General features: G+C 48.5%; 13 protein-coding genes across 16 annotated transcripts; 6 read left to right on the forward strand and 7 right to left on the reverse strand.

Moving 5' to 3' along the window:
- Window positions 1–829: 829 nt before the first annotated feature.
- LOC134044806 (acyl-CoA (8-3)-desaturase-like) lies at window positions 830–8,098 on the reverse strand. The gene is made up of 12 exons (XM_062494225.1): window positions 7,901–8,098; window positions 5,893–6,003; window positions 5,419–5,616; window positions 4,549–4,650; window positions 4,289–4,417; window positions 3,085–3,145; window positions 2,898–2,974; window positions 2,328–2,425; window positions 1,912–2,008; window positions 1,616–1,695; window positions 1,101–1,226; window positions 830–901 (listed from the first exon to the last, which is right to left on the reverse strand). Exons 1-12 carry the CDS (start codon window positions 8,096–8,098, stop codon window positions 850–852), a joined length of 1,329 nt encoding a protein of 442 aa, XP_062350209.1. The 3' UTR covers window positions 830–849.
- A 7,449-nt stretch (window positions 8,099–15,547) lies between these two features.
- On the forward strand, window positions 15,548–27,002 carry LOC134044988 (acyl-CoA 6-desaturase-like). Its single transcript, XM_062494542.1, has 12 exons — window positions 15,548–15,754; window positions 19,204–19,314; window positions 20,307–20,504; window positions 20,618–20,719; window positions 21,212–21,337; window positions 22,555–22,615; window positions 22,947–23,023; window positions 23,190–23,287; window positions 23,832–23,928; window positions 24,844–24,923; window positions 25,964–26,089; window positions 26,951–27,002. Exons 1-12 carry the CDS (start codon window positions 15,548–15,550, stop codon window positions 27,000–27,002), a joined length of 1,335 nt encoding a protein of 444 aa, XP_062350526.1.
- Window positions 23,794–49,434, reverse strand: RAB3IL1 (RAB3A interacting protein like 1). Of its 4 annotated transcripts, XM_062494537.1 has the most exons (12): window positions 49,197–49,434; window positions 46,293–48,960; window positions 46,011–46,106; window positions 44,498–44,575; window positions 43,730–43,945; window positions 41,885–42,013; window positions 41,685–41,797; window positions 41,357–41,380; window positions 39,943–40,042; window positions 39,295–39,361; window positions 31,863–38,943; window positions 23,794–23,896 (listed from the first exon to the last, which is right to left on the reverse strand). In XM_062494537.1, the coding sequence occupies exons 2-11, from the start codon at window positions 46,773–46,775 to the stop codon at window positions 38,861–38,863; spliced, it is 1,389 nt and encodes a 462-aa protein (XP_062350521.1). In that variant the 5' UTR covers window positions 46,776–48,960; window positions 49,197–49,434; the 3' UTR covers window positions 23,794–23,896; window positions 31,863–38,860. The 4 variants fall into 4 exon arrangements, with proteins under 4 accessions (XP_062350521.1, XP_062350523.1, XP_062350522.1 ...); XM_062494539.1 differs by lacking the exon at window positions 43,730–43,945; XM_062494538.1 differs by lacking the exon at window positions 41,357–41,380.
- A 6,569-nt stretch (window positions 49,435–56,003) lies between these two features.
- On the forward strand, window positions 56,004–62,872 carry BEST1 (bestrophin 1). The gene is made up of 9 exons (XM_062494760.1): window positions 56,004–56,155; window positions 56,298–56,392; window positions 56,898–57,131; window positions 57,705–57,859; window positions 58,556–58,633; window positions 60,026–60,178; window positions 60,583–60,663; window positions 61,256–61,407; window positions 61,693–62,872. Exons 1-9 carry the CDS (start codon window positions 56,004–56,006, stop codon window positions 62,870–62,872), a joined length of 2,280 nt encoding a protein of 759 aa, XP_062350744.1.
- Window positions 62,873–63,702: 830 nt separating this feature from the next.
- FTH1 (ferritin heavy chain 1) lies at window positions 63,703–67,125 on the reverse strand. Its single transcript, XM_062494552.1, has 4 exons — window positions 66,867–67,125; window positions 65,361–65,507; window positions 64,779–64,904; window positions 63,703–64,031 (listed from the first exon to the last, which is right to left on the reverse strand). Exons 1-4 carry the CDS (start codon window positions 66,975–66,977, stop codon window positions 63,873–63,875), a joined length of 543 nt encoding a protein of 180 aa, XP_062350536.1. The 5' UTR covers window positions 66,978–67,125; the 3' UTR covers window positions 63,703–63,872.
- A 12,591-nt stretch (window positions 67,126–79,716) lies between these two features.
- Window positions 79,717–80,697, reverse strand: LOC134044989 (olfactory receptor 5AR1-like). The gene has a single exon (XM_062494543.1). The coding sequence runs from the start codon at window positions 80,695–80,697 to the stop codon at window positions 79,717–79,719; it is 981 nt and encodes a 326-aa protein (XP_062350527.1).
- Window positions 80,698–85,341: 4,644 nt separating this feature from the next.
- On the reverse strand, window positions 85,342–86,612 carry LOC134044918 (olfactory receptor 4Q2-like). The gene has a single exon (XM_062494434.1). The coding sequence runs from the start codon at window positions 86,589–86,591 to the stop codon at window positions 85,665–85,667; it is 927 nt and encodes a 308-aa protein (XP_062350418.1). The 5' UTR covers window positions 86,592–86,612; the 3' UTR covers window positions 85,342–85,664.
- A 3,072-nt stretch (window positions 86,613–89,684) lies between these two features.
- LOC134044919 (olfactory receptor 4S2-like) lies at window positions 89,685–90,948 on the reverse strand. The gene has a single exon (XM_062494435.1). It carries the CDS (start codon window positions 90,621–90,623, stop codon window positions 89,685–89,687), a length of 939 nt encoding a protein of 312 aa, XP_062350419.1. The 5' UTR covers window positions 90,624–90,948.
- Window positions 90,949–97,198: 6,250 nt separating this feature from the next.
- Window positions 97,199–98,155, forward strand: LOC134045658 (proto-oncogene Mas-like). Its single transcript, XM_062495510.1, has one exon. The coding sequence runs from the start codon at window positions 97,199–97,201 to the stop codon at window positions 98,153–98,155; it is 957 nt and encodes a 318-aa protein (XP_062351494.1).
- Window positions 98,156–100,449: 2,294 nt separating this feature from the next.
- On the reverse strand, window positions 100,450–101,439 carry LOC134044992 (mas-related G-protein coupled receptor member H-like). Its single transcript, XM_062494547.1, has one exon. It carries the CDS (start codon window positions 101,437–101,439, stop codon window positions 100,450–100,452), a length of 990 nt encoding a protein of 329 aa, XP_062350531.1.
- A 2,039-nt stretch (window positions 101,440–103,478) lies between these two features.
- Window positions 103,479–104,468, forward strand: LOC134044993 (mas-related G-protein coupled receptor member H-like). Its single transcript, XM_062494548.1, has one exon. The coding sequence runs from the start codon at window positions 103,479–103,481 to the stop codon at window positions 104,466–104,468; it is 990 nt and encodes a 329-aa protein (XP_062350532.1).
- A 3,958-nt stretch (window positions 104,469–108,426) lies between these two features.
- LOC134045514 (mas-related G-protein coupled receptor member H-like) lies at window positions 108,427–109,347 on the forward strand. Its single transcript, XM_062495319.1, is given in 1 exon segment — window positions 108,427–109,347. A coding segment is annotated over 1 exon segment (921 nt).
- A 9,515-nt stretch (window positions 109,348–118,862) lies between these two features.
- LOC134045649 (mas-related G-protein coupled receptor member H-like) lies at window positions 118,863–119,783 on the forward strand. Its single transcript, XM_062495493.1, has one exon. The coding sequence runs from the start codon at window positions 118,863–118,865 to the stop codon at window positions 119,781–119,783; it is 921 nt and encodes a 306-aa protein (XP_062351477.1).
- The last annotated feature ends 5,440 nt before the right edge of the window (window positions 119,784–125,223 follow it).

Below are 125,223 nucleotides of genomic sequence, written 5' to 3' on the forward strand. Positions count from 1 at the left end.
CCAACCTAGCCTGGAATGCTTTTGCTTCCTTAGTCACTCCTGTAGGGATCCCGGGTATGGATGGGACAGGTTTCTCTCTTCTGACTCTCAGTAATGGCTTTGTAGTACTCCAAAGTCTGGCATGGTGGAAACCCCCTGCACATCCCCCATGGAATGTCACCAAATAACCCAGAGGCTTCCAGAGGAGACATGGAGGGCAGCATTCCCACAGAATATGGCACATAGAAAACTTCCACTTCCCTGTTTCCCTACCTCAGTTAGGGCTCTAACTACATCCCATTCCTAGAGAACTGCTGCCTGCACCTCCTCACCCTACCCACATATGTACAGGCTGGTCTGGGAGCTCCCTATTACAAATGGGGACTTGAAAATACTGAACCTACCCCATTCCCTAGAGCTTCCACATTTCCCTAATTCCCACATTTCCTCGATTTCATACTGTCCCAACTTTCTTGCTACACTCACAACGAGAGCCACCCCAAAAAGCCTATGTTAGATAAGAAGCTTCCCTCCTATATACTCAGCAAATGAAGGATCAGCAGATGGAAAGGAATCTGTTCCCAGACCCAAAGCTGCACCCAACTCGATGGGACACAACCTCCTCCACCCAGCTTTTCCCCAGAACTCAACACCAGAAAGGAGGAATGAAAGAAGCACAAGAAAAAAAGTGAGAGAACATATTAAAAAAGAAAAAGGGCAAAATCATATCAATTACATTCACCCACGGAATTAAGCAGCACCACCTCCCCACCTCTGGCTTAGCCAGCTCTCCTCAGTGCAGGATCTTCAGGGTGACCACCACAGGAGACAGCAAGGCTGGGGAATTCCTCTGCAGGGATCCACTGCTGCTTATTTATGTAGATAAGCATCGAGCCACAGCTCTCCTGAATCTTTCAAAGAGCTGCCAGGAGAGAAACAAAGGAATGAACCCCCTGTTCCATCCAGAACCTCCTGGGGAGGAGAATTCTCACCTACAGATGAAGCACATGAGATGATGAAGCGATTTGGGTCAGAAGGGACCTTTAGAGGCTGCCCCTCCCCTTTTCACTCCACAGCACTGGACACCCCTTGACTTGGGAACACAGCAGGTCAATACTCACTGCACGATGTCTGCAAAGGCTGTGAGCAGAGGCTTGCACTGGTACTCAATGCCATGCTTGGCACACAGGGACTTCACCAGAGGGGCCACCTTCCAGTAGTTGTGGCGTGGCATTGTAGGGAAAAGGCTGTGGGAAAAGGAGCTGGTGATTCAATGGCATCCATCACCACCACACGGAATCCCAGCCCCTCTGCTGCTCCTAATTCTGCAAGTGCCCCGAGCTCCCCTTGAGCCACATTGCTGCTCTGCAATGGTCCCTCTCGTGCCCCTGCAGTGTCTGTGCTGGGAATTCTGCCCCCTGTGCCATGCAACTTAGAGCTGAAGTGGTGCTGGTGCTCACTGGTGCTCCAGAGATTTTCTTTTCGCTGCTCCTGTCCCACCCCCACACAAAGAGCACAGAATTAACCCATATTATCTTAGGTTCTTGTCTCAGCTGATAGAGGGATGGTGGAGGCTCTTCAGCCCTGGTGTAGCTAGCACTCCTTGGAGCTATTCCCAAGCCCTGTTTCCACTCACTGGTGCTCGATCTGGAAGTTCAGGTGGCCACTGAACCAGTCATTGAACAAGGACTGATGAACGTTGCAGGTTGCCTGGAGCTGAGAGGAAAAAAAAAAAAAAAAGTCCTGTTTTAAGTATTATTTTATTACTTTAGCAGTGCCCCTTCTCAAACACAGCTTTCTCATCCCCACAGGAATTCTGGCTGACACAACAGCTCTTTGAGTTATTTCCAGCCAACATGAGGTGGCCAGGCTGTGATAGATGGATTTTACACGCCCAGAAACTGTCACAGATCTCCATAAATAAGGTCTCACCTGGGTAGAGAACCAGTCCACATTCTTATCATAATCAATGTGCATGGGGATGTGATTCATTTGTGTGACCCAGACAAACCAGTTGCTTTCTATAAACCTGTGCAAACACAGAAAACCATCACTGATCACACACCCATGATGTGACAAGTCAGTACAGAACACTTGTGCACACACCAGCTGGTTTTTGCCCGACAAAATGAACACCAGGAACCCCAGACATCTGCTCAGATCAGACCTACACACACCTTCCACCTCCTGCAGCCTGACAGAAAACCACCCCTGTCCCACTGAAAGGATTAGGAGAGAGAAAAACAGAGAGTGATGAGAAAAATAACCAGGGGGCTGGAGAAAAGCTGACACAAAGGATTGATACAGACTGGGCAGAGAAAATGTTGGGATTGAAAGTTGGATGATACCTGACTAACAGGTGGAGCCCCAGGGTACCCTTCACCCCCAGGAAGGGGAAGTAGGTGAGGAAGAATCGGATGTAGAAGGACAGCATCCAGGCCAGGTCCTGTAGTACAGGGGACAGGGAAAACTTCATTAAAAGGAAGAATTTCTGGCTTCTGAATTTACCATCACTCCCTTTAAAACCTCCCATAACATCTACTGATCGATTTTTCCTCCTCAGCCTCATCACAAAGCAACCTGACACCAGCCATCCCCTGTGCTCAGGAATTATCCTGGTTCCATGAGCCCAGCAGAGGGCAAACACCGGACAGGACACAGTCTAAAGCACCATCACGTTTTCCTCTGGATCTAAAGAGGAACCAGGCAGTGAGAAAACAGAACCCAGAACACCAGCAAACATCTTTTGTTACCTAGTGGATGTTTCACAGAGAAAGGCTGTGGAAGATCCCCCTTTGGCAAACATCACTCCCAAATCTATACCCACATCCTTTGCTGCAGACACACACAACTCCCAGTAGATCTGGCACTGGAATTCATCCCTAAACCCAGGAGAAGCCCCTGTGGAGCTGACTCACCACCCACTGCTTCCGCTGCACGGCGAAGTAGAAGATGTACCACTGGAAGTAAAGGGGCACCAGTGCAGGGGGACCAACTGGAGGGACAAACAGAGCCATGAATTATCCCAACAGGACGGGATGGAACAGGAAAACAAGGGGCAGAGTGACTGCTGGCCATGGAACTGCACAGGGGGAGGTTACTCACTGATGAAGAAGTACTTGTGCTGGTGGTTGTAAGGCATGAATTTCTTCTTTTGCACACCGAGCTGTTAAAATACACAAATTACTCAGGCCACGAAGACACCTGTGCACACACTCCTAAACTTCCAGGAGGTGTCCTATCCAACCAAGCCAGCATCCACCATCCCCTGGAAGCTCAGCATGGAGGAGTTTGCACCCTGCCCTGGGTGCACAAGGGGCTGGGCAGTGCCTTGCACCCAGTGACCTGCAGAGGAAGCTCCGCTCCTACAGAGGGCACAAACTGCCTGGAAATGCTGAAATAGAAACCCACACAAACAGTTTGCTGACAAAGCAGAGCTTCAGAATTTAAAAAAATCCCCAAGCTATGGCACTGTTATGATACTGTTGATGAAGACGGCAGTGTGTGGAACTCCCACCTCCTTGCAATTGGTCTGGAAATATGAGAAATGAGCATCTAGGCATGAAACTGTGTCCACAGGAATGAGGGTGAACAGATTATCTTCCCTTTGAGGCTGCTCATTTTTCAATGTTTGCTGTACAAACATAACAGATCAAGCCACTGGCTTCTTTGAGGAATGCCATGATATCCCTGTACATATTCAAACTAATTCCCAATAGCCCATTCCTTAATTTCTATGCAAAGCAGAGTATTTAAAGTGACACTATGAATTTACACAGCTTTTTTTTTTTTTTTTAAAGCACAGAAAACGCTAAAGCCACACAATTAACTGCAGAGCTGTGCCAGAAATAGAGTTGGACTCCAGATGGGAACCACTGTGGCACCCACTGCCAGGCTGAGACCACTAAAATAGATCCTTTGATCAGGAATTGCAAAAGTTTCAGAGAGCCCTGGCTTGTCATCTGCTGCTTCCATCCCCAGATCACTACAAACAGTCACACTGATCTCGGTAAAAGAGAACGACTTGTAATTCTGATCTTCATAAAACTGAAAGTCTCTCATCAAGGGAAACAGGAATTTGTAATTGTGGCAAATTTTTCATTCTTATCTTCCAACACTACGAAAATAACCTTGAGTTAAGTTTCAAGGACATAAAGATCTCAGAATTACTGGAATATTACTGAGGCATATTAGGGACTAGTGGAAGGCAAAGCAGCACTATATAATTAGTGTCCAGCCTCCAAGCTCTCTGCAGCTTCCCAAATTTGAATCCTACTGCTGCTACCACCCAGCTCCCCTCAGGTCTCACCTCCACAGAGAGGGTTTTCCCCAAAGCAAAAAACAAGGGGTGCATGTTGACATCGGGATCCTTGCGGAAGCAGTTGGGCTTGGCGTGGTGCTGGAAGTGGAGGTGATTCCACCAGCTGGCAGGGGCACCCTGTGGGAATGGGTGAGAACAAAGTGCCCTGAAGAAGGTGCACCTTGTGCCTTTAGTTCTGTCCTTATCCTGGGACTGGTTGTGGCTGCAGAGCAGGGCTCTGGCAACCCCTCCCCACACCTGGCGCTCACCTTGAGGTGGCCGATGACAAACTTGTGCACCCAGTGGTTCCACCTGGACTTGCTGAAGACTGACAGGTGTCCAAAATCATGTTGGAGCCAGCCAGCCTGGGCCTGGAATTAAGAAAACAACAGTTCTGCTGGGGGAAAAGAGCTGTCAGGAGGGTCTGTGTCTGAAAAGGGCTTTATTTTCCCACTCCCACGCTCCTCATAGGGTATCCCTGGATAGCAAAAGCACTTCCACTGCCAGGGCCCTGCCCCAACTCTCCTTTTTCACTACACACCAGTGCGCTCCAGACTCTGCCTAATGACTTTTAGTCCTGGACAGTTGTTTCCATGAGGAAGGGAAAAAAAGTCATGGGAAAAAAACCAGGCACAGAGCTGAGAACCAGCATTTATTCCCTCACAAAACTGCTCTGAAATCAGCAACAAAGTCTCCTTTAAGGAGCAGCTTGCTGCTGCCTCCTCCAAGTACTTGTAATTCCAAGGGAATCAGCTGGCCACGGGAGGAATAGCTGGGGCTTTGAGAGCTGCTCTGCCCTCTCCTCTAACTCCCTGCGAGTTCCCATGGGAACACAGTGGCTTGGCCCCTGCACACTGCCTTGGAGTTCTGGCACCGAGGAGCTCAGGAGCAGGGCATGGCTTTTATGGTGAGGGGAAGGCTGGAATAAGGAAGGCTTTGATGGAGTAAAGGGAGGAAAAAGCGAGGCAAAGCCTGCTCCACCACATCAGCGTGTGTAGTTTTGCCCTTTTGGTGGAATCCAGGGAGAAGCAGGATCTGGGGAAGCCCATGATGCGATAAAATTTGTCCCCTGCTTATGGCAACAAGCACCTAAGTCCCAAATTTGGCTTTTTGGGGGCTTATTTGGTGTGGCTGCTCACCTGGACAGTGCCCAGAAGCACCGCAGAGAAGAGGAAAGGCACCAAGGATGCTCCAAAATACCAGATGATGAGCCAGGCTGCAACATCCAGCACCAAGATGTGGCAGAGACAGAGGAGGAAAAAGGCATGGTTGGGCTGGAGAAGCCCCATCTTCTCCACGGTGGCACGGAGCTCACGGAAATCTTCCACCAGCTTTTTCTGTGGGGAGACCCAAAAGTATCCGCTGGTCAGAAAACACCTCAGGAACATGAATAGGAGCATAGTTTTCCCTCTCATAGATGAAAAGGGGGGAAAGCTGAGGGTCACCTGGAGATAAATCTTTGCTAAAACTACAAATAACGATGCGAAACGAAGCTTCAGCCAACAGTGATTCCAGGAGATCCTATGATCTTATGTACAGGGAGTTCTGCCTGCCAGTCAGAGAACTTGAACAGGACAATTTCAACCCCCAAAAAAAGTTCTTGTGACACTCACGTTCTTGCTGGGCTCAAAGCTGGGCTGATCTGGTGCCAGTTCCCCAATCAGGAGAGGGCTCATGTATTTCCTTACCAGTGTCTTGTCAAGGTGAAAAGCAGTGAAAGGATCCTGAAATGCAGGGAGAGGAACAGGACAAAGAAAAAAAAAAAACCATCATTCAGGTGGCAGCAAAAGAAACCTATTCCATGACATGCTGGACTATTCAAAAGATCGCTGTTGGGGAAACCACTTACTTTTATTATTTAAATGTGGTGTCAATCTCCATGGCAACCAGGTGGAAAAACCCACTAGTGGCTGTTATCACTACAGATTCTGTCCCTATATTTAAATTACAAATCCAGTAGGCACACATGGCACCTTGACATCTAATTCCTGATCTCCCATTTACCTCCTTTTTGACATTTCTCTCCTGATGCTCAAATTAGCATATTTTTACAATCTCCCTCAACCTAAGGATGTGGGGATTTTTAATTTTCTGGGACAATATTTGCTTGCTGGGCATCAGTCTGTAAGATTTCTGCACCACGCACTGTTTATCACTAGAATCACTAGCCATCATTGTGTGCTTTTAAAATAAAATGTGCTTTTAAAAGATTTCTAGTCAGGAAAGGGGTTAAAAAAACCGGCTGGTGTTGCCATCTCTGGGTCAGCTGTAGCATCCTCCCTGCTCGGGGTCACTGAATAAAGGAGGGAAAAAGAGAGGGGAACCAGCATTTGCATTTTCTCATTGGAAAAGGGGGGAAAATGAGGAGGAGTATGTGGGCAGAGCAGGGGAGGATGGTACCACACATTTAGACCAATCCTTTCCATGGAGGCTGCAAAACCTGGAGTGTAATCCCAGCTGGGGGTTAGGGGATAGCTGATTGCACCTTCTAGAAATCAGAACTGTGAACCAGAGTTCTTCCTTTACTTCCCTTTTTTTTTTTTTTTTTTCCTGGTTTTATGGAGTCTCTCTCTGTTGATCCCCAGGGGACAAAACCACTGGAAAATAAAACTTGGCAGGGGTTTCTGAGCGGTCAGCAGTTCAGCTGCACCCGGCAGTGGCACTGATATCATCACCTAAAGAATGCAGCTGGCTGCAATCCCACCATCCAGCCCCGCTCACTCCACCGGCTGACCCTTTTCTGGTCACAGGAACACAGGATTTGGGGTGGGAAAGGCCCTTCAAAGCTCATCTCATCTCCTCTGCCACGGACACCTTCCAGGTTGCTCCAAGCTCCACCCAACCGGACCTGGAACACTTCCAGGGATGGGGCTCCACCACTCCTCCAGGTAACCTGTGCCAGTGGTAGGGCTTTGAAAACGCACGTGTGCACCCTGCCATGACGAAATGTTGCAAATTTGCTTATTGTTTCTGGCTCTAAATGATATTCCTACGATAGGATCTTCACGTGGGGATGCCAGGGCCAGGTTCCATCCAACACCATCCTACAGGTACATTCCCAGCCCGTATCCACCCTTGGGTCTGAACACAGATATTTGGAGAAATTAATGGGAAAGGCACAAGCAGACAAAGGAAGGAAACAAACACCGCAGGCAAAGCCAACCCACACGCAACTCCAGCAGCATTTACTCCGCTCTGCAACGAATTACTCATGCCTTTGTCGGGACTGACATACGACTTTTAGTGATATTCTGCTCTGGTGCCATCTCTTGGGTCCGGGAATTTCGAGGGAGCGAAGGCAAACAACAACAACAGCTCTGTCACGGCGTGTGCCACACGGGCGGCAGCATCCCATTCTCCTACGCGTGCAAAAATTACTGAGGGGATTTGGGGATGGTTTGGTGTTTGTTTCGTTTTTTGGTTTTGTTTTTTTTTTCTTTTTTGCCCGCCTGCGGTTTTCAGCCATTCCTTCAGCAAGGCTTCCTCGTAACAACAATCCCAAATATTCCCTCGCACGCAGGTCCCGGCGCCCAACAGCCCAGCGTCCATCCCGACGCGATTTCCCGCATCCCCAGGGATCCTGCTCCGCGCTCCATCCCTCCTCCATCCCTGCCCGCTCACCGTGGCGTCCTGCCCGGCGTAGTGGCTGATGACCCGGGAGCCCCCCGGGTGTCTCCGGCAGAAGTGGCTGATGTCGTACACCTTCCTGTCGATCACCAGCCAGCGCTCCTGCCCCGCCGCCCCCCGCCCGCTCCGCTGCCCGATCTCCTCCCAGGTGAAGCGCCGCATCCCTCCCCGGCCGGGCTCCGAGCCCTCCATGGCCCGGCTCGGCTCGGCTCGGCTCGGCTCGGCTCCTCCCCGGGGCTGTGCTCGCCGTGCTCCCGCCCCCGGGGCCGCAGAGAGGGGGCCGGGATGCTGGGGCGGTCCAGGGGGATGGGCAGCACGGCACGGAAGGAAGCTGGGGTTGTGCGGGCTGGGATGGCTCCCGGGATCATTTGGTTGAGAAAAGCCCTCTGAGGGCGGCGGTTCCCCCAGCGGTCACGGAATCGCGGGATCTCTGGAGATCCTGCAGTCCAACCCGCTGCCAAGCCGGGGTCACCTGGAGCAGGTGACACAGGGGCGTGTCCAGGTGGGTTGGAGAGGGAGACTCCGCATCCTCCCTGCGGTCCCTGCGCAGCCTGTCCCAGTGCCCTGCCATCCTCAGCGTACAGCCGCTCTTCCTCTCGTTGAGGTGAAACTTCTGGAGTTTTAGTTCGCAGCCTTTGCTCCTCGACCTGTTGCTGGAAAAGCGTCTCCAAAGGCCACATACACGCGGCTTTTAAACCCCACCGCTGCCCCGGACAGTCTGTTCCCGAGCTTGCCAACCCTTGAGAACGATTTTCCCTCATATCCAACTTAAACCTCTCCTGGCACAACTTTTGAGGCCGTTTCTTCTTGCCCTGTCACTTGTTACCTGAGGGAGAGACCGATCCCAGCCTGTCTCCCCTGTACTTCCAGGGAGTTTCCCTTCCTCACGCTCAAGTTCTTCCTTTTGAACTACTTTTACAACTTGCTTCTCCTTATTTCTGGTCACGATCAGTGACTTATCTTCCCTGCCCTTGATTTTGCTTCCTCTTTTCCAGCAGATCCCTCCCCCACTTCCATCTGCTCTGCCTCTCCCTTCCAGCTGTCTCAGCCTTTCCTGTTCCTAAGGCTCCTTTTGGCTGCTCATGCCTGGAAATGCAGCCAGAGGGAGGGAAGGTGTTGCCACAGGTAAATCACATCAAAACCCTGCAGAGGATTCTTCAGACAGCAGAATAACGCTGGAAGAGTGAATGATGCTAAAACACACCGATCCCTCTGTGTGAGACTTCATCCACATGAGTTGCAAATTAAAATTCCTCTCCCACACTCATCTCCCCTTTCCACAGCAGCACCAGCCTTCTCCCTGAACTCTCCTTATTGATCCCGGATTTCTTTGTTTCCATTCACACCTTCCAATCTGACCTACTTACAGCAATTCCAGTTGAAGGTAACCATAGAAACAACCAGGCTGCATCCCCTCGTTCTGAGCATCACCTGATGGCTACATCACATCTTGGAACTCTGTGCCTGCAAAACACCGGATCAAACGTTTTTTTTATTACCTTCCCTTCAGCAATTCATATTAATAAACATTCGTAAAGATGTTGAGCATCTTTTTAAAGGTGACAATTATATTCAGAACGGTGCAGTAATTATTTAAAATTCCGTTTTCCCCCATCATCAATTGCACAAGAGAATATTTATCCGAAATTTAGTTGATGTTTATGACCTTTTATCATGAATGTGGGGGACATGCAGAGATCAGAGCTCTTTTTCCGATATTTGCTAAAAGCAAAAAAAATTCCATCTTCCTACATGAGTTAAACCTTTGGATACTTGCTTTGAGGGATCTTAACAGGCAGAAAGCACCACTAAACTTGATAAAATCCACTCTTGTTCCCTTCATGTGCTTCCTGGGTGTCAGCAGCTGTAAGGGCTGTTAATGGCTTATAAACACATTTTCCCAGAGAAATTATACAAAGGCCCTTGGAATTCTCTTCCAAGCTCCTCCTGGGGTGAAATCCCTGGCTGTGATTGTTTTCCCCTCGGCGGATGATTCACGATGAGCCGTGGAGGCTCCTGGAATCACCCAGCCCTTAGCAGTGAGGGTTTCTGTGCCCTGCCAGTTGCCAGCAGTGCTTGTTCCCCTTGCCCCACTCGGGATCTCAATGGGTGTCTCAGAGACAAGAATGGGACCTTTGTCATAAAAACTGCCAGGGGAAAAAAAAAAACAAAACAGCTGCTGTCATAGACTCCAGCATCCTGCATCCACAGCTGGGATTCCTGGCATCAATCCCTGCTGGAACACAATAAACCAGGTAAAATGAGTCCTTCAGTGCCCTGACTCCTTGTTTTATCTTCACTGCTTCCACCTCCATATCTGATGTCCCCATCATGCTGTGACCCAGCTCCCCAGACTGCCAGGAACCACCAAAAATCCAAGGGGAGGGAAGAGATGCTCTTTGGTTCACTCCTCTGGTCTGCCTGCAAATCTGGTGACTGGGGATCACCAGAATTTGGAGAAAATGTATTAAAATTCCTTATTCCCCTACACTCATTTGGCTAGAACATGCTTTAAAATACTCAAGTGACCTGGGTGGTGAGGGATCACTGAATATCTGGGCATCTGGTGACCAAACCAGAAAGAGATGGGTTGAAAGGATTGCAGCCTTTCTTTTCTCCATTTAGAGAAAATGAGTTACAATAATGGATGGTGAGGTCTGAAACCACACCAAAAGAAAAAAAAATAAAGAAAATAAAAAAGGAAAACTAACAGATGCTGAAAAACAGTTTAAAACGGTAGAGTCTAAAAGAAGACTCAATTCTTGGCTTTGGTTCAGCTTAAGAAAAGCTGAAGATTTCAGGCACAGGGGAATTGTGGTGGTGTGATTTACAAGCTTCTGTCATCAGTGCAATTAAAACAGCCACGGTGATGAGGCAAAATGCAGCAGGAAACCACTAATTTAGTCATTGTGTTACTACCAGGGAAGAGCCTGAAGCTCCTGACAGCTCCCTGTAACACCATTCCTACACCGGGCTTAGGATCCACTGCAAGGATCTGTGTAACACCAGCAGAAGGAGGATAAACTGCAAATATTCCCTTTATTTTTGTCATATGATTGGGAATGAACTGGAGTACTGGAGCAACTTGGCCTAAATGAGTTAGTGTTGTACCCAGAACTCTTTGTCTGGGTTGCTAACACTTCATACCCACAATAAAGTATTGATTTTCCATATGAAGAGTGTGACTTCATGGAATATTTGCTCAGGCTCTGCTCTAATAACTCGACTGACTTAAAATTTAGATGAAAAAGAAAAAAAAAAAAAGACTGAGATTTGGGAGGATTTTGCATCTTGGCAGGAAAAGCACCCAGGAATTACTCTGTGCAAGGGGAGAGATAAAATAAGCTTATCTTTTGTCTTCCAGGAGTCATAAATTCAGGCTAGCAACTGAGGGAGCGAGGTGGTGATAGTTTAGAGTTTTACACTTCTGAAAGCAAAACCCGACTAAAGAAAAAGAGGAAAGGATCTGATGGTAGCATGGGAACAGCAGTAGGATTTTCACTGGAAATCATTACAAAGCGGCACCAGAACAGAGCTTTTCTTTCCTTATTCCTGCCCTGCTGCAGTGTCTGCAGCTTTCTGAGTGTGACTCCCTCCTCTGCTCCCCTGGCACTTTGTGCCCTGACCCTGATAATCCCACGGGCAGCCCAAGATCCACTGCAGAATGTGGAATCCCTGCCAGCCATGGCCGCACAATGGGGATTTCTGTTCCCTTGTTGCTTGTTTCCCTCCTAAAGTTCCTCAGCTCTCAGCCACTCTCACAGGATTAGGGAAAAAAAAAGTGGAATATGTCAGAGTAGAAAAATATCCAGAGTAAAAAAATACCAAGGAAATGTCTGTTAACAGTTTCTTTCAAATACATGGCATTCCCACCTAATTCAAATTCTCACCTATTCAAATACAGCATTCCCACCTAATCCCTGGGTTCCCTCACCTCAGGCTCCAGGCTCCAGTCCCCCCATTCCCAGCCCAGCTGTTTCCCACTACGTTTGAATTTATTATCCAACTTATTATTTATTTTCATGTTCAGAGCTCCTCCACGTTTCCCTCTTGTGAAAGACAGGAAAACCCAGGATCCCTTCACCCCTTACATTTCATTTTCTTTGGCAGAAAGGAAAAAGGTATCAAAAAGACTATTTAAAGTATCCAAAAGTTGAAAGGTGCAGCTAAATCTGATTTTCACTCTATTTTTCTCCCCAAATTCTCAGTTCCTGCTTTTTTCCTCTTCAGAAAGCTGCTCCATGTTTTTCCCTTGCTCGCTGCTCTTTCGTCCTTTTCCCACAGCGTGCCTTGGAGCCATTACCAAGTGATGGATCTCATACTATAAACTGGGGGAAAAGGAGGATTTTCCCTGCATCCATGAGGATTGCAGCACAGCTGCAGGGCATTTCCATGTGCTGGTGCCAGCAGTGCGTGCTGCTGTCAAAGTCTAATCCCGTCTAAAAACCAAATTAAAACAAATTTATCAGACCTTGACTCCTAGATAAAACTCAACAAAGGGATGAGACAACAAGCACAAAAAATGTTGGGGGTTTTGCTACATTTTAAAAGTCCTTTCCTCAGAGAAAAGGAACTTCTTGGACATTAAACCAATGCATGATACAGTGTAGAGATACCTGAACTACCAATTTTCCCTGCTTTTCCACCATTCCAGTCTATTCCAGTCAGATGAAGAGCAGACATGCCACTTCTGCATGTGCTCCTTGCAAAAACTCTTCCACTTCTACATCCCCCCTGCCCATGCTTTGTTCCCTTTCATGTTCCTCACCTTTTTCTGCCCAAATCTCGTGACTCTTTGGTTAAACTCGGGGCTTTTATGTCCCTCACACAAGCTCTTTGTGCTGCTAAATCTACACTGGGCAGCCTTTCACCCACTTGGCCATAGAGCAGAGCCTGTTCTCCTCTCTTTGCTAGGGCTGGTTTGTGTCCCAGGAGCCAAAGAAAACTCGGAACAAGCACTGCCTGAAGCCTGACAGCCTGGCCGGCTGTGCTGCTGGAGGCTGAGAGCAGCAGGGATTATTTTAGAGGCATCTTTCAATGGCTTGTCATTAAGTTATGGTGCAATTTTTTCCATGGGAAATATCCAGGTGGGGAGTTCTTGGTGCTGGTTTTGCTTCTTTGTCCATCTACAGGTAAATTCCACAATGGACCAACCTCCTTCTCAGCTCATTTCACGAAATCAACATAGAATCCAGGAATGGTTTGGGTTAGGAGGGATCCTTAAAGCTCATCCCATTCCAACCCCCTGCCAAGGCAGGGACACTTTCCACTATCCCAGGTTGCTTCAAGCCCTATCTGACCTGGCCTGGAAACATCCAGGGATCCAGGGACAGCCACAGCTTCTCTGGGAAACCTGTGCCAGGGCCTCAGCACCCTCACAGGGAAGGATTTCTTCCTGAGTTGTACATATCTAGGCACACCTAGAGGATTAAAATCCCCACATTCAGAGAACTCAGCAAACTTTTCCCTCATCACAAGCAAAAAGCTTCAGGTCCACCTTAATGTGGTGTCTGGCTGTAATTTAGTCTGATCCTTGTCACAGGGCTATTTTGAACCAAACTAAATAAAACTAGCAAGTCTCTTAGCAAAACATTCCTGTCATTTCTGACTTTCCTCACCCCACACCACAGGCAAAGATTGTTTAACAGGCTGAAGCCATCCTGCAGCATTAACACCAGGCAGAAACAGAGGAAAGCTCTAGCATGGCTTGGCACAAAGCTAAAGAGGAGAGATTCAGATGGGATATTGTGAAGAAATCCTTCCCTTTGAGGGTGCTGATGCCCTGGCACAGGTTTCCCAGGGAAGCTGTGGCTGTCCCTGAATCCCTGGAAGTGTCCAAGGCCAGGCTGGATGGGGCTTGGAGTAATTTGAGATAGTGGAAAATTTCCCCGTCCACAACAAGGGATTGGAACTGGATGATTTTAAGGTCCTTTCCCACCCAAATCTTTCTGTGATTCTATGGGTAACCCTGTGGGTTCCTTCCCTTGCTTAGCTCAGCCTCTGCCACTACAGAAAGGATTAATCATCCTCCCACTAATTCATGCAAAATAATCACAGGAAAGATTCCTATTGCCAGGAAAGCTGGGGATCACACCTGGAAAGTGGCCACAGGTGCTGTCAGAGGGGGGAAGTGGTGATGTTTGTGTTGTTTTTGTCCTTGCAACACCACACCTTACGTAACCTAGTGCCAGTTGTGTACAAAAAAAAGTGCCCCACGTCAAGGAAAAGATGGCAAAGATGGCATTATCCCACCTGTTAATAAAAACATGGCCTCGGGCAGGACAGCTCAACCAGCTCTGCTTGAGCCACAGGAAAACTGGGAAGTCTGGCAGCCACCAGCGGCAGCCTGGCAAAAAATAGAGCAAAACAATGCAGATTTTGGGCAGAACAGCAACAGCTCCTTTCTGAGCTCAGCACTGAGAAGTGGGGTGAGAAGGCTGGGAGGAAAAAAGGCAGGAAAAGGGGATGGGAAAGCAGGGAAAAAAAGTATGAGAAAGAGGGAAAAAGGAAAGAAATTTAAAAAGAGTAAAAATAGCTTTAAAAAGAGTTGAAATGGTAAAAGAGTAAAAGGAGAGGAGAAGGAGGATAAAGGGGCGGAAAGAGGAGAAGCAGGAGGAAGGGTGAAAGAAAAAAAGAGGGGAAAGGAGTGGAAGGGGAAAAGGCAGGAAGGGGAGAAGGAGGGAAGAGGAGAAGGGAGGAAAAATGGGAAAGAGGGGAGAAAAGGGGAAAGGAGGGAAAGGGGGAAAGAGAGGAAAAGTGGGAAAACAAGGATAGAGGGGAAAAGAGGAAAAGTGGGAAAAAGAGGAAAAGTGAGAAAGAGGAGAAGGAAATAAAGGGGGATAAAGGGAGGAAAACTAGGGGAAAGGAGGGAAAGTGGAAAAGGTGGGGAAGGGGAGAAAAGGAAAAAAAAGAAAAAAGACAGAAAATAGGGAAAAGGAAGGGGGGAAAAGAAGGGGGATGGAAAGAAAAATAACGCGGGAAAAAGAAGAAAAAAAAAGACACGGGAGCCAAAAAATCTCGAGGACACGAAGCTCGGAGCGGGAGGAGGAGGAGGGGGAGGAGGAGGAGAGGGGCTCCCATCCTCCCGCCCCCCGGCGGTCCCGCTTCGAAAGATCGGGACGGGCCAATGGTCGGGAGTGGGAGGGCAGCGGGACAGCCGGGATTGGCGCTGGAGCTCGGCTGATCCCGCCGGGAGAGCCCCGGGCACCGAGCGGAGCAAGGCGGGGCGGGATGCAGGGGAAAAGGGGGGAGACGCCCGCGGGGAGGAGGATGCTGGTTTTGGGGGCGGGAGGGAGGAGAACGACTGGGGGAAAGGATGATGCCGGGAGAGGGAGGGGAATGCGGGTGGAAGGGGCCGAGCTTCCCTCCAAAGACAGGGCTATGTGCGAGGATAAAGTGCATCCATCAGTGCGGGGACAGCCAGCCTAGGGGGCACTTCCGAGCAGGCGGAGAGAAGGCAGAAACAAAGAAGGGAAGGACATGAGCGAAGGCGAAGGGAGGGAGCAGGGGATCAGCTGAGTTCAATCCCGCCAGCAAAGCTCTTCCCCTCCTGAGAACGGCAGGGAAAGGTTGTTTTGTTTTTTCTCCCCGCTCCCTCCTCTCCCTCTTTGGTCAAGAAGACAAAGAAAAGCGAGTGTCCCCATGGGGAAAGGGGGTGAGCAAGGGGGGGATTCGGGGGAGCCGGCGGCGCAAATCCGCTTCTACACCTGGGAGGAGATCCAGAAGCACAACCTGAGGACGGACAAGTGGCTGGTGATAGAGAGAAAGGTTTATAATGTCACCAAGTGGGCAAACAGGCACCCGGGGGGCCAGCGAGTCATCAGCCACTGGGCCGGCGAAGATGCCACGGTAAGGACCGACCCCCGCGGCAATCCCGGCTCCAGCAGCATCCTCTGACAGCTCCTTCCCTCCCTGAAGGGAGCCAGCTGCCTGCTGTCCCCTGTCCCCATCACCCCAACACCTGCTGGACACCCGGCTCTGCCCTTGCGCTGCTCCCAGCTCGGTCCAAAGCGGATGCAGGTCCCCCTAGCCCTTGGTGGTGTCTGGAAGATGGGTTGGTAGGGATTGCTCGGCTTAAATCCTGCTGGTTTGCCTTTGTCTCCTGCTTGTGCCGTGCCTCGAGCCCTGAATTCAGGAGCGAAGTGTCCCAAATGTCCCCTTTTCCAATGTGGAGTTTGTGACATGCAGAGTCACGCAGCCAGGCGCAGGAAGGGTTAAACAGGCTGTGTCTCAAAGTTGCTTCTGTGAGGAGGCTTTAAAACAAGGAGCTTTTTAGTTTGTTTTTTTTTTTTTTCCCAGGAGAAAATTCTCTGGATAATTTGGTTACAGGTTGCTGCAGAAAAGAAGGGGGGGAAAAAAAAAGGAAAAAGCAGCAGCAAACCATTTGCTGCTGCTCCTTCACTGGGTTCAGCCACCTCTCAGGTTTCAGCACTGTAAAAGATAAGAAACCAAACAACAACAGAAAAACCCCCAAACCTTGAAACAGGAACAAATTAAAAATAAATTGTTTGTTGTCTGGAGTTTCCCTCAAAACCACCTTCCTCAGAAGTGCATCCAGAGAGCTTGTTCTCCCCTCAGGGTGTGTTAAAGCTGCCTCAGAGCTCTTCCCAAAAGGTGCTGGGACCGAGCAGGAGCAGGAACTGCTGCTCTCCCAGGGCTCCTGACTCCCTTGCAAGGAGGCTCCACGAGTGACAAAATTACTTGGCAGAACCTTCCCTTCCCACTTCCCTGCATCTTGAGCTTATTTTCCATTAGTTTCCTTGAAGCACTGAGCTGCATTTTGGCCCTTCTGTCCCTTTTCAGTAAATCCCCTGAATGAATAGCTGTCTCCCTCAAAAAGGTGGGCCAGGTTTGGCTTTCAACTGCTTAAACACGGAGCTGCTGCAACAGGAGGAGTTTGACTCCCATCCCTAAGAATTTAACTCAAATATCTCCATTAGCAACCAAAAAAGCATCTGCTACTGCAGTTGTCTGGAATCCCTGAAAGGGAGGCTGAAACACGGGGTTGGTGGTTCCAGGATTGCTGGTTTTCCTCCCACCTGCCCACCCTACACTGAATCCCACACCGTGAAGGCACAGCCTTAAAAATGCTCTGGAATTGTTAAATCACCACTCCAAGCACTAAACCAGGATTGGCATCAGTTCTGCAGCTCCCCTGTGGTGAACAACCATTTACAGCCAGAAAACTCTCTCAGTCAGGGGGAGAAAGGCTTGGCCTCGACCCTGTTTGGTGTGGATTGGATTTTAGGAGAAATCCTTCCCCCTGAGGGTGGTGAGGCCCTGGTACAGGGTGCCCAGAGAAACTTTGGCTGCCCCATCCCTGGAAGTGTCCAAGGCCAGGCTGGATGGAGCTTGGAGTAATCTGGTCTAGGGAAGGTGTCCTTGCCCATGGCAGGGGAGTGGAATGAGATGATTTTTGAAGTCCCTTCCGACCCAAACCATTCCATGGGTCTCTGATTTTTTTCAAACACAACATCTGAGTCTGGACCAACCCGTTCAGGTGTCGCCTCATGCACAGAACAAAAAGGCAGGGACACTTTGCTGTGTCTCTGTCCCAGAAGTGTTCAGGGATGTAAAAAAAAATAAAAAAGAAATCCTTGTGCTGACTATTCTAAGCACCCCCACTGCTCAAGTACAGCTCGTATCTCAATTATACAAAGCTTTTTTTTTTTTCTCACCAAAAGCAGCTGGAATAATTCCCATATCCCATAAAACACTTCAGTTTATTTGGTCAGTAGATCACAAAGCTGGGAGGTCAAGTGCCAATATCACACAACATTTCACAGGGATTACATTTTCCCTTAAGCTTTTTATCTCCTGCAGTACAGAACTGAAAACAATTCCAAAATTCAGGTGCTAGCTTATATTTGAGACCTATTAGTACAGGAGCTTCATGAGATGTACTTAACAAAAATCCAATCCTTCCATCATTTGCAGGATCTCCAGGCAGTGAACACCCAATCAAACCTCCAAAGACTTTTTTTATTCCCAGCGGTTGAAAATAATACTGAATCAACTTTTTTTAACGCTTCATATATGTCACCCTCTCTCTCCTTCCCTTTCTTCCCCAACCCCCCCTTTTTTTTTTTCACCCAAAACTGCAGAGCCTTGCAGTAGGCACAATCAGTTATTCACTTCCCCACTCATTCTTCTTTTCCTTCCTTCTTTCACATCTTCTGCAAATCATTCCAGGGAGAAAGACCAAGGAACCAGAGTCAATGTTTTGGTGACACATTTCTGGGTCCAAGTTTCTACTGATTTTGGTGGACTTTGGGCCAGAGGTCATTGCCTGGCATTTTTGAACTCCAGACTTTTGATGGAGGGCAGCTCCCAGAGGGTCAGCTGGACACAGGGAGCACTTTCCAGCCTGCTCTTTCTCTTTAGAGCCAGGAGGGAGATAGTTGTTCCCTACAACTGTTAGGCAATGGGACAAAGGTGGAGCATGGTTCTCCTGACTCCTGTTTTTGACAATTTTTTTCCCCCATACTCTCCTAGCACTTAATGGAACCAATCTTTCCTGTTCTCCCAGATGAATTGCAAGAGCTGACTCCACTTCTGTGCAGTGAGGAAAGGGCAAGGGCAGAGTGAGGGTTTCTGACCTGGGTCAGTCCCTGCAGCTGTCCTTGGGGTTAAAATTCCAACTGTGCCATGTGAAAGGATCTGGCCAAGATCTCACTACGGGCATCAGGCACCTGTGGGATACAGGTAGACAAAAATATATGTGGAAAGGGATAGAGAAAAAGAAGAGCCAGATAAACTCGTGAATGCTGGGATCAAAATGACTCCACAAACAAGGCATTATTCTTCTGAGAAATCACCACATTTTCCTCAGCTGCTCTACTGCTGGGATCTCCAGGCCTGGCCAAAACACCCGGGAATATTTTTTGTGTTTGCAGTCACATCCAGCTTCAGTCACCACAGTCACCCCCTCTCTTGACTTGCCTCCAGGAGCAGACTTTCCAAGGGTATTTATATCTTACAAGGGATTTGCACAAATTCCCCTCTGCCTACCTTCTAAGGGAATTAACAGGATTTAAGTATTTAGTTGCTTAGAAAGAATTTCTTGAGGTGCCTTTCACCATATGGCTGGATGCCATCCCAGGTCTCGCTGTTCCCAGGACAGCAAACTCATCAGGCTTTAGTGGAATTAATGTTCCAAAAAGTGATCACAGAGCTTGAGGTCACCTGGCCCCCCTCTTCCACAGCTTCCACAACTGCTGGAGGTGGGTAGGAATGACACAGTGAGTAGGAGGCACATCTTACTCCTACTTACACAGTTCTTCCTGTTTCCACTCCAGGATGCATTCCAGGCCTTCCATATCAATCCCACCTTGGTGCAGAAGTTTCTCAAGCCACTGCTTATTGGAGAACTTGCTCCAGGGGAGCCTAGCCAGGACCGAGACAAAAATGTGAGTATTTATTCCTCAGCTGGGGTTCAGGCTGGCTATTCCCACCATTTTTTGCCTCTTGGGATGCTCTCCAAAGAGGAAGAGGAGTTCTCAGTGACCGAGCATCTCCATGTAGCCCTATTTTCATCCTGTCATGGATTCAAATATGTGTGGAAAGGGAGTGACACTTCTGGCTGTACAAACCTCTTTCCCACACAGCCACCAGCAGCACACTTCTGGCAGCCCATTCCAGGCACCCAGCCTGGACTGAGCCCATCCTGAAGGGAAATGGGAACAGAGATGTGGAATGGGAAATGTGCACCAGCCTCTGGTGACTGTGATCCCTTCTTTGGTCTGCTCCTTTGCTGGTGACCAAGCTCCAGAACACAGGTCCCCAGATGTCTCATTTTGGTGGCCTCACTAAGGAGCAGCAGCCAGTGCCCATCCACAGGGCAGCTCTGTATTCCTGCTCATCCATTATTCAGGCCCAGAGCGTGGCACAACTGGCTCTGACCAGGAAACTCAATCCTGCCCCGTTGTTTGTGGCTGGCCATGATTGTGATAGATCTGTGTCACTCACAAAGGAGGGGACATCACTGGCCCCCAGTGACCCAGAAATGCTCCTCATGGATGGCTGCACAGGAGCTGGCCCATGGATTGAACGGATGATGGGTGATAGTGGGTGCTCATTATCAGAGCTCTGGAATTAGGCACAATAGCACTGAATTCCCTCTTGCTCCAGCTTCTCCTTAGTGCTTAGGAAGCTCATTCAGACAACAGCCATCAGGTGATGTGACACTCAGCAGAGCTTGGATTACTCTCCTGGCTCCAGGACCAAAAGGTCAGGATGTGGGTTCGCACCAACCAGGATGTTTATTCATAGGAATACAGGGCAAAAAGCTGGAATATGGAGCCAGGGTTGTTAGCATGGAGCTCATCCTTCCTCCATCCACCCCACAGCTCGGTCAGGCTCACTTCCAAGCCTCACCCTGCTCTTGCTTGTCCTGTTGCAGTCCCAGCTGGTGGAGGATTTCCGGACCCTGCGGAAGACGGCAGAGGACATGAACCTGTTCCAAGCCAGTCCCTTGTTCTTCTCCATTTACCTGGGCCACATCATTGCCATGGAAGTTTTGGCTTGGTTCATGGTTTCCTACTTAGGGACCGGCTGGATCACAACCCTCATCCTTGCCTGCATCCTTACAACTTCCCAGGTGACAAAGAGAGATCTTCCTCCCACTCCCAACATGCCCTCCATCTCCATTTCTTCCCTGCTTAGCTCTGATTCCCAATAGCTTCCTAACTGTTTTATTTCCCCTCATCCCAGGCCCAGGCAGGGTGGCTGCAACATGATTTTGGACACCTCTCTGTCTTCAAGAAGTCTTCCTGGAACCACATCGTCCACAAGTTTGTCATTGGACACCTGAAGGTAAAAGGAATTACAGAGCCAGGGAATTCTGAGAATGCATCACTTTGGCTGTGGCAGAGTAGGAAAGGGAGGCTCTCAACCTTTCCAGAGTGAGCAGAGGCACAAAAATAGTTGGTGATCACTTCCCATGGAGCAACCTGGGTTAGTGGAAGGTGTCCCTATCCATGGCAGGGGGTTGGGACTGGAGGAGCTTTAAAGTCCCTTCCAACCCAAATCATTTCAGGATTTTCTGGGAAGACACAGAGCTCACTCAGAGTGTATTTATTCTGTGTTCTTTCAACACGAATGATCCTTTGGGATCCCTCTGGGACCAGCAGTCTCACAGCAACCAACAACTCCACCACTCCCTGCTTGCTGCTCTTTCCAAAGCAAATCCCACTCTGGCCACAATCTGGACCAAAAAAGAACTTTTGTTCCTTTAAATGGTTGGGTAATCCCACCTTGTGGGGGCAGCTCTCCCACGATGAAAAACTCCTTGCTCTCCTTGCCCAGGGTGCCTCTGCAAACTGGTGGAACCACCGCCACTTCCAGCACCACGCCAAGCCCAACATCTTCAAGAAGGACCCAGATGTGAACATGCTGCACATTTTTGTCCTGGGAGACACGCAGCCGGTTGAGGTAAGGAAAAGTGGGGAAAATATGGAAAACTACTGTCTGAAAGAGCCTGGGAGAGTGGTTGTGCAAATCCAGGAGTTGGCTCCCATTGTTAGACATGACTTACACAGGCAGGACTTCCAGGAATGCTAGAAAGGAAATGCTTAATCCAGGGATTCCTTCTGTCTGACAGGAGTTTGGAGCCAAACCTAGGGCTGAACAGCAGCATTGACTACTAATTCCCAATCCATTTCCTGTGCTGACCACAGGAGAAAGTGTCCTGGGTTAACTCGGGAAAAATAATGCAGATGGGATTGGAAAAAAAAAAGCAAAAAAAGCCACTAGAGGCCACTTCATCTTGCTGGCTTGAAGTACCAACATGAGGGGGAAAAAATGGAGTTTGTCATTATTCCAGCAAGAGCATTTCAAAACTGACCTTCCATTTCCATAGCAAATATCTTCCACCATCAAGTGATTTTAATTGTAATTCAATCCACCCCTCCAGAGCCAAAACATTTACTGCTTGCTTATAAAAACCTACCCAAAGCACGTAAATCATGGTGTTTTTCACAATGGAACAAGGACTTCTAGTTTTAAAAACAAAACCCCAAGAAAACGGACAAGCAGTAAAGACAACGCAGGGGAATACAACATTAAAATTGGCTTCTCAGCCAGATTTTGTATTATTGAGAAAGCAGACCATGGTTCTACTACTTAAAGGAAAACCTAAACATTCGTGATAACAAGGAAATCTGGATTTCTGCCTAAAAATATCTGATATTAAGGTGGAATCAGTCCATCCCAATATTCTCACACTGGTATAAAATCCTTTTCCAAATGATGCCAAGCACACAGCCTTGCAGAGCTCAGCCCAGAGGGAATAATGTGCCTGATTAATTAGTATTACAAGCTTTCCCTTGCAAAAAAACCAGACTTTATACCTATCACATTCATATTAATAAAGATGGAGGTGCTGGTGGCTCTTCTCACAGACACCGGGATGCCAGAAGGTGAAGTGCATCAAAATTCCATCAGGTAAATAGAAATTACCTTTAAAAATGGAGTTTACACCTAAGACAATGACAAAGTCAGGACAATTAATCACACCAAATCTCTTCTTACCTGCTGGTGGGGATTCAGTCAAAACTCCTTGGTCAATAAATTAAGAATTATTGCAGAGAATCTGCTTTTACCTGGGAATGTCCCAGTCCCAGGCTGAGCTGACTCTTTGTGTCCTGCAGTATGGCAAGAAGAAGCTGAAGTATCTGCCTTACAACCACCAGCACGAGTACTTCTTCTTCAGTGAGTATCCACCTTCCTCTCTCCCCTTTTCCTGGAATGCCACTTGTCCTTTCCAGCCCTCACTGTGTGAGCAGAACAACTCCTCAAATCCCAACTCATCCCACCCTTCCCCAGGACCTTGTGCAGGTCCCAAAATCTGCTCAGGGATATCCAAGCACCTGGAACATTGCCCTGTAGAGCAAGGGAATGTAAAACAGCTGAGGCTGGGAATGACTTCCACGTGAGAGGCTCCATGGAAAAAATACAGGTTCCCAGTTCCATGGCATCAGTCCCTCATGTCACACACCTTCCCACCCCTCTGATGGCCAAACCATTTCCCTTTGCTTTGCAGTCTTCCCGCCTCTGCTCATCCCTGTGTATTTCCAAATCCAAATCATCTCGACCATGATCAGACGCAGGTTCTGGGCGGTGAGTGAAACATTCCCTCCATCCTTGCGGGGTCTGGCTGGAAACTGGAGAAGAGAGGGAGGCCCAGGGGGCAGGCAGGAGTCACCCAGTGTTCCCAATATCACCAGCAAGGACACGTTATCCAGGATGGGCAAAGTGATGCCTGGTGTTTTCTCTGTCCCCCCAGGACCTGGCCTGGGCCATCAGCTACTACCTGCGCTACTTCATCACCTACATCCCGTTCTACGGCGTCCTGGGCTCCCTGTGCCTCCTCACCTTTGTCAGGTAGGGGAGCAAGGGCATCCCTGCTGCTCCTCCATCCCTCCAGTGCTGTTTGAGCCTGGCCTCAGCTCTGCTCTGTCCCAATGCTTCACTTCCCTGGCAGCAACTCCGGGTTCCAGCTCCTCTTCCTGCATCTTCCCCTGCCCCATGATGGTCCAGCCAGAATTCCCCTGCCTTTCCTCATCCCCCCTTCTCACAAACTGCTGACCCCACTTTGGTCATGGCTTTCATCCCACCCTCCTCCCAGCTGACTGTGGAGGTGATTCTGTGCAGGCTCCAAGTCTGAAATCAAGCTGGAAAACTTATCACAACCAGCCCATCATTCCCAAAATCGTTGATGAAACTCAAAGTACAAGGAAAAAAAAAAGGCAAAATTGCAAAATTGGATCATCTGCTCTTGCAGAAAACAAGCCTGGAACAAGGATGATTCCAGGCACTTCCTTGTCAACATCCATCCAAGTCTCTGCTGCTCCCTGCAAACCCCACTCCAATTACCTGATGTCCCCATGTCCAGTAGAAATTGTCATGAATTTTCCTGGTTTTGCAGGTTTCTGGAGAGTCACTGGTTCGTGTGGGTCACTCAGATGAATCACATTCCAATGGAAATTGATTCTGAGAAGCACAGAGACTGGCTGAGCTCCCAGGTAACTGGGAGGGGGGAAAACACCCCTGACTCACCCCAAAATGGGATTTACTCAAAGAGTGTGAGAGCTACCACCACCCCTTACTAGCACAGAGTGTCTTGTCCGTGATTTCTCCCATAAAGATATTCATCCCAGAGCCAGCAATGCTGGGGAAAGACAGGGAATTCCAAAGTTCTGCAATTACTTTGACAATCAAAAGGTTACCAGCCCCCAGAGGCAAGTTGAGAGAGGGGGGTGACTGTGGTGAGTGAAGCTAGATGTGACTGCAAATCCAAAAAACATTCCTGTGTGTTTTGGCCAGGTCTGTAGATCCCAGCAACAAAACAGCTGAGGAAAAAATTGACTCTTCATTTTGGAGCCTGCCTTTGTCCTTTTGTTCTGGAAAATGAGTGATTGAGTGCTCCCTTTCCTCTTCTTTATTCTAGAACCATATTTTTGATATTTTGGCAGTTCTGTCTCCCTGCAAATCCAAGTAAATGTGTAAGGGAGGAACCCAATCAAAAATCTGATTGAATTTTAAGACTTTTAAGAAAAAAAAAATCTAATTTTATGATCATTAATGGCAAGAATACCTAAGAAATATTCTCAGAATATTGCACTTAAAGCAAACTGGGCAATAGCTACATTGGGATGGGGAAGCTTTGTGCCCATGCATTTTCCTACTCTTTTCCACCTTAGTACTGCTGTCAACCCTCTGATCTCCAATAGGAGAGGCAGAGATTTAGCAATGTGGGCTCAGGCTGCTACATCACTTCACCACAAGTGAGAGTTTGATTACCTGAGCCCTGAGGGAGGATTAAAGCTCCCCTTGCTGCATGACAGGCTCTGCACCCCCAGAGCTCAGGGAAGAGGAATTCCACCCTGATTTTGGGATGAGCCATCCCTAATCCTCACAGCTTTCTCTCTCCCTGGCAGATGGCAGCGACCTGCAACATTGAGCAGTCCTTTTTCAATGACTGGTTCACCGGGCACCTGAACTTCCAGATCGAGCACCAGTGAGTGCAGAGCTGGGATCACGAGGGCACTGCCAGCTTGTCACAGCCCAGGGGAGGGAATTGGGAGCTGCAGCAGGATTGTATGCCAAGGAAACAGAGTCTCAGACTACACAGGTGTGGAAGTTGTGGCTGCCCCATCCCTGGAAGTGTTCAAGCCCAGGCTGGATGGGGCTTGGAGCAACTTGCATTAGTGGAAGGTGAACCCTGCCCATGGCACGGCAGGAATTGAATGAGCTTTGAGATCCCTCCCCACCCAAACCATTCCATGATAGTCTGCTTCTCTTACAGCCATGACATTTTCCTCTCCTGCTTCAAAGCTTCCACTCTCACAGCCTTGATTTAGGGTTTAATTAGGAGTTGTCATTACGCATCTACCAGTTAACAAATGCTGTGGGCACAAATCCCAAGCATCCACCTCAGAAAACTCCCTTCCCCTAAAGTACTCCAGTGTTTTATAGAGTGTGGGGCTGTGTAGGATGCTGGGTACCAGGTTCCAGAAAAAAACATGGAAAACAGGGCCATATGGACAGTCTGTTGCCAATGGCAACAGCAAATGTAAAAGAAATGGCTTTTGGGGTGAAGCTGGCTGGTTTGGGAGCCAGCTTAGGAAATCTCCATGGAAGAGCATAGGATAAGGTGTCCCCAAAATCCTTCTTTACCTGCTCCCAGAAGTGGAAAAGCAGGTCACTGGGAATTCAGTGCAGCAAGAAACAGTCATTCCCAGAGGAATGGGCAGCCATCTCTGAGGCTGTTCCCTCACTCCTGCTGCCCTCTCATTGCACTCGTGTCCCTTCTTGCACAAACTGGCTTTCAGTGTGTCCTGAGCACGGCTTTGCTTTGAGGCATGACAGGAAAATCAGTTTTCACCATCTCCCCGAGACAGAGGAGGGTAAAGCAGGGGTGTCTCTGTGCCTCCCTTCCTTTGTTTGTGCACCCTGAGGAGGAGGCACCAGCGACGAGCCCCTGAGGATGCAAACCCTCATGCCCATCCCTTGTCTCCAGAGTTTTCTCATTTTTGTTTTCACTCTCTCCTCTCCAAGCCTGTTTCCAACAATGCCACGGCACAACTTCTGGAAGGTGAAGCCTCTGGTGAAGTCATTATGTGCCAAGTATGGAGTTCAGTATGAGGAGAAGCCTCTCGGGAAAGCATTCGTAGACATCGTTGGGTAAGGCCCCCCTGATGCCACCTGCAGCTCATTTTTCCAGGGACACCTGATATTTTCTAGCACAGAGGGATACCCTTCAGAAATTTGTGTTGCTGCTGCCAGAGTCCCAAACGCCTGACCTTTAGATGGGTACAAACCTGACGGTGGCATTTGGGGACACGGTGTCTCAGCACCGTGTCGATCTTAGAGGGCTTTTCCAATCTTAATGATTTGTGATTTTTATACCACCCCTTTCTGTCAGCTGGTGGGAGCTGCCAGCGGATCTCCTGCTGCAAAGTGAGAGGAATCAAAGGGAAACAGGTCAGGTTACAGCCCCTGCTGTATCCCCTGAGAGCTCTGCCAGCAGCAACAGGCAATTCCCTACAGGCAGAGCAGGACTCGAGTCCAACAGCCCTTGTCAGCAGCCTCGGTGTTAATGCTGCTGTCTCAGTTACTCCGAGGGGAATAATTCATGGCAGGGAACATGAGAAAGCTCTGCAGGCCAGGCACCTCCTGCAGATTAAAGTGGGGTGGCCACAGTGGGCAGGAGAGCAGGTCTCAAACCAGGTTCCAAACCTGCTTTTGTGCTCAAACCCAGTTAGGACAGGGACACACAGCACCCAGGCACAGCAGAGTGAAGCCTGAAGGCTCCCAGGAGAATTTACAGCCCCTTCCAGTGCCTAAAAGGGCTCCAAAGGAGCTGAAGAGGGACTTCGGACACAGGTCTGGAGTGACAGGACAAGGGGGAATGGCTTCACACTGACAGAGGGTGGGTTCTGTGAGTGTGAGCCTATAGTTGATATTAAAATTCAGTAACAGCCTTCATTGCAGGAAAAACACGACAGAAGCAGGATCCCCAAACTTCTCCTTTTCTTCCCGCAGGTCCCTAAAGAAATCTGGAGATCTCTGGCTGGATGCTTATCTCCATAAATGATCCTGAGTGTTTCTGGGGAGGTGTGAGTGACCGGGAGGGATGGGGGGGCGTGGGGGGGGGGGATCACACTTGTGTGTTTTACTCTCAGATCTGTCTAAATCCATGGTTGGAGGGGAGTTTCCTGTCTTGTCAGCTGCTTCTGGTGCAGGCTCAAGCAACCTGTTTAATCCAGGCAGATTTAAAATGTGCTCCAGAGGGTGGAAAGCAAGGCCAGCAGTGCAAGGAACGGAAGGTTGGGAGAGGATGATGAGGAATGTTTAAAAAAGGGGCATTAATAACTGACCTTGACCTTCTTTTCACAAGACTCATTGTCATTCTGCCTAAACCACACTAACCCTGATTCACACCTAAGGGTTTTTAGGTCTCAGTGAGTGTTTGCAATCCAAGGACACCCCAGTCAGCACATGCCTCTTTTCCCATGTTTGTGTGGAAGAGGAATCACATCCCAGAGGACCGGCAGCTGCTGGGCTCCAGCTCCCAGCTCCCTCCTTTTCCTCCTCCCCTTCCCTAACCACAGCATCCCTGTAGTGCCACCTGTGACCCTGGCCCTGCACAGCTAACCCCTAACCACAGCAGGGTTAACACAGCCACGTTTTTAGGATCAGCCCCTCTTCCCCCTGGAAGGGGACTGCAGAAGTTTTCTGAGTTTAAACTGCAAAACGTCTCCTTTAGGAGAGGGTCTGTTTTGTCTTTAATGAGCACCAGGTCTGGCACAGCGAATTAGCAGTAAATCACAAAAAAGACCAAAACAATCATACAAGCAAAACGTGCTAATTGCTCCTCAGTGCTCCAGGGGAACCACAAATGGCCTTTTTGCCATCCTGCCCTGCAGAAACCCAGAGTTCTGCCTGACTGCACATGCCTGGCAGGCACCGAGCTCCTTCCTGCCTGCCCCAGGCCAGGAGCCATGGCACTGCTCACCTTTCCCTTGGGAACAATCACAGGACGAAAGGAGTTCTCCCTGCAAAAGGAGGAGCTGTTCAAACAGTCGATCCCAGCTGGAATCAGCCCTGCCCGGGCTGTGCTGCTGATGTGAGACCTTTGGAGAACCCTCTTACAAGTTGCCTAAAGGTCAATTTTCCACCCAGCACCTAATTACCAAAATTCACTAATGGCTTACGGGGAGATATGGTTGAACAGTTTCCAGGTGCTTCTGGTATAAGTAACCTGACCCCAAATAAATCTAGGGGTTCAGGTTCAGCTGCAACACAACAGAAGAGAGATTTGGTTTAGGACAAAGGGCTGTGGTTCCAAAAGCAGCCTCCAGCTCCAGCATTTGCCTCGGTGCTCCCTGGAAACACCAGGAGGGAGACTCTGGTTACTTTGCACGCCTCATTACATCCCTCAGCTCTGAAACTGGATCTTCTCTATCAAACCCCTGAATCCTAGCAGCATCCCACAGAATCAGCAAAGGTGCTTCATCATGAACAGAGACAACTCTGCGACTGTGGCCAGCATTCAAAAAAAAAAAAAAATGTACTGCCTCCCTGCCTTCTTTGGAGAATAAAAAGAGATGTTATCTTTGCTTACAGATGGGGAATTCAGCATCTTGCAACATCAGCAAGCAGTACTTATGGTTTGTAAAGGGCTTGTTCTGGGGGCCTTGCTCATCCAAGTACCACCAGGAATGTTTAGGGTGAAAAGCTACATAAATAACATCCTTCTGGATGCTGTGACTTCCCAAGCAGGTAGTAAGGTGCTAGCCTGGAATTTGGCTAACCTCATCAGGACTGCCTTAATTTGTGCATTTCTTCCTTGAATGTACCTTACTGTGCTCCAGCAAAGATGACCACAAGCACAGTGGCATCAGCAGTGCAAGCTTTTAAATATCCAGCTTATTCTTCTGACAACCCTTGGGTTTTCTTTGGTCTTATTTCCAGAGCACATATTTTCCTTCTTTGCCCTGTCCCCTTCTCACCTTTCTTCTTGGGAAACTGTTTGGGTTGTTCTTGGGGAAAGATCAGCTCTTAGGCAAATGGGCATATTTCCACCCCCCCAAAATTTTTTTTTTTTTTTTTTGGGCAAAGCCTCTCCGGGTCATATAGCTTTTTCCTCTGCTTCCAAAAAATCCCAGCTTTCTATCTTGGAATTTGAGCTGTTTTCTATGTGCCTTGATTCCTTGTTGACACCCCCTCCCTACTTACAGGCCAGGCTGGATGAAGTTTGGAGCAAACTGGTCTAGGAAAGGTGTCCCTGTCCATGGCAGGAGGGTGGAATTGAATGATCTTTATTGTCCCTTCCAACCCAAACCATTCCAGGATTCTACAAGCTCTCCACTCTTTCACTGGGGCAGGTCAAAGAGATCCCTGACAAAAAGCCCTGGAAGTCTGGATCAATCTGCTTTGTTATCATTGTTCTCCAAGTAAAGTTATGTTTATCTGGAGGTATTCCAGAAGTTTCAGTAAGACTGGAAGCATTGATGGATATAAACTTCCCATGAGCATTGTCTCCAACAAGGCAGGAGTGAGACACAAGCAGGTTAAAAATCTGCCATCAAAATTACCAAAACACAGAATTTTCAGCACAGCTTTGCCCAGCTCTCTGAGGACTCTTAACTAACCAATTTCGCTGAAAATAATGAGGTGAGATCTTGCCCACTTTCTGTCTTGATAAAGGTCATTCATTTGCACTGTAATGAAACACAAACATGAAAAAAACCCTAAACCAGTAAGAGGTGCTGGGAGCCTGCCAGGGTTTACTGAACCCAGCTACACCACAAGGAATTGGGGAGCTAGAAACACAGAGCTGGTTTCAGGGCAGAAAATCAAACAACAGCCAGGGAAGGACTGGATTTGTTCCCCCCACTCACTGTGGGGGACTGAGTAGGAGCTGGAGGACCAGGATGATCAAGGATACCAGAGAAAAGCACAAACTGCAGCAAAGAGAAGCCTCTGGGTGTGTTCTGGGAGAAAAATGAGAGATGGGAGAAGTTTGGGAAGGTCAGGGCTTGGGGAGGGGTGCATCAGAGTGCGATTAAAAATACTGAGGGGTGAAGGAGGAGAAATTTGGAATTAGGTGCCCCATGATCTCCCAGCGTGGCTGGAATCTGCCTGGAGGGCTGTGCTGGAGACACAGGGCAGGACAAGGCAGAGCTGGGGCTCAGAGGGGGTGGCAGGGACTGGTGACATCCACAGGCACCTCAGAGTGAGCTGGATCTCACACTGAGCCCCCCCTCCCACAGCTCTGGGAGCAGGGACTCACTGACCCCAGTTTCCACTGAGAGGCACAGTGGGAATTAGGGGGCTTTCCTTGGAGTCTTCCCTCCAAGCATGGATTTGAGGAGTCTAGATCCCAACTGCTCACTGAAATAGGGCTTGGGAGGCTCATCAGGACCCATGTCCAGGCACTGTCATTCCCTACTGCAGGGGCTGAGCTCTCTGGCTGGATTTGAGGTCTTCAATAGGGCAAAGACATCATTTTCCTTAGTAGATGCCTTCCCAAGAAAGCCTTCCTAACAAAGCCCTAACATTTCCAATGTTAAAACAGCAAACCTACATTCCTTATAGGACAGCTCCTGGCTTTTTTTTAATTCTTAAAAAAAAAAATAAAAATCCAATAACTCAAAAAGAGTATTTTTTTTCCTTGTGTATTCTACCACTCAATAAAATCATAACTATTTGTTGACGATACAAATGCTTTATGTGGTTGTTTTTTTTCCCAGATTCACTGGTGCTCAGGAATTTGTTCCTCTTGGAGTGCCTTCTGCCATACAAACCCACAAGCAGGTGGCATGGAGATGCCAACCAAGCAAGTCAGGACATTCCTAGGGTGGAAATGTCACCATCCAGGTTTTGCTCTGAGATCAAAAACATGTTCAGATTCAGAATTGCAAAGAGTCAGGGTAGGATTCGACATAAAGGGTGATTCAAGCTGCAATTTCAGATTTAGCCTTGTAACTGTGGTTTTTTAGCAGTTCAAAATCAGATCCCAAGCCAAGAACACTGTGGAAGCAAACTAAAAAAGTACATGGGATCAGACTTGCTTATTATGGCTTCCCTGGTTTTCCTGGGACTTTTTATGGAGGAGCTATTAGGCAGTGAGTATGGAAAGTCCTTTTTCCACTTCACATGGTGAAATGACTGGAATTACTTTGATACCATTGACTTTAGCAGCACAGCTGAATTTCCTTATTAGACTTCACAATCTCAAGATCAATGCTGCTGCTTCCCCTCATCCTGGGAACAAACACCAAAGGAAAGGAGATTTTCCTGTGAAAGATGTGCCTGGCCACTCAAACTCGGCTTCCAGACTGTCTGAGGAGGCAGCTGAGAACTAAATTGTCATGAAAACTTCATAGAAGCATTTTTACAATTTTCTTAGACTCCATTTCATGCCCATTCATGGCTCTTCCTAGGGTGTGGCGAGCACCTTGAAGCAGCTTTTCCAACCCACAACTCCATCCACTGCTTTGGTGGGTTTTGCCATAGATTTTAGGTCAAAACTGTCTTGAGGTCAGCCCAGAGGTTTTAAACAGAGCTGGTTCTGCCAAATAAACCCTCTGAAACTGGTCCCATCAGGTGGAGGGGCAGACAAAAGAAACTCACAGGTAGGGTCAGGAGACAAAGTGATGGCTGGATTATCCTTATCTGTCCCCTAAAACCAACACTGGAGCTTGCCAAAGTCCACAGGGATTGCACCATAGGCAAACTCATCCTGCCCAAAAGCAGGTGCCACGAGGTGTCACAGAACTCAAAGCAGAAAATGACCCCATTTTTAGGGCTTTCATCTAATCCCAGAATAAACATGTTCCCCTAATGCAAACACAGGGGGCTCTTACACAAAAATTAACTGCTACAAATCGATAGCTTCATCCATGAACAATATTGCTTTTTTTTTTTTTTTAAATCATGGTTTACTTACTCCGCAAGAGCCCATTTCTAGAGGGTTCAGGAAACTTCTTCACAACATAATTTGCATGTGGCATCAGCATGGGGAGAAACAGCCTCATGGTGTTCAGATGTAGATTTTATCCCCTCCAAGCTGGCCTTGAACACTTCCAGGGATGGGGCAGCTACAGTTGTGAACTTCCTTCTTGCAACAGGTTTTTAAAACTCTGCTAAAAACAACAACAACAAACCAAACCAAAAAACAACAGCAAGTTCAGCCTCTGAAAAACCCTCTTTTTTTTTTTTTCCAGTATTCATGCTGGGTTATATCATGTTATCATGTATATTTTATTGAAAAATTAGCCTAAATCCCTCAAATATCACATAGAAACACTTCCAAACTGAGTAGTCCCTACACCATCCCTCTGTCCTGGGGATTCTACAGAATAGGGCATTGGTGGAGCTGCTGTAAAGTGAGTATCTCCATCCACACAATTATCATCCATTTAGAAACCATCTTGTAAATAGTATGAAGGAAATAATCCAGAATTCCATAGCGAGCCAGGAGGAATCATTCCTCCACAGCAGAACATAACATATAAATTATATAAATAATAAAATAAAAATAAAGGTGTTATATCTACACCCCAGAGAGGTTGGTGGGTACAAGTTCCACTGGGGTGAATGATTATATGCTCTAAAACATCCTGTGTCAGAGCTTTTCTACCTTCTGCCAGCCATTGAGGTTTGAAGGTCAAGCCCAGGCTGCTCAGGTCAAGGGAGGCTCAGCACAAATTCGAGAAAGGAGTGGGAAAAGGCCAAGAAGAAGGGTCCTCACCTGGATGCACCACCCTTGCCTGCAGCGTCGTCCTGAGCACAGTTAGGTAACTCCCCAACTTCTTGGCCAGGTGTTGGCTATGCAGGTGACAATGAGAGGATTAACCACAGTAATTGCCTGTGATTACACCCATCCTCCTTGGAATGGGTGTGGCTGGTTCAGTTGCCTGATTAATTTAATTTGCCTCAATTAGCCTGGCCTTCATTAAGCAGCAGTTGTTTTTTTTCTGTGAAATGTAGGAGTCATATTGCACTTTCTCTGTGTGTTTCATTCCCTTATTGCTTACAGGTGCCTGATAAAACCTGGAAGTTCGGGTTCTGAGCTGAAGGTGCTGTTGCTTTCTCAGCTGGAGTCAGTGCCTGGTCCGACACCTCCAGGTAAATAATTCACAGTTGAAATTACCACCCTTTGCAAGTCCACAAACCTTTAGGCCATGCTCACAACCCCAAATGGAGCAAAGCATCGCAGCCTGGGCTTCAGCATGACCCTGGGGAGGGAGAAATAAAGTGTGAACAGAGGTCAGAGTGCTGCTGCCAATACCAATCCCGTGCCTTGCTCGTTCTTGTCTCCCCATCATGCTGGAGCTCACAGAGTGCTGAAACTGAACACCTGATTTGGCGAAGGTATGCGAGTGAAACGGAATCCAACAGCACTAGAGGGCAAGGAATGGTGAAGCCATAGTGTTCCAGCAGCGTTCCAGTGCCATGACTCCTTCCACATCCCTGCAGAAAATCAACAGCTCCACAGTAACAGGATGCCTGGGCTTGAAGGGTGCAGCAGGAGCTTGTGGGCAAGTCAGGAGCTGGATGATCTTTAGGGATCCCTTCCAGCCCAAACCATTTCATGGGAACAAAATAAAATAAAGAATTTATGGACATAAAGTAAAGAATTAAAAGCAAAGACATGTGGAGCCTGCTGTGCCCCATGATACACAAATTAATCAAACACAAGAGAGATGACAGAGATTAAGAAGCAATTTCCTTTCTGTAATGGCTCTAAACAGAGAAGAACAGTTTTTAAGGTCTCCACTGAAATATTTAATAAATGGTTTCAGAGAAGCTCTCCTGGATGTGGTGGTGTTGGGACAGTGATGAGTCCCACGTGCTGCAGTAAGAGAGAGGGTTTAAGTCATTTGTGTATTTTGAATGTGTAAAGCCAGGCTTTTCAAACCAGCATGTTGAGGAGAAAGTAGCAATGCCCAGCTGCTGACAACAGAAAAATGGAAAATTATTTTTTGGGTTTTCCCAACTCAGTCAGTTGAGGCACCACTCAAACACAGCCCACGAGGTCTTCTCCACATACACATCATTCCATTGTGAAAGGGATCAGATTTGGAACCCAGTTTCCCTCTCCTATCAAGGACTAGTGTCTGCCAGAGCTGCCAAGATTTTGGGATGGTTGCAAAACATCCCTTGCCCAAAAGCACATGGGACCATCAGACACTGCTCCAGCTCTCCTGAGACGTGATTGATCACTGCCCCCAGTTTGATGGAAAGTTGGATTGGTGCTCCCCTCCTTCCTCCCATCTTTGCCAAGATGGCACTGGTGGCCTGACAAAGGAGGAGGTCACCAAAGGTAAGGGACAAGTCACCTCTGTCCAGGTGCTGATGCAGAAAGAGCAAAGGTGTCACTGAGTGGTGACCCACTTAAGTGTCCATTGGTGTGAAGCACCTCAAATTGACTCTAAGGTGATTAACAGAGCAGAATTAGCACAGCGAGCCAGGGGAATTAAGGGCAGGGAGCTGTCCTTGAGCCAATCCCATGGCTACATCTGCCAGAGGGAAGCTTGCAGCCCCAAAACCAGAGGGAGCAGAAATGGGAAGCATTAGCAGGGTTAAAAGCTCAGGATGTTCTGTGTGCCCACGTGGATATCCCTGGAATCTCCTGTGAGCAGCACAGGACTGAGTGCTGGGGTTTGCACTCCAAAGCCTCCTGGGGAAACCTCCACCTTCAGCTTCCTTCTCCCAGCTCCCCTCTCTGGCACAGCACCATGGGGAGCTGTTTTGGGACTTCTGCACAAATAGTTTTTCCATCACTGGAGTCACTTGTTAAATAACCAGATTTGTACCAGTGATTCAGCTTTTCCTGTGCAGTCGATGCTTTCTCCTACAAGGGGAATAATTTCAAGATTAAGCTAAACAAAAGCTAAGGAGTGCCTTTTTCTTCCTAAACTTTCCCTGCTGTCCCTCTGCTCCATCATTCCAGCCAGTGCTACTTCATCTCCTGAGCCAAGACACCACTGGCAGCTGAGATTTATCACAGAATCCCAGAATGGTTTGGGTTGGAAGGGATCTCAAAGCTCATCTCATTCCAAACCCTTGCCATGGGCAGGGGCACCTTCCACTGTCCCAGGCTGCTCCAAGCTCCATCCAGCCTGGCCTTGGACACTTCCAGGGATCCAGAGGCAGCCACAGCTTCTTTGTACAACCTGTGCTAGGGCCTCAGCAGCCTCACAAGGGAAGATTTCTTCCCAGTATCTCATCCAAATCTACCCTCCTTCATCTTAAGGCCATTCAAAAGCCATTTTTCCCTTCTTCCCTTCATATCCACAACTAGGCTGAATCTCATTTTCTCTACATTCCCTTTCCTTCCTAATCCATTCCCAAAGGAGACGAGACATTCTCTGGAGGTTATATAAACCAGCACGAAGTCCAGCTGCCTTCTCAGCCTGGCTAAAGCCAACCTTCCAGCTCATCCTAGTGAGCCTTGCACAAACATGGGAATATTGACATGATAAACAGCAAATCTGACCCTCTTGGCTCCCACCACTGGTGGCACCACAGGGATTTGCTCCTATTAGGAACAGGTTGCCTTGGCTGAGCTGGCCAACCCCAGCCCTGGGCACCACGTGCACACTGAGAGTTGTGCCAGGACATCTGACTTTTTCCTGGCAGGGCCACTCTCCCTGAATGTCCAAAACAACAGGAATTTCCCCATGGCTGGCCCAGTTCTGCAGGAATCCTCACTGCTCTGATGGATTCATCCTACAGGAAGGCTGGGAAAGCTTGGAAAATCCTGACTTTTCTGAGGCCAGCTGTTTATCTTCTCTTTTCTTTGATTGTACCTGGAGAAAAATAATAATTTAAAAAAAGAAATCTTTTATTTGTTGGTTCCTGGGAATAGGAACCATCCATCTCTGTGGGTGTGTGGGGACAGCCTGACCGGTTGCACAAAGACAGCCTGATTTACAGCCCTGAGCAAACCTGGAGCAATTCCACAGGAAGGGAAAGGACACAGCCAGCAGACAAAGGGAACTGCCAGGAGCAACCAAATCTCTCTGGTCTAAATTGCATTTTCTCAAATAGTAATATCCAAATGCTTAAAAGCACCTAATTGTGCACAACACTAACCTCCAACATCATCCAAATATCCCTTTTCTCTCCAAAACTCGTGGGAAACAGGGAAGAAAACAAAATCAAGCAAGTCAAACACATATATAAAATTAGATTTTTGAACTCCCATCCCTTTGAAGCTGTTTGTGTTGGTCCAGGACAGGCTGGCAGACCTTATGTGGGGGCAAATAGATGCAAGGAAGATTGCAGGAGGTACAAAAGGAGCCAGACTCTGCCCAAGCTCTGTTTTTCTTATGAGGGGAAAAGCAGTAGCAAAGTTCTGGTGGAGGAGGTTGGGAATAGGGAACATGATGTCTTCTCGTACCTTAGAAGTTTAGGAGTCAAAGTCACAGGGAAGTTTCTGACAGCAATCCCTGCTGACATTACACTGAAAGACCCCGACACAGCAAAACATTCACCTGACCATCCCTTACAGAAATCCAAATCCTTCCTTTCCTTTCCATTCTCCAGCTGCCCAATACCCTTTCCCAGCAGCGCAGGGAAGCTGCAGGAATGTTTCCCTATAAAGAGGCTGCAGGGAGGATGAGGAGCAGGTGAGACCTGTAGATGCTCCATTCTTCCAGGGAAGACAGGGAGGGAGAACAGTCCCTACCTGGGCTGCCTGTGCCCTCTCGTGGCTGCCTGACTGTGCTGCACAACCAGATTCTTGCGTGGCTTTTTAAGTGAAAATGAAATTAAATCTTTCTGTACACAGCATCTCCCAGAGGCGATGAGGAGATCTTCCATGTTCATGTGCAGAGTCGAGCAGGGAGGAGAGCAAGTGGTTTTAGTGAAACCAGAGTGACCCAAAACCTCTGCCTGCTGAGAGGAGAAGGGGGAGACTGATCAGGGAAGAGGAAGGAAGAAGATCCTCCAGTTACCCAGCACCCGTGCAATGCTTCAAGCCAGCAAATTAAAGAGACACAACCGAGCAGGAGAAGCCTCATCTTCCCTCAGGAAGAACAGGTACCTGTTCTAATGAATAAAAGCATCCCAAACACCATACTGTAGGATTTTCTCTTGTACCCCAAGCACTCCAACCCTCCAACTCCAACCAGGCTTGTAGAGGTTAATAACAAATGTTTATTTTCCTTTATGAAAGAGCAGGGTGCAACCATCCTGCTGCTAACGGAGTGACTTCATTTTCCTTCACAAACTGTGCTCTCTGCTTTCTTTGAAATGCAAGACAACCTCAGACCAGGCATTGCTCCAGTTACTGCTGTCTCAAAGTGCTTTTCAATGTGACACATGGGGAAAAATATATCCCACAAACCAAACCATCTCCTACCCAGAGAGATCATCTCGTTCCCAGTGCTGTAAGGTTTGTGCAGTAGAGCAGCTCATGGCACAGGAAGATGTGGAGAGATTGAAAGGACAGGGGAAGAGATGCAGGGAGGAGTTCCAGGGGTGGAATTCACCTGAGCTGAAATCCACAGCTGGGGAAACCAAAGCTGTGTTATTGCTCTCTCCCCTAGACAAAATCCAGCAGCTCTCTGGAAGAAAACTGAGTTTCCTGCTGTAATATCCTTCAGGAGAGGATGGAATTATGGAGCTGAGGATGGGCACCAGCTTGCTGAGGGTGGCAGAAGGACAGGGTGACAAACCTGTCAGAAGTGGAAACCCCAGAGAGAGTGGTGGCTGAGCTGATTCCAGAGTCACTGAAAAAAAAAAAAGGCTAAAATAGCTACAAAATACTGTCACGGCTTTAATAAACCTGGGTCTGAGCTCAGGATGTGTCTGGCCTGTGCATTCCTACAGCTCCAGTGACACCCCTCCCTCCCAGCACATTCTGGGGCAGGCAGCAGCCTCAGCCACATCCCCTATGTGCACACAAAGGTCTCATTCCCTCACCAGGGAATGGCAGCCCAGGGAAAGTTGTGACTCCCAGGGGACAGGCATCTCCAGGTCTGATGTAACACTGGGAAGGAACCTCTGGGCTTTGGGGCTGCCCAGCTTGGGCAGGCTCATCCTGGAGACACAAAGAACCCAGCCTGGGAGCATGGGTTCTGCCTGAAGAGTGGGAACAGGACTGCCCAAAGCTCCCTCAAGAGCAGGAACAGCTCCAAAGCTTGTTTGTGAGTGAGGTTTGTGTTTAGGAGCTTCATGGGGGACTTCACTCAGGGTCTGGAATCTGCCTCTGACAACTGCAGCAGATTCCCTAATCCAGGGGGAAAAGTCCTGCAGCCAGCTGGGAGTTAGGGAATCTCCCTGCTCCCTTTCTTCTGCTGGAGGCCCCAGGTGCACAGTTCCAGCCATTCCCCAGCCTGCATAACCCAGAGCCAAACATCCAGCTAAAAACAGGAACAAATCCCTCTTTGTGACTCCGCTGGCAACAAACTTCTCTTGCAGGCTCCTTGAAAAGGAACAAGGAAGTACTTGGAAACAAACTGTTCCAGACTATTGTGCTCTGCTGGCATTTTCAGGGCTGCTGTGGTCAGCAGGACCTTGGGGACAGCACCCTCCATCCCAAAAAAAAACGAGTGGAACAGACAGCCAGCATCTGTCCTGACAGACTGGCTCACAAGGAAGGTCCAGAATTCCCACCCTGCACAGGACTCGGGTCATGCCAGAGCAGGCTGCGCATAAAAAAAAAAAAAAGTTTAAAAAGCATGGATATACACTGCATATAGGAGACTCCAGAGTCCATGGATGGCCATCCTGGAGCAGCCAGGGCCAGCCCAGCTCCAGGGGCAGCGTGGCAGCTGCATTCCAGTCACACTTGGACGAGTGGGACAGCTGAAGGTGGAACTTGTGCCACTTGCTCCTTGCTCCAGGCAGAGGGAAGGTGGGAGGGAGCAAGACAGGCACTGCACTCCAAGCCCTTCTTCCAGGAGCAGTTTCCTTCCACGCTCAGGGCTCTGCTCACATCTCACTGGGATAAAATCCAAGTTTGGCCAGAGACATCTCCCTCCGGAGCCGCATGACCTCCCAGAACATCAGCTCCACTGCAAAGCACAACGGGGGCACAGAAGGGGAAAAAACCAGCAAGAAGTCAGTCAGAAGGGCACAGCTGGCCACCAGCTCCTGCTCTGCTGTGCTCCCAGCATTCCCAAAGGGGAGGGAAGCAGGACAGACCCATGAGGTCACCCCTTACCAGCTCCACCCCAGAGCAAAGCTCCCAGGAAGCTGATAAGGAAGGAAGAGATGCTCCACTCCTCCCCTCATGACCTTCTTTTGTCATTTGTCTGCTCCTCAAAGACAGTCCCAGCTGGGCCCACTCATGTCACTCCAAACAGCTCCTCCCAGCTCCTCCCAGTTGCCTCCACAGAAAGCATCCCACTGGAGCCAGCTCTTACCATCCTGCCTCACCAGGCCTTGCTGGATGTAGCGGATGTAGGTGAAGAAGTTGCACACTGCTGTGATCTGAGTGACAGAGGGAAAGAGGGGGAAAAAAGAAGGAACAGGGGTTACTTCGGTGTGAGTGGCGAAAATGAGTCAAACCCGTGCAGAAAAAAAAACAACTTTTTGTGGGATCAGCTCTTCAAAAATGAAGCTCAGGAAAGAATTAACTTCTAAAATCCTCCACTGAGCAAGAGCACCAACAGGAACATTAACAAATGATCTACCTTCTCCCTTCCCTCCACAGAAGGGACAGTTTGTTCCCACAGCCAGGCACAGAACTGGCTGGAACAGCAACAGCCTCTAAAGAGCAGAAAACTGTTGTGTTTTACAAAGGGGAATTAAATAATAACCGTAAAGCCAAACAATCAAAGCTCTGTACTAAATGAAATCACGGCAAGTGAACACACTGAAGTTTATCTGAAAGCAGAAGGAAGAGCTGGATCTGCCCCCTAATCATCAACCAAGAGCCACCTCAACATCAGGAATGACCTCAAATCCAACAGTTTTTCCTCAAATCCAGGGCTGACCCTCAGAACTCATCCACTGCAGGGTATGAAATAATTTTGGAAGGTCAAGGCACCCTGGGGAGGTGAAGGACTCACCCTGGCCCTGCAGGAAGGGGAAATGTAGTAGTAATTCCCAGAATCCCCCAGCATGATCCGGTGCTTGCAGGTCCTGGGGAGCCCGCTCAGAGCACATTTCCTGCAGGAAAAAGGAAAAGCACTTCAGCAATCCACTGGCACAGCACAGATCCAGCAATTCAGCCACTTGGAGAGATGGAAGTGAGAGGGCAGAAGCCACCCCTGGGTCAGGCAGCATGAAGAAGGAAAAAAAGCCAAACCCTTGGCAGATATTCTTTTGCTCCTGGAAATATTCCATAAATGGCAAGGTTAGGAGACTTTAGGTGAAAGCACCTTCTCCCTGACACACACCTTCTCCCTGACACACAGCCCCAAAGGAAACCACAGGAAATACTGAAGAGGTGAGGCTGGAGCAGAGCACAACCAATGTCCCCTGGTCCCTGCACATGCCCCCCACATTCCAGGGCAGGCTCAGGTGTATCAGCTTTCCTGGTGAGATGTAAACATGCTGGCTGAGCACCAAAGCTGGCCTCAAAACAGGTAAATCCAGCATTTGAACAGGATTTGCACATACCAAAAACCCAAAACAAGCCAACCCCTCCTTGGGCAGACAGTAAAGGAGCTTGGCTTCCCAATTTTGAGATTTCAGAGGGTGAAAACAGCCTCTTCCAAACAATCATCAGCAAGGGGTGCAGCATTCCTTTATTTTCTTCCCTTTTCTCCTGCTACTTGCAAGGCAGATGATTCACATCACCACTTCAAGCAATAAATCAGAATTTTCTAGTGCACAGTTATCACCACGTTCCTCAGGAACTCAATAGGAAGAGGAACATCACTCCCAAACTGCAAAAAAACCTCTCTGGGAAGCCACAGGAGGTGACAGCAGAGGGGAACAGATGTTTCAGAGAGCTCCTGAGCTTGTCCCTGGACTTGTTTTCCACTGCTCTTAAGGCAAACATTAGCCAAGAGTGGAAGCACGGGTTCCAAGAGTCCAGATGAAAGGAGAAGTAATCATTGACCAAATATTAACACAACTTAAGGAGAATAAATTCCCAGGAGGTGCAGGATGACCAAAACTTTTGTAAGCAAGATACCTGTAAGGAGCTACATATTTGAGCATTGCAACCTCCTGGAAAAGAGTGACTCTTGCTTGATTGGTACCACTTGGTGTAACACCACAGCTACCACAACCAAACGAATCAAATTTGCCATAAAAATCAGTGGTTTGTATCTGGGAAAAAAGGGAACAAATTCCTTTTGGGTCTTTTATTGCCAATGGTCTCCTTCCCATCCTGCCTGGGTAGAATTGAAACAGGGTTAAAGAGTTAGGTCAGCTCAGCAAAAGCCTCCAAGCTGCCACATGGTGCTGAGTTAGTGACTTGTTAATGCTCCAGAGACCTTTGATCACTGGCTGAACAATAAATATTTCACTTACGTTACGATTTGTGACCGGAAGCCACTGTGAAGACAAAAAAAGATTTTAAAAAATCAAAAGGAAACTGACAAACACAGGACAGGGCGTTTGGGGAATAATTTGCAGGAGAGGGGTAGGAAACCTGCACGTCCCTTCTGTCACAGGGACACCTTGGAAAGTAAGAAAGGACTTAAATGTGGTATCTGAATAAAATCCCTCCTCTTCGTTTGGAATATCACATCCCTTCTGCCAGTGTGAGGTGTCCCCGAGCTGCCTGTCACACCCCTCCATGACAGGGGACAAACCTGCAGCAAGGAGGGGACAAAGCAGGGAGACACAGGGTCCTTACTTGGGGCCACCACACCCTTCTGCTGCCACCTTCCCTACAGGGACAGTCTGGGAAGCCACTGGCTCGATGGTGAGGGTGTTCTGCTCCACAGCCACTCGCACCAGCTCTGACAGCTGCAGCAAAACAAGGGAGAGCAGCGATGAATTCCAGCAAGGTAACACCCCAGAGATGCCAGCTGCTCCTGCTTCCCCAGCACTCACCTCCTGCTTGGTGAAGTCCAGACAAGGTCCTACATCCTCTCGGTAAATTCTGTCCAGGAAGGAGCAGGATTTGTCCAGAGTTGGAGATTCCTTCCAGGCCTGGAACTCGGCAAATAAAATGGAGTCGACCTGCAGTGAGTGTCCAAGAGGAGGGGGAAGAGGGAAGAAGGAATGCCATATCAGACAGTACCTGTTACTATGCAGGAAACCCATGAAACATCTGCTCTGGCATCTGGAGAGGCTCAGACATCACTGTAGTGTCTGAGGGGAGCTGCCTGGCTCCAAGGATCTCTCATTTCCCACCCAGCAGCAGTTCTGTGCCAGAGTGACACAGCCACCCTGGGCTGTGTGTGCCAGAAGCCTGCAGGCACCTCTCTGTCCCATTTTTCCTCCAGGTGGCTTTTCCTCCTTCCTGTGGCTGCAGGAAAGCCACCACGCAACCTGAATGGATGAAGTGCACACTCAACCCGTGGCAGGAATGATGGGAGCAGCTGAGGGGCAATAGGAGACTGTGTGGGATCTAGCATTTAAACCCCAGATGGATCACTGGGCAAAGCACCAACCTGACTGACAGAGCAGCTCCTACAAGCCCAACAAAAGCTTCTGAAAGGAAAAAATAAAACTAAGCTAAGTGACACAAAGGACATGAGTGAATGCAGCTGGAAAAGTTTAGATTCCAGCACATCCCCTCTGTGCCATGGAGACTGCTCACCTGGGACCAGCAACAGCTTCAGAGCCACAAGATGGAAAAAACAAATGGAGAAAAACAAAATGAATGGAGGAAAAAAATGGAGATTAGCATAAAAGGAAGCTGGAACTGAAAGGCTGGAAGTGTGAGAGGCAGGTGGGTCCCACCCGTTCCCAGAGGTTGGTTACCTGCCATGAGGAGGAGGAGGAAGCATCTGCTCCCAAGGCCTGCCAGCCTGGCTCATAGGTGATGTGGATAGCCTTCCCAGGGAGGATGCAAAGGAGCAGGGAGAGGAGAGCAGGGAAACCAGACTTTGAGGGCAGAGGGAGAGACAGACAGTGAAGGAAGAGGTTTAGAGAGACAGGCAAAGAGGGAGGTAAAAAACATGAGATCCAGAGAAAGGCTAAAGTCCTCCCCTGCAGGAACTGAGCATGGTCCTCAAGGCACCACAGGGCCCCAAGACACATCTTTACACTTCAGCTTGATGTGCAAAAAGGGAACAGAAATTACTGTTTTTAGGCTCAATTAAGATTTTTCCCATAGAGCACCAACTCTCTGAATGCCAGCTTCCCTTTTATCACCTCTCACATAAGGATTCTGAGGGACAAAAAACCATCCCATCCTTGATACATAACATTGGGCACTCTGGAGGCTGAGCCCTGAGGTTTGAAACCCCAGGATATCTGCACCCTGTGGAAGCTGCCTCCATGAAAAAATGACAGCTCCAAACCTTCAACAAGCCTTTGTGTTCCCTCAACAATTCTTCACGACACAGGCTGCAGTGCCCAAAAAAATCACTAGTGAGATATATCCCCCCACCACATTCTTCTTCAGTTTCATTTTTCCTGACCAAGTGCCTCCTATTTGCTTCCCAGGACAGCTGTGTCCACATCTGGCCAGCGGAACTGGCTGCTGCTCAGCAGCTCTCGATACCCGCTCACAGCACTGGCACCCCCTGGATCTGCCCCTCACCGATCCCTCAACTGCTTCCTGTCCCGACAAAGAGGAAATCCCCACAAAAGGAAACCCTCCAGTGCTTGTCTCAGCACAAATTTAGGGAACAAGGCACAAACAGCTGCTGAGTGAGACCACAGAGCTCCATGGGAAGCTCCGGAGCGGCGGCTCCGAGGCCGATGCAGCCAATGTCCCTCACCCACCTCTTTGCACTCCCGGCTGGCAGGCTCTGGAGCCACGCTCTGGCTGGCAGCTGACACCATGGCACTGCTGGTGCTCTTGTTCCGCCCGTGGCCCTTCCTGAAGCCAGCTTTGGAAGGGCTCTGCAGCTGCGGGTGCAGCTCCCGGTTCGGGGAGGAGGGGGTGGATGTGATCACCAGCGTCTTCAGGGCTGTCACCTCTGCCTGCAGCATGTCAATCTGGGCACACAGGCAGGAGTCACCCTCAGCACCTGCTGGGCTCCAGGCTGTGCACCCCATCAAACACTGAAACCACAGGGAAGCAGCTACAAGCCCGGCCGTGAAGTCTCTCCCCATCGTCCAGAATTTTAAACAGAAGCTGTCTGGGAATCTACCCCTTTTGTCCCAGGCTTATTTTCAGAACCAAAAACTCCAAAGAAATTTCTCTCTCCTCAAGATGGAGCCATTCGAGCAGCCCTGTGGTACAGCCGGGTCGGGAAATTCCAACTCCCTGGGTCCCTGCTTTATCCTGCATCCCAGAGCTGTGACAATTAAACTCATTATTTCTCTGTGGATCCATTTCCTAAGTGAGAGCTGGGTCAGCAGGAGACTGCAAGGATGTCTGTGAGGCCTTTTTCCTCTCACTCAAGTGTCTGCTGGAAAGGGACCACAGTATCAGAGAGAAGAAACTACGCTTTACTCTGCTCAGCCAAAAAGCAGCCCTGTGGCCAGGCTTGGAAGAGATGTCACCACACCAACCCCAAAAATGAAGTCACAGAGTCACTCACTCACCTTGCCCCTGGCCTCCCTGAGCTGTTTCTCTGCCGCAGCCTGTTTGGTGTTGGCTTCTCTCACCATCTTGTGGGCTTCCTGCAGCAAAGAGAGTTTTAATCCATCTGCTGCACCCCAGCTCACACAGCCAACAAGGCAGGTCACAGATCTGCCACATCACACATTCCAGGCACGGGGAGAGACATCCCTGCCACATCCAGGGGGTTTGTTCCATCAGCTGTGCGGAGCCTTCCCTCAGAATTTCCTAGAGAAGGCTCCCAGTGCCAGAACCTGAAGTGCTTGCCCTTTCCAGGAGTGCAGCTGGCTAAGTTAAGGAGTTCAGCCAGCCAAGGTCATCTCTCACTGATAGGGACTGCTGAGAAGAATGCCAGAAGCAAGGACCTGCCTTTCCTTGCCCTTGGGAATTGCTTTAACATTAGAACCCACGTGTTCCACACCACAGCTGTGCCTGCCCCTATTCCAACAGCTCTGCCACTCCAAGCTCACCTCAGCCTGGCTCCGGCAGTCACTGCAGCCTTGCTGGGTGATCCCTGCACTGATTCCTGACCCTGACTGCTGCTTGTGGCTCTGATCCTGATCCAGACTCGCTGCTCCACATCTCGGTGAGGGCACTGCTCCTGCCTGCCCTGTTACTGCACTTTGCTCCTGCCTGCCTTTGGTAGCAGCTGGTCCTCACTGCCCCAGGCATGGCTGTGACACAGCAGGAGCTGGGGCTCACCTGGGGGCCAAATGGTGGAAACTGCCTTAGAAGCTTCTCCCACAGGAAGAGGGGAGCAGGATGAAGCCCAGCTGGGGCCTCCCTCCAGTCTGGAAACAGCATCTGGCCAAGGCCACCAAGAAAGGAAGGGGACAGCCCTTGGCTGCAAGATCTCCAAGATCATCCTGTGCTCAGGCAGACAAAATTCTGGGAGGGGGTGCTCCCTTGGCTCTCACAGCCCTGTGTTTCAAAGGCACAGATAGGCTCTGGCTTTCCTCCTTATCCAGACAGATCCAGACATTAGAGCTGCTGGTGAATGGGATTTTGCCAGGATACAGCTTGGCAAGAATCACATTACAACAAAAAAACACCAAAGCAAAACAAAACCAACAAGACAGGCCTTCTGGACACTCATTGGAGCAGACTGGATGAGGATATCCAGCATGTTCCCACCCCCAGCAAGGGCTGGGATGAGCCAAGGAATCATCTCTATTACACAGCAGCTGCCCAGACTACAGAGCAGGCATGGAGATGGACAGGGAGTGTGCTTGGCTCCAGCTTCAGGCATTCCCACATTTTGGAACCATAACTACCGTGCTTTTTATGCCATCCCACAGCTGCTAGAAGGGGAAAGAAATCCAGGTAAAGGCTCTACCTGCAGCACTGGGCAGCTCTACTTCTGCAAGTGGGAAAGAACAACAGGGCAGAGGAAGAAATTGTGGGAGGGGATGGCTGGAAATCCAGGGAAAGCCTGTCTTAAAGGAGCTGGATGCAAGCTTAGTTTAAGAAATTATTGGAAAAGGAAGAGGGTGGTACCTCAAACAGGCTGGCTGTTAATTCCTCCAGTTCCTGTTCCAGCTGTTCCCTGACTTTTGACAATCTCTCACATTCCTTGTCCTTGAGCTTCAGCTCCTGTTGAGGAAACGGAGAGGGACAGGAATGCTGATGACCTGTCCCAACCTGTCAATCACAGTCCTTCCTCCCCACCCTAGCACCTGATCCCTGCCCCAAGATTCCTGTTACCACCTCCAGGAAAGTCCCCCACTGCTCCAACCTGTGCCACCCTCCCCAGGAGTTCCCCAAAACCCTGGGACTCACCTTCTGTGCTTTGTGCAGCTCATCTCTCAGGAACTCGGAGCCCTTTTCCCGGATCTCCACCGAGGAGCTGCGCAGCCGGGACACGTTGAGCTGCTCCACGGACTGGGGTTCATGTACACCTCCAGCATCCTGGCATCCACTCTCTGGCTCCTCCTTGTCACCTTTGGATGGCATCAGGGGCTTCCAGTGTCCCACAGCAGGTGGATCCTGGCTCTCTTCCTCAAAACTGACCTGGCTGTGGGGTAACAGCACAGGGAAAATGAGCGTGGGGCTGACCCAGAGCCTTCCTCCAACACACCCAGCCCCAGGCACAGGCAGTGGGAATGAGGCAGGGAGGGTTATGGGGAAGAATATGGGCAGCAACAGCTGCACCAGTTCCTTTGCCCTGCATCTCTGTGGAAGTGCTTTACCCTTTTGGCAGGGTGTCCTTATTAACTCGGGATAAGGAAAGAGAACTAAGGACAGCTCCTCCAGGGATCCCATTCTCACCTGCTGTCCAAGAGAAACACCCTGCAGATGGATTTTTTGGATTCCAGCATACACTCAGTAGACCTAAGGTCAGAATTTCCTACTGAAGCAGCAAAAAAAAAAAAAAAAAAAAAAAAAAAAAAAAAAAAAAAAAAAAAAAAAAAAAAAAAAAAAAAAAAAAAAAAGGAATACAGCTTTTCCATTCCTAATATAAAGACCCCAATCCCCTCTACTGCCAACCCAGCCTTCCTCTAGCCCTCTACACCTGCTTCAGAGGGAAAAGATCTATTTTTAATCAATTTTTAACCTGTTTTCCTACCTATTTCCCACCTAAATCCTCCACAGAGCTGTCTAAAACAGTGCAGCTTTCCCCAAGCTGGGTTGAAGCCCCATTTTTTAGCTTCAGTGGCCAGCAAGTAGAGATGTCCTAGAAAGAAGAATCCAGAAGAAAAAAGAAGTCACCCGGGACACTGCACCCCAGTGCTCAGTAGGGCTCTGTCAACTCCCATATTAGCACAGATGCTGGAGAAGTTTTAGGAATGGAAAACATCATTTGAGTGCCTGCATGCAAGGCACTGCTGTCACTGAGGTGTTTGCATTCCTCCTCTTCCTCACGGAACTCTCCCCATGGAATCTCCCTCCATGGAGGGAGATTTGAATGCAGGGGCAGTGTGTCCAAGCCCTCTTCATGTGTAAGTTTTCTGTCCTGCCCAGACACAGACACTGCCCTGCAGATTAACCTGCTGCTGCTTATCTCTGTCTCACAAGCCCTGGCTGAGCTCTGGTGCCCTTCTCTTCATGCACCTCCTCCCACACCCCTGGACACTGCTCCTCACCCACCACCTCTTCTTGCAGAGCAGCCACCAGCTCTTTTTGCTCAGGTTCACTCTTTCCTCTTCCCTTTGCCCCATCTCTGTTTTCCTTTCAGCCAGCCCACACTCTTTCCCCTTGCTCTGACTCCACACAGGCTGGGCTTATCTCCTCAGTCCCAGAGTGTCCTATCACCTTTTCCACCCTAATTTCTCCCTTTCTGAGCCTCCCAACCTGTCCAAGACCAACAGCTGTCCACAGCCACCTTCCAAAGAGGGAACAAAGCAGCAGCTCCCAGCTAAATCAGCTCAGGTATCATAGGAAAGCATATGGAAAAGCACATGTGGGGAATTCTCAGAACACAGGGAAGAAATCACACCAGAAAGGAGCAAGGAAACCAGAGCAGAGAGGATAAAAATAATTTTTAAAAGCAGCAAAGGGACATTTCACCAGTCTACTGACACAAATACGCTTAATCTAACCCACAGGAAGAAAAAATAATGTTGTTCTTTTATGACTCTGTAATTCTCAGCTGAAAGTTGCCTCAGGAGACAGATATTTCAGCGTATTTCCACACACTACGGAAGAAAACTGGAGGATATGGAGGAATTAAACAGTCCCACCCACACTCTGTAATGCCAAAAACATATCCTGGAAAATCATCTGTGATGGAATAAGCTCATTCTTTCTCCACGCCGTGCAAACAAAATCCCAATGGAAGCCTTGGCTATGTTGGATTCTGCTCAGTGTCCAGGTGGGGCTCTGAAATCCAATCCCAGAGACCAAAGGACCACCACAAACACTCCCTCTCTTGCTGACTGGTAGCTAGCTGCTTTTCCAGGAAAAATGGATCACATCCTAAGAGTCACACACTGACACAAGAAATGCAAACCTACACAAAAAAAAATAAAAATAAAAATCCCCAATACCCCACAACCTTCTGAAGTTGGTTTCTGTAGAAAAAGCAAAAAAATGTGCAGGATCTGCACTTTTTCCAGCGGGCCCCACATGTTTCCTGCAGTGCTGATCTGACAGGGTTGTTTCCCGTGCAAGCAGCCCCTGGCTCTCTCCAGGTTAAACTCTTACCCACTGGTTTGGGAGCAGGACCTGACTTTTCCATCCCCACAGGGATGGATGCCTGACCTGCACCACCATGGACCAGCATCTGTCCAGAGTGGCTCATCATCCCACGTGTGCTCAGCATCGTCCCTCGAATGTTTGGCAAAGCATCCAGCAGTGGTTTATTATGTTTTTATATTATTATATTACAGCAGAAAACACACTGGTGTTGCTTGTCTTTGCCTCAGCAATGAAACGCCAAGACCTGTGTTTGGGGATGCTGCTGCTTCCTTATTCCATCTCCTTACTTGGCTTCCACGCAACTTCTTCCCTGTGAAAGTGATGGAATGCATTTCCCAGAGAAAAACCGTGGCTGCCCCATCCCTGCAAGCGCCCACGCCAGGCTGGATAAGTCTTGGAGCAACCCGCTCCAGTGCAAGGTATCCCTTTCCCGTGGCAGCAGAAGATGAACATTTTCCAACACAAAAACCGCTCCGGGATTCTAGGGAGAGACACAGAGCCCTGACACACGGACGCCAATCCCTCCCCGTCCAGCCCCGCACCTACCCCCGCAACATCGCTGGGTCCCGCTGCTGCTGCTGCTCACGGCGGAGGAGCGCCCGCCACCAAACCCATGGCCGGGACAGCCGCACCGGCACCGGGAGCCGGGACCGGGGGAAAGACCGGAGCGAGAAGCGGAGACGCACCCGGAGGAGCCGGAGCGGGAGTGGAGCCCGGCGGGATCAGAGCCGGAGCCGCAGCCGGAGCCGGAGCCGTGCCCGGCGGGATCGGAGCCGGCGCCGCTCCCGCAGGATCCCGACCGATCCCCGGCCCCGCCCCACGTGATGCCGGCGCGGCTGCGCCCTGAGCGCCGCCGGGGCCTGAGGGGGTCGCTCCGCAGGGCTGGAGCTGGGAATGAGCTGGGAATTGTCACCCACCGGCTCAGCGCGGGGCAATGAGGAAGTAAAAGGAAATGTCCCTGCGCTCCGCTGTTCGTCCCCCCGGCTCGGAATCGCTCCCGGCTCCCTCCGCCTCCTTCGCGACAGCGGGATGGGGAATGGGGGCTGCTGTCTCTGCTGCTCCTTCTTCCTCAAGAGGAGGATGCGGATGCCTCACACTCCGCCCCCGCTCCAGCGTGGGGTTCCTCCCACGGGAGAAATCCTCCTCCATGCACTTCTTCATGCCCTGCCCCAGCGTGGCTCCCTTCTGCAGGGTCAGTTCTTCAGGAATAGGCAGCTCCAGCGTGGGCTGGAACTTGTCTTCCCCACATTGTCCTGCCAGGAGCACAGGCTCCCTGTGGGCTTGTCCCTTATCCAGCGTGGGCTACTCGAAGGGCTGCAGGTGGATCCCTGCTTCCCTGGAGCCCCCCGCTACCAAAACGGTGCCACACAAAGCCAGTACAAAGGGGAAACCTGGGATGTAAAACCTAGGAAGGATGGGGGAAGTCTGGCTGCTGATTGTCCAGGGTTTTTATACTCGAAGGGGAGCACTGGCTCGGAACCCAACAGGCAAAGCTCTCCTGCTGCCACCCCGTCCCACAGCGGATCCCATTGGCACCTGTGGATTGACAGCACTGGAATTTTGAACCAAGAACTGCTCCTGCCCTCAGAGGACATTTCCCATGACATCCTACCTTTCCATTGCCCTGGGCTTCCCTCCAGGCAGCCGTCCGGAGCCTTGACACACAGCCACAGCTCCTTCCCTGCTCTTAGCCGGTCCATCCTCTGCCTCCGGGACAGGCCCAGTGCCGGAGGCAGGACAGTCACACATGGTGATCCTGGTGCCCGCTGCAGGATTTTGCCGTGGATAACACACAGGGAGCGATTCTCTGTCCCAGCATCTCCTGGGTGCCCGTGTCACCTGCAGCCCTGCCCTGCCTCATGGCCGGGATCCACAGGAACAGCCACGGGCCAAGCCCATGCTCCGAAGTCTGGGAACGGAGTGTCTGGGATGTTTGTGTCTCTGGCTGCAACCTTTGCTATCTTCAGGGAGCTTTTGGGAGGAGGGGAAAGATCTTCAGCTCTGCAAAGCAGCGCCAGAAGTAATTAGTGTTTGTAATTATTAACTCCCAAGGCGTGGCTCACAGCGACAGAGGGTCCTTGGATTAGGAAGGTAGAAATGGTTCCAGGAGCCAACAAAGGCAGGATGGATGAGAACTGATAGTGCTGACAGGAAGCTTTGAGAGGGATGTGCTAGAGATGCTGAATCCCAGCCACTTGGAAAAGTAACTTGTCACAAGGGGGAGCATAGCATATGCTCCCCTCTTCTTTCCAGAACAGAAGCAGGAAAGGAAGAAGGGGAAAGAAGGAAAGGGAAAGAAGGGGAGAAGGAAAAGAAAAGGAAGGAAAAGAAAAGGAAGGAAAAGAAAAGGAAGGAAAAGAAAAGGAAGGAATGAAAAGGGGGAGGAAGGGAGGAGATGAAAAAGCCAGACAAAGGGCTGGGAAGGAAGAACAGGGATTATCTTTGAGTTTGGAAAGCAGGATCTGACCCGCTTACCCAGCAAACTCAAACCGGATGTTATTGCCGTGGAAAGGAGAACAAATGGCCTAAAACTCGAGGCTCCATCCACCCCCTCCTGGCTAGCTCCTTGGCTGTGCCACATGTTTGCTCAGCTGGCTGCAAGGGTTTGTAGCAAGGCTCCTCCGGGGACTCTGATTTCCAGCACCAGCACGTTTGATCCTCCCTTTGGCACCTAATCCCTACCACAATTCCTAGGGCAAGAGAAGAGGGACCTCGCTAAGGATCCCTTCCCTCATTTTCATTCTCTGTGCACTGAACTGTGCACCTTCAGAGGGAAAGTGAGGGATTTGTCACCATCCAAGCTCCTCAAAGCAAAATGCAAAGGGTGAGATGGAGCTTGGCACAGGGACAGGCACCCCCCAGCTCCTAGGGCAGCCCAGGGTGGCACAAAATTAGTGAGGAATTCTGCAGCACAAGGGGAACAAGCCTGGGGGTCCTCACAGAAGCACTGCAGGGTCACTGCATCTCTCTTCAAACATTTCTGGCCAGGTCAAACCTCTGAGTAAACCCTGTCCATAAAAAACAGCATCTCCTCAGACACTTCCCACTTCAGTTTTTAAAAAATTACATCAGATTCTAAGAAAAATGTAATTTGGAGAGACACTCTGTGTCTATCCCAGCATTGAAACCGGAGAAGGGAAAGGGATTTCACCAAGCTTTGGGACCTGCTGTTCCTAAGAACACTTATTATTCTCTGGGAGAGAGCAAGGAGGGCACTGTGCATTTCCCAGCCAGCTGCTGCTAACTCAGCATTGAGAGTGGCCCTTTGGCATTCCCAAAACAGGGATTCGACTCCCAGCACAGCAATTCCATCTCTACATCTTTAGCATGAAGAAAATGAGGATGATTCCAGGACTCTAAGGCTGAGGACGGATGTCAGCACCTCTTTGTTTCCTGCTCTGCTGAGCAAGGCAGGCTTTCAGACTATCCTTTTCATCAGGGTCTGAGGCCACAGGGAATATGGAAGGACATCCAAGCAGCTATTTACTTTAATATTAAATTCCACACATATTTCCTGCTGTCCCAAGGGCAGCTGTGGAGCACACGAGCTGCCAGCAGAGCTGCTCTCAGAGGAGGGCAGCAGAGGCCTCTAGATGCCAGCTCATCCCTCCACAAACAGCGGGACACTTCTGAGGTTGTTGTTCCATGCCCCCAGGAGCAGCCAAACTGCTCCCAACAGCTGCAGCAAATGTCTCACCTGAAGCATTTTGGTCTCCCTGGTGTGTGGGGGGGATGAGGGTTCAGGCTCTAAGACCCTCACGATCTATCTCAGCCTGCCTGGTCACCAATTCCATCCCTGGAAGTGGAGCACATTCCCTTCAGAGTGGGTCCCCCTGCTCTCATCTTCCTTCACAGAACACTGAATGTCACGTTTTAAACTATGATCTCCCTGCCACTGGCAGCAATTCCCAGGACTGCAGCAGAAGTCCCACATTAGGCAGGTGCCAGGCAGCACCTGCTCCAGAGGAGCAGTGAAACAACCCCCTCCCCTTGTCAAGGATCAGCCACAGGATGGAGAAAACTACAGCTGGGACAGATTGATCCCAACTACTGATGTTAAGTAAGTGTCAAAGACAAAGCACAAGAGAAAGTTAGTTATTACAGGAGCCTGGGTCTCCAGCTGCTCTTACCTGCAAGGATCAGACCTGTGCTCCCTCTCCACAGTGTCCCACAGCTGCCTAAAGGATGGAAGACCAGTTCATTAGGAAAAGATTTTGATTCAGAGCCTCATAGAAGGGGGATGTCCTAAAGACCAGACTAGAGGCATTGAGGAGGTGGTGGAAGGGAAGGACGGTCACAATTGGGAAGGAGCAGAAAAGGGACTAAGGACCCTGGGAAGACAGAGGGAAGGAGCCCCCTGGCTTGGTGAAAGTTTGAGGGCAAGGCAAGGACCAATGTTTCCCAGGATGTCACACGAGGAAGCACAGTGACAGCTCTCAAGCACTGCTGGAAAAGCAAGAGCAAAAGAAAGCAAACACAGGGAAAGAGTCTCAGAGAGCCAGTGGCAGAGTGGAAATCCCCAGCATCCAAACCACAGCCGGAAGAGGTGGCCAACTCATCCAGGGACAGCGAGGGATGATGGGGAAACAATCCTGTGAGAGCCAGACAGAGCATGGACCAGGTGTTTCACTGACCTAGGGAAGAGAGGGCAGCCCCCAAGCATGCTGCGTTTTACAGCCTTGGTGGAAAATTCCAGCCCTGCATAATCTCCTGGGGTTCCTGTAAGATTGTGACACGGAGAGAGGGACCAAACAGGAAAGAATTAGAGGAAAAATGCCTCTCTTCTGGCAGCCACCATGGCTGTGCCAGGAGTTAGCAGCAGCGGAGCAGCCAGCCCTGCCTCCCCCTCGTCCGGCCGCCTCTATAAACACACAGGGCTTACTCAGAAGATTAGGAGGGAACAGGGCAAAAGACAACAGAGTCTCTTTTGTAATGAGGAGGGATTACGGCATCAAGTGACCGGCTGCAGCTCCCAAGTGGGTCTCAGGCTCCTTAGCACACCGTGTGGGGCAGGTCCAATCCCCCTATGAGCCAAGGGGGCACGAGGAGGCGGGTGGTGGCCCGGGCCACAAAGGACCCAGCGGGGACACGTGCAGGACCAAACCTCGCCAGCCTCCAGCACGGCTCAGGAGCCCATGATTGTGAGTATCTGATCCTCCTAACAGCAGCAGGAGGATCACTCTCTTCTGCAGAGATCCATCTTCCTGCCTATCCGTGACCTCCTCTGGCTCCGTCCCTCTGCTCTGTCTTCTCCTTGTCCTGCTCAGGTCTGTTTGTGGTGGGTGATGCACCTGATGTCCCAGAATCTTGCTTGCTGTGGGCTCCTACAACTGAATTCCAGGTCAGTCGACTTCCAGGTGTGTTGGTTAGTCCAGAGGGATGAGCAGGGGATGCAGGTAGTGGCAGGCAGCAGCTCCCTGGGTGGGCTCTTCCTGCCCATCCCAACTCTGGTGTGCCAGTGAGCCACCTCCAACCACGGACCTCAGCCATGAATGGAACGTCCCAGCTGCCCAGTGATATCCCAGGGCAGCCCAGCACAGGCTGGCAGGTGGGAAGGGAGGTGCCTTAACCATTCAGGGCTGGAGGGAAAAGCACTGGAAAAAGCCCCATATCCCAGACGGGAGCAGAACGGAGTAGAGGTGGGTGACGTCCATTATTTGCATGGACAAGAGCTAGAGTTTTCCTTCTTTGGTAAAAAGAGGGAATCTGTATTTGAATTATGCAACAAAGAATCTCCCTGAGTGCTTTCGGGCCCCAAAGCCCAGAGAAAAGATGCAGCTCTGTGTAAGGGGCCCCAAAAATGCATGGGATTTTGGGTATGCTTTTCTCTTCTGGACAGCCCGTGTATGCAACCTCTGGGGCAGGTAAAACTCACTCTTCCACGTTCTGTGCCCAGAAACCCACATGGAATGGACATGAGGATTTACTGAAATGGGCATTTGTGCAGCTGGGGACAGGGACAGCTCTACTCCTATTTAACACCCTTAGGAGGAGACTCAGGGACCTGAATAACAACAGAGAAAAGGAAAGGAGGAGCAGCACCAAAAAGCCAAATCCAGGACAAAGATGCTCCTTGATTGAAATAGCCAAAAATCCAGACTTTGCTGTTTTTTGTCACAGCAGCAGCTCACTGGGACCTGAGTTGTCCCCACCCAAATGTAAATCTTTCACTGGGATGCTTAAATGAGAAATAAATGAGGAACATGCCCCCAAACTTACCTGCCTTCAGCTGCTCCAGGGTGTGAACTGTCCCTTGAAGTGCTTTTCCATCCCCATCATTCAGGGAAGAGCCCAAGGCCCCATAATCATTAACATTATTACCTCTGTTAAATAGCAATGCCTGGTGACATGTTAGGAATCAGCAATACCAAGTTTCACACTGGATAATTATTTCTAACCCAAGAAGCCATTCACCAATCTGCCTGGCATGGATAACACTGGTGTCTTGTTGTTTTTTGGGGTGTTTTTAAAATAAATTCAGGTTTATGCATCCATGAGTCTGATTATTAATTGATTATAAAGAATCATTTATGCAAGTTAGACTAGAAGTGAAATGGGGATATTGCATGTCTGGGGAGCATTTCAGGAGCCTGAGTGCCTAGTTTTCAGCCACTGTGATTTATTGTGCAACATATGGTTGAAGGAGAGGGGAGGTAGAGCTGCTGGAATTTGGGCCCTGTGAGCCTGGCCCAACTCCATCCCACAGATCTCCAACAGGGAAGGCTGCTTTGCCTGCAGGACTAGGACCAGAAGAGTGCAGACAGCTATCCTTGCTGGGATGCCTTTGATGCCTTCATCTGGATCAGTCCCAAGAAATCTTTCTGGGGTTTTTCCTTTCCTTTGGGTTGGGTTTTTTTTTTTCCAGCAGTATTCCAGGAAGATGTTTCCCAGCAAGGTTTACAGAAACATATTTGCAACAAAAACTATATTAAGAAAATTACTGGGATAAGCATAAACTTTGGAGTTTGCGACCCTGAGATTAATTTTACTACAAGTGTTCTGTGGAAGGGAGTGGAACGTGGGCTTTGTCCTCTCCAAACAACCAGCCCCACTTCAATGCTGACAAAAATCAAACGCTAAAAACAAAGGCATCCACCAGAAAATACATTCTTGGTCACTATAACCAACTCAAGAACAGAGAAAAGATGGCAAACTCATCAAATTAATTGCCTGCTGTCGATTGCCTCCTGGTTTTCTGTGCTACTGCCTCCATCTTACCTGGCTTTTGATCTCAGCTCATTCTGTTTTCTCCTTCCTTTCCATCTTGCTTGGTGGGGCACTTGGGATGTCCCTGTGTCCTCCTCCTGCTCAAGCTCCGAGCCCTGCTTGTCGTGTGCCTGCACAGGAGCTGTGATGACAGTGACCTACACCAACCGCGTGGCTGATGCCCGCCTGGGCACCTTCTCCCAGCTCCTGCTCCAGTGGAAAGGCAGCATCTACAAACTGCTCTACTCTGAATTCCTGATCTTCATCTCTCTCTACTTCACCATCAGCCTCGTCTACAGGTGAGCAACTTCACCCCTACAGCCTGGCCTGGGGCCAGGATCCTGCTGAACAGGCACTTGCCAGACTCTGCTCACAGGAGGGAAAGGGAGGGGAGCAAGGAGAGAAGGGAGAGGGAGAACTGCTTCTGTTTGTCCCTTTTAGGCTGATCCTGAGCGAGAGCCAAAGGCTGATGTTCGAGAAGCTGGCGCTGTACTGTAACAGCTACGCCGAGCTAATCCCTGTGTCCTTCGTGCTGGGTAAGGAGCTGTCTGGAATCCAGCAGGGAGGGGAGTAGGACAGCATTTCTGCTCCTTGGGTCAGCAGAGCTCTGCTGGCAGAGCAGCTCCCTCCCTCTGCCTTTGTAAATCTCCTCAAGTGGGATGTATCCTTTATTGTCACAGCTGTGAGCGTCCCCCAGCACAGGAGGGCAAGCTCCAAGTGGCACCAGATATGCCCAGGGAATTTGTGGCTGCCTCATTTCTGGAAGTTTTCAAGGCCACACTGGGTGGAGCTCTGAGCAACCTGGTCTAGTGGAAGATGTCCCTGTCCACAGCAGGGGGTTGCAATGAGATCATCTTTAAGTCCTTTCCAACCTAAACTGTTCTGGTTCCAGGAAGCAAAGTATGAAATCCAGACTCCTTTTAGCATGGAGGACTGAATTCCCCTCCAGACATTCCTGCACCCATCCCTGTGTGAGCAGAAGAGAAGATGGAGTGGGAGGAAGCTCTTTTCAGATGCCTGACTCTCTCAGCTCCCCTCTAGGTTTCTATGTGGCCCTGGTGGTGTCCCGCTGGTGGGCCCAGTACGAGAGCATCCCGTGGCCAGACCGGATCATGAACCTGGTGTCCTGCAACGTGGATGGGGAGGATGAGTACGGGAGGCTCCTGCGCCGCACCCTGATGCGCTACAGCAACCTGGTGAGCGTGCTGATCCTGCGCTCCGTCAGCACCGCCGTCTACAAGCGCTTCCCCAGCATGGAGCACGTCGTGAGGGCAGGTCAGCACTGCTCCTGCTGCTCCTCTAGGGGCAGGGGGCCCTGGGAAAGTTCTTTGGAAACGGGGTGGTGCTGTTGCCTCAGGGCAGGTGGGAATTCGAGCTCCAAGTCTCTGAGTTTAACTGCTGGGCATCCTGAATTTTCTTGGGAGATGCTCCTCAAGATGCAGCGGTTCCCAGTCTGCCCACATTGCCTGGGTTCTCTTGGCAATCCACAGAGATGTGATATTGCTGGCCTTCTAAAAAGAAAAGGCACTTCAGGGATACAAATGATCCCATTCTTAACAAGTATCTATGGAGGCCAGGCAGCTGCACCCTCAGCAGTGCTTTATCTTCCTGATGGCTCTGATGTGCTGCAGACATCCAGAGTGAAATCCTATTATCCCACCTCCATGACTCAATGTTTTAACAAGGAGACTTGGCCTTCTGCATGTCTTCCCAAGTTCTGAGCCTTTACTGGGATTTTTAGGGAGAGCCAAGGCATCCACCTGAGATTCAGATGTTTTCATTTCAGACCAGATCAGTTCCTTCTGCCCTCTATGTCCATCCTTCTCCCACCTGCTGTTTCCCATCCAGGCCTCATGACACCAGAAGAGCACAAGAAGTTTGAGAGTTTGAATTCCCCCCACAACAAGTTTTGGATCCCTTGTGTGTGGTTCTCCAACCTGGCTGTGAAGGCGAGGAATGACGGGAGGATCCGGGACAGTGTGCTGCTCCAAGGCATCCTGAATGTGAGTGACAGAGGGACAGTCAGGTCTTGGAGACCCTGGGGAATGGGAGGCACCTGTGAAGCAGGTCCTTGACACATTCCAGAACAGCCAATGCCAGTGGAGATTTCTAGGATCCAGATGGAAAACCATAAGGAAGAATGTATCTGGAAGTCTAGGAGAGGTCAAAAACATCCTCAACAACTGAGGTCCTGTAGAAAACTTAGCTATTAAAAACTTAGCTTTGGGCAACAGGCCATGCTCCACAGGCAAAACCTGGCAACAATCCCTGCCCAGCTGCACAGAAAAAGGCTCTGGAGCAGCTCATCCTTCTTGGTATTCATCTGCAGAGAAAGTCACGTGGTTTCTGTTGCCTGGAGCAGGATTCATCTGCCCACAGAGAGAAATCTCCCTCTGGGATATTTATCTATATCTATAGACAGGAGAGAGAAATGGATGCTCCTGAGGGCATTCTTTGCTTCACCTGTTGGCTGCTCATTTTGTGAGGAGAAACTCTGCTGTGAAGTGAGCCAGGAAGGGATCTTTGGCTCAGAGGGAAGAGCCAGGCAGCAGGGAAGTCCTCCAAGGCTGAGACTGAGCCCCCCTTCCAGAGAAGGTAGAAGCAGAAGGGCTGGAACAATGGAGGACAGTGGTGCTGGAGAGACTCTGCAAGGAGTTGGGAAGTTATCCTGACATGTCATTCCCTTCTCCCTGCTGCAGGAGCTCAACACCTTGCGCAGCCAGTGTGGGAAACTCTACGGATATGACTGGATCAGCATCCCCCTGGTCTACACCCAGGTGAGAAGGGAATCTTCACACCCATTGCTCCACCACTGCCTATGCACATCCTCACTTACACCCACACCTGGAACCCTGGAATGATTTGGGTTGGAAGGGACTATAAAGCTCATCCAGGGACACCTTCCACTATCCCAGGCTGCTCCAAGCCCTGTCCAGCCTGGCCTTGGCTGCTTCCAGCAGCCACAGCTTCTCTGGAAAACCTAAGGGACTCACATCCTCTTAGTAAAGAATTCCTTTCTCATATCTAATCTGAACCTGCCCTCTATCAGTTTAAAAGCATTGTTCCTTGTGCTGTCACTATCTGCCTGTGTAAAAAGTCCCTCTCCCTCCTTTGCACAAGCTCCTTTAAGGTACTGGAAGGCCACAGCCTCCCCAAAACCTTCTCATCTCCAGGCTGAAAAACCACAGCTCTCTCAGCCTATCTTTTTAGAAATGCTTCATATCCTCCCATGAAAAATGCAGGATCCTCTTGAATCCCTCATCCACACCTGCACAACATCATCTCTCTTCCATTGGTACCTCAGCACACAGCCAGCCCAGCCTCCTCTCCCCAACTCAGACACATCCACCTCTCCAGAAATAACCTCTACCCAGGAGTAACAAATCCATGGAAAACACAGGAACATAGACACATTCCCTGCACCACCTCGCAGGGATCATATGCTGGGAAGGTTGTGCCAGGCATGTTCTCAGCTGCTTCTCAGCCCAGGCAGACACCTTGGCACCACCTTGCTCCTTTGTCTCCTACAATCCAGCTGCTCAGTTAACAGGGATGCCCTTCACCATGAAACAGGAGCTGCTGCTGCTGCTCTGGCAGTGCCAGAGGTTAATGAGAACATGTTGGGAAAGTGTATTCCGGTTTTGAACCCCCATGCTTGTGTCAAGGGACCATGTGAGAGTCTTGGTTACTTTTAAACTTGAAAAGGGGAAGTTTGCAGTCCTGTGGTGACAGGGAAAAGCACAAAGCTCAGCATAGCCTGAAATCTAGGCTGGCAAATATTAATAAAAGCTCAGCGTGAGAAGCAGGAAGGAAGGAGCAAATTGCAATGCCAGGGTTTCCTTCCTGGACTTGGAAACAGCCAGCACAGACTGAACCATGAGACAGCTTCCAGCCCATCCAGGATGTCATGTGCTTGCTGCTGCCACTGGCCTATGACACCTGCACAGATATCATTCCAGGGACCTCACACAGTGTAGGTAAAACCTGAAAGGAAAAGGGAATGTCTGTAGCTTTCAGCAGGGAAATGCATCCTGCAAAAAGCCTGTCAGAACTGAATCCAAGGCTTTCTAGAGGCTACAGAGCCTGGCTTTGGAACTGTGTGGGGTGGAACTGAAGGGAGATGCTGGGAACTCACACTGCCCTGGTGTGTCCCTTGGCATCCTTCCCAGGTGGTGACCGTGGCTGTTTACAGCTTCTTCCTGGCCTGCCTGATTGGGAGGCAATTCCTGGATCCAGAGAAAGCATATCCTGGCCATGAGCTGGATCTCTTCGTGCCTGTCTTTACGTTTTTGCAATTCTTCTTCTACGCTGGCTGGTTAAAGGTAAGTCCAAGAAAACATGGCTGGAGCTGGAATCTGACCCAGCCAAGGGTTTTTTCCCAGTGTGAGCTCACAAGGAATCCAGCCAATAGGGGTTGAGGGAACTGCCAGGACCTAATTTTCCAGCTGTCTCATTCTGGACATCAGCTGCACTTTTCCTAGGCTTTTTTCCTTTCCAGAAGGAAAAAAGGAGCTCCTGAAGTTGCAGGAGGGCTGTTTGATCAGGGGGTAGTTATTACAAACTGCAGTGTCTCCCAGCCCCTGGGATGCCCCCACTTTTAACCCACCCCCTTTTGGGAGAAAAAAACAGGGCTTGGAATTCGAGGGACATCACACTTGACTTCTCCCTGCAGGGAAAGGGGCAGGGATGACAGTGGTGACCTTTGCTGTGTGCTCTCCACCTGCAGGTGGCTGAGCAGCTCATCAACCCTTTTGGGGAGGACGATGATGACTTTGAAGCCAACTGGCTCATCGACAGGAACCTGCAGGTAAAGGGGAGGAAGATTTGCCAGGTGAGCCCCACCTGAAGAGGAACACCAAGGCAGGATGGTGATCAAATTCTCCTGCCACACCTCTGCCCCCACCTCCCTGCCTGCAATGGGAGAGATTCCCCCCAATCCACACCAGGGAATTTGAGGCTTCTGGCATATCATTGTACATTGTGGCTGCCTGCAGCTTCAGTCCATGCTCTAGCACATGGGATGGATCCAGGCTGCTCATTTCAGGCTTCAGCTGCCTTTGAATGACACATCATTCCTGCCTCTCCAGGGCTTTCCTACTCTGTGTCCATTTGAAACTGCCTCCTCTGCTTTCTGCCATGCAGTAACTCCACACCTCCCACCCTTCTGTCCTAGTTGAGCCTGTTGCCTTCCTGTCTCCTTCCTTCAGCACCATTTTCCCTCCAATTAACCAAATCTCTGTGTGAGAAACAACCCAAATGACAGGAAACCACAGCAACCCCAGCCACTTGCCTGGCTTCCGTGCTGGACCGCATCCTCCAGCTTTGTGTTCCTTTGTCCCTTGATATCAGGCACACAAAACGCTGCTCACTCCATGTGACATTCCTGCTGTCCCCCACAGGTCTCCCTCATGGCAGTGGATGAGATGCACCAGGATTTACCCATCCTGGAGAAGGACCTGTACTGGAATGAGCCTGATCCCCAGCCACCCTACACTGCAGCCACTGCCGAGTACAAGCGCCCGTCCTTCCTGGGCTCCACTTTTGACATCAGGTGAGTGGAGGGACAGAGTGGCACAACACCTGGATCAGGTCTTGTGTAGGACATTACACTTGAGGAGGTTTTAGGCTTATCCACAACAGCCAACATTCTCCATGGAAAAGGATAAATCTAACCTCTTTTCCTCACCTGTATGATGAGCATCCCTGTTTTGGGGGGTTAATGGCAACATAGGGAGAGGCTTGCCACTGGCAGGAGCATTCCCAGTGCTGCCAGCCTCTCCAGGAGATCCCTCCCCTCCCTCTGTGGCTGTGTAACAGTCCACTTTGTCTTTCCCAGCATGCAGAAGGAAGAGATGGAGTTCCAGCCCCTGGAGCAGATTAAAGAGAACGAGGAAGCCAACCACTCCACTCCCCTGCTGGGACACCTGGGCCGCCTTCTGGGTGTCCAGTCCCCAAACTTCTCCAGGTCCTCTTCCCGGATGAACCTGCTGCGCCGGCGAGGAGATCCCACGTCACCCTTCTCCCATTATACCTACCAGGACATGGGGAAGGCCGGCAGCCCTTGTGGCATCAATCAGCCAAGGGGAGACTCCCAGGAGCAGTGGGACAGCGAAGAGGGAAAACTAAGGGAGTTTGATGCGTTCATGTCCACCCCCTTCTACGAGAGGCCTGGGTTCTACAGCGCTCCACAGACACCCATCAGCTCCATCCCCATGATCTTCCCCTCCCGACGCCAAGGGCGCAAGAAGCCCCCGGCACTCTCCAGCATCGCAGCGTGCTCCATTTCCCTTCGGGATGTCATTGTCAATGCCTCCCCTTCCAGGGCCAGTGACATGGACAAGAGCCAGAGCTCCCTGGGCTCTGCTGCAAAGGAAACCTTTGTTTGGCCAACAGAGCGAAGCAAAGGTCCCGACTCCATGGCTGTGACAGTAGAGGAAGGAAAGAGCAGCTCCAGGGAAGTTGCCACCACAGGAAGCCCAGGAGCGCAGTCCACAGCATCCAACAGCCCCAAATTCCCATTCCTGCCAGAGCCCCCCGAGCATGAGAAGCAAGGCAACTTCAGGAGCCTGAAGACCTCCAAAGCCTCACGCCCACCCTGGCTAAACCTGGAGAGCACAGCCTCAGCTACTCCCAATTCGGAGCATTCCAGTGCCTTTCACACCCCTGGTAACAAAACCCCCGGAGGCAGCACTTCCCTCTGCTTCTCCTTCACTCCTGTCACCTCTCCAGTGCTGGAAAGGTCCCACAAGGGCAACCTGGGCCCTGAGGCTCACAGCCTGAGTTTGGAAGATGCAGCCAGTGCTCCAGACCAGCACCCAGAGGTTTCCAGGAACATGAGAGACACTGGGAATGGAAACCCTAACCCCCCAGCTCCCAAAGAGCCCAGGAGAGCAGAGAGTCCATCCCCCAACGACTCCGGAATCTCCCTAGCTGAGGGCGACTACGTGGGGCTGATGGAGGTGATCCTGGAGGCCAGTGAAAGCCCAGGGGAGGAGCAGATGGACCAGTACAGCTAAAGGGGAATCCATGGGACACCTGCCTTGTCTTGGCAGTCACCCAAACAGAGGTGCTGGACATGCAGCTGGAGCCCAGCCTGGGCTGAAACCAGCACTAAGGACACGCTGCTCCTGGTCTCAGCCACAGCAGCAGGCACAACTCGTGTTGCAACAAGAACAAAAGCACCAAAAAATCCCCAATCTGTAGCAAAAGAACAAGACTTTGAGTGTTAAATATTGCAGGTACCAGCCTGACCAGCCAGGTGTAGCCCAGAACAGGAGCACAGTTAATGTGGACACTTCCCTCCTCCTCCCAGCAAGAATGAGGACTTTGAGTCCTTCCTCAGGCAGAACTTGCACTCCTAACAAGATATTCCAGGGGAAAAAAAGTTAAGGGACTGAAGCAAGTCCCATAATTTGTGAAGCAAACCCACAGTGCCTCTTCTGGCGGGTGTTTTCCAGTACTGGGAAGTACTGGGGTAAGGCAGGGTGAGGGCCTGCCAGCACAGGCAGCTGCATCATCTGCCCAGCACATTGCTTCCTTCTTAAGTTTCACATGCCCCACCACAGATTTGACAGTGCTCAGAGAAAGCTGGATGGCAGCAGACACCACTCAGCCGATTTTTACTGCCCACCCTCAGAAAATAAAAGTGAGGCACAAGCCCAGGACCTTGGTTTTGCTTCCTCATTTTAGTTCCCTGCAAGGAATTGAAAGAAGCCACAGAGGTTTTCCTACTTCTGCCTTCAGCAGCAGCTGCAAATCTCCCCCATGTCACACAACAAATTGACCTCCCCCACTGCCTTCACTACAGCTGCCTGCTCTCCCTCCAAACTAAACAGGAAAAGCCAGCTGGAACCAAGTCACTTTATTAGCTGGAGGGCAGTACATAAAACACAAAGAGAGGGGGGGATATTTGGTACAGAGAATGGAACTGTTTATCTAGGTAGCTGAAGCTGCATGCACGGCTGGACAGTAAGTAGGAGTCCCACTGAAGCCCACAGCGTGGCTCTTAGCAAGGCTTCAGCTGTCACAGTCCCCGAGGGTGTGCTTGTCGAACAGATACTCTGCCATGCCGTACTTGGGGGCCCCCATCTTCCGCAGGTTGGTCACATGGTCACCCAGCTCCTTGATGGCTTTCACCTGCTCATCCAGGTAATGGGTCTCGATGAAGTCACACAGCTGAAAGGGAGACCAGAGGTTTAAATTCAGGCCTGAAATCCTGCCCAGGCTCTCAAAGGATGCAGAATTTTCAAGCTGACAGGAAGCAGCCCCTAGTTTTGTTGCAGCACAAGATCAAAGAACCTGCTCCAGAACCCTGCAGAGCCAGGCAGCTCAGGAAGCCTCTCCTCTTCCTCACAGCAGTAAGCATTAGCCAAGCTCCTGAACAGATTTGAGACACCTCACTGCACAGCAAACTCACACCAGTGAGGATTCACACCTCTGGTTTTAACAAGTCTCTCTAACTTAGGCAGAACACCCCCAAAAGCGCTTGGAATCTCATACATATTAATCTATTCCTGATATTGAGCAACCTCAATCCAGCCTTGCCAAAAACTTCCATCTGAGAAAGATTCTGTGTTTTCAGACATTGCTCTGAAACATCAAGGCTTTTAATATTCCAAAGCAGCTCTGGAATTCTGTGGCAAAAAAAGCCTTGTGACAAAAAGCCTTAAGATGGAACTCAACCCCCTCAGAAACGGTCTCCATAGAGACTGTTCACAGACACTCTCCAGAGGGAATAAAGCAGGTCCCTGCCACCTTAAAAATGTTCCTGGAAGGACAGTGATAACCCCACCAAAGGACTCTGGAAGGGCCACACCCCTGGTTCACACTGTTCTTCACCTTTAACACCACCAGGGAGGACACACAGCTCAGCCCTAAAGCCACACCCTTGGACAGCCACAACGATCCTCAGCATGCACTTACGTGTGGGTCGTTCTTTTCGGTTGCCAATTTGTGCAGCTCTAGCAGTGACTGGTTCACGTTTTTCTCCAGGTGCAGGGCACACTCCATGGCAGTCAGGCCATTCTCCCAGTCATCACGGTCTGGCTTCTACAAGGGGAAAACACAGGACATGTTTTCTCTAAGAACCCACAGACCAGCAGGGTGAAGTTTTTAGATCACTCTCAAAGCCTTTTTAGACCAGCAAAGGCAAAAATGCTGAAGTGCACTCTCAGAACAGAATTGAGCAAAACCTCAAAGTCCCACTTCTCCAAACAGTGCACAGAGCACATATGTTCTGTGTTAAATTTAATTATGGTAATGAACCAGTTGCCTTCTGGTTCTGCCCTCACCCCACAGCAAAGAACCTGGGGCTCAGCACTTGAGGAGTGCTAAGGAGACCTCTCCTTATACAGTAAGTACTTTTACATCAGTCAATCAGCACAAATAATCAAACTGCTCCACATTTCAATTTACTGTGCCTCTCCAGTGCCAGCTGCTGCTCCTTCTGGGGAGGACTCAGAGGAAAATTCATCCCCTTCCAGCTAAGGAGAGCCCCCAGCTCACCTTGATGTCCTGAAGGAAGATTCGCCCGCCCCTCTGGTTCTGCAGCTTCATCAGCTTCTCAGCATGCTCCCGCTCCTCGTGGGACTGATGCAGGAAGTACTTGGCAAAGTTTTTCAGGGCCACATCATCCCGGTCAAAATAGTAGGACTGAAAAATAAGAGTTCACAGGCTCTAAACCTCTGCTTCAGGACAGTTGCCAGGCCAGCAAGGCAGTGTGGAACAACTCTCCCCTTAGTATCTTCCAGTTTTTCCAGCTGGGATTAAATTTTAACTTGTTTCCCTACCAAGGGCACGAATAAATAGTGTTTGTGCCCTGGCTCAGTTCCAAAAATACAAAAACAAACCCTGACACCGTGCAGGTACCTGTTCTGAGCACCATTCGACTGCAGCCTTGAAAAGGCTTTTCCAAGGAGAAATCTTCCCTTTGTTTGCCTGAGCTTTGTTTACAATGATCACATTGTGAGTCAGGGTCATGACTAGCAACACCAGATAAAGGTGAGCCAAGAACTTTCAGGTACTTCTGCAATAAAGCTCTCTTGCTTCCCCCTAGGCTTTCCAGGGATTAGACTAAGCAATACACCCTCTACCTTTTTTTTTTTTTTTTGGGGGGGGGGGGGAAAGAAAAAAAATCACATTTAAGATACAAGAAATAAAGGGAATTACAATAGAAATTCAACAGCAACTACTTTCCTGAAAGCAAAAAAAAAAAAAAAACAAAAACTAACAGCAGTTAGAAGCCATCACACAGCTTGTTTATTCCTTGGTCACAGCCATCACCAGGATTCAATGGAAAGTTCTGTATCAGCTGCCAAGTAGTTCACCAATCTACCACAGAATTCTGTGTCTTAAACCAGCGGAGGCTCGAGGCAAGGCGCTGGTGCACGGGTACCACTATCACCACCAACAGAAGCTCAAAACAGGGCTCAGAGACAAATTAACACGGGGGAAAAAAATCTGAAGAATACGTGCCACAACACAGCACAGCGTCACTAGGAAGTCTCAACGTCCCAGCACACCCAAAGCACCAGGATTGGCACACAGAGGTCAGGGAACGGCTAAAACGGGCAGAAGAAGACACGTAAACACCGGTTCCCAAGGAAACCACGGACTCCTACCGATTCCTGGAGGAAAACCCGTGCCTGGGAAGCCAGCACGCCTGCGGGAAAGGTGCCAAGCGCCTCGCCGGGCACCTCCCGCTCGCCCGGCCCCAAGGGCAGAGGCGCCGGCGAGGCGCTGAGCGCCGCTGATAACGGGGCTGCCAAGGGCAACGGCCGCGAGGCCGGGGAACGGGCGAGATAAAAGAGCCTCACCTACACCCAGGGGACGGCCCACATAGACGGCCTGAAGGCAGAGGGGGGAGGAGGAGGAGGAGCCGGGCCCGCAGGCACCGCCCGCTACTCAGGAACAGCAGCGGGCCCCCACCGCCCCCCCCGGCAAGGCCCTCGTGCAGCCCTTTTATCCCTCATTGAACCACTTCCCTCACCCCGCCGCGCCCGCTGCCCTCACCATGCTGAGGTACACGTAGGACGCGTAAAGCTCCAGGTTGATCTGGCGGTTAACGGCGGCCTCGCAGTCCTGGTGGTAGTTCTGGCGCACCTGAGAAGGGGGCGCTGCCATGGCTGAGGTGCTCTGGTGAGTGTTGCGGTGACTGTGTAGGCTGTGGTGACGGAGAGGGTAAGGGGGGGGGTGGCGGGCCCGAGCGCAGCCGGTTCCGTCCAAGCACTGTTGACGCAGGAACCCGCTCCGCTCCGCCGCCGACGCGCTGCAAGGGCAGGCCACCCGCCGACGCGCGTTTTATACCGCTGCGCGCCAGGCCACGCCCCCCGGCGCGCGAAGAGGCGGGGCCTCCCGGCGCCCTTCTGCTGGCCCGGCGTGACTCAGCACCCGCCCCAGGCCACGCCCACTGAGGGGGCGGGGCCCCCCGCGCGCCGCCGTTTCCCGCCGCGCGCGCTCCGTCCATCCGGGAATGGCCGCTGTTGGGAAATTCCCCAAAAAATCACCAAATGCGGCCATTCCCCCTCGGCCACGCTGCCCAGCCTGCCGCCAACCCGCATCCCTCATCCCTCCGGGGACGGGGGCTCTGCCCCTCTCCGTGAGAAGAAAAAGTCCCAAAAATACAAGTTAAATCCAGAAATCGAAGGCCAAAATGTCAGCAACTGAATCTGTTGGTAATGAGATTGTTATTTCAGCTGCTTTTAGCGCTGTCCCAGTCACTCGGTGTGTGCCATCATTTATTTTCATATTTATAAACATCGGGTTCTTCAGTCACTCAGTTCAGTCATTAATTTGCAATAAGCAATGGAGTCTTCTAGTTTCTGCTATCTTAAATTTTAACCAGATTACAAGGGATAGAAACTGCTTAAACTGAGATCATCCCATAGCACTTGTCGCCCCAATCTTGGCTTTTCACAATCCAATATTCAACCCCGCTTTTTTCCCAAGCCAGTGTTCCTGCTGAAATCCATCAGAAATACAATTCACTGCGCCTGTAAACTCCAAATAAATAATTTTTCCTCAAGGTACTGAGCCTGCAAACTCAGATTAAATATTTTTTTCCTATATGTACTCAGACCATAAACTCAGATTAAATCGTTTTCCTCTCACCAGTTTTTTCTACACATTTTTATTCCGTCTTCAACCCTTCCTGGCATTGTGGGATCCCACGGGTGACTGTGTGTGGGTAAAGGGCAGCACTAGAACACTTTTCCAGACACTCCAAATGCCCTGGAGAGAACAGGGAGCCTCAGCTTCCCTTTGTTCAGGTTTTTCTGCTGCTGCTGTCGGTTAACCATCACAAGTAATTAAGATCTATACGATAACGTGGGTCATACCTATGCTCCAGCAGGCTGCCAGGTACATTTCAAATCTCCTGTTCTCCTCCCACGTAAATGCTTATGTAAAAAAAAAAAAAGTAGCTGATGGGCAGACTTTTAATTTTTTTTAAAATTTATTTATTATTGTGCTCACAGTGGAGTGTCTTTACAACAGGAACATCAAACAAACCTCCATAATTGCAAAGTTTGTAGCGGGAATGTTTCCTCTGCAGCTCAGACAGTCTGTGCCACCCGTGATCACACGTCAATAGGGTCAGGGAAGTCCCAAATTCTGCTTTCTGGAGTTGCACAATGCACATTGTGTTTGATGACAGCAGATTTGTGCGGGCAGGAGAGGAAACACGGGGTTGCACAGCCATGGGGGGTCACGTCTTGGTGACCAAGGTTCAAGAAGAATTCACCACTCTGCTCTCATACGGGATTATGTTCAGCCATTCCCAGATCTTTCCTGTCTCAAATTACTGACTGAATTCCGACTCTGCTTCGTATTGTTTCCTAATGGCTTGGTTCAGGCCCCCTTTTATCTTTGTGAAAATGCATTTATAATAAAATCCCTGAATGATTTGGGTTGGAAGGGACCTTAAACATCATCCTGTTCCACCCCTGCCAGGGGCAGGGACACCTTCCACTATCCCAGGTTGCTCCAAGCCCCATCCAACCTGGCCTTGGACATTTCCAGGGATCCAGGGGCAGCCACAGCTTCTCTTGGAAAGCTGTGCCAGGTCCCCACCACCCTCACAGGGAAGAATTCCCTCCTAAATATGAAAGTCACCTGATGGAAAGCCCAGCCTGAGTAAGGTGATGCTTTTAGCAGGCTTCTTCCCTAGAATGCCTGTAAAGTTCATGAAAAAAAAAAATCTTTACTGCTTAGGGAGAAATTCTTCCCTTATTTTAGTACTATTTTACCCCTCAACATTCCCAGCTGCCCAGGGCCTGTCCCATCCTCTCAGCAGTGTGTGTGGATTTTGAATTCCTGTCCCTCTCAGCTGCTTTCTTGGGCTGAAGTAGAGGCATGTTCACGCTGCCCACAGGCAAAAACAGTGTATTGTCTGCCTACACAAGCTTCAAATTGTTGAAGACAATCCCTGTTTTCCCTTGGATGATATCCCATCAAGAACAATGGAGCAAGCTCTCTTGTTTACAGCTTAGCTACTGTACACAGGGCACAGACCCCAAAATACTCCAATTTAGGGAGAGTAATGAGGAGTTTGAAGCATGCAAAAATAATCAGAGCTTCTTTGGTGAGTGTCTGCATATGATACAGAAGGTTATTAGGTCAGAGATCAAGATATACCCAAAGGGAAAGTTTCCATGACTCCTATCCCCACTTTAATAGAATTTATCCTGACTCTACCTATGCACTTCTCGTGCATTTCTCCTTCCAAAGGGGCAGAAAACAGATTCCTAAACAAATAGTGGACAGCATTTGCCCAAAGTAAATTCTGAGACAGATTTTTGCTGATACAGTCCCTGAGCAAAAACCTTGGCATGTGGCTTAGGCATCCAGTTAGACCTTCAGTGAGGGGGCTGCCTTGGTTTGAGCAGAGAGCCAGAATGCCCAGGAATGAACAAATTTCATTTCTCACCTGTAGAAATGCTTCACCTCTAGCTTTAAAACACTTGATTTTGCCATGTTGGTTTAATGGCCAGGATAATAACAGATCCCAGTTAAAAATCAACAACTGTTCCAATTCCACTGAGCAAAAAAATGCTGAATATGCCTCAAAAGTAAAATCAACAAAAGTACAGTAACTTTTTTTTTTTTTCCCCCAAAGCTCAAAGTCCTGTAAATAAGAGAAATTGCATCCAGTCAAATATTTGTTATGGAGAACCTCCACTCCATCCACAGTGTCATTCAGCTTCCAGACCTTATGTAAACACAAAAGCAACTCTAAACTTGGCTCCAAGGTTGATCATGTGTCTGGAAATTTGACACTGGCCTCAACTGTGAGTTTTGAAAGCTGTTTACTAAAAACATCTGGGCTCCACTTGCTCTGGGAGTTAAAAAAAAAAAAACTCCTTCTTGTCGCTCCTTGGGCAAAACACTGGGTGCAAACTTTTCAGTTTGTTTCTTTGAGGTTCCTGAATTTTTCCAAGTGGGAAACCTGGGATTTAGGCAACAAGTTTTCACTGGGTACTTCCAGCACAGAATGTAAATGACTGGGGTACACAGAGCTGCTGGTTCCTGGAAACCCTCTCCAAAGGGAGACAGACAAAGGATGTTTGAAGTTCTGCCGGGAAATTTGCTTTGGAGACTGAACACGAAACTGTTTTTATACAGGAAAAAGAAGTCCCAAACACAGAATAATCTGTAGCTTTGTACTACGAGATTTTGTAGATGAGGAATATAAAATCCCCTTTTGACAAACTTCTTCTAAGTTGTGTCACAGGATGTTTTCTCTCTGGAGTATTTTTACACACAGTCTAAATGCTGTAGGAGATTGCAGTTCTCTTAATTTGCCCAGAATGCCCTTTAATTTATTTTTATTTCTTTTACAAGCCTTGTAAAAATACACTTAGAGCCAAGAGAGTGAGGAAGAACAATGTTAATAGTACAGTAATTCTGTCAGCATAGCAAGAAGCAGGATCGGTGAATTTACTTGGAGGTATCATCCCTTTTTAAATTAATTTCCAGACTGACCCCACTGTCTGTCAGGGAAAAGCTCTATCCCTGATTCTGAAGGCAGCCTGTGCCCCAGGTGCACATACAAGAGCTTTCACAACACTTGATTTGCCAAGCTGCAAGAGCCACAGTAAATTTGATGTTGACATTCCACCACAGGCCATAATCCACAACATTTGCTCTACTGTCATCATCCCCCGGTGGTGCCATCCACATTTTTTCCCCCTTCTCTCAGATTCACAGAGTGTTAAAAACAAGGGGGTGGGGATCATTCCTGTCCCCTGTTTCTGTTGTATTGAACTTTTTCTTCAAATACTGTACAAAAATTGCAAATAGACCACCCAGCTAAAGTAAACAAGTACAGGGAAATTTCTCAATACCCTACAAAAAAATCACCTCCTTCTGAGCATGAATTCCCCAGGAAAACACTGGTGAGTGCTCAAGCCCTCATGGATCACCAGGCAGCTTTGATTCTAGATACACAGGTGAATTTTTTTTTTTTTTTAAGAAGTTTTACTTGGGAATCAAAGAGACAAACAGCTTTGTCCCCCCTGAGGCCATCAGGTAATTTTGTGAGGATGCACAAAGGTGTTCCTCGGATTTAGTGCAGCACTGAGTTTGAGCAGACACTAAATCTAAATTTCTCTGTGGAGGCTGCTTTTATACTCAGCCACCCAAAAAAGGGATGAGCAGCAAATGCTTTCAAGCATGAGGAGAAGAAACAAGCTTTTACAAGGAGCTGGCAGTTAAAGGACGTGCAGCAGCCTGATAAAACAGCACAAAAACAAGCAGTGGCCCATGGCTGATCTCTGTTGGGCAGGATGGGTGGAAGGGAGGCACCCCCAAACTGCTGAGCTGGTCTCTCCAGGAACTCGTTCCATGGGTTTTTCAGAAGAAGTGAAGGGATTAAATCAATGTAGAGGGATGGTCTCAGCAGAGGTGAGGCACGGGGAGAGTTTTCTCTGGGGACATTGAAAACACTCCTGTGGTTTGTGCAGAGGTGCAGCCACAACTCCACAGGTTCCACATCCACATCCACCTTTCCTGCTGGGTGTAACTTCCTCCTAAGCCACGTTCAGACCCTTGGCATCAAAGTAAAAATCCTGAAAAGCAGCTCAAGGGGCTCATGTTGGGTCTAATCCTCTGTGTGCTGCTTGTGGAGCAGCCAGACAATGCTGAAGTGTGGATTGTTGTCCTGCAAAATCACCTCTGGATGAGCTGGACACAGCTCCTTCCTCAAGGTGGGGAAGAGATCCAGTGCTGCCTTCCCTGCACACTGAACAAACCGAGGGGAATAAAAGCAAGGACATTACACAGAGAGAGAAATAAAACAGGGGAAATAATTTCTGTTGGGGCAAGAAGTGGCTGCCACACTTTAAATCGGGTTGGACTTCGGGACCGCGCTGCGGTCGTTGTGTTCAGCTCGGCAGATGTGGGGCCGTGCCCATGGATATCAGCATTCCAGCAGGCAATAAAGCAGTGACAGAGAGGCCACCGGCTCGGTGGGACAGGGAGATAACAGGGAAGGGCAGCCACAGGAGCCCCTCAATAATCACACGTGGTTGTTGCTGATGCTCTGCTGCACTGGGCAGAGCCCTAAACCCCAAGCAGACCAGCTTAGCTTTCTGGGATTCCCAGTGTCCTGGGAAGATGTTCCCACTAAAAGGTGTGAAGGCAAAGCCCTCAGACTCCTCTCAGACAGCAGAGGAATGCTCTGCCTGGCCTGAGGAATCTTCCACCCAGTTGCTCTATGAGTAGCTTGCTCAGTCACGCATGGCCACAAACCTGTCTAAATAGGCAGCGATGACCAAGACTGAAACTTAAATCAGGAACTTTCCAGTCTGACAAGTAAAAAAAACAAAAAAAAATTCTGCTCCACACGTACTTAGCAGAGGCCAGGCCCTTCCTTGCTTGGTGTTTGGTGCTCTTGATTCCTTCTAAAAGCCTCTGAGTGGAAAGAAGATGAAACACCCCCACAGCCAAAAGGGCTGCATTCCTCACACAAACACCCCCACGCCTCATTTGTGTCTTTTCCCTGTCTCCAGCCACCCTGCTGACCCCTTAGAGTGTCTCTTCAGCCTGTGAACTTAGGAGAAAACAGCATTTTGGACCAGTTTCTAGGGCTGGCCTGGCCACTGGATGGGTCTGGAAGCTCCAGAGTTAGGAGACACACAGAGGAGCTCAGTGATTTGAGGTCAAAGGGTGATCACAGAGAATTTCACCTAGGTGCCAAGACCCTGAGGAGCAGGGAGGATGTTCAGTCAAGCCCAGAAGGGAAGAAAGAGTTCTCTGACAAAGCATTTATCCAGTCAGGAGGTGCAGGTTGAGCAATGGGCTGACACCAGCTGAAACAACAGCCTGGGAGGGAGAAGAGGGATGCAAAACCATGAGGATATCTCTGAGGTCACCAAGGAAAACAGTCTCTGACTGGGAAGGGAAAAAAAAAGCCAGAATTGCAGCATTGTGACTTAATCTGGGGAAGTTTGTTCAATGAAGACCAGCAGGCTCAGCATGACAAGACAAAAAAGTTACCAGGCTTTTAGTGGAATTCCTGAGTGTCTGTATCCCTGCCTCAGCCAGGGTTAACTAGCTGTGGACTCTGCCTAGAAAAGGCAATTCCCACTTCATTCCCTGCCTGTGTTTACTCCAATCTACACTGGAGTCACCAGACTTCCCTCCACATAAATATAAGCATTTCAAGAGGAACAGGGAGGTTGTCAGCCTTGGACAGGAGAAAACTTCCACTTCCAGAGTTTTCTGCTGGAAACCCCTTTTCCTTTGAATCATCAGCCATGCTGTGGTGAAAAATTTTGTCACCACAAAATTCTGCAATGTGGGAAGGGTTCAACCCCTTCTTGCTGTATTCCAGAGGCCAGGAAAGCAGCTCTGTCCAGAGAAAGGAGCACTTCCTAAACTTATTTCACCCTAAACTGTCACACAGCCACTTCACAGGCCTACAGTGACAAGGATGGGAACACAGCTGGGAATTGCAGGGATTGGAAAAGGAGGAGGAAGGGGACTGAGAATCTGTGTTTTTACAGCCACATCCAGCGTGAGGAACACCAGTGCACAGAGGGGCTGAGGAACGGGAAGAGAAAGTGACACCACCATCACCTTACATCAGCTGGAAATTTTCTCTTCTTGTTCCAGGTCCTTGAGAAGTGGCTTTTTCCAGAAGTAATTGGGAGAAGACAGTTCTGCCCCTTTCCCCATATCACCTTCTGCCAAAACCAGACAGATCTCTCTGGTAAAGGCAGTTCCTGCTTTCCTGTTGGGGGGGGGAGGATCAGGATTGAGCAACACTCCTCCTAAAGCAACCAAACCTCGAGGATGAGGAATTGGGAAGTGGGTGGGATCTCTTTCCAACCATCACATGACTTTGATTCATCCTCCTCTTTGGGAATGAAGTAACATTCCATTTTCAGACAAAGTGCTTTGTCTGGTATCTACAAGAACAAAACTAAGAACACCACGATTCATTTAAAAAGCATCTTTATTTTACCTGCAAAAAATTGTGTTATACCACAAATCAGGGAATAAATAAAGTTTAATTAGCTGTAATTTCAGTTCAGTTGCTCAGCGAGGGATGCTGTCCTTTACAGCTCTCTCCATGAAAATTCCAGGAATTTTGTTAACATTCCCGTCGTGTTCCAGGACTAAGAGTACAGTCAGGAAACAGGGCACTGAGAGGCTGGTCACAATTCCCAGCACCTTTCCAAGTGACACTTCCACCTCACCTGCCTGCCGGAGGCTGCCTGGAAAGGGGGAATCTCCTCCAAGAGCTCCTCCAGCTCACTGTGATCTGCGAGGGAAAGGGAAAGGAAGGGGAGAGGGGATGGAAGTGACCAAGAGGAATAGGGATAGGAGGAGAAATCCTGTGCCCAGGGTGTCAGGACACAGGCAGAGAGCTGGAAAAAAAGAGTGGAGGGGGAAAGGAAAGGCATCTGGAGCCATTTGTCTTTTCCAGACAGGCAACATCAGAACAGGGAAGGGAAGGGAAGGGAAGGGAAGGGAAGGGAAGGGAAGGGAAGGGAAGGGAAGGGAAGGGAAGGGAAGGGAAGGGAAGGGAAGGGAAGGGAAGGGAAGGGAAGGGAAGGGAAGGGAAGGGAAGGGAAGGGAAGGGAAGGGAAGGGAAGGGAAGGGAAGGGAAGGACCTGGCCCCGTTCCCAGCCACCAGACTCAGCACGGGGTCCCTCCAGGTACCCCGGGCGAGGCCCGTGGCACGGGGAGCAGCCGGGTTGTCCCGGTTTGTCCCGGGTTATCCCGGTTAGTGCTGGGGGGGGGGGGGGGGGGGGGGTCGGGTCCCGGCCCTCCCGATCCGCCACGTGGGGGAGCCCGCGCTGGCGCGGGCCAATCAGCGCGCTCCGTGCGCCGCTGCCCCGGGGCACGCCGGGAGTTGTAGTCCCCGCGGCGCGACGGCGGAGCGGTGCCTACCAGCGGCTTCTCCGCGGTTCGGCGGGGGCCGCTCCACCGCTGTTGTCTCCTCACGGACACTCGGGGAGCTGCAGGGTGGTTTCCGCCATCCCACAGCCCTGCCGGGGGGCAGAGCCGCGGGCATCCGGCATCGGTGTCGCGTGGGGATGGCGTCATGGGAGGCGCGGGCGGGTGTGACGGTGGTGAGGGAGTCGCTCCCTCACAAACCCCCTCAAGCGGGGGAATGAGGGAAGGCGGAGCCCCGGGCTGTGTGAAGAGGAGCGCACATGGAGATAATCCCAGTGGAACCTGTGCCATGCACAAGATGTTGCAACAGGAGAGTCAAATTGCGTACTAGGTTTTAGAAGGAACAGGCATCCCCACGACATTGGTTCTTCTGAGAAATCAGCGTTTCCGGTGTTTATAAGATTGTCACAGATTCGGGTTGGAAGGGACCTGAAAAAACATCCCATTCCGTGGTCAGAGACTTTCCACTATCCCAGGTTGCTCCAAACCCCAGCCAGCCTGGCCTTGGACACTCCCAGGGATGGGGCAGCCGCAGCTTCCCATGGAAATCCGTTCTAGTGCCACACCGCCCTCACAGGGAAGATTTTTTTCCCCTCCCCAATATTCCATCTAAACCCACCTTCTGTCAGTTTGAAGCCATTCCTGCTTGTCCTGTCACTCCAGGCCTTTGTCCAAAGTCCCTCTCCAGCTCTCCCTGAGCCCTTTTCATCACTGGAAGGGCTCTGAGGTTTTCCTGGAGCCTTCCCTTCTTCAGGCTGGACATTCCCTTAACCACCAGCAAGCATTTCGTAACACAATTAAGCAGAAATTCAAACCTATTTATGTTGTTGGAAGGGAAACGAGGGCTTGTGGTCTAGAGGCAGAAAGAGTAAATGGAAAAATATATAAAAGTGGTGATATCATCAAGAAAGCAGGATGAGAACAGGCCTGAAAGGTGCTAGGTGACAGCAGGACAGGCCATAAAATATGATAAAATATATAAAAATTATATTCCTTTCTCTATAGAGGGTATGACAGAGCTGGCAAACAAAGGAAGTATTTTCCATGTACAAAAGCTTTAGTTTTGCAATTTAAAATTAAGTGTCGCATCTGATTCTGGGTTTTCTCACAAATATTCTGTACATTTACTTTCCTGAGGGTGATTCATTCTTAAATAATTGATGAAAAGCAAGCCATGAGCATTGTTTTAGAATATTCAAACCCAGATATCTTTTGCAATTCCCCTCACACTTCTTCTTTACCCGAAACTTGAATTTGAATTGGACTCAGTCTACTAAGAAAGTAATTCTGGGTATTATTTTAATCTTCCGAGAAAAAGCATATAAGTTAACCCTGACTTTGCAAAAGCTAATACATATTTCTGCTGATGCCAGGATAAATTCTAGGCAGGGCAGAGAAAGGAAGCCTGGATGAGCAGTATAAATTCCAAAACTTTTTGTTGTTACCCTTGAATGAGATAACACAAAACTGTCTAAATTTGGATTAATAAACAACCAGATTTTTACCACCCCCAAAGGGATAAATTTCTTCCCAATATCCAATCTAATCCTTCCCTTCTTCATCCTAAAGCCTTTTAAAGCCAAGTGTTTAAAGGGTGGCCACAGAGAGGACAAAGTCTCTTCACAAGGAGCCTTGATTCTATGAATCAATTTTTTGTACAACAATTAAAAAATAGGAGGAAAAGGAGAAGAAAACACGCCAAATGCAACTTTTTCTTTATTATTATTATTCCCAAAGTCCTGGGAATTTTAAAGCCAGAACCATAGCCCAACCTTAATTTCACAAGTGGATGCTGTTTTTAGAGGAGAGACATAAATAATTCACATCCTCTTTTATGTTTCATATTTTCATATCTGGCTGCACCATTCAAAAAAAAAATAGTAGAGAGGGGAAAATCTGCCCTGATTTCATTTCAAGTAATAAAATCCACACAAAAATAATATAGTTGGACTTTGCTTAAGGGGAATTTTTTTTTTTTTTTTGAAGGCACATCAAGAATCTCAGGAATTCTTTATGTTTAGGAACAGGTAGATTAAAATGGACTGCCACTAGTTACATGGGATTAAACAAATAATAGGTGAAATCTGATTTTCAGTGGCAAAACCAAAATGTAAATGCACAGAGGATCACTCATGTGGGAATTTCATCAATAGAGTATTTTTCCTCAATTTATTTAGTGCTGTCTGAACTCCCCACCCCCCATTTCAACAGGACAGCTCCACTTCTAGGAATATGAAAAGAAGTCTGTGATGATGAGTTAGTCCAGGGATATTGATATCCAAGTGCAGCCAAAAATAGACACTCAGGGAAAGGGGAGCAGAAACTGGGTGAGTGCATTACGATCCTTCCCTGCTACATTTTTCCAGTGCTGCCAAAGGAAATCACAGCTGTCTCCCTGCAGTGTCAGAGGTTACTGGGCACGAGGAAAATGAAAGACGATGTCTCAGTTTTGAGGAATATTTAGGGATTAGCACCTTGATTTGTGAAGGGCTGACACAGCTGATGATAAAGAGTGAACTTCTAATGGACACTTCCCACCAGACCAGGTTGCTCCAAGGCCCTTCCAGCCTGGCCTGGAACAGTTCCAGGGATGAGGCAGCCGCAGCTTCTCTGGGAAAGAAGGAGAAAGGAAGGAACATATTCCTTGCTAAGTTGCCCAATAACTCGATCCCAGCTTTTGCTGTGAGCTTTGTTTTGTCCACTGGCAGCAAACAGCTCCTTACAGTGGATCTTTTTGGGAACACATGGCTCTGGTAGGTGAGAGAGGGAGGGAACTGCAGAAGAATTAGACCTGACAATCCAACCTTTCCACCTTCACAAACCAGGAGAGGCATCAAAATCTCCCATCTGGACACACACACACTGGAAATCAGGCTCTAGTTTAGTACCTTGGAATTCAGATGTGTCTTTTAAAAGGCATCCAGGGTTTGGAATTGTACACAGGCTGATGTCCATCCTTAGGCAACTGTCCACACAGCTACATTTAGATTCCATCACCTCTGGAAAGAGGAGTATTCTTCAATCCTGTAGGGACCAGCCACCCAAGGCCCTTCATCTTAACAAGCCCTTTTGGGCATCCTGAAGAAGCCTCCAATGATCTTAAAACCTTCTTAGGACGCTCCTGGTGGACTTCCCTCATCCTTCTAACAAGTCCCTGGGGACAGCTTCACAGAAGAGAAGGAAACTTTTCTCCTTTTTTAAAAAAAAATAATACTTCTGAAGCAATTCAGTTTATGACAACTTCTCCACACCTTGGTTTTGGAGAATTCATGGCTTGGCCAACACCTCTCCAGTCCTCCACTTGGTTGGTGCAAAAGTTGTGGCAATAATTTGAAGGATAATTGATCCTTCATGATTATCCTTCACCAGATGCACCAACAGCTGCCCCTGGCCAGCAACTTGTGTTTGGCAGAAGTCCCTCAGAACCTTGTGAAAGTGCCTGGGACACCCAGGGATGGCAGGTGGTGGACCAGATTGTGGGTTCCAGGGGTTCTAGTCAGGAGTAAAGTTGTGGATAAAGAGAAATCCAACTGCTGTGCTCTGGTTGTGCTGCCATTCAGAGACCTGGAAGAGCTGGAACAAGGGTTTGGGTTTTTTTGGCAAGTGAGATGCTTCATAAATATCCTGCTGACAGTTGTAATTTCTGATGATTATTCTTGCATTTCACACACCTTAAGGCTACAATTAATACAAGGTCTCATCACAAAATGAAAGCATTTAAAAATTGAGAGACACTGGTAGCTTAAAAAAGAGAATTTATTAAACCTATTAAATCAGAAACTTTTAGGGTCAGTCAATTGACAATAATCTCAGCATTTTCATGGGATGACTTTTTCTTTCTCTATAAGAAGAGAGGTGGTGAAGAGAAAAGTGAGCTGCAGGAAGCAGCATCACCTCTCTTTCCATTAGGATTTGATGCAGCAAGGAGAAAAAAATGGGAAAAAGGAAAAATGTAGTGGCAAACATGGCTCCAGAGATGGAACTCTAGAGATTGCAGCAAACAACAGACACACAACAAGGAGAGATGGAGAAAGAGAGAGAGAGAGGAGAGAGATTTCTGGGCTGACTCATAAAACATAATTTAATGTATTTGGAGTTTGATTTTGAAAGGGATAGAAACTGCTTTCATACAGTGTATCTAAGTGTGCCTGAGTACATTTCCCAGAATTCTTGCTCTAAAATATGCATCCAACACCTGCCTGCTCTCACCTCAGCTTCGTCAGTGCTCAGTGGAGAGCAGAATTCTCAGCTGGACTCTTCTCCTCCTCTGAAAATGACCTAAAGCTGTGCCATGCCATTCTGGAAGTGCACAACTCTCCCTTCTAACTGCAGAGGGAGCCAAAAGAAGGAGTTTTCAGCCCATAGGAGGAGTTACGAGCCCAGAAAAATGAATTTGGATTCCAGCATCTAATTCTTAGATGTCTGAAAGTTATACAAGATCAGTCACAAACTGTAGTTTTTACCCAGCTGATGGTGGAGACCGAGCGAGGTTTTCTTGTCTCATTACAGCCCTTCTCACCTGGCTGATCACTCTTTTTAGGGCACATTTTACCTCTTTGTTCCTGAGGCTGTAGATGATGGGATTTAGGAGCGGGGTGAGCATTCCATAGAGCATGGACACGACCCTGTCCCACTGCGGGGAATAGGTGGAGGAAGGGCGGACGTAGGTGCAGATGGTGGTCCCGTAGAAAAGGCAAACTACGGTCAGGTGAGAACCACAGGTGGAGAAAGCCTTGTGCCAGATCCCAGGGGAGTTCCTGGCCAGGATTTCCAGGAGGATATAGATGTAAGAGACCACAGTGACCACACAGGCGCTGCTCCCCAGCACCCCAGCCACCACCAGGATCACCAACTCCCTGCTGTAGGTGGACGAGCTGGAGACGGCCAGCACGGGGGGAATGTCACAGTAATACTGCTGGATTTTGTTAGGACCACAGAAGGAGAGTGTGAAAACCAGAGAGGTGTGCAGCAGAGAGTTCAAAAGCCCTGTTGCCCAGGTGCCCACAGCCAGCTGAGCACACAGCTTTGTGCTCATGATGCTTGGGTACCTCAGGGGGTGGCACACAGCCATGTAGCGGTCATAGGCCATCACAGTCAGGAGGAAAATCTCCGTGCCCACCACAGCAATGAGGGAAAAGTGCTGGAACAGGCAGCCAGAGAAAGAAATCTCTTTGTGTTCCAGCAGCAAGGCCCCCAGCATCTTGGGCACGGTGATGGTGGGACATAAGAGATCCAGCAGGGATAAGTTGCCGAGGAAAAAGTACATGGGGCTGTGCAGGTGGGAGTCAGTGCTGATGGCAGCGAGGAGCGTGATGTTGCCTGCCATGGTGGCCAAATAAATGATCAGAAAAAGCACAAAGAGAAGCAAACGAATTTCTGGAGCATCAGAGAGGCCCACGAAAACAAATTCAGATGCTGTCGAGAGGTTGACCCTCTGCATCTTGTCTCTCGTCGTAGGAGTGAGGCAGAGGTTTACCTGGAATAAAGAAGGTTTAACCTCATCACAATTTCATATCCATTTTAAAGATTGTGAGGGGTTTTTTTTGTCTGTTTTGAAGTTCAAAACCATTTCCAAGTGTCACTGCACTCAAAATCTAAATTTTACCAACATGTTCCTAATGCAAAAGGCAAAATGTAGGTGTTAAACTTCACAGTGAATAATCCAAAATGTTAGTTTTTGCAAGTTGCCACCTCAGAGCGAAGAGCTGAAAGTTGAAGTTACCTTCTCTGTGGTGTCCAGCTTGAACACAGCCCCAGGCAACACAATGGGGCTTTCAGGATTCTCTGAGCAAGGAGGGTGTGGTATAGATCCCTAAAATTCCTTTCAACATAAATTATTTAGTGTTAATAATATCACGAAAAGGGTCTAGATTAGTAACAAACTAAAACTTACTTTTAAGGGAGTAATGCTGTCAGAGAAGACTTCAATCCCTCATTTTCAGCAGATAGGTGCATTTTGGGGTTTCTTTTTCAGTTTTGGATGAGGCTTGGAGCAACCTGGTCTAGTGGAAGGCATCCTTGCCCATGGCAGGGGGATTGGAATCAGCTGAATTTTAAGGTGCTTTCCAACCCAAACTATTTAATGATTCTATCATTATATAAAAGTTACAATTTGGCATCCCATTAAAGACCTCCCCCCCAGTTTTCTATAAATTTTACCCTACAGACTTCCATAATGCCATTAGTACTTCTAGCATCCTTCTGGACTTTCCTCCCATCCCCTTTCCCCAATTCAAAGAAGTCTAAATGTGGTATTGAAAGATCTTCCCATTAACCTTGTGTTGCTCCATGGAATGTAGCTCAGTATTTGCAGTAAGGATTTACATACCAGCCCTGTAGGGAGGGAAAGCAAAGTTCAGTCCAAATGCCTCCTTTTCGGGAGCTTTTGGGATCGATTTTAAGATGGTGGGAATATTGTACTATGTTCTCATTTGTAAGAGATGCAGAGATAAATAGATTGATGAAATATTTCCTCTGGCCAGGCTTCTCATGTTCTCCCAGAAGCTTGAGAGGGAGCAAAGTCAGGGCTTGAACTACATTAGGAATAGTTAACTCAGCAGAAATAAAAGGGACATTACTTGCTTATAAAATGGGGAGCTCATTCAGCTGAAATAGCACAGAAACAACACAGTAATACTCACTGCTGCACAGAATTAATTACAGGTGATTTATAGTTGTCTGTATATCCAGGAAACAAAACAATCCTTTTTCTTCTTTCTACGTGTGACATAAAAATGATTTCACTCCTTAGGAAGAGATGAATCCCGATAGAGTAGCGTTGGAATATTCACACAGACACCTGCCAGCACTGGCACAAGGGCTGGCTTGGCTGCAGGAGTAGGCACCTCTCTTCTTTAATGAGGTTTTATAAATATGAGGGAGTGTCTGGGGACAAGTGTGTGGATGTTTTTGTGGATGTTCCCTTAATTGCATGTATAAGGGGTTTTTCAGAACATTGCCAAAAGGGGCTGGAAATTGAAGGAAGCAGAATTAGCAGCTCCACTTTGAAGAGCTAACAAAAATTCCCCTCTGGTTTCATGAAGCATCCATGTGTGATTTATGGGAGTACCACTTCCCATGTGATATCCAGAACTGGGAACAGGCCTGTTCCTATTCCAGCAATACCTGACCCTAAATTCTGCACCATTCACATGAAGGAGTCTGGCTGTCCATCATTCTTCCAGCCTGTTTGCTGAGTTTGCAAACTCCTGGAAAGGTAAAGATTCTGCATCTTACTCAGGCAAACAGTGATAGGACAAGAGGGAGTGATTTTAAACAAAAAGATGAGGGATTTGGATTGAATATTAAAAAGAAATTCTTTCCTGTGCGGGTGCTGAGGCTCTGGCACAGGTTGCTCAGAGAAGCTGTGGACAGCTCATTCAAGTTGGATGGGGTTTGGAGGAAGCTGGGATAGTGGAAGGTGTTCCTGCCCAAGACAAGGGATGGAACAACATGAACTTTAAGGTCCATTTCAATCCAGACCATTCCAGGACTCTATAAACTGGAATGCCCCAAGGGCCACACATCACAGGCCTATCCTGCCGTGGGAGTGCAGAGCTGTGGCTGAAATAAATCCCCATGGCCCAGGCCTTTCCTGATGTACTGCAGTTAGCCCAAGGACCATCAGGCATCACACTTCCCATGGAGTTTTCCAATAACGAATTTTGTAATAAACCCAAGATGCCAAAAAGTGATACAGCCAAGAGATCCATCCCTCACCTCTCCCTTCCAAGCCAAACCATTCTGTGATTCTGTTCCCCTCATAAATCTTAAATGTGTCTTTTGGGGTGGGATGCATTGGCCTCATCAAGGTGCCAGCCACTCAGGCTCTCAGCTCCACACCTAAGTTGTTTATTTGTAGGGATAATCTTAGCTGGGTTATTAGAAGTGGAAACACAGATAGTTTTTGAGGTAAGTTTTCTGCCTCAGGGTAAAGAAATAAAAATTAAATTGCATTATGTTTTATTATAAAAATTCATTTAAAAAAAACACCCCAAAATAAAAAACAGCAAAAATATCTCTTTGCAGAATCTAGATGTGCACTAATTGATGATATGCTGGATTAGACCCCTTTTGCTCTGTTGCCCACCCCTCCCTGCCATCCCCACTGTAGTGCAACCAAATGCAACCAAAGTGATTTGATTTTGTCCACTTCTGGGACTACCCAGTTTTGTCATTGCTTGAGATTTCCATCTAGGAATGCTTATGATGAGCCCAGACTGATTAGAGTATGCTGAAAATGCTCCCTTTTCTCTGATGTCCATTTGTGTTTCAGTCCCATAGTATTTAAATAAAATTGATTAGTCTGGGATCTCTTCAGGCTTCTTGGGATTTAACAAAAGTATTGTAGAGATCCTGCCAGTTCTCAAAGGATTATTTTTCCCTTTGAGGCCCTTTTTCATTTTCCTCTAGGTGAGGGCAATAAATCTGAGAGTGAGCTCATAGAGCTGGTAATTTCCAGGAGACAAAGAACTTGGGGTTTTAATGGTGCGCAGTGGAGCTAATTTATACACAGGGACAAACTCAGCTGCCAAAGCTGCACCTTTGCAATTTGTCAGGCACCAACTTTTTAACAGCATCTTCTGAGGCCTTGTTAAAGTCATCCCAAGATGCTTCCAGGGGAGAAAAATCAATTATATTAAATTGTTTGTCTTTGTAGAATGGTTTGGTTTGGAAGGGACTTTAAAGCTCATCCCGTTCCAACCCCCTGCAATGGGCAGGGACATAATTCACTGGATCAGTTTACTCCAAGCCCCTTGTATTGAAATCCCAGCTCCCAAAAATATGGAATTTTTTATTCATTTTATCAAAATTGGAGCAATTATTTCAAATCAATTCACTGTTGATGCCCCCCGTTTTTAACTGGTGAGAAAATTGGCCCCAGCAAAATAACTGGACCACAGCTCCAATTTGCCTTTCATTGATTTATAAACGCTTTATTGGAATGTTAAACAATTATCACAGTGATACATTTTTTTCTCAATAGAAATTTACCCTAATTGACTTAAAGAACATTCTAATTTTTCAATATTTTTCTCTAATACTAAAGAAAAATAAAAATGTTCCCTTCCAACCCAAGCCATTCTATGATGATCCTGAGTAGAAATTCACTATTAAAAAGAAATCTGATTTGCACAAGAATGGGAGATGTTTGGAAATCTCTGTTAACCAGGAGGATCAACGACTCACTGATGCTTCTGATCCTCCTCTTCCTACAGGTGTGGGAGACAGGGCTAATTTAAGACAGCATGGAGAGACAGGCAAAGTGGAAGTCCTTTCACTTCCTGTGCAGCAATTTAGATTGGCTATTAGGAAAAATTCCTTCATGGAAAGGGTTTTCCAGCCCTGGAACAGGCTGCCCAGGGCAGTGGTAGAGTCTGACCCTCAAGGGATTTAAAAGCTGCGTGGATGTGGCACTTGGGGTCATGGATTAGTGGTGGCCTTGGCAGCCCTGGGGAATGGTTGGACTTTGTGATCTTAGAGGGCTTTTCCAACCTCAGTGATTCCATTATTTTCTTTAGTTTGGATGAATCCAATCCTAAATCATTCTAGCACACAGAAACTGATGGTGTTCCCCTCATGGCAACCACTCAATTTCTATCCCTGTTGGATTTGGTGATGTATCTGCTGCCTTCATAGAGGCAGTTTGGGTTGGAAGGGACCTTACAGACAATCCCATTCCAATTCTCCTGCCATGGGGCAGGGACACCTTCCACTATCCCTGATATCCCACATTGCTCCAAGGCCCATCCGAGCTGGCCTGGAACACTTCCAGGGACAGGGCAGCCATGGCTTCTCTGGGTAACCCATGCCAGACCAGTACAGGGAAGAATTTCTTCCCAATATCCTATCTAAACCCACCCTATGTCTGTGTGAAGCCATTCCCTCTCGTCCTGCCTCCATGCCCTTGTCCAGAGTCTGTCTCCACTCCTCCTTCCTCTATAAATTGTGCCGTGTATGATTTTAATAATTCACTTGTGTGAGAGAATTATGAGTAAAAATATTCTTAAATGTCTGTAGAAAACCCTACAAGCAGAATCTGCACCGTCTCTATCTTCCAGTGTCGGTGGGGGAATCTGGGGACACTTAGTGCATGTGCCTCTGCCATTTGCTGTCACAGCACAGGAAAAGCATGTCAGAGAGGGAGACAAGCCTCATCCTGGATTCATTTATTTATTTGTAAATTATGATCCCACACGAGTGAAAGTGTTTAGGAAGTTTGGGGTTTTCAGCATGTTTTTTTTTTAATATTTACAATTATATGTGTATATAAATGTATTTGTACATAATTTGAAGTCTGTAGGCTTTAGCCACCAAGTCATTATTGTGTTGGGGCAGAGTAGGAATGTGACTCCAGGTGTAAGTCTGGAAGTCTGTAAGTCCAGGGCTCTGCCAACCCAGCTTGTCTCAGAAGGCTCTGCAGCGTTTCCAGAGTCTCCACATGGATTCCTTCACCTTGCTGCTCCTCAGGGTGTAGATGAGGGGGTTCATCATGGGTGAGAAGATCGTGTAGATGACACAGACGTACGTGCTGGTGGGCACAGCCCCAGCGGGCCGCAGGTAGGTGAAGATGCAGGGCATGAAGAACAGGGTGACGACCATCACGTGTGAGGCGCAGGTGGACAGCGCCTTCCAGTGCCCCTGGGACAGGCGGGCCCGGACCTTGGCCAGGATGAGCGCGTAGGAGGCCACCAGCACCAGGAAGCAGCCCAGGGATATGAGGCCGCTGTTGGAGGCCATGAGCCACTCGGTGAGGGCGGTGTCGGCACAGGCCAGGAGGACGACGGGCGGCACGTCGCAGAAGTAGCTGTGGATCGTGTTGGGGCCGCAGAAGGGCAGCTGGAGAGTGAGCACAGTCTGGACAATGGAGTGGATAAAGCCCCCGACCCAGCAGGCAGCAACCAGAGCCCAGCAGGCCCCGCGGGCCATGATGGCCGTGTAGTGCAGGGGCCTGCAGATGGCCGTGTAGCGGTCAAACGCCATCACCGTCAGGAGGAACATCTCCGAGGAACCCACAAAGTGCAGGAAAAACAGCTGGGCCATGCAGCCCTCAAAGGCAATGACCTTGTGCCCTGAGAGCAGGGCCACCAGCACCTTGGGGATGGTCACAGAGGTGTAGCAGATGTCGAGGAAGGACAGATTGCAGAGGAGGAAGTACATGGGCGAGGAGAGCTTGGGGTCAGTCCTGACTGTCACAATGATGAGGAGGTTGCCCAGCAGGACCATGGTGTAGGCGAGGAGGAAGAGGGTGAAGAAGAGGAGTTGCAGCTCCCGGGTGTCGGAGAGCCCCAGGAGGATGAATTCAGTCACCCGGGAGAAGTTGTCCTGTACCATTGCTGCAGCTCAGGCTCCCATGGCACAGGTGGGGGGGTGGCCAGGAAGGGAAGGGAATGTGCTATAGCTCCAAGGCTCATGGATGATGTGAGCAGGATGCATTTGCTGCTGCAGAAAGCACAGTGTCATGTTATAAATGACAGAAAGCAGAGTTTGCACTCACCCTCTCTTCCACCCCTATTCAGGTCTCTGGCCCCTCCACATTGACCTTCTCCCCTGAACTCGATGACCACTATTTTCCTGCATTGTTGTTGGTGTGCTGCCATTCTGTCACAGAATCGTGGAACTGTTAAAGTTGGAAAAGCCCTGTAAAACCATTGATTCCAGTAACCCCCTGGCACTGCCAAAGCCTCAACTAAACCATGTGCCCAAGTGTTACATCCATATAACTTTTAAATCCCTTCAGGAATGGCGATTCCAGCACATCCTGCTGTCAGGTAACAAGAGCCATGAATGCTGGAAAAATGCTGTGCTGTCCTTTTACCTGATGGAAATTTGAAGTGCCATGAGTGAAACAAATGCTGCCATTCTCAAGTATGAGCTGTTCCATATTCTGATCCTAATGACACTCCTCTAAATTGAGGAAAGGGCTCTCCAGTTAGCTTATCCACTCTGAAACTGGGAATACATGCACAGAAACCAGGTCTGGGAGGTTCCTCACTGGAGAAATTGGAGTTTCTAGCACAGCAGAAGCTGCAAAGCCCTGCATGGCTTCTTCACCTCTCTATTTTTTAAAGGAATTTTAAAAGTTCTTTAGTTGACAAATACACTCACTGTCCTGTGGAGGTTAAAGTGGAACCAGCAGAGGAATACACTTGTCCATTTAAAATCCCTCCCGGAAATTCCTTTGTTGTTCATTTCTGCCAAGGAGTTTATGACTCAGCAAGCAGGGGTTGCAAGTAAGAAACCAGATGTCTGTGATTGCTAACAGCATGAAATAAAGCTGCCTTAAAAGATCTAAAAGGCCAAATCATTAGACAGGGGACATTAACAGGACACACACATTGTCCTCTGATATGTTGAATATCCACTGCATTTTTTCTGTTGTCTTTTTGGGACAATTTCAATATAAAGCCAATGCTTGTATGAAGGAGCAACAGTGAAATCCAAGCCAGAATATGTCACTGACGTGTAATAACAAGCTCTGATTATTTAGCTGAGGAGGGTGGTAGAAATAATACCCAGGTCCTGGTTGTGGTGTGGAACACCCTGCAAATGCACTTGTAGTGACACTGGCATAGTGAATGAGATATTGGTGACCCTCCTTTACTGACAAACCCCCAGAAATCCACCCTTACAGCATTCCCATGCAGAACACAAAGGATCACTAGTGTGTGATATTCCTGAAAGTGCTCAAGACCAAGCTGGACAGGGCTTGGAGCAGCCTGGTCAGTGGACCTGCCCATGGCAGGGGGTCAGAACAAGATGAGCTTTAAGGTGCCTTCCAACCCAAACTATTCTGGGATTCTAAATTTGTAACTGATTTTTAAATGTTTTTTTTTCCTAAATCATTAAATAGACCTCACAAAAGTCACTCACCTCAAAAAGCAGAATTTCAGTGGGGCCTGAGCTAAACAAAGGAACAATCCCAGAACACTTCCTCTGAACACAGAGTTCACTTGCTGTCGCTCCTCTGATGACCTTCCCAAACCACTTCAGGGGGTTCCATCAGAACCTCTCAGTTCCATCAGAAACTCTCTGCAAGCTGCTGCTCAGAAGTTATGGAAGCTCTGTATCTCTGTCAGCTGTGAGCCCAGAAAAGAACAGCCCAACCTTCTCTATTTCCCATTCTGCAAAAAAAACCCCCAATTTCCAGGAGCATCTTTGAGTACAATTATTTCTGTAGCAGAAATAGTTCAAGTAAATCACCCCACAGAAGCACAAGACTATATGGAGTAATGAGATCCCAGAGGCAAAGGGAGTTTTGTCAGAAATTATCAGTAGGCAACGAGCTAAAACTGTTCTTTGGGTAGTTATTAGTGTAGTTGCTGGAGAGAGAGATCAGAGTAAAGATGTCTCTTACATACAAATATCTATATTAATTATATCTGTATAAATTCATATAAATGGATACGAATTTTTCTTTCTGTCCTAAGCCAGTATTTCTCATCTACAGTCTTATTTCTTACTAACTTACATGTGGACAGCACAAAGCAAAAATATCACTGATGTTATCCCTTAGAAACCAAACTTACAACTTTGAAACAAGAAGTAAATCTGGAAATCACTTCAAAAAATGTGCAAAGGTTTGTGGTGAGCTTTCCTTGCTCACCAGGTATTTTTACTGACACAGTAAAGCACAGAAGAAACTTTTGAGCTCAAGTATGAAATTCTTGTAAGAATTCTTGGCAAAGTGTAGAGGAGCCTGACAGTGTTTCCAGTGACACCTTCCATAAGCTATGGGTGAATATTTGCTCAGCAGCAGTGAGACCTCTAAAAAAACCCCACTGGTGTTCACCTCCAAAGCATTTAAAAATACATTTATTTTATTTAGTGCTGTCTTGGGCAGAGATAGATGAAGTAGATAAAATTATAGGATAATTATGAAACTGCAAAATAGCTCTTTGGGTTGGAAGGTACCTTACAGATCATCTCATTTCAACTCCCTGTCATGGGCAGGGATACCTTTCACTAGACCAGGTTGCCCAATTCAGCCTGGCCTGGAGCAGGGCAGAAAGAATTTGTTGAAGTGCAAGAGGAAGGGGAGAAGCTTCCACTTCTCTTCCTTCATAAGCAAACCACCCAACTAGCTCTTAATACTAAGGGGTTTTGTTTGTTTAGTTGGTTGGTTGCTTGCTTTTTCCTTATGGGATGCTCTACCTGAACAACATTTTCAGTATTTTTAACAGTATTTAAGCACTGGTGTTGCAGTTGCTCCGGAGGCTGTGGTCTGGGCCTGTGCTCCTTGACAAGGAATAAGAGGGGAGTGCCAGAGTTCCCAAAGTCTTTCCCATGATAAAAATAACTTTTAATTACAGCAGGAGCCAACAGCCAGCTTTTCTTTGAAAGGCATGTTTTGGGGCATTGTCATAGAAGAAACTACAGCAAAACATGCTTGATTTTCTCCGATCCTTTGGGAACAGGACCACAGCCCTACCCCTTCCCATTTCCACTTCCCACTTTCCTCCTGCACAGTTTCCTCATGGCTCCCTTCACCTCCCCATTCTGGAGGGTGTAGATGAGGGGGTTGAGCATGGGTGTGATGAGCGTGTAGAACACGGCCACGCTCCTGTCCTCGGACAGGTCACCAGACGGGCGGATGTAAACAAACGTGGTGGGCCCAAAGAACAGGATCACCACAGTGATGTGGGACCCGCACGTGGACAGGGCCTTGTGCCACCCCACCAGCGTTTGCCCCCTCAGGGAAACCAGGATGACCACGTAGGACGTGACCAGGATGAGGAAGCAGCTCAGGGATATGACTCCACTGTTGGCCACCGCGGCCAGGCCCTCGGCGCGCGTGTCGGCGCAGGCCAGGTGGAGCAGGGGGTGGACATCACAGAAGTAGTGGGCCACTTTGTTGGGGCCACAGAAAGGGAGCAGGGCGATGGGAAGGGTCTGGAGGGTGGAATGCAGGAAGCCCCCAGCCCAGGAGACCCCCACCATGCGGCCGCACAGGCGGCGGGACATGAGCGCGGGGTAGTGCAGGGGCCGGCAGATGGCCACGCAGCGATCGTAAGCCATGGCTGTCAGGATGAAAATCTCCGTGCAGCCAAAAAAATGAACCCCAAAGAGCTGCCCTATGCAACCTGCGAAGGAGATGGTGTTATTTTCCACCAGGAAGCCAGAAATCATTTGGGGAGCTGTGACGGAGGAGTAACAAATATCTACAAGGGACAGGTGGGAGAGGAAGAAGTACATGGGGGAGTTCAGGTGCTGGCTGCTCGTCACAATGAGAACTATAAGATTTCCTGCCACCGTGAGCATGTAGAAAACCAGGAACACCACAAAATATATTTTCTGCAGCCCTTGGTTCTCTGAGAGGCTCAGGAGGATGAATTCCTTCATGCTGCTGGAGATTTCCTTGCCCATCTACTGGGAAATGTACAGTGCAGAGCCTGGAAATGTGGAAAGTTAAAGACAAAGTGATTAATCAGTTTTTTTAATTCTTAAAAATTAATTCTTTATCAGAAGAGCATTTTCTCTGATAAACACATAGGATTAAGTTTATCAAGTGCTTTTTAAATTTGTTTTGGTTTTTGTTTGTTTTTTTTTTGTTCTTCCCCTCTACATATTTAATTTGCCTCATATAAGACACAGACATCATAGACTCCTGGAATGGTTTGGGTTGGAAGGGACCTTAGAGATCATCCAGTTCCAATCCCACTGGATCCCTTTGGAACTGGATCCATCTGATCTAGGCTACTATTTTATGGTTTTAAAATAAAGTAAAATCAGAAACTCCTGTGAAGGCAAAAAGCTGATCAAGCACCCACAGGAAATGCTGAAATGTAGAAAAAACAAAATTGCTCTTGAACCCCAAAAAAGTGAAGCCAAAAAAGGAAGTTGAGAAAGTTTGGGGCTTTTCTTGTACTTGCAGTTTTACTGGCAAAAGGTATAACACACTCAAGAGAGGGAGTAAAAGGGGGGTCTTACCTCTAAAATCATCTTTTCAGTCACTGACTCAGGGTACATGATATAGTGCAATTGATTGCAATATGAAGTGAATAAAATATGGACTGTTATAATTTCAAAAGAAAAAGGATAAGGAATTGCACCATCTCCTTATTTCAAAAGTTTTCCCCTAAAATCTCAGGTGGTTAATTGAAAAAGAATTCAGTAACCTGATTTGGGCCTGTAGAGCCAGTTCAGCACATGGTTACAGCCAAAGAGAGCCAGAGGTGGTTGACAACTTCAGGGGAAATTTCTTTTTGTATTTTCACATTTGTCAAGAAGAAGGGCAGGGGGGAAAAAAGAGGAAAGGAAATTAGGAAAAGAAAAAAAAAGAGGAAAGGGAAAAGATCCTGGAAAACTTACCTCCTCTGTGTTAGGAGATCTAATTTTTGTGTAAGAGCTGTGAGATTTTATGTCCCCAACATCTCCCTTTCCTGGCAGAGGCTTTAAAGAACATAGAACAGCTTCTGAAAAGCTTCCAACACTTGCTTAGGAGGTGCCTGTTTTAATACCACATAATCTAATTCCTTTCTTTCCTGTGTCACCAAGTGTATCCTGTTTTCCTGCCCATGTTAGAGCTGCTTGGAGGGACTGTGGGCACTGAAGGGTGCACACACAGCTCAGCAAGCAGAGAGGAAAAAAAAACCTGTTTAAGTAACTTTCTTCAAACCTCTCCAAGGAAATCTCCCTCCTCCAGGGCTTAATTCCCTGTTTATGCAGACCTCCTCCACCCTCTCCAAGGAAATCTCCCAGCTCAAGGGCTCTTGAGGCTGGAGGAGCGAGGTGGGAATTCTCAGTGGTGGGAGGGAGAATAAATTAATCCTGTCCTGCCAGGGGAAGTTTAGATTGGAGTTTAGGAAAAATTTCTTCACTTACAGGGTGGTCCAGCCCTGGAACAGTTTACTGGGAGCAGTGGTGGAGTCACCATCAGTCTGGAGGGATTTAAAACATGTGGATGTGGCACTTGGGGACATGCATTAGTGGAGGCACTGCTGGGGAAATGGTTGGACTTGATGACCTTGGAGGGTTTCTCCAACCTTAACAATTCCATGGTTCTTGGAAATAACAGCCAATAGATTAGCTGAATATTAAATTGGGCAAGCATATGATGTGACCTGGTCGAGTTAACATTTCCAGACTCTGCCATTAATCCATGCTTTGTGTGTATCCCAAGTGTAAAAAACTCTTAGATCCACAGCTTAGTCTTTGGAGCACTGTGAGTAATAAACAATACAATTGTGAGGATTTTTAAATCACTGTGTATCCCAAAAAAACTCCACAAGCCCTAATGAATAAAGAAATAATCTGGGAGGTTTCTAGCAGTAAGTAGGAGACAGAAGGTGGCTTGGGTCACTTCTTGATGACCCTCCAAGTCCCTATTTTCCATTAAATTTCATCAGTAAGGCTTTTTGCAAGAACTTGCATGTTTCAGCAAAGGTCAATGAAGTAAAGAGTAAGTAAAAAAAAATCCTTATTTTACAAATTGGGAAACTGAAGGAGGGGATGAAGTCAGCTCTTGTACATCTGTGGAAGTCAACACAGTTGAGCCTTTGCCACTCCAGGCTTTCCTCTGCAAAGAGATATATCTATTGACCTAATCAGTTAGGGTAAATGTTGGGTTTAGATGGGATATTGGGAAAGAATTCTTCCCTGTGAGGGTGGTGAGGCACTGGCACAGGTTGCCCAGAGAAGCTGTGGCTGCCCCATCCCTGGAAGTGTTCCAGGACAGGTTGGAGCAACCTAGGATAGTGGAAAGTGTCCCTGTCCATGGCTGGGGGTGGCACTGGATGAGCTTTAAAGTCCCTTCCAACCCAAACCATTTCAGAATTTGATGAATTGGTGTATTAATTCCACTCCAAATCATCACTGCTCTGAAGTGTACTGTGTATTTTCACCTTGTGATTTAGGTGCATCAGTGGTTTCATCCACTGCCCATCCTTTTGTTTTGCTGACATTTACCAAAATTCAGAATGGCCCAATAACAATAAAGGCATCTTGAATGTCTCCCAACATGGAATGCCAGCAATCCATGCAGAGAAAATGGGAACCCTCAAATTAGTGAGGAGATGAAATAGTGCTCTGGATAAAAATAGTATTCTAATTTAAATATCATTTTACACCATAGCCTGGAGTCCTGGCCAGGTTAATGAAGACCACCAGTTATCACTATAGGAAATAGGATTGGGTAAGAAAGTAAAAACAATCATAAAATTTTTGGGAAAGGAAGAGGAAGAACAGATGACAACAGAAGCTGAAGATGTACAAATGTGTTTCTGACCTGCTAAGCACATTTGGGCTGGATCTTCCCATTGCTGTGCCCACTGACACACATGGCAGTGATTTGAGTAGTGTCACACTCCTGTCCCTTTACTTCCCTGGCCCAAGGGACTGAGAGGGGAGGCTGGCAGCTCCCCAAAATTGTTCCCCGTAAGGATGTCAGGAAAGGAGAAGTGTTTTCTCTGTTTCCACGCCCTTTGGCAGGTGGGTCTGGGAAGCTCATGGACATGGAGTGTGCATGGACAGGAACTGGGGTGTTGTGGGTGGGTGCTGGTGGGTTCTATCTGTTTAGGAGACACAAGGTGAGGAAGAGCCTGCAGCTCTTTTCAGGGGGAAGTTGTGAAACTGGAAGTTAAAAGCATGGGGCTGGAGGGATTTTGTGAAATTGGAAGTACTGAGGTGTTGAAGGACCTGTGAAGGTGCACTGAAAGAGCTCCTCACCCCAGAGCTCCATGTTGAGGGCAGCACAAACCAAGTTAGGGCATCTGGAACTGCTGAGGTGGGAAGTTTGGGTGCAAGGTTGGATGAAGCCGTAGGGACTCCATAAGGTACTGAACTGTGCTGGGAGAGGCTGTGGGTCAGAAGAGGATCCACTGTGGTGATGGATATGTGACAGCTGGGCAGGGACAGGAGGGAATTAGAAGTGCTGAGGGAGGTTGTGAAACCTCAAGCAAAGATGTTGCAGGAGAGGACTTAAAATTTCTGTACCTGAGCAGCACTAAAACCTCATCTTCAGGGGATTTGAAACCAGAGCAAGTAGGACACAACACCAGTGCAAGGTTTGTATGGACAGTTCTTGCAAGAACAGCTGAGGAAGGGAGAAGTAGTAAAAAAATAATGTTTCCATGATAATGCAAAGAGGGGAGGGGGAAGTGGTTCAAATCTGAATGATCATACCCACGCAGAGGAGGTATTTCCCCCATGACTGATTGGCTGCCTGGAGGGTCATGCTGAAAACACCATGGCTTTTTAAAGAGTGGCTGCCCAACCCAGCACTGCAGGATGATGCAAGGACTCAAGCTGCACCCAATGTCACACAGTCCAGGGGACAACATTGCCTGGCACAGGCGCTGAAATTCCCAGGAACGCAAAAAAGGTGAGAAATTCTGAGATGGGTCTTTGCACTTTGGTGGTTTCTGTCAGGCTTTGGGGAACGGAGGAGAAACAAAAACCATGGAGGAAAAAAGATCGAAAATTTATTTCTTTTGCTGGACAAAAATTTCTTTAGGTCAGGTACTGATGATAATAATTTTCAGTATAAGGAAAACTTCATATCAGGGACTCTTCCCTGTGCAAGTGCTCTTGAACTGCTCTAAATGCACCTCTGTAAAAAGTCATTACTCAGAGACCTGGCATTACAACAGCATAACTTTCTGTGCATATTCTGAGACATCTTTGTGGGGTGAGGGTTGTTCTGCCTCAGGAGCTACAGGCAGGATTTGCAGGCAAAAACCACAGGGAGGATGTTTAATCTCAAGGGGGAAAAAGACCACCTGGACTCAGGCTGCTGCTGTTTGAGGAGAGCTTTCACTTATTAGTCACAAAAGGAAGTAGAATCACATCTTGAATGTGTCTTGGAGACAGGAATTCAGTCTTTCCAAGGGAATATGGTAAGTAAATGAGAAAGAGTGGCTTTTGCAGTGTTCTTCTCCATGGTCTGCAGAAATAAGAGAGGGATTTTGTCACTTCTGTCACGGCAAAACTATTGATGTTTTGTCATTTACCCATTGCAGCCATTTCTGTTCCTGGCAGTCTTTATGCACACACAGCACCTTCCAGTGCCTAAAGGTGCTCCAAGACAGCTAGAGAGTGACTTTGGAGAAGGGCCTAGAGTGACAGGGGGAATTGTTTTAAACTGGAAGATGGTGGATTTGAATTAGATTTTGGGAGGAAATTCTTCCCTGAGAGGATAGTGAGGTGCAGGTTGTCCAGAGGAGATGTGGCTGCCTTATCCTTGCAAGTGTCCAAGGCCAGGCTGGCAGGGATTTGGAGCAGTCAAGTCTGTGAAAGGTATCCCTGGCTGTGGCAGGAGGTTGGAACAAGATGAGCTTTATGATCCCTCCCAACCCAAACCATTCCATGATTTTACGACATGATCAATGGCAAAAAGCCATTTAACACTGGGATATAATCACCTGTCATTCCCTGAATGACAGAGAGAGATGCATCTGTGGAGGCTGCAGTGGGCTGAGACAGAGCTTAGGTGACACTCAGATGTTCACACCCTCTTCATATCTAGTGGAAACTTGGTTGCACAGAAGCCAGGAAACCACTTAACCACTGCCTCCTTCTGCAGCAGAAAAGCAGCACAGAACTTGAGGCTCTTTCTGCTAATTTCTGAAAATATGTGATCATTTGTGGCCACCCCTGGAGCAGGTTGTGAGGGAGGAACCAGCCACAGGGCTGATCTCCAGAGTCTTCATGTTAGAAGTGCTCAAGGTGCCATAAGAGCTGAGGATGGGATCATCCATCTCTGCAGTGACAGCAGTTCCCTGGTTTCAGTCAACCCTAAAGGAAATCATAGAATCCTCAAATAACTGGGGTTGAAAGGGACCTTAAAGTCCATCCAGTCCCACTCCCTGCCATGGGCAGAGACACCTTCCACTAGCCCAGGCTGATCCAAACCCCATCCAACCTGGCCTTGAAATTCCCTGCACCACACACTTCTTTTCCCTCTGTCTGTGGGGTCAGTGTGCCTGGGGTGCTGGGATGGAACAGCAGTGATTCAGTCTGTCACATTCTGGGGGCTTTTGGAAGTCTGACTCCATGTGTGCTGCTGTACCACAAAGAGAGAACAGAGGATTCATGCTGGCTACATGCTTCAGTGATTCACATCTGCCCAGAAAACCCAATTTTTTTGATCCTCTCCTCTTTTTAACTTCTCTGTCTTCCATGTCCAAATTCACAGCTAGTTGTAGGACAGCAGAAGAACCACTGTATTTGTTCTTATCAGACAAAAAAAAGGTCTTAAACCCATTTATTTTTCACACCCCTTCCCCCCCGCCAAGATTCTCAATCAGATCTCAGTACCATGGGGAAGGAAACAGAGACCTAACACAAAGGAATGGTGTGGAAAAGTTATCAGAGCCACAACTCCCATGCCCTGTGAGGACGAGATAATCTGTGGTTTCTTACATGTGGTTCTTGCAGTTTCTGAGGGAGAAGCTGAGGGTTCTGCCAGACCAAAATATTTATTTGTTACTGTATATGGGACCCAGGAGAATCACATCAAATGGCTCTTTATTAAAACAGAAATCACTCATCAATATAAAAAACCTACCAGTTGTTCTCATGGAATCACAGAATTCCAGAGTGGTTTGGGCTGGAAGGGACCTTAAAGATCATCCACTTCCAACCCCCTGCAATGGGCAGGGGCACCTTCCACTATCCCAATTTGCTCCGGCCTGGCTTTTGACTCCTCCAGGGATGGGGCAGCCACAGTTTCTCTGGGCAGTCTGTGTCAGAGCCTCACCATCCTCCCAGGGGATAATTTATTTCCAATATCCCATCTAAACTCACATGCTGTCAGTGTGACGCCTTTGCCCTTTGTCCTGTTACTCCAGGCTCTCGGTCCCTTCCAAACCATATTATTTTGAGATTCCATGAAATCAAGTTCTAGCTACAAAGCCTTGGAACAAGCCAAGGGACTCCTTTAGAAAAGTCACCCTGGAGTTGCCACCTCTCCCCTCTCTGCTCCCAGGTCTGAATCACCTATTATGAGACCCTCAACCACACCAATCCTCCCTCCAACCACAACCATCCAGGCTCCTGGGACCAACCAGAGTGGGGCGGTGGGACTGCCGGAGCCATCCTACACTGTCCTCAAGTTCATGGAGAGCTTCTGCCTGCTGAGTGCTGCCTGTGGGATGGTGGGGAACGGCCTGGTCCTGTGGTTCCTGGGCTTCCACATCCGCAGGAACCACTTCACCGTCTACATCCTGAACCTGGCGGCCGCCGACTTCGGGTACCTGCTGTGCATCGCCGTGGAGACCGTGCAGTACCTGATGCAGTTCAACGTGGGGGTGCAGTTCGGGATATTCCTGTTCCTGGATCTCTTCATGTACGGCACGGGCCTGTACCTGCTGACGGCCATCAGCATTGAGCGCTGCCTGTCCGTGCTGTCCCCCATCTGGTGCCGGACACACCGCCCGAAGCACCTCTCTGCCGTGGTGTCCGGCCTGCTCTGGGCCGTGTCCCTGCTCCTGAACACTCTGGGATATGTTTTGTGCACCGTACGCCCCTCTCCCAGGGTCTGCCAATGCCTGCTCATCTCCATTGGAGCTCTGGATTTCCTAGTCTGTGCGCCCCTCATGCTGATCTTCAGCTTCACCCTCTTCCTGCGGGTCAAGTGCAGCTCCCAACCCTTCCAAATGGGCCGGCTCTTCACCGTCATCATGCTCACCATCCTCCTCTTCCTCATTTTTGCCATGCCCCTCAGCGTGCTCATCCTCCTGGATTTCCTGGGCCACAAGTTCCTGTATTCCCCGGAGATTGGCTTTGTGCTGTCCTGCGTCAACAGCACCCTCAACCCTGTCATTTACTTCCTGGTGGGAAGCTACAGGGATCGGAAATTCAGGCTCGCCCTCAGGCTGGCATTCCAGAGGGCTTTCCAAGACTCAGCGGATGACAGAGATGAGAGAGAAACCCGGGACACAATAACCATGTCCTCCTGAAATCCTGCCTGGAATGTCTTGGCAGAACTGAAGAACTCCAAGGTACTGGGGAAGGTTCATCTCACCTGACCCTCAGTACCCTCTTTGTAGATATTTTAGGTCATTATTTTACATCCTCATCTGTGGCACATAAGCATCTGTATTTACCTGACCTGTATTTAGGGCATGTTAAAAGTTCCTGCTTCTTTCCAGTGACTTTTAAATAATATTCATTTTATTGATGAAGGGCCTTGGGTGGCTGGTCCCTACAGGATTGAAGAATACTCCTCTTTCCAGAGGTGATGGAATCTAAATGTAGCTGTGTGGACAGTTGCCTAAGGATGGACATCAGCCTGTGTGCAATTCCAAACCCTGGATGCCTTTTAAAAGACACATCTGAATTCCAAGGTACCAAACTAGAGCCTGATTTCCAGTGTGTGTGTCCAGATGGGAGATTTTGATGCCTCTCCTGGTTTGTGAAGGTGGAAAGGTTGAAATGTCTTGATGTCTGATTTTCATCAAATAAATCCTGTTCAGGATAAATCCTTGTCATTCACTAACTCATAAATTCTCAGTGTTGCTTTCCACTCAGATCTCTGAAAATGAGATTGCTACCAACCTGTTGGAAGCAGACATAAAATTCCTGGAAGGGGAATCCATCTATCCCTCTTAATTTAGAATTCCCATAGCTGAGCACACACACAGCCTTTTGTGGCTCACAGAGCCATTCTGGGCTTCCTAATGTGAGCATTTCAAGGACTGCAAAGATTCACGTCCACCAAGTCCATTTCTTCTCTGAACCAGGGTTGTTTCCACACTACAGAGCAGAAAAGGGCTTCAGATCCTTCCAACTTGCTTAAAAAATGTATTCACTGAGTTTCATCCTCCTTTGTCTTGTATTTTGAAGAAATACATGACTGGATATTATTATTTCATATTATTATATTGTTGTATGTTATTTTAATTTCCTCCAGCCCTTGGCAGAATCTCTGCATTTATCTACGTCATCCACTGCATTTTTCTTTCTTCCTCTCAAAGGACAGATCAGAATTCATGGCTTTTAAATCTACTTTACCTATAGGAATTAATCAAAGGATAGTAAGAAAAATACAAGAAACAGAACAAGGTAAGTAAATAGCAGCAACAAAATGATTTGCAACAAATTATTCTCTAAACCAAATCCTTTGAGGGGCAAAATGGGATTACTTGTGCTACCAAACTAGCTAATATTTATTCATTTAACCAAAATTCTTATAAGAATTCAATGTGAGTAATTTTCTTTGAAAAACCTCACTAATTCATGTTCAAAATGTTCTCTTTTTGATACCTCAAATTATTTTATCATTGGGAGAACAAAACATTTTTGTATTGTTAAAAAAGACCAGAAGTCCCCTTTTTGTTTTTTTTTTTTTCCCCCAAAGGGATAAAAATAATATTTAAAGTTGTTGTTGTTGTTGTTATCTGATTTATCAGCTGATAAAAACACACAGAATATAAACTTGGGTAAATATATATATTTTTTTTAATTTAAGGCTCAGGAAGAACCTTCCAGTCAGTTTCTACTAAAGAAAAAGCCAAGTTTATTTTCTAACAGCTAATTCCAGGCGGTTTTTGGTATAACACTGCTGTGCTTAGGTGAATGATATTTCCTCCACTGATTCCCAAGGGAGCAGAAACAGCTCCTGTGTGACTGTCCCAACTATTTATGGGGATTTAGCACGCTAGGGAGATCCTTATTCATCTGACCTGTCCAAGCAAATCCTTCATCATTCTCAATCTTTATTTTTTACTTTCTCCCTTTCTTTCTTTCTCCCTTTCTTTCTTTCTTTCTTTCTTTCTTTCTTTCTTTCTTTCTTTCTTTCTTTTTCTTTCTTTCTTTCTTTCTTTCTTTCTTTCTTTCTTTCTTTCTTTCTTTCTTTCTTTCTTTCTTTCTTTCTTTCTTTCTCTCTTTCTTTCTTTCTTTCTTTCTTTCTTTTCTTTCTTTTCTCCCCTTTCTGCCCTTTCCCCTTTCTCTCTTTCTATCTCTTTTTCTCCTCTCTCTTTTCCTCAAAATGTAATTTTCACACACCTCTTACCCCCTACAGCCCAAATCCCACAATCACCATCCCAGCACCCATTACTCTGTTCATTTTTTCAATCTTTGCTTCATCAACAGAGTTTATTCCCAATGGATGGAGCAATGAGGGTCATTCCATGGGGAATACAGCTGTGGAACTGGACGGAGCCAGGCTGCACTGCTTGGAATGCCCTTGTCTCCATACTTCTGTCGGTATCTGAGGCATCACATCTCTGGGTGCCAAATGTCCAGAAGTGTCTCACAGAGCTGTTAGCTCCACCACAGTGTCCCCAGGGCTGTGGGTCCCCTCATCACTCCCAGCTTTCTCCTCAAACACCCTCTGCAGAGCCACTCTGACGGAGCGCTGGAAGCGGCGCCGCCGGCAGCTCCCCACCAGCACGTAAATCACCGGGTTGAGGGTGCAGTTCAGCAATGCCAGCAAAACAGAGGGGTCTTCTGGGAATAAATCGCCTGAATCAGGGAGGTGGAGGAAAACCTCCACGCAGAAGGGGATGCCAAAGGCGAAGAACAGCAGGACATTGAGCAGGATGGCCACAAAGAACTTCCCCGGCTGCCGCCTCCGGGAGCCACAGCGCAGCCTGAGGAACAGGAACAGGCTGGAAACCAACATCATGAGGGAAAAAACCACGGAGATGGCCAGGGCTACACCTGCAAGGACAGCCTCAGAGTCTTCACTATAGGTGCAGGTGACGTAGAGGGAAGAAACAAAAACCCCGGCGAGGGCCCAGAGGGCCCCGCTGATGACACCTGAGAGGTGCCGGGGGCGGTGGCAGCGGTACCAGATGGGGCAGAGGACGGAGACACAGCGCTCCACGCTCAGGGCTGCCAGCAGCCCCAGGCTGCTCAGGTCAAACAGGTGGCACGGGAACCCAAGGACAAACACAAAATGCCTATAGTGATGGATTAAAGGAAACAAAGACGTGCAAAATGCTGCTACGGTCAGAAAAGCCAAAATAAGCAGGAGAAACAGGAGGAGCAGGGAGAAGTCAGCAACAGCCAGATTCAGGATGTAGACCGTGAAAGGGCTCTGCTTTGTGTGGAAGCCCAGGAACCACATGACCACCCCATTCCCTGCCAGCCCACAGAGGGAAATCCCCAGGCACACCCCTGCAAAGGCAATCAGGCTGTACGGAATGCTCGAACATTCAGATCTGATAAATTCCTCCCAATCCAGAGATCCATAAAGTGTATCATTCGTGGTGAAGTTTGTTGTGCTGTTCTCCTCCATGGTGAATGATCCTGCTCCCGGCAGCTGCCTTCTCCCTTTCCCACCAACTCCTAGGGAGAGATGGAGAACCAGATGGAAATAAGGGACATTATTAGCATTCCCAGCGCTTCTCATCTGTCCACACAGCTCCGTGCCAGCCCCAGGAAGAGCTCCCGCCCCTGCAGTGCCCAGGACAGCCTTCCACCCCTCCAGCCCTGACCCTGGACAGGAGGCATCTCCCACCAGTCCATCCCTGGACTCCCACCTCTGCTCAGTAAGAGCAGCACTGTCACAGCAGCACCAGGAGAAAGGATTTGGGGATGGCTGCTGGAACCACCGGCTGTGCTTCAGCCTCATCCTTCGTGCCTCAGTGCAGCCCTTGGCCAAGAGATCAATCCCGTGGTCACAGCCTTCTCTCACAATCTCCCCACATTGGTGACAGCTTCCCCTCACATGTCCCAGGGACAGAGATCTTGTCAGGAGGACGTGGCCATGTCACTCCCTTCCTCTCCTCCCCCCCTGTTCTTCATAAGGAACTGCTGATCTGTTATGATCCCATTAGTGCAGGCACTCAGACTTTAGAATTTGAAACATTTATGGGTTCTAAAACAACAAAAATGAGTGGACAGCACAGATAAGATTATGTCCCATCAGGTGCTGGGAATCCTGGGTCAAATTCTTTCTCTGGTGAAGGCAGATCCTCTTCATGGAAGGGGCACTCCACTACAATTTGTTCAGCTATTACAGGGTTTTCTGAACCCCACAGAAATTCCAGACTTCATTAGATGCCAACAGAGCCCCTGAGCAGCAGCCATGGGGATGAGCACTGTCCTTGTGTCCACTTGCTGTGGGAAATCACCAGTGCCCAGACATGGGACTGCACGAGGGCTTTGCCCACAACCTCTAATCCCATCCTGTCTAACCCAAATCATCAGCCTCATCACCCCTGCTGGGCATGTGTCTCCTCAGAGATTAGCTTTGTGGGGTACATGATGCTGCCAAAGTGCTCTTATCTCCAAGTGGTTCCTGCCACACAACCTCAGCCTTTCACAGCACAGGGACTGGCATTTTATTGCTTATTGTCTGCACCTCTTTCATGTGTTTTCCCTCTCCTTTGGAGTTGTATCCTGTACTTGTCATCCCTAGGACTGATGGATATGTTAATGCACAAGGTCCATTTGCTCTCTAGGGAGTCCAGCCTGGAGCTTCAGACTTTGGAGATAGAGGAAGACTTGAAACAGGAGAGAACTTAGGAGAGAACTTAGGATCAGCATTCATCCATGAGATAGAGATGGAGAAAGGTGCATCTTCTGGAAGTTTTTCCCAGAAGGAAGAAGTCTTTGAACATGATTCACATGTCACTAGATGCACTGAGCAGCTTGTGCTGCTGCATATCAGCATGTCAGTGATTTCTCACTCCTGAAGATCTCTGGCTCATCCCGTTCATCCCTCTGCCATCCTCCATCCCTGGGAATTATTTCGATGCCCTTCTGCATTGATGGATGGACCACCTGGCACACACAGTGAAAGCCAGAAGCCCCTTGCATGGTGGGATGACATGGGAGAGTGGCAGAGGAAGGGGGTGACATGGCCACGTCCTCCTGACAAGATCTCTGTCCCTGGGACATGTGAGGGGAAGCTGTCACCAATGTGGGGAGATTGTGAGAGAAGGCTGTGACCACGGGATTGATCTCTTGGCCAAGGGCTGCACTGAGGCACGAAGGACGAGGCTGCAGCGCAGCCGGTGGTTCCAGCAGCCATCCCCAAATCCTTTCTCCTGGTGCTGCTGTGACAGTGCTGCTCTTACTGAGCAGAGGTAGGAGTCCAGGGATGGACTGGTGGGAGATGCCTCCTGTCCAGGGTCAGGGCTGGAGGGGTGGAAGGCTGTCCTGGGCACTGCAGGGGCGGGAGCTCTTCCTGGGGCTGGCACGGAGCTGTGTGGACAGATGAGAAGCGCTGGGAATGCTAATAATGTCCCTTATTTCCATCTGGTTCTCCATCTCTCCCTAGGAGTTGGTGGGAAAGGGAGAAGGCAGCTGCCGGGAGCAGGATCATTCACCATGGAGGAGAACAGCACAACAAACTTCACCACGAATGATACACTTTATGGATCTCTGGATTGGGAGGAATTTATCAGATCTGAATGTTCGAGCATTCCGTACAGCCTGATTGCCTTTGCAGGGGTGTGCCTGGGGATTTCCCTCTGTGGGCTGGCAGGGAATGGGGTGGTCATGTGGTTCCTGGGCTTCCACACAAAGCAGAGCCCTTTCACGGTCTACATCCTGAATCTGGCTGTTGCTGACTTCTCCCTGCTCCTCCTGTTTCTCCTGCTTATTTTGGCTTTTCTGACCGTAGCAGCATTTTGCACGTCTTTGTTTCCTTTAATCCATCACTATAGGCATTTTGTGTTTGTCCTTGGGTTCCCGTGCCACCTGTTTGACCTGAGCAGCCTGGGGCTGCTGGCAGCCCTGAGCGTGGAGCGCTGTGTCTCCGTCCTCTGCCCCATCTGGTACCGCTGCCACCGCCCCCGGCACCTCTCAGGTGTCATCAGCGGGGCCCTCTGGGCCCTCGCCGGGGTTTTTGTTTCTTCCCTCTACGTCACCTGCACCTATAGTGAAGACTCTGAGGCTGTCCTTGCAGGTGTAGCCCTGGCCATCTCCGTGGTTTTTTCCCTCATGATGTTGGTTTCCAACCTGTTCCTGTTCCTCAGGCTGCGCTGTGGCTCCCGGAGGCGGCAGCCGGGGAAGCTCTTTGTGGCCATCCTGCTCAATGTCCTGCTGTTCTTCGCCTTTGGCATCCCCTTCTGCGTGGAGGTTTTCCTCCACCTCCCTGATTCAGGCGATTTATTCCCAGAAGACCCCTCTGTTTTGCTGGCATTGCTGAACTGCACCCTCAACCCGGTGATTTACGTGCTGGTGGGGAGCTGCCGGCGGCGCCGCTTCCAGCGCTCCGTCAGAGTGGCTCTGCAGAGGGTGTTTGAGGAGAAAGCTGGGAGTGATGAGGGGACCCACAGCCCTGGGGACACTGTGGTGGAGCTAACAGCTCTGTGAGACACTTCTGGACATTTGGCACCCAGAGATGTGATGCCTCAGATACCGACAGAAGTATGGGGGCTTATGCCTCTGAGCTCCGTCCTCTTCCTCTATTCCCCATGGAATTTTCCCCATTCCTCATTGCCTTGGCCCCAGGGAATAAACTCTGATATAGTGATCTTTCTTATTTTGCTAATACCCCTAAATCAGATTTGGATTTATTTCTTTTGTTTCTTTTCAACATAGTAACTCTGGCTGCAGAATTTATTGAATAAACAACATCTGGGCTTTACTGCAGAGCTTGTCCCTAGTAAACAGTGTCAAAAAAATGGCTCATTTCCTTAATTTTTCCTATTCTAAAGCCTCTGGCTTGTCTGTGAGGAGGGCAGGTACCTGTCTTATACCAGAGCTCTTCCTAAGGCTGGTGCCTACAATGGCTGGAATGAGCCATCTGTTGGCAGTTCCAAGATCTCATCTTTCCTTCTGGGAAAAGCAGAGTGTCTCTGTGTCAGGTTCCTCTTAGCAACTTTAATCCTGAAATCTTGTCTTTGAATGGGCTCAAATTGCCCCCTCTCATTCCACAGGTGGATATTCAGGATTCTACAAGACAAAACCTATGATTTCTACTTCAAATCTAGTTTTGCCACTTGTATACCACAATTTCGGTGGTAATTCACCTTCACCAAGCAGTTTCTGAGAGGATTCATGGAATAATAAATTCTCTGAGGGAGCTGCAGCACAGGCACACAGCAGAGGGATGATTTAGGATTTCAGCAATGTCATTTCATCTGGGATGAGCTGAATCAATGCTGCTCTCTTGGCTATGGCTACAACCCTCAGAAAGTTGCAGGTTTCATATGAGTCACCTTTTACATCCACCTGGGACTCAGACAGCAGCCTACAGTGAATTCCAAGGAATTCCTGGAAAGCTGAGGTGAGATGGTTCCTACCCAGGCTGACATGCCTCAGGGATCTGGGATGCTCCTGCTGGAAACTGGCACATGTGGCAGCCCTGGGACCAGAAGTGTCACCTCTCTTCCCTGCTGACACCACGTTTGTGTCCCCAGCTGTGGAATCTCACATCCCTTCACCAGGACAATCCTTGCAAGTGCAAGCACTTCATGATCCATGAGCTAAAGGAGCTTCTGGAGAGTTGGAGAGGGACTTTGGACAATGGCTTGGAGTGACAGGACAAGGGGGAATGACTTCCCACTGCCAGAGAGTGGGTTCAGATTGGATATTGAGAGGAAATCCTTCCCTGTGAGGGTGCTGAGGCCATGGCACAGGTTACCCAGAGAGGCTGTGGCTGCCCCATCCTTGGAAGTGACAAGGCCAGCTTGGATGGGGTTTGGAGCAACCTGGCACAGTGGAAGGTGTCCCTGGTGGCAAAGGGACAGTTTGGGATCAGGTCAAAGCACCCACAAATGTTCCCAGGACTGAGGAGGAGCAGCAGCTCTGGGGAAGGGCTGGAAGGGGGTGCACAGCACCCTGCTCTCCAATAGCTTTCATTGCATCCTCAAGGGGATTGGCTGTAATCAGGATGGGCTCCAAGTGCTGATGCCCTGGCTGCAAGCAGCTGATTGCTGTCCTTCCCTTGGGCTGGGTGAGCCTGCACTGGAATGATGGAGATGGGAGTCCATGGCCCAGGGGTGCTCCCATGAGCCCAGGGGAGGTTTTGGCAATGATTCTGGAGCTCTTCCCAGAATGGCAGTGGTTTCTGACAAGCAGGAGATGCTTCAACAGTGCTGCCAAAAATCCAGTGCCACCAGCACCACCAGCATCCCTCTGCTGCTGGAGGTACAATGACCCCTCAGGGAAGAAAAATTAGGAATAGAAACCTGTCAGGAGAGAGAATGAAGTTGAAGAATGGGAAGCTATCCAGGGAAGGAATGTTTCTAATTATGGAGAAATGAGGAGCCATTCACAAAGATAAAACTACTTCCTTTGTAGGGAGAAGACAATCAAGATATATACTGAGGGAGTGGAGCTGTGACGAAGCCAAAGTTGTAAAAGCACTTCTGACTGCCCTATGACCCCAATGAGCATTGGGGAGCAACACCAGGACAGTGCACAGACAGAGCCAGCAGTACTGGAATGGGGAGCTCCTGGTGATCTGGGAGCATTCACCTTCTCAATGTTACTGACCTAGGAGGATCCACTTCAGGACATGGATCCCAAAGGACCAAGAGGTACCAGGAAGCATTGCAGATCTGCACAGACCCCCTTTGCCTGCTGCTGTCCCACAGTGAACAGGTCAGTGGAATGTTTTCCTTCCTCCCTCCCCCACCTTCCTCTCCTCCAGCAGCTGCTCTGTTCCTGCCACCCTCTCCTGGTGACCACAGTGACCAACCCAGGTGTCCCATCCTCTGCACTGGCTCCAGCCACATTTATCATCCTGTGTGCTCCTGTAAGCACATTGGAGCTGGGTTTCCCTCCTCCCTCCTGGTTCCTAGAACCCTATGGGCAGGAGGAGCAGAGACTCTGCCGGGGTCCCAGGTGGAGCAGGGAGGAGTGGGGCTGTCAGGGGAAAACAAGCAGCCCTGGGTGGGTTCTGGGGTGTCAGAGCAGGCTGGAGGGGTCAGGAGAGGGTCAGAGGGGTTGGAAGGGGTCTGGATGCTGGGAAACCCAGAGGAGAGCAGAGCCTGAGAGGCCACACTCAGAATGGGGGAGCAGCTGCTACTGGGAAACCTGTGGGAAGAGACAGGATGGGGTGGGAATTAGGGAGAGGAGAGGAGAGGAGAGGAGAGGAGAGGAGAGGAGAGGAGAGGAGAGGAGAGGAGAGGAGAGGAGAGGAGAGGAGAGGAGAGGAGAGGAGAGGAGAGGAGAGGAGAGGAGAGGAGAGGAGAGGAGAGGAGAGGAGAGGAGAGGAGAGGAGAGGAGAGGAGAGGAGAGGAGAGGAGAGGAGAGGAGAGGAGAGGAGAGGAGAGGAGAGGAGAGGAGAGGAGAGGAGAGGAGAGGAGAGGAGAGGAGAGGAGAGGAGAGGAGAGGAGGCTCGAGAAGCTCAGTTGTGCTTCTCTGTGCCCAGGGCTTTGGCAATGATTCTGGAGCTCTTCCCAAAATGGGAGTTACTTCTCGGAAGCAGCCAGCTGCTTCATCAGCACTGCCAGCATTCCAGCACCACCAGTATCCCTCTGCTGCTGGAGGGACAATGACCCATCAGGGAAGATAAACAAGGAATGTTAGAAACCTGACAGGACAGGGAAGGCAGTTGGAAAATAGGACATTCTGCAGGGAACTGGAATGTTTCTCATCAGGAGGAAATCAGGAGCCATTTGGAAAATATTTCATTTGGAGCTTTTGACAAAAGTCACTTCCTCTGTAGCAGAAAACCCCAAGATAAATACCTCTGAGGAAGTGGAACTCCAACGTAGCCAAAGATGCAATTCGTGACTCCCACAACCCCACCCAGTCTTTGGGAAACAACAGCAGGACAGAGCACAGAGAGAGACAGAGGGACAGGAATGGAGAGCTCCTGGTGATCTGGGCACTTTCTCCTTCATGTTACTGACCTGGCAGGATCCACTTTAGGACATGGATCCCAAAGGATCAAGAGGTACCAGGAAGCATTGCAGATCTGCACAGACCCCCTTTGCCTGCTGCTGTCCCACAGTGAACAAGTCAGTGGAATGTTTTCCTTCCTCCCTCCCCCACCTTCCTCTCCTCCAGCAGCTGCTCTGTTCCTGCCACCCTCTCCTGGTGAACACAGTGCCCTCCACAGGTGCCCCATCCTCTGCCCTTTGCTTCCCTTCCACATCCCGTCCTGTACAACCCAACCCTCCCATTTCCCTCTCTCACCCCACCATTTCCACCACCCTCCTCCCCTGCACATCTCACTCCTCCCCACTGAACCCTTCCCCCTGCAGGGAGCTGCTCAAGAGCCACATGGTCCAAGCCTGGATTCTCCAAGCACTGACTCCCATCCACTCTGACAACCACAGCCAGGGACCACATCCCACTGCCTGCCCAGAGTCCATCCATGGAGGCGACCACCATGACCCCATCTCCTGCCTCACCCATGGAAGGAGCCGATCTCTGTGAGATAGATGTCACCAATGTGGCCAAACACAGTGTGACACTGCTCATCTGTCTCTGTGGGCTGGCTGGGAACGGGGCTGTCCTCTGCCTCTACAGCCTGGAAAGCCGCACCCATGCCATCTTTGACCTGGCTGTCATCGACTTCATCCTCCTACTCCTCACACTCCCCTCTGCCCTCCTCTTCCTGGTGGAGGAGTTATCCTGCTCTCCTATTGTGCCCTTGATGTACGTGAGCTTCCTTTTCCAGCTGTCAGTGATCTCCTACTTCTGGGGGCTGTACCGGCTGATGCGCAGCAGCACTGTGGTCGATGTCGAAAAGCTCTTCCAGCTCTGCTGCCACTGTTACCTTCCTCTGCGCCTGTGGTTGGTGCTGGAAAGTGTCCAATACTGGGCCTTCTTTGCTCTCTTCACTGTCATTCCCATGATGACATCCCTGTGCCCATCCCACGAGTAGGAGCACTGCCGGGTAGCTCTCATCTCCATCTACGCTGTCATCCTGCTCTTCTTTGCTGCACCCAGGGTCATTTCCCGTGCAATCGACATCATTACAGCAACACGTGGCTCCAAGAAGCAGAAACCCAAGAGGCGACACGTCGTTGTCTTCATCATTGTGCTCTTCACTCTCCTCCTCAGTCTCTGCAATTTCCTGAAGCAGCTCGGATATTTCCCTGTGTCCTCTGAGGTGTTTTTCCTGCTCACCTGCATCCACAGCAGCATCAAACCCTTCATCTACTTCTTGGCAGGGAGGTGCTGGAGTCCCTGCTCTGTGGGGTCCCTCCAGCTCTCACTCCAGAGGGTCTTTGTGGAGATAGAAAAAAACACTGACTGCAGCGATGATGACAACACAGACACAGTGATTTGAGCCTGTTGATCCCTTCCACTGCTCTGCTGCTGGACCTCAGCACAGGTTTCCTTGAGTCACCTGATTAATAAATATCCACAGCTTCACCCTCCCTGTGCTGGTGTGCTCCTGCAGGAGAAGGGAGCAGGGACATTGCCAGGGACAATGTGGGAGGGATGCTTTGCCATAGACACATTGGAGCATGGCTTTCCTCCTCCCTGCCATGCCCCCATGGCTCCAGGCAGTGCAGCTGGGCTCAGTGCTGTTCCCCAGCTCTATTCCCCATGGAATGACCCTCATTGCCTCAGCCCCAGGGAATGAACTCCATCTCCTTTGGCTACCCACATGAGTTTCATGGTGTTTTGAGGAATCTCCTGCCTGCAAAGACTGTGATACACTAATTAATGCCTGGGGACACACCCAGCACTGGGTGGTGCTGATTTCCAAAATCCCTGTGGGTCTGGTGCCTCTGGATGGCAGGAGAGGGGTTGGGATCACAGGGAGCCTCCTTCCCCTTCTGTCCAGCCACCCCTGTATTAGGAATTTGCCACATTCGTTAATTCCAGAATTAAATTGTTCTGAGTAAAGAGCAGGGTCAAAGGTGCCATGCACTGAACCCTTGTGCCTGTGACCAAAAAAGAGCTTTCAACATGGATATTCACATCAACAGGTGCTTGGACTATTTAATTGCACAGAAATTGGGGTTATGCTGCTGTTCTGCAGAATGGGGCCATCCTCTGGTTGTTCCCCAGCATCAAAGTCCAAGGAAGCTCTTGACCACCTGAATCCAGAACCTGGCCACCATCAGAGGGACCTGCTACTACCCCTATATGAGATTTTGGGTTTTGTTTGCTTGTTTCCAATTTGATTATTTTGACCTCATAATTTGTTGATTAAACAACATCCAGGCTTCTCTGCAGAGCTAGTCCGTGATGAACAGTGTCCAAAATGGCTCATTTCCTTATTTTATCCCATTCTAAAGACTCTGGCTGGTCTCCGAGGAGGACAGGTACCTCTCTCATACCAGAACTCTGCCTAAGGCACGTGCCTGCAATGGTTGGGATGTTGTTGACAGTGCCAAGATCTCTTCATTCCTCCTGGGAGAGACCTGGGCAGCAGCCACATCTCTTATCCAGGGGGAAGATGTCCCTTCTTTCCCCACTGCCTTAAATCCAAGGGAAACCAAGTTGCCACTGCTTCTGGAGAGGGAAGTGGGAGTGAAAGCCATGGGTGCTGAATCAGGCTTTGGAGACACAAGACACACATTAGAATATACAACTACAAATCATTATTAAGAGAGTTGTTAATAATTAACAGAAGAGTGGGACTTTGTGATCTGGGAGGGTTTTTTCTTTCTGTCCCCTGTTTTCCTGTCCGTTGGAAAGCAGAAACCTTCCACAGTACAACATCGTGTCAAGGATAGGACAACTCACGTATCACACCCAAGACAGGTGCAGAAAGGTCATGCTCCTCCAGTGTAATTTTTTCCTCTTCCATGCACCTTCTTTGTCTCCAGGGTGACCCAGGCCACTCCTACCTGAGTTTCCTGTCTTCCATGGAATCCAAGAATGGTTTGGATTGGAAGGATCATTAAAGGTCTGTCCTGGTTTGAAAGACAGGTGTTTGCTAAAGAAAGGCAGAAGCCTCCCTCTGAAATGAAGAGCATGATCCCTCCTCCCTACAAATTGTTATAATTTTGGAATTAAGGGAGCTCTCAGGCAAAGATATGGGGGTAGGAATAACAGTTCTTTACTAGTATATCTAACAAGACAAACAAGAACAACAGCAGCTATGAAATTACCCACAAACAGAACAGTAACTCAGTCCCAGTGTTTTTTGGCTGCAGGCACCTTTTCCCTGAGCTGCAGCTCCCGGTGCTGGGGGCGGGCAGGTCCCGCAGAGCTGCAGGAGGGCTGGGGGTGATGGCAGAGCTGTCCCAGGGGGAGAGAGAGATGGAGAGAGAGCTCTCTGCTCATGGTGTGGGTCCCAGTGCTCAGCAGAGTGCTGGATGGTGGCAGGTTACAGCGAGAAGGCAGCAGGGCAGGGTCTGACAGCAGCGAGGATGGCTCCCGACGCTGGGATGGCAGGAATGAGGCTCAGGCAATGATTGTCCTTCTCATCCGAACTCCGCGGGGGAAATGGGCCGAGGCCCAGTCTTCCGTCTGCTCTTCTGGCTGTTTGGATATCGAGGGGTTTCCCTCTTCCCCTCCCCTCCCCCTTGTCACCAGGGCCCAGTCAACAGGTATCTTAGCATGACAATGGGGAAAATTCCACAGAGGGAAAAGGGAAAGAACCAACCCCCAATATCGTGCCAGTCATGCTTCACGGAGCTGGGGGAAATACCCCAAGGTGGGAATGTTTCGCTTATTCGGAAATTAAGGAATTACGCTGCACGTCTACAGAACACAGCTGGGATCTCCTTACTGTGATAATTGATAAAAGATTTGTGTTAATCATAAAAGTATTGGGGTTTGTATAAACCAGAATACTAAGGTCTGAAGTGAAACACTGACATTAGAGAGAGGAAAATATATGATTAAATCATTCTGGTTTAAATCCCCCTGTTATGCTAAGTAAGTTTTATCTACTACCTGTTTACAAAATCAGACTTTCCCATAGTCTGATAGATTTTGCAAGATCAGACTTCATTTGATCAATGCTGCCTATCTACAAAGACCAGACTTCCCAACTTTTGCCAGTTTTTGTCTACCAAAACCAGATGGTTATCTATGAGACTATCACCCAGGGACTTGATGGATGTTTATTCGACCACCACGGTTTACCTGGCAAAGTTAAAACTTACAACAAGAGACCATCCTATAAGAAGAGGCTGCAAACCAAGGTTGGATGGAGCGTGGAGAGGGCAGTGACCCTTCACATTCCCCAGCGCTGCTTACTCTGTCCATATCAAATAAAGCAATCTAAATTTTGCTGAATATTGAGACATTTTCTGTCTCTTATATAACAATTATTGATGCTAAAACCTGGAACAGCCTTGGAGCCCTGAGAGACACTGTGGTTTTGGGGAGGCGCCCCACTCCTGTGGCCCCAGTTCCTCAGTAGTTTTCGGGACCCATCGATGTACCTCACCAGGACTGGGCAAGGGAAAAGCTCCCTGGAAAACTGCAGCAAAATCACCTGTAATTCTTGTGCACGAAGACCCAGACAAGACCATGGAAGCTGTAAGTAACTGTCTGGTTTGGTGGAGGTGACTGTGTGCTTGCTGAATGAGACGTGGATTTTTCCACGAACCGAGTGCGGAGTCCTTCCAACCACGGTTCCGCTTTCCCACGAGGGGCCCGGCTGGTGAAGGGATGAAGCGAGTGCTGCTTTTTCCCATCCTAGCCCAGGTAGAGGCTAGGTTCTTTTCCCATCCCAACCCAGGCAGAGGTGAGACCCGGGAGGAGAAAGCAGAGAGCATCACGCAAGTCACAGAGGGGAGAAGGAAAGCTGCTTTTCCCATCCCAGCCCAGGTAGAGGCAAAATTCCTTCCCATCCTGACCCAAGCAGAGGCAGGAACCAGGTGGAACACAAGGGGGAGCACAAAACACCTCAAGACAGTCCCTTGAGGTAAAAGTGGGACAAAGAAAGAGTAAGGTTTTAAGTCCAAATGATCCATGAAGGGGTCCAACTCCTTGTGATACACAAAAAAATCAATAAAGATAAGACAAGTAGGTTGCCAGAAATACCAGCAGACAGCCCTTTGGGAGCAATTTTAAGACACAAAGGAGTTATACAAGAGAAAAAGTAAAGAAAAATTAATTCAATATTGCGAGGTAGAACACACCAGGGAAATGATCTGTAAAAATAACCTGTACTGGCCCGTGTTTGGATAATTTGAGGGGTGGATTTGTCGAGCATTAATCACATATGCTGCTTGTAAAGAACCATTTAACAGAGAGGAGTGTAGGTATGCTGCTCTGTGGGCAAAGCAGCCCAAACCATGCTAGATACATACTCTAAATGAAAAAGAGGATGAGAATAAGAAAAAGGCTTGTTGGGAACCCTTGACAATCTCCCATCTCCATATAATACAGAAAATAGAGGAGACCCCCCCCAGCATCTCCGCTCCCTCTCCTCCTGGTACTCCCATAGCTCAAAGGACTCTCTGGAGTCAGAGAAACACCAGGAGAGGTAGTATCAGCAGAGGAGGGAGATAATGACACAAAGGATCACCTTTACCCCCTGAGGGAAGTCCCATCAGCAGGACAACAGGCTGAAATAACTGGATTTTTAAATGGTCCCTCAAACACAGGGGAGGTAAGAAACTTTTAAGAAGAGATGGGAAAATTATTAGAAGATCCCATAAGGGTGTTGGAGAAACTAGCTCAATTCCTCGGGCCAAGGATGTATACTTGGATGGAATTACAATCTATATTAAGTATTCTATTCACCACGGAAGAAAGGGAAATGATTCCAGACAGGCTGGAATGAGGGAACATCAAATAAGATCGGGAACATCAAATCGGACCCAGGAAAGACCAGAAATGGCCATGAAATAATCCTAGCTGGGATAATCAAAATTATATCCATCACCAGTATATGAGGGACTTAAGATGGATACACATTAAAGATATCCAAAAATCAATTCCTAAAGGACAAAATATCAACAAAGCCTTTAGTCAACAACAACAACAAGACGAGTCTCCCACTAATTGGCTAAAAAGGCTGAGGAAAGTCCTCCAAATGTACTCCAGGATAGACCCTGACAAACAAGTGGGTCAAACCCTCCTAAAATCTCAATTTGTTGCTCAATCATGGGGAGATATTAGAAAGAAATTTTAAAAGTTTGGTGATTGGCAAGATCAGGGGTTAGAAAAATTGCTCAGAAAATCCCAAAAAGTGTATGTGAGAAGGGACGAAAAATAGCAGAAAGCAAAAGATAAAATCTTTATAGCTACAGTTCATAAAACACAGAGAGAAACCCAGCAGAAGCAGAAAGGGGGAGGGAAACCACAAAAACCCCCACCAAAACAAAAAAATGATGCAGGAAATAATTCAGCAAGGCGAACCACCTTTTACGGTAATAAGAAGACATCTAAAAAAACAATTGCAAAGAGAGGGTGTGGGGCGAAAAAATGTTCCAGGAGAACAAATAGGGGTGTCAGGGGCTGTATGTATTGGGGACCTTAGCAATTAAAGAGCCCTTGATAAAATTAAAAATCGGTCCCCAATGAAAGGAGGTGGAATTTTTAGTAGATCAGGAGCCAGAAAATCCACAGTTAGACATCTGCCAAGGAGTGTAAACCTAGTGGAGAACCAACACTCATGGTTGGAGCAAAAGGTCCAACCTTTAGGCTCCCTGTTATTAAAAATGTGCAAACTAACACCATTAAATTAAATGATCTGCTGTTATTGTCAAAAACAAAACATAATTTATTAGAAAGGGATTTAATAATAGCATAATAGGACTTGAAAATTGAAGTACCCCAAGGGCAACTTAAAGTTTATGCCTTAACCCAAAATGATGAGGAATGAATGTGTCCTGAGGTGTGGTATACACCTGGGGAAATAAAAAAGTTAAAAATGAAACCTATCAAAGTGAAAGTCACTAATCCCAATTTACCTGTTTGAATTTGTCCATCTCCAATATCACTGGAAGGGAGATGGGGCCTTAAGCCCGTCATAGGAAACTTTTTGCAACAACCTTGTATGTCCCAACAAACTACTCCTATTTTTCCTGTCAAAAGGACAGATGGGAATTACAAATTAGTACAGGATTTGAGAGCTGTAAATCAACAAACTGTTACCAAATTTCCTGTAGTAGCAAACCCTTACACTCTCTTAAACCTGTTGCCCCCTTTCTACACTTGTTATAGTGTAATAAATCTAAAGGATGCCTTTCTGGGCATGCCCATTAAAAGAAAGTAGTAAAGATTATTTTGTCTTTGGTTGAGAAAACCCTAATAAGGGCAGAAAACAACAGTTGCATTGGACAGTATTGCCTCAGGGCTTTACAGAATCCCCCAATCTCTTTGGGCAAGCCCTAAAAGAATTGAGGCAGTCTTTTGAGCCACCAGAAGGGGTGAAATTGTTACAATACGTAAATAATCTATTACTAACAGAAAAAAAAAAATAAATCTACCAGAAATGGGACAATAAAACATTATAAAACTTTTTGGGACAACAGGGTTTGAAGGTATCTAAAGCAAAATTCAAATTAACAGAACCCGAAGTAAAATATTTAGTGCATTGACTAAATAAAGGAAAAAAAATTGAATCCTAAGAAAGTCTCTGGAACACTAAGCTTGGAACCTCCAAAAATCAAAGAAGAAGTGAAGAAAGTTTTAAAACAGCTGAAGTACCATCATCAATAGATAAAAATAATTTAGTAAGAAAGTGAAATTTCTATATAAAAAAACTTACCACTAATCACCTAAAATGGTCAAAAGAGGATGATAAAAGTTTTGAAAAGGTCAAATATACTTTAATTCAAGCCCCTGTACTAAGTCTCTTGGATTTGGAAGAGACCATTTCAATTATTTGTGAACACCTCTGATCAAATGGCATATGGGGTGCTCACCCAGGAAAGGAACAGAAGGAAACTGTTAAGGTACTTAATGCCCTATCAGCACAAGGAACAATCTAAATTAATGATCATAACTAGTAGGAGTTATTTGAGAACGGAACAAGGGGAAAGAGGAAAGCCAAAGCAGAGGCAAAAGAGTGCTGGAAAGGGTTTCATATACCGTGCTATTACTGCTGTACCTCGTACAGAATGTTAAAGCTAAGAGTTGGGACAAAATTAAGAAACTCTACCAAAAGAAAAAGACAAAGTGGGAAGTTACTGGGTAGCCACCAGTTTGGGGAAAGGAGGGTGGGCTCCATTGGCATACCACAGTTACCCAGTGGGAGAAGCATACCTCTGCTTCACAAAAGAAGGTATGTGGGGATATTCAGATCAGGGAGGACTGCAAAATTACTACAAAGAGAAAATAATAAAAAATATAACCAAAGTGTTCAAAGGAACAAGGACAAACCATGAGGGGAGTTTTAACTTGTACGAAAAATTAAAACAACAACTCAGTGAACGGGACTTAGCCACCTCAGGAAAGAATTTATTTGTGAAATTAATGAAAGAAATTACTACAGAACTAAATTTAACTCGCTGTTAGATCTGTGGAGGAATGCAGATGACTAAACAATGGCCATGGAGGGGGGAGGGATTAGGCCCAGAGCAGTTATTACAGTGGAATCAAACAGAAATATCGAGGGGAGTCAATAGACCTGAGGGGAGGGTTTAAGTCATGAGGTAATAGGAGGAGTGTGTAGGAAGTTCGATAATTCTAAATGCTGCTTAGAAAATAATGATACTAGAGAAGTAATTACTAAAATTGTAGACGAAATAAAACCCGTGTACCTGTGCAAACCTGGAACTCAATGCTTAATAACAGTTGATGGAATAACTTTCTGGGGGGAGCCTGGTGGAAAAAAAATAAGTTTTATGTTAACATGGGCATTATTGGGACTACTGTTCATCCCTTATCTTGTTCCATGCTTATTTCGACTAATCCAGTGGTTTGAGGAATGCAAGTTGCTATGAGAGCAATGAATCCTGAGCTGACAACAAAACTAATAGCAGTGAATAAATTAAATCTAGTACAAAAAGCACTGACAAAATTTGAAGCCCGAACACAAAACAGTGGGATAAAAAAGGAGAAGTGGGGAAATTGTGGTCATTGATAAAAGATTTGTGTTTATCATAAAAGTTTTGGGGTTTGCCTAAATGAGAATACTAAGGTCTGAAGTGAAGCATGGGCATTAGATAGAGGAAAATACATGATTAAATCATTGTTTTAAATCCCCCTGTTATGAATATTATGTTTTCTAAATAAGTTTTATCTACTACCAGTTTGCAAAATCAGACTTTACAATACTCCAATAGATTTTACAAAATGGGACTTCCTGTCTTCATTTGGTTGATGCTGCCTATCTACAAAGACCAGACTTCCCAACTTTTGCCAGTTTTTGTCTACCAAAACCAGATGGTTATCTATGAGACTATCACCCAGGGACTTGATGGATGTTTATTCGACCACCACTGCTTACCTGGCAAAGTTAAAACTTACAGCAAGAGACCATCCTATAAGACGAGGCTGCAAACCAAGGTTGGATGGAGCATGGAGTGGGCAGTGACCCCTCACATTCCCCAGCGCTGCTTGCTCTGTCCATATCAAATAAAACAATCTAAATTTTGCTGAATATTGAGACTTTTTGTTTCTCATTTATAACAGAATGATGGAACAAGGGGGAATGGCTTCTGACTGCCAGAGAGTGTGTTCAGATTGGATATTGGGAAGAGATCCTTCCTTGTGAGGGTGCTGAGGCCATGGCACAGGTTGCCCAGAGAGGCTGTGGCTGTCCCATCCCTGGACATGGTCTCCAAACACTTTCATTGCATCCTCAAGGGGATTGGCTGTAATCAGGGTGGGCTCCAAGTGCTGATGCCCTGGCTGCAAGCAGCTGATTGCTGTCCTTCCCTTGGGCTGGGTGAGCCTGCACTGGAATGATGGAAATGGGAGTCCATGGCCCAGGGGTGCTCCCATGAGCCCAGGGGAGGTTTTGGCAATGATTCTGGAGCTCTTCCCAGAATGGCAGTGGTTTCTGACAAGCAGCCAGATTACTCAACAGTGCTGCCAAAAATCCAATGCCACCAGCACCACCAGCATCCCTCTGCTGCTGGAGGGACAATGATTCCTCATCAGGGAAGAGGAACGAGGAATGGTAGAAGTGTGTCCAATGAGGGAAGGAAGTTGGAGAATGGGACTTTCTGCAGGGAAGCAATGTTTCTCATCACAAGGACAGAGGAGTCATTTGCAGAATTCTTCATGGGAATCTTTTGACAACAGCCAATTCTTTTACAGAAAATAAAAAAAACTACTTCAAGGAAAAGAACTCTGAGGGTGTGGATCTCTGATCTAGCCAAAGTTGTAAAACCGCTTCCTCCTGCCCTATGACCCAACCAAACCTTGGGAACCAACAGAACAACAGGGCACAGAGAGAAGCCAGAAGGAAAGGAGTGGGGAGCTCATGGTGCTCTGGGCACTTAATCTTTCATGTTAATGTCCTGGCAGGATTCACTTTAGGACATGTATTCCAAAGGATCAAGAGGTACCAGGAATCACCGCTGATCTGCACAGACCCCCTGTGCCTGCTGCTGTCCCACAGTGAACAGGTCAGTGGAATGTTTTCCTTCCTAACTCCTCCACCTTCCTCTCCTCCAGCAGCTGCTCTGTTCCTGCCACCCTCGCCTGGTGACCATAGAGCCGCCCCCCCTCCAGATGCTCCCTCCTTTCCCTAAACTTCCCCTCCGCATCCCTTGTTCAACAGCAACCCTGCCATTTCATTCTCCCATCCCACCATTTCCACCACCCTCCTTCCCTGCACATCTCACTCCTCCCCACTGAATCCTTCCCACTGCAGGGAGCTGCTGAGGAGCTGCATGGTCCAAGCCTGGATTCTCCAAGCACTGACTCCCATCCACTCTGACAACCACAGCCAGGGACCACATCCCACTGCCTGCCCAGAGTTCATCCATGGAGGTGAGCACCGTGACCCCATCTCCAGCCTCACCCATGGAAGGAGCCAATCTCTGTGATACTGATGTCACCAGCGTGGCCATACACAGTGTGACACTGCTCATCTGCCTCTGTGGGTTGGCTGGAAATGGGGCTGTCCTCTGCCTCTACAGCCTGGAAAGCCGCACCTATGCAATCTTTGACCTGGCTATCATCGACTTCATCTTCCTACTCTTCACGGTCCCCTCTGCCCTCCTCTTCCTGGTTGAGGACGTGTCCTGCTCTCCTATCGTGCCCTTGATGTATGTGAGCATCTTTTTCCAGCTGTCAGTGGTCCCTTATTTCTGGGGGCTGTACCGGCTGATGATCAGCACCACTGTGGTCGATACTGACAGCCTCTTCCAGCTCTGCTGCCACCATGAACTTCCCAAGCGCTTGTGGTTGGTGCTGCAAAGTGTCCAACGCTGGGCCTTCTTAGCTCTCTTCACTGTCATTCCCATGATGACATCCCTGTGCCCGTCCCACGAGCAGGAGCACTGCCGGGCAGCTCTCATCTCCATCTACGCTGTCATCCTGCTCCTCTTTGCTGCACCTGTGGTCATTTCCAGCGCAACTGATATCATAAGGGCCAGGTGTGGCTCCAAGAAGCAGAAACCCAAGAGGCAACACGTCGTTGTCTTCATCATTGTGCTCTTCACTCTCCTCCTCTGCCTATGCAATTTCCTGCAGCAGCTCGGATATTTCCCTGTGACCCAACAGATTTTCTTACTGCTCATCTGCATCCACAGCAGCATCAAACCCTTCATCTACTTCTTGGCAGGGAGGTGCTGGAGTCCCTGCTCCATAGGGTCCCTCCGACTCTCACTCCAGAGAGTTTTTGTGGAGAAGGAAGAAAAAACTGACTGCAGTGATGATGAAAACACAGACACAGTGATCTGAGCCTGTTGATCCCTTCCACTGCTGTGCTGCAGGACCTCAGCACAGGTTTCCTTGAGTCACCTGATTAATAAATATCCACAGCTTCACCCTCCCTGTGCTGGTGTGCTCCTGCAGGAGAAGGGAGCAGGGACATTGCCAGGGACAATGTGGGAGGGATGCTTTGCCATAGACACATTGGAGCATGGCTTTCCTCCTCCCTGCCATGCCCCCATGGCTCCAGGCAGTGCAGCTGGGCTCAGTGCTGTTCCCCAGCTCTATTCCCCATGGAATGACCCTCACTGCCTCAGCCCCAGGGAATGAACTCCATCTCCTTTGGCTACCCACATGAGTTTCATGGTGTTTTGAGGGATCTCCTGCCTGCAAAGACTGTGATACACTAATTAATGCCTGGGGACACACCCAGCACTGGGTGGTGCTGATTTCCCAAATCCCTGTGGGTCTGGTGCCTCTGGATGGCAGGAGAGGGGTTGGGATCACAGGGAGCCTCCTTCCCCTTCTGTCCAGCAGAGCCAGCCCTGCATTTCCAGCTGATGGGAAGAGACACCAGGTAGGGCTGCAGAGCTGGGCAGGGACAGCAACATTCCCTTGTACTTTCAGTGGGACTTTTTGTCACATTCTTAAATTCCAGAATTGACTTGTTCTGAGTAAAGAGCAGGGTCAAAGGTGACCTCCACTGAACTCTTGTGCCTGTGAACAAAAAGAGATTTCAATATGGATATTCACATCACCAGGTGCTTGGACTATTTAATTGCACAGAAATTAGGAGTTACATTGCTGTTCTTCAGAATGGGGCCTTACACTGTTTCCCCACCATCACAGTCCAAGGAAGCTCTTGACCACCTCCATCATGAAGCTGCCCACCCTCAGGAGGTACTGCTACTGCCCCTACATCAGATTTGAGTTCATTTTTTTGGTTTGTTTCCTGTGTAATTACTGTGACCTCAGAATTTGATGAATAAACAACATCCAGGCTTCTCTGCAGAGCTAGTCCGTGATGAACAGTGTCCAAAATGGCTCTTTTCCTTATTTTATCCCATTCTGAATGTTCTGGCTGCTCTCTGAGGAGGACAGGTACCTCTCTCATACCAGAACTCTGCCTAAGGCACGTGCCTGCAATGGTTGGGATGATGTAGACACTGCCAAGATCTCTTCATTCCTCCTGGGAGAGACCTGAGCAGCAGCCACATCTCTTATCCAGGGGGAAGATGTCCCTTCTTTCCCCACTGCCTTAAATCCAGGGGAAACCAAGTTGCCACTGCTTCCGGAGAGGGAAGCGAGAGTGAAAGCCGTGAGTGCTGAATCAGGTTTTGGAGACACAAGACACACATTAGAATATACAACTACAAATCATTATTAAGAGAGTTGTTAATAATTAACAGAAGAGAGGGACTTTGTGATCTGGGAGGGTTTTTCTTTCTGTCCCCTGTTTTCCTGTCCGTTGGAAAGCAGAAACCTTCCACAGTACAACATCGTGTCAAGGATAGGACAACTCACGTATCACACCCAAGACAGGTGCAGAAAGGTCATGCTCCTCCAGTGTAATTTTTCCTCTTCCATGCACCTTCTTTGTCTCCAGGGTGACCCAGGCCACTCCTACCTGAGTTTTCTGTCTTCCATGGAATCCAAGAATGGTTTGGATTGGAAGGATCATTAAAGGCCTGTCCTGGTTTGAAAGACAGGTGTTTGCTAAAGAAAGGCAGAAGCTTCCCTCTGAAATGAAGAGTGTGATCCCTACTCCCTACAAATTGTTATAATTTTGGAATTAAGGGAGCTCTCAGGCAAAGATATGGGGGTAGGAATAACAGTTCTTTACTAGTATATCTAACAAGACAAACAAGAACAACACCAGCTATGAAATTACCCACAAACAGAACAGTAACTCAGTCCCAGTGTTTTTTGGCTGCAGGCACCTTTTCCCTGAGCTGCAGTTCCCGGTGCTGGGGGCGGGCGGGTCCCGCAGAGCTGCAGGAGGGCTGGGGGTGATGGCAGAGCTGTCCCAGGGGGAGAGAGAGATGGAGAGAGAGCTCTCCGCTCACGGTGTGGGTCCCAGTGCTCAGCAGAGTGCTGGATGGTGGCAGGTTACAGTGAGAAGGCAGCAGGGCAGGGTCTGACAGCAGCGAGGATGGCTCCCGACGCTGGGATGGCAGGAATGAGGCTCAGGCAATGATTGTCCTTCTCATCCGAACTCCACAGGGGAAATGGGCTGAGGCCCAGTCTTCCGTCTGCTCTTCTGGCTGTTTGGATATCGAGGGGTTTCCCTCTTCCCCTCCCCTCCCCCTTGTCACCAGGGCCCAGTCAACAGGTATCTTAGCATGACAATGGGGAAAATTCCACAGAGGGAAAAGGGAAAGAACCAACCCCCAATATCGTGCCAGTCATGCTTCACGGAGCTGGGGGAAATACCCCAAGGTGGGAATGTTTCGCTTATTCGGAAATTAAGGAATTACGCTGCACGTCTACAGAACACAGCTGGGATCTCCTTACTGTGATAATTGATAAAAGATTTGTGTTAATCATAAAAGTATTAGGGTTTGTATAAACCAGAATACTAAGGTCTGAAGTGAAGCATGGACATTAGAGAGAGGAAAATATATGATTAAATCATTCTGGTTTAAATCCCCCTGTTATGCTAAGTAAGTTTTATCTACTACCTGTTTACAAAATCAGACTTTCCCATAGTCTGATAGATTTTGCAAGATCAGACTTCATTTGATCAATGCTCCCTATCTACAAAGACCAGACTTCCCAACTTTTGCCAGTTTTTGTCTACCAAAACCAGATGGTTATCTATGAGACTATCACCCAGGGACTTGATGGATGTTTATTCGACCACCACTGCTTACCTGGCAAAGTTAAAACTTACAACAAGAGACCATCCTATAAGAAGAGGCTGCAAACCAAGGTTGGATGGAGCATGGAGAGGGCAGTGACCCTTCACATTCCCCAGCGCTGCTTACTCTGTCCATATCAAATAAAACAATCTAAATTTTGCTGAATATTGAGACATTTTCTGTCTCTTATATAACAATTATTGATGCTAAAACCTGGAACAGCCTTGGAGCCCTGAGAGACACTGTGGTTTTGGGGAGGCGCCCCACTCCTGTGGCCCCAGTTCCTCAGTGGTTTTCGGGACCCATCGATGTACCTCACCAGGACTGGGCAAGGGAAAAGCTCCCTGGAAAACTGCAGCAAAATCACCTGTAATTCTTGTGCACAAAGACCCAGACAAGACCATGGAAGCTGTAAGTAACTGTCTGGTTTGGTGGAGGTGACTGTGTGCTTGCTGGATGAGACGTGGATTTTTCCACGAACTGAGTGCGGAGTCCTTCCAACCACGGTTCCGCTTTCCCACGAGGGGCCCGGCTGGTGAAGGGATGAAGCGAGTGCTGCTTTTTCCCATCCTAGCCCAGGTAGAGGCTAGGTTCTTTTCCCATCCCAACCCAGGCAGAGGTGAGACCCGGGAGGAGAAAGCAGAGAGCATCACGCGAGTCACAGTGGGAAGAAGGAAAGCTGCTTTTCCCATCCCAGCCCAGGTAGAGGCAAAATTCCTTCCCATCCTGACCCAAGCAGAGGCAGGAACCAGGTGGAACACAAGGGGGAGCACAAAACACCTCAAGACAGTCCCTTGAGGTAAAAGTGGGACAAAGAAAGAGTAAGGTTTTAAGTCCAAATGATCCATGAAGGGGTCCAACTCCTTGTGATACACAAAAAAATCAATAAAGATAAGACAAGTAGGTTGCCAGAAATACCAGCAGACAGCCCTTTGGGAGCAATTTTAAGACACAAAGGAGTTATACAAGAGAAAAAGTAAAGAAAAATTAATTCAATATTGCGAGGTAGAACACACCAGGGAAATGATCTGTAAAAATAACCTGTACTGGCCCGTGTTTGGATAATTTGAGGGGTGGATTTGTCGAGCATTAATCACATATGCTGCTTGTAAAGAACCATTTAACAGAGAGGAGTGTAGGTATGCTGCTCTGTGGGCAAAGCAGCCCAAACCATGCTAGATACATACTCTAAATGAAAAAGAGGATGAGAATAAGAAAAAGGCTTGTTGGGAACCCTTGACAATCTCCCATCTCCATATAATACAGAAAATAGAGGAGACCCCCCCCAGCATCTCCGCTCCCTCTCCTCCTGGTACTCCCATAGCTCAAAGGACTCTCTGGAGTCAGAGAAACACCAGGAGAGGTAGTATCAGCAGAGGAGGGAGATAATGACACAAAGGATCACCTTTACCCCCTGAGGGAAGTCCCATCAGCAGGACAACAGGCTGAAATAACTGGATTTTTAAATGGTCCCTCAAACACAGGGGAGGTAAGAAACTTTTAAGAAGAGATGGGAAAATTATTAGAAGATCCCATAAGGGTGTTGGAGAAACTAGCTCAATTCCTCGGGCCAAGGATGTATACTTGGATGGAATTACAATCTATATTAAGTATTCTATTCACCACGGAAGAAAGGGAAATGATTCCAGACAGGCTGGAATGAGGGAACATCAAATAAGATCGGGAACATCAAATCGGACCCAGGAAAGACCAGAAATGGCCATGAAATAATCCTAGCTGGGATAATCAAAATTATATCCATCACCAGTATATGAGGGACTTAAGATGGATACACATTAAAGATATCCAAAAATCAATTCCTAAAGGACAAAATATCAACAAAGCCTTTAGTCAACAACAACAACAAGACGAGTCTCCCACTAATTGGCTAAAAAGGCTGAGGAAAGTCCTCCAAATGTACTCCAGGATAGACCCTGACAAACAAGTGGGTCAAACCCTCCTAAAATCTCAATTTGTTGCTCAATCATGGGGAGATATTAGAAAGAAATTTTAAAAGTTTGGTGATTGGCAAGATCAGGGGTTAGAAAAATTGCTCAGAAAATCCCAAAAAGTGTATGTGAGAAGGGACGAAAAATAGCAGAAAGCAAAAGATAAAATCTTTATAGCTACAGTTCATAAAACACAGAGAGAAACCCAGCAGAAGCAGAAAGGGGGAGGGAAACCACAAAAACCCCCACCAAAACAAAAAAATGATGCAGGAAATAATTCAGCAAGGCGAACCACCTTTTACGGTAATAAGAAGACATCTAAAAAAACAATTGCAAAGAGAGGGTGTGGGGCGAAAAAATGTTCCAGGAGAACAAATAGGGGTGTCAGGGGCTGTATGTATTGGGGACCTTAGCAATTAAAGAGCCCTTGATAAAATTAAAAATCGGTCCCCAATGAAAGGAGGTGGAATTTTTAGTAGATCAGGAGCCAGAAAATCCACAGTTAGACATCTGCCAAGGAGTGTAAACCTAGTGGAGAACCAACACTCATGGTTGGAGCAAAAGGTCCAACCTTTAGGCTCCCTGTTATTAAAAATGTGCAAACTAACACCATTAAATTAAATGATCTGCTGTTATTGTCAAAAACAAAACATAATTTAT

The sequence above is a fragment of the Cinclus cinclus genome, chromosome 6 (genome assembly GCF_963662255.1).
Source record: "Cinclus cinclus chromosome 6, bCinCin1.1, whole genome shotgun sequence".
In the NCBI taxonomy this organism is placed as follows: Eukaryota; Metazoa; Chordata; class Aves; order Passeriformes; family Cinclidae; genus Cinclus; species Cinclus cinclus.

Coding starts and splice junctions, on each gene's coding strand:
- LOC134044806 (XM_062494225.1), bottom strand. CDS start 8,098: ATGGAGGGCTCGGAGCCCGGCCGGGGAGGGATGCGGCGCTTCACCTGG. Junction 1,696..1,911: donor TGGACTGGTTCTCTACCCAG/GTGAGACCTTAT, acceptor TTTTCCTCTCAG/CTCCAGGCAACCTGCAACGT. Junction 902..1,100: donor GCCTTTGCAGACATCGTGCA/GTGAGTATTGAC, acceptor CTCTCCTGGCAG/CTCTTTGAAAGATTCAGGAG.
- LOC134044988 (XM_062494542.1), top strand. CDS start 15,548: ATGGGGAAAGGGGGTGAGCAAGGGGGGGATTCGGGGGAGCCGGCGGCG. Junction 19,315..20,306: donor GCCAGGACCGAGACAAAAAT/GTGAGTATTTAT, acceptor GTCCTGTTGCAG/TCCCAGCTGGTGGAGGATTT. Junction 21,338..22,554: donor GAGACACGCAGCCGGTTGAG/GTAAGGAAAAGT, acceptor TGTGTCCTGCAG/TATGGCAAGAAGAAGCTGAA.
- RAB3IL1 (XM_062494537.1), bottom strand. CDS start 46,775: ATGGGATCCCTGGAGGAGCTGTCCTTAGTTCTCTTTCCTTATCCCGAG. Junction 43,946..44,497: donor TCAGGGAGGCCAGGGGCAAG/GTGAGTGAGTGA, acceptor CTGTGTGCCCAG/ATTGACATGCTGCAGGCAGA. Junction 42,014..43,729: donor CCAGCCGGGAGTGCAAAGAG/GTGGGTGAGGGA, acceptor CACTCACTGCAG/GTCGACTCCATTTTATTTGC.
- BEST1 (XM_062494760.1), top strand. CDS start 56,004: ATGACAGTGACCTACACCAACCGCGTGGCTGATGCCCGCCTGGGCACC. Junction 57,132..57,704: donor GGAGCACGTCGTGAGGGCAG/GTCAGCACTGCT, acceptor TTTCCCATCCAG/GCCTCATGACACCAGAAGAG. Junction 57,860..58,555: donor TGCTCCAAGGCATCCTGAAT/GTGAGTGACAGA, acceptor TCCCTGCTGCAG/GAGCTCAACACCTTGCGCAG.
- FTH1 (XM_062494552.1), bottom strand. CDS start 66,977: ATGGCAGCGCCCCCTTCTCAGGTGCGCCAGAACTACCACCAGGACTGC. Junction 65,508..66,866: donor CCTACGTGTACCTCAGCATG/GTGAGGGCAGCG, acceptor CTTATTTTTCAG/TCCTACTATTTTGACCGGGA. Junction 64,905..65,360: donor TCTTCCTTCAGGACATCAAG/GTGAGCTGGGGG, acceptor TTCCCCTTGTAG/AAGCCAGACCGTGATGACTG.
- LOC134044989 (XM_062494543.1), bottom strand. CDS start 80,697: ATGCAGAGGGTCAACCTCTCGACAGCATCTGAATTTGTTTTCGTGGGC.
- LOC134044918 (XM_062494434.1), bottom strand. CDS start 86,591: ATGGTACAGGACAACTTCTCCCGGGTGACTGAATTCATCCTCCTGGGG.
- LOC134044919 (XM_062494435.1), bottom strand. CDS start 90,623: ATGGGCAAGGAAATCTCCAGCAGCATGAAGGAATTCATCCTCCTGAGC.
- LOC134045658 (XM_062495510.1), top strand. CDS start 97,199: ATGAGACCCTCAACCACACCAATCCTCCCTCCAACCACAACCATCCAG.
- LOC134044992 (XM_062494547.1), bottom strand. CDS start 101,439: ATGGAGGAGAACAGCACAACAAACTTCACCACGAATGATACACTTTAT.
- LOC134044993 (XM_062494548.1), top strand. CDS start 103,479: ATGGAGGAGAACAGCACAACAAACTTCACCACGAATGATACACTTTAT.
- LOC134045649 (XM_062495493.1), top strand. CDS start 118,863: ATGGAGGTGAGCACCGTGACCCCATCTCCAGCCTCACCCATGGAAGGA.